Source organism: Coturnix japonica, chromosome 3, assembly GCF_054131305.1.
Source record: "Coturnix japonica strain WE chromosome 3, WE-NBRP24, whole genome shotgun sequence".
NCBI lineage: Eukaryota > Metazoa > Chordata > Aves > Galliformes > Phasianidae > Coturnix > Coturnix japonica.
This window is the reverse complement of record NC_140665.1, coordinates 39,445,298-39,561,029: the sequence shown is the minus strand read 5'-3', so window position 1 is coordinate 39,561,029 and position 115,732 is coordinate 39,445,298. Positions and strand designations below refer to the sequence as shown.

General features: G+C 43.6%; 6 protein-coding genes and 1 long non-coding RNA gene across 15 annotated transcripts; 3 read left to right on the top strand and 4 right to left on the bottom strand.

Moving 5' to 3' along the window:
• Nucleotides 1-37,539: 37,539 nt before the first annotated feature.
• Nucleotides 37,540-42,844, bottom strand: PSMB1 (proteasome 20S subunit beta 1). Of its 2 annotated transcripts, XM_015857920.3 has the most exons (6): nucleotides 42,703-42,844; nucleotides 42,238-42,345; nucleotides 40,377-40,458; nucleotides 39,824-39,953; nucleotides 38,839-38,945; nucleotides 37,540-37,811 (listed from the first exon to the last, which is right to left on the bottom strand). In XM_015857920.3, exons 1-6 carry the CDS (start codon nucleotides 42,801-42,803, stop codon nucleotides 37,626-37,628), a joined length of 714 nt encoding a protein of 237 aa, XP_015713406.2. In that variant the 5' UTR covers nucleotides 42,804-42,844; the 3' UTR covers nucleotides 37,540-37,625. The 2 variants fall into 2 exon arrangements, with proteins under 2 accessions (XP_015713406.2, XP_085397472.1); XM_085541346.1 differs by lacking the exon at nucleotides 42,238-42,345.
• A 482-nt stretch (nucleotides 42,845-43,326) lies between these two features.
• TBP (TATA-box binding protein) lies at nucleotides 43,327-52,326 on the top strand. Its single transcript, XM_015857924.2, has 8 exons — nucleotides 43,327-43,405; nucleotides 45,181-45,423; nucleotides 46,493-46,827; nucleotides 47,441-47,528; nucleotides 48,668-48,759; nucleotides 49,729-49,896; nucleotides 50,189-50,283; nucleotides 51,123-52,326. Exons 2-8 carry the CDS (start codon nucleotides 45,370-45,372, stop codon nucleotides 51,200-51,202), a joined length of 912 nt encoding a protein of 303 aa, XP_015713410.1. The 5' UTR covers nucleotides 43,327-43,405; nucleotides 45,181-45,369; the 3' UTR covers nucleotides 51,203-52,326.
• Nucleotides 52,327-53,324: 998 nt separating this feature from the next.
• PDCD2 (programmed cell death 2) lies at nucleotides 53,325-56,581 on the bottom strand. The gene is made up of 6 exons (XM_015857923.3): nucleotides 56,262-56,581; nucleotides 55,937-56,185; nucleotides 55,331-55,513; nucleotides 54,946-55,052; nucleotides 54,560-54,676; nucleotides 53,325-53,752 (listed from the first exon to the last, which is right to left on the bottom strand). The coding sequence occupies exons 1-6, from the start codon at nucleotides 56,557-56,559 to the stop codon at nucleotides 53,573-53,575; spliced, it is 1,134 nt and encodes a 377-aa protein (XP_015713409.2). The 5' UTR covers nucleotides 56,560-56,581; the 3' UTR covers nucleotides 53,325-53,572.
• A 73-nt stretch (nucleotides 56,582-56,654) lies between these two features.
• Nucleotides 56,655-72,605, bottom strand: GNPAT (glyceronephosphate O-acyltransferase). Of its 4 annotated transcripts, none has more exons than XM_015857921.3 (16): nucleotides 72,372-72,605; nucleotides 70,077-70,268; nucleotides 68,063-68,239; nucleotides 67,760-67,889; nucleotides 64,218-64,345; nucleotides 63,669-63,744; nucleotides 62,931-63,082; nucleotides 62,710-62,840; nucleotides 61,833-62,056; nucleotides 60,762-61,007; nucleotides 60,165-60,244; nucleotides 58,520-58,660; nucleotides 57,971-58,070; nucleotides 57,781-57,874; nucleotides 57,463-57,524; nucleotides 56,655-56,992 (listed from the first exon to the last, which is right to left on the bottom strand). In XM_015857921.3, the coding sequence occupies exons 1-16, from the start codon at nucleotides 72,588-72,590 to the stop codon at nucleotides 56,949-56,951; spliced, it is 2,196 nt and encodes a 731-aa protein (XP_015713407.2). In that variant the 5' UTR covers nucleotides 72,591-72,605; the 3' UTR covers nucleotides 56,655-56,948. The 4 variants fall into 4 exon arrangements, with proteins under 4 accessions (XP_015713407.2, XP_015713408.2, XP_085397470.1 ...); XM_015857922.3 differs by having other exon boundaries at nucleotides 70,077-70,265; nucleotides 72,372-72,590; XM_085541344.1 differs by having other exon boundaries at nucleotides 67,756-67,889; nucleotides 70,077-70,265; nucleotides 72,372-72,543.
• FSAF1 (40S small subunit processome assembly factor 1) lies at nucleotides 72,586-77,074 on the top strand. Of its 2 annotated transcripts, none has more exons than XR_014943933.1 (7): nucleotides 72,586-72,704; nucleotides 72,814-73,088; nucleotides 73,862-73,918; nucleotides 74,665-74,760; nucleotides 74,969-75,117; nucleotides 76,051-76,097; nucleotides 76,731-77,074. XR_014943933.1 is itself a non-coding variant. In XM_015857925.2 (7 exons), exons 1-7 carry the CDS (start codon nucleotides 72,644-72,646, stop codon nucleotides 76,858-76,860), a joined length of 753 nt encoding a protein of 250 aa, XP_015713411.2. In that variant the 5' UTR covers nucleotides 72,586-72,643; the 3' UTR covers nucleotides 76,861-77,074. The 2 variants fall into 2 exon arrangements, 1 of the variants encoding a protein (XP_015713411.2); XM_015857925.2 differs by having other exon boundaries at nucleotides 74,969-75,055.
• A 3,090-nt stretch (nucleotides 77,075-80,164) lies between these two features.
• On the bottom strand, nucleotides 80,165-113,366 carry TRIM67 (tripartite motif containing 67). Of its 4 annotated transcripts, none has more exons than XM_015857937.3 (10): nucleotides 112,167-113,366; nucleotides 107,070-107,165; nucleotides 103,621-103,743; nucleotides 102,293-102,403; nucleotides 100,098-100,257; nucleotides 93,253-93,410; nucleotides 91,202-91,340; nucleotides 89,747-90,050; nucleotides 85,348-85,510; nucleotides 80,165-85,140 (listed from the first exon to the last, which is right to left on the bottom strand). In XM_015857937.3, exons 1-10 carry the CDS (start codon nucleotides 113,079-113,081, stop codon nucleotides 85,075-85,077), a joined length of 2,235 nt encoding a protein of 744 aa, XP_015713423.1. In that variant the 5' UTR covers nucleotides 113,082-113,366; the 3' UTR covers nucleotides 80,165-85,074. The 4 variants fall into 4 exon arrangements, with proteins under 4 accessions (XP_015713423.1, XP_015713425.1, XP_015713424.1 ...); XM_015857939.3 differs by having other exon boundaries at nucleotides 93,253-93,398; XM_015857938.3 differs by having other exon boundaries at nucleotides 100,104-100,257.
• A 34-nt stretch (nucleotides 113,367-113,400) lies between these two features.
• LOC116653210 (uncharacterized) lies at nucleotides 113,401-114,501 on the top strand. Its single transcript, XR_004306717.2, has 2 exons — nucleotides 113,401-113,741; nucleotides 114,349-114,501. It is a non-coding gene; the product is annotated as an uncharacterized LOC116653210 (long non-coding RNA).
• The last annotated feature ends 1,231 nt before the right edge of the window (nucleotides 114,502-115,732 follow it).

The window sequence follows — 115,732 nt, the reverse complement described above, 5'->3', positions numbered from 1 at the left end:
CTGGGGGCAGCCTGCTGCTAACATCAGTTGCATGAGGATTTGCTGTGTGCTGCCCAAGCCCTGCAGATCTCCACACAAATTAATTAAAAGATGCTGTAGGTAGGTGTCCAGCAGGCACAGAAGGAACCCAGCTCTGTTACTAGTCCGCAGTCCCCAATTTTCCAGCTGTCGCTATGTAATACGGTCTCCCCCTCACGTAACTCCTTCCTATAGTCCAATAGAAGTCCTTTAAAGACGAAAAAAAAAAAAAAAAAAAAAGAAAGAAAGAGGAACAACAAGCAAGTAATCCTGTCATACGATCTGCCCCAGTAGTTTGGGGCCTGTTTCTCTTTCAGGGGCTGTGAGCATGCTTTGAGGTGCACAATAGAGATGCCTTCTCCATTGACTGAGGGGCTCAATGAGCCAAGCTCGGCAGCAGCCCCGGTAACAGCAGCAGCAGCAGCAGTGGTGCAGCACAGTAATGGGCCCAACTGTTAACTGATTTAACACTCTGCCAGCTGCAGTCCCTGAGCTCAGAGAGGAGCAGCGGGCCTTTGAATATTACCTTTCAGCCAATTAGACATATGTCACTTTCAGAGAATGTTTCTTGCCTGCTCCTGTAGAGGGGAGGCTGTGCAGGGGAGGAGAGGGGAACAGCATTACCTGCTTTTATCCCAAATGTGAGGTCCCTCCTTTGGGTAGGAATTGGTTGTTGTTTTTGGTATTATCATCACCATGTTTACTAGTGCCTGCAGAGGGCTGTAAGGGAAAAGAATGATTCTCGGAACTTCAGAAGTTTTTTGGAGCCTTGTAGGCTGCCTATGGAAGGAGTGGGAGCTTTTACGTATGGGTTGAAGTGAGACCTCTCTGCACCTGAACGCTGTGGAGGTTAAAATCAGCATCTGAATTGGCTTGAGCCTGTTTTGCATGTAAAACCTCTTGATCTCAAAGAGATTTTGGCTTCGGCCAAAGCAGATGTCAGAGGACTGACAGCAGCTCAGAATGTTCAATTTTGCCCCAACAATCAATGTTACAAAAAAATACAAGTCAGATTGTAACCAGTGAGTGAGGGGCAGTTCTGGGACAGTGCTGCAGGATGCTTCGTTTGTCCAAAAGTTATCACCAGCTGTAACACTACAGCAGCAAACAGGGCTCTGGTGTACCACTACAGCTGCTCCAACATTATCCTTTAGGAGGGCAAGTAGGCATCCACAGAAAATGAATATTGGGGGTATTTATTTTCAGAATCAATGAAAAAAAGCAGTAACATTTATTTGTTGTACAATAGATGTGCCACTTGTATTCACGGGTCATTTGTATTTCTATCAGGTTGAAATTCTCACTTTCAGTTATGTTAGTTTCCTTATGCTTTTTGTGTTAAAGTACACAAGGATGCAATATTAGCATGTGTATTAAATTGTGCTGAAATAAAGCAAATTATGAAGAAAAAATAATACTTCATGGCATGCATTTAAAATATTTTATTAGCAAAAGACAACACAAGTGAATTGAAGCTAAGATGTTCATCTGAAATGAACCATATGCAAAGGATAACATAAATGTTTGAGGTTTTTTCTCATAGCCCTGTGTGTATTGTGCAAGTAAAGAAGCAAATGCGGAGCAGCTCTTCTGTAACTTGTGAGAGGAGTGCTGAAGTTAGATTAATAATCACTCTCTGAATAAGTGTGATCTTATTTTACTCAGTTTGGGCTTTCCTAAGTTGAGTCTGAGTTTCTTTCCTCAGTCCCTTCAAACACTCTCCCAGTAGGATGTTCTCTGGTTTAGACTTTTGATGTTTGGTAATCATGAAATACCGCTTGTCAAAGGCAACAAGGCAAGGCGTATGTTGGGGTGAGGGATCGCGTTGTGTCTAAATATGTAGAATGCTTTAGGTATTGAGTCCTTTTCACATCTGGGCACGCCTGAAGAAAGTCTTCAGTTTGGTTTTTGAAAGATAATTCTCTCTTCTCAAAAAACCCACCCTGTTCTCCTGTAGAGTTTAGACCAGCTTCAGACAGTGATGACAGGGTTACGGAATGGTAATACATAAACTGAAATGAGATGCTATTTGGAAGATCTCGGAGTTGTAGTCAGACAAATGTTTTAAGCTGGCATAAGCTGTCAGTGTTGATAAAAGAAGTTGTTCCACACTTCCTCAGCTTCTGGCTGCTTGTTCACACTCTTGTCCTATTTTACCGTACTTTCCTTTCTACAGCCTAATGGCAAACTGGAAGAAATTCAGCTGGAAATAAGCTTTGCAGATTATTTCAGAGGTTGTGAGGGGGAGGGCTGTGCTGGCAGAGTGTATCTGCACCCGCTTTCTCCAGACTAGTTCATTACATGACTACGCAAACCCCTGTGTCAGTAGATAGCATATGGTACCACAAGGATGGAATTGAGCAATGACAGCAGGGAGAGAACAGAACCTTTTCTTTCAGTGCTAGCACTAGCTTGCCATCACCAATGAAACCTGTTTTCCCATTTAGGAAAAGCTGGGGATAAAGGACAATTAACCCATTTCTAACAGCGGGTTCATCTACCAAAAGAAACTCAGTGAGGAAATCTTACAGAGTACAGGAGAGTGTCCAGCCAGCAGCCACTGAGCCACAGGTCTTGAGTAGCACTACGCTGCTTTGCAGATAGCATTTCAGATAATGATTATTCTCTTTTTCATATTTCTCTGCTATGTCTTCACTCTGTTGCCAGTCACTTAGTTGGTATGGCTTGGAACTTGCATATCTTTGTGCATTTGAGTCCATTACTAATGCATAAGCATTTGTCAGTTTGGCAGGAATGGACATTACACATCTGTAATTCATAAGCTTCAAGACCTTTTTGGGCGATGATGACTCCAATAAATGTCCAAATTCCCTTTGGCATCCATCGTCTAGCCATAACTTGTTGGATCCAGCAGAGTGAGTTCACATTGCAGGAATCATCTCCAAATTCTGGCTTAATAGTTTGCATGCAGTTCATGCTGGAATAAGCAATCTTTGCATGGGGGAAGCTGGCTGGAGTCAATTTCATCCCCTTTAGCTGAGAAAAGTTGATAATGGCATCAGTTGTTGCACTTTTAGGGACAAACAGATGGCATATGAATTCTTGTAATTTCTGAAAGAAGCCTGATGAAATCTCCCAGGGTTGTCCAAACATTGAAAAGTTATACTGATAATGCCATTTTCTTTGCGTGGGTTCTAGGGCTCCCAATTTTCCTTTGTCTGAAAAAAACACTAACAGCATTGCATCCCAAAAAGACGTGTGGGCCAATCAGTGCCCTGCATGCACCAGTCCCAGGGGGGCACGTTATTGTATTACTGTCAGTGAATAATGTTTTGTGTCTGGCTTCCAGCTTTCTGGTGCGTTAGCCAAGATCCGCATTACTGCTGGATTTCACCCATCATTTCAGCATACAATATAACACGTCTTCCTTCTCTTATGGCACTTTGAGTTCCGTTTTCTTGTGGTGATGTGTGGTTTAATAATAAAAAAAGATCATAGTTAAACAGAGAACTCCATAATATGCTTGTAATTTACACACACGTGCACTGGTTTTTTTTTTCATATGTGATAAGGTTTAACTTGTTGATGGGACAAGAGAAATAAAGCTCTGTTTCTTGGATTTTGTGGCCTGCATTTGTGGCCTTCATTTGTGCCCTTGAAATGAATGCTGGTAGTGGACCTCTTGGATTTCTCACCACCTTTTGTTGTTTTTGTCTGGTGAATGCTTTAACTTTATGGCTTTCTACACCTTCGTATAGTTCAAATGAGCAGAGATGCCTTGTTAACACCACTCAGCCTTTGGACGAGTCTTTGTTAATAACACAGACAGATGGGATAGTGGTAGTTTCAGGGGGGCTTTGGTGTACCATTTTTCCCCCCATCTGACTAAATAAACTAAGTCTTAGTCAAAGAGGTTTATCCTTTGCTCTGTTCTTGCTGATGAGCTTAAGTCTTCCTTCTATCCTGTTAGCATTGTATGAAGAAACCATGTGCGTTTGACTTAATTCAGTTCTGAAAGCTGAAAAGGCCACAGCTCACTCTCCCTGCATACTTTGATGTCTGCAGTCCTCTGTAAAACTGCTCTGCACAGCACCACTTGGATGCCTATTGATTTTTACTTGGTTGCTTTCAGCTCAGTGTTCAGCACTAAATTATGTTTGGCAAGCATATCCATCAACAGGTTGTCTGGACATGTGAGCCCTTCTCCTTTGTCTCTCTGGCTGATAAATACCTACTATCTCCTTCAAACATGGTCTTTCAGGTTCCAAAGAATCTTTTTCTTCATTGAAACATTATTTATTGTTTTGCATTTTCCCCCTTCATATAGAAAAAATTCAAAGACACAGATTGCCATCGGACCCAGATTGACAAAGATGTACTTTATGATAAAAAACTTTGACCCAGTGATGTCTCCAAAGACTTTTTTTTTTTTTTTTTGGCACGGTTATTCAAATTGGCAGTAAAAGATGCACATATTGGAAGTTTCAGCAAAGTTCACTATCATGTAAGCAGATTGAGCACAGGTAAAGAAAACCAATACTTCAGTTTTCATTTGGTGACCACTCTGGAAAAGGTGATCAGCTTGACACTGGTAATTTGCCTTCAGACTGGTAAACCATACAGACATGTTCTCTTAGAACAGCCAAGCATGGAGATAACACAGACTCTGCTAATTTGTATGAATAAATACAACTAACTCAACATTTTCCCTTTCAAATGATATGACTCGCTACTCCGAGTCTTTGATTAAGAGGGAAAGTGTTGTACCTCCACTTTATGAGCAACCAGTCAGCATCAGGAGGGTGACAGATGTGCTATCTCAGCTTATTTTCAACCAAGTAGAGGGTGTGAAATTTTAGTGAAAGGGCGGAATTCAACAAATCTTAAGATACAACAGCAAAAATAATGCAAAAATGGGTTCCTTTCAGAACAGATTGCTTTCATGCGATTCTTGGTGTTATTTGACTCCCATAAATTCCTGATATTACCAATATTTCTCTGGATTCCCTTCTGTACCAGATGAATAAATCCCTTTTTACTGGATTTTCATATATATAGCCTTGCAAACTCAACCCTTTCAGTTCATTCTCCAGCCTCTCTGTAATAAGAAGTGACTAGAGGGGTCTGGAGCAGAAAATTGTTGAAATGGATATGTAGCTGAGAAGTATTTCATCCTCAGCAAAACAACATACTTGGCTAAATTTCATGTTGTTGCAAATACCCATACCAGGCCCCGCCAGCAGTGTTTGGCAGTGCAATAAATTAAATAAAAGATTACCTTCAGAAAGTAATTTCCCAGGCAGAACAGTGTTAGCACAGACTGCCCGGTAATGTTTCTTTGATTACTTGCAGATAGACAATCAGTGGAAAGGAGCAGACAACCTTACAAGTAGTAACAGACTACCTCGTCTGATAAATAAGGCAAACGGACTATGTAATACTTTGTACTGCTGTGATTTAGATGTTTTAAAATTGCCCATAAAAACTAAGACAGGTGAACCTGAGAATCAGCCACATAAGAAAATTTGTTAAAAAGTTAAAAGATATTCCATGGCAGGAGTGAAGGAACTGAAGGAGCATGATCACTACAGGACTTCTGCTTTGTGCTTGATGTTGAGGGCTCTCCCATGACTGAGACATTCATTATGTTTCCCATATGGATTCCTTGTACCTAGTAAGGTTTAGCTTCTGCCGATATCTTTTCTTCAATAACAGCACAAATGGAACCATCTTCCTCAACCCAGCTGCTTGTTTACATGAGACTTACAGGAATGTAACCCTAGAGCGTAATTTTGACATCCTAGTGACCACTGCTCTGATTCCTTGATACCTCAGGCACTTCCTTAAATCCTTCTGTGCGCATTTAGGAATCTAATATTAATGTCACTTTTTCTCCTTGTCTCCTTTGAAAACATAGTGAGATACATCAAGTTCCTGCATCCATTCCCGGTAAGTAAAACCTACTGCATTGGATGACAAGCTGTTAGAAAAATAGACATAGCTGTTCAATGCTCTGGTCCTATTTAAAACACACACTGTGTGCCTGAAACCACTGATTGTTCTTGCTTCTTTTTTCTTTTCTCCTACCTTGGAAGGCTCAGGGGTCAAACACAGACACCATGTCTGTCTTTGAGAAGAACAGTAATTAGCCAAGGAAACTACTCAGTCCATGCAAAGTTTAGCTGGGGAAAACAGGAGTAATTTCTTCCTGTAATAGAGATGCTTGAAGTTACCTCCAGGTTCTTAGAAACTGCTGTCAACTTGAGAATGTAGCTGGCATGCAAACCAAAAGGGACAAAGCCTGAGCAGGAGGAATAGAGAAAACAAGACACTTAGGGATATCCCAGAGGAGATTAGGTGAAGATCCCTCTACAGGAACTCTTGACACAGCAGACACCAACTAAAGAGCATCCTGAATTAGACTTGTCAGAAAGCAGAGCTAACAATAGCTGCTGGGCCAAGCAGCCTGAGCCAGGCTCCCAGCACTGTCTATCAGAAGTTAGTCATCAGGGATAACAAAAGTGATGGAAAGGGACAGTCAGAAACAGCCACTGTCCTGCAAACTGAGCGAGTGATGTGAGCAGCAGGTATTGCTTCTGGAGAGCTGTGATAGCCCATATCCAGAACATGCAGTAAACACTATTTAAGATCTTATCTGACACGGGAATATGCTGAGTATTTTATCTTCAGTGCTTACAAATGAGGAAATAAATGTACAAATTATTTAGCTGTGGAGAAGTCCTGTGGCAGCAGGGAAATGCTTATAAAAGGGTTTCAACCTGAGGTTGTAAGAAGATGCAAAGAAGTTGTTTGGAGATATATCACTTTTAATCTCAGTTCATGAGCCAACTGTGTGTTGGTGCCTGAGCTGTGTGCTCAGCTGAGAGGATCTATACAGGAAGGCTAGGGCTCCTGCAGGAAATTAATGCCATTGCATTCAACTTAATCTATTCCATAGAGTGCTGTGTGTCACTTCTCCTGGATACACCCATGATTTACCATTCAGGAGCACCCACATCTTGTCATGAACTCAATCAGCTACTGGTTTTCTACCCTTCCCTTCATCTGAGTGTGAGAATTTGCACTTGCAAACATCTCCAGAATAAGCCTTCTCATCCAGGGGAAGCAGAAGGAAATTGCCTCCCTTAATGAGCATGAACTTAAAGAGGAAGAAAACTTCCCACCTTCCTGCCCTCCAAGAGCACAGTTTGGGTTTATCGTGGGTGCTGTTTGATGTGTCTGAGCTCCTCCTTCACATAAACTGCAAAGCCAGAATGTTTCTTGTCCTGAAACATCTCCTGGAACTTTTCACAGTTATCAAGTACCAACTCTTGCACCGCAGCTGAATTGCACCTGAAAGTAACTGGTCATTGCTTCTCTGTCTTCCTCATTCTGGCTTCATTTCTCCACTTCATGCACTGTCCTAAACTGCTTGGGAGTGTTGTTGGGTTCAGTGGTTTCCTTTTACTACTCCATCCAAGTAGCCTGTTTGTTCTGAACAGCATTACCTAAGTGTTGAAGGGCTGAGTCCTGCCGTCCTTACTCCTGCCGGAGCTTCCCTTAATTTCAGTGCAGGTTGCTGTTGGAGAAGGTTTAAGTAAAGACTGTAGAGTGGCTCCTATCCCATGTCTAAATTTAAGTAGAACTTGGTGCCAGTGTGGAATTTCATTCCCTCTCTGCAGCCCCGTGAGGCAGGAAAGGCTTCTCTGTAAAGAGCCAGGTGCAGGAGGGGGACTGCATCTGTATGGCCCGTCATCAAGCAGTGCTGTGGGATTCACAGAATGAATGTAGCCTGTATATTGGTGTCACCATTGCTTAAAGTCCTGTTTATTTTAATGACCATTAAGTTGGATTGGAATAAAAAAAAAAAACAACCCCAAAAAAACCAACAACAAACTTTCAAAAGTTTCAAAAGGAAAGCAAAAAAAGGTCCTGGAAATGGGAACTCCTGAGAGAACTCCACATGTCAAGCTGTAAAGTCTTCATATGCTATAAAAAGAGCCTTTAACACTCGAGCGTTCATCCTTTATTCAGCTATCTGCTAAGTGCTGCTGCACACTCAGCACGTGCTGGAAGCAGGAGCCTCTTAACGGGGGCTTTTTGGGGGCTGTTTAATAAACATACACTGGATACAAATTTAGCCAATAAAAGGTTCATGTAGTATGTATGTATGTATAACACACGCACAAAAGGGCTATTCAAAATGCATAGCAACCACTCGGCAGGGTTTAATTTTCCTTAACAGTTTTCCATTTTCCTTTAAATTTGGGATGGGAGTGGGGGGTAGCAATCAGAACCCTTGGCATAAATGGGATAATAATAAGGAAGTTCCCGGTATTGTTGATGTTACAGTACTTGACAAAGCATGCAGCTGAATGCAGATAAAAAGAAAGTTTCTGATTAAAACAGACCGTATGAATGAGCATTTTATTTATTTATTTTTAAAGTTATTGGAAATTTCTTTTTTGTTGCTAATCGCTGTCGTATGTTAATAGCAGGAGAAAGGGGAAAAAAAAGAGCCAAGGTTTCTGTTTTAGTAATTTGGCTAACAAGCTTTTAAAAATGTATTTTATAAACAATTAGTGTTCTGTAGGATTGCACACATAAATTATGTCAGCCAAGAAGTGCAGCAGGTTACATCACTGCCTTCTGTGACATTTATGAAGCCAGCATCTGCTGTGCATGATGGGCTGGCTTGTTCCAAAGCCTATCTAAGGGTCTTACAGCTGGCTTTCCAAATATATGCCCTTCCATTCCCTTAAAGCGACACACACACACACTGAGATCGCAGGCAAGTTTAGACGTTCACCCCTGGCTTTTTCACTTCGCAGTGTCTGTCTGAATGGCAGCTTTGGTGTGTGCTGGCAGCACAGCACTGAGTGTTAAGCAGGTGTTTGCACTATGGCAGCACCTAGATGGTGGGGCTGAGCCTGCCATCCCATTTCCACACGGGTAAAGAGGCAGGTTTATAGTGCAATAGCTAGGAGTGCTGAGTGTTGTAAGAGCTAGTCATGCTTACTGCCTTGAAAAGCACAGACGCAATTGTGCTGTGCTCCCCCCCCCCCTCCCCCTTCTTTCTTTAACATTTGACAGTAATGGTACAGATAACACTTCTGATTGTTTGTTTCAAAGGAACCAGCCCTTCTAGCTCTGACTGAAATCTGGTGGTTTCGTGTATTTTATGGTCTGGGCCCCCTCTGCCTTTTTAGGCACTTTGTTCATCTCACCTTTAAAATGAGCAGTGGGAAGGGCCAGAGATGTGCCTGTGGGGTTCTGTGGCACAGGGAAAACTTAGGATTTAGCTGCATGGTGAAGTAGCATTGGTCCTGCCAGATGCAGCTGGTCTGCCAGGTTTACTTCAACCTGTTAAGGTTCTTTTTTGTTTTGATTTGCTCTCTGCATTGAACAATGCAATCACCTGTATTTTAGTGAAATAGGAGGGAGAATCTCACTGTCTTCCATCCATTCCTTTATCTGCCTCTGCTACAGAAATCTTCATCTGCCTCTCCCTCTTTCCTATCAAGACTGACAGAACAATCCTATGATACAGGGGTGGAGATGTATATATATACATGCACGTGTGTACATACATGCATATGAAATGTTCCATCCCTACATCCTTAAATCAAAGCCCCAAAGCCCAGCAGTACACTAAATACACTTGCATTTCTGGTAAGAACATAATGCAGGCAACTGGCACAGAGCTTTCTGTGCCTCTCCCTTTATCCGTTTTTGAGAAGCAAGCAGAGGTGATATCCATTTTACAAAGTGCCATCCCAGTTCTCCCAGCTGACTGAAGGGTCGGGCTTCGGATTCCCCTGCAAAACCCACCAGCAAAACACAAAGCTGTTACTGAGCCTTTTTTTCCCCTCAGATACCTTTCCATGGGGCCGCAGATCTGCTTGCAGAAAGCCGATCATTTCATCAAAGCCCCAGACTCTGTAGAACACGGGCTGTGCCATCACAGGGCTGCTTTTCAAGGAGGCATCTGTGCTTAGCATATGGCAACTATTTATTATAGCTGTTGCATTGAGAAACAACAATTCCCATGATAATTGTTTCTCGTATATCAAGATGCTTCAATCTCTGTTTCCCACAACATTCTGCTTGTCTGGTATGTGTGTGCCAATGTCACCACAGTCCTCGCAGACAGTTGTCTACGTTTTGTCATTGCTGAGGGTAAACAGACATGACTTGAGTGGGAAGGAGAGCGGGGGAAGTGGACTGACAATTTAGTCTGGCTTCAGTACTGCTCTGTGAAAGAAGCACTGAATGATTTGTGGGCAATATTTACAAACCTCCCCTCCCTCGGTCCATCCATCCCTTTTCTTCGAGCCCACATTGTTTAAGAGCGTTAATGCTTATGTTTTTTGCCAGAATGCAGTACAGACGAGGCTTGAATTTGCAAAGGGACTGGGGGAGCTTTTCAGTCCCACCATCAAGCAGTGCTCTGCTCATTATTCCAAAAGAAACAATCACACATTGCCTTGAAAATACGTGGCACATATTGTGCATTTAATCACGCTTGCAGGAATACACTAAAAGTGTGCAATATATACACTTTCTCCCACTGTGTATGGAATTCAATGCATATCTTTCACTTGCCAGATGACAAAATCCCTAGACACATAGGTTAATAAAAAAATAAACCCAAAAAACAAACAGCAACAACAACAAATCCTCTGTCTCCTTATCAACAAGAGCTCATGTAAGTGATAAGGGGTTTTATTCAACTGAAATGTGCAAAGAAAAAAGTCAAAGTGAGTGAAGTACAAATCATCAGTTCATTTTCCGTACAAGTGAATGTCTTCCTCTTCTTCTGTGACAAAGCTCAGCCACTCTGCTGCTCAGGAGGCCCAGGGGAGACCTTAATGCTCTCCCTAAATCCCTAACAGGGGGTTTTGGTGAGGTGGAGATTGGCCTCTTCTCCTGTGTAATTAGCGATAGGACTAGAGGGAATGGCCTCGAAGTTGCACCAGGGCAGGTTCAGGTTGGATGTTAGGAAACATTTCTTCTCTGAAAGAGTGACCAGGTTCTGGAACAGGCTGCCCAGGCAGGTGGTGGAGCCACTATCACTGGAGGTGTGCAAGAAATGTTTAGATATTGAACATCTGATTTTAACCATCCCATCTGATTCATGTTAAAACCTGAGCTGAAACAAACATGGTCATAAGGAGGTGGCACAGCTCTTAGTGCAGTTCTGTGACTGTTGCTCTATACCACCACTGACTGGCTCCTGTATTTGCATGTAAAAGTCCGACTTCATAATGCCGCTTTATTTTTGGCTTTGTTCAAGCTGTTTCCAGTTGAATCAATAGTATAACTGCTCCTTAAGGCAGTTAAATATGTAATTAGTAGAAATAATGGAGCAATAGTCAGCTGCAAAACTGATGCTTCATGTAAATGCGTGTAAGGCATTTTGTTTAGTTGGCATGTTGCTAACATCTATTAAGTTAAATTATGAGAAGTGTTTTTGGGCCTTTCATGCAGAACGTGAAGCTTTTCATTCCTTATTTACATGTGTGAATGTATATGCATGGAGATTTCAACCCGTGAATTAACTCCAGAGGAAAACAAATCACGAGATAAACACAAGCCCGGGTTTGTGTTTGGGTTTATTTTTTTTCCCCCTTCAGAAAGCAGAGAAGCATCCTTACAGAATTTTCTGATTAATTTATTCAAAGAACTTAATTGATGTATCACAACACAGCAGTATAATTTACATGGCATTAAAAAATGGAATTGCTTCGTTCTTCACGTTGACAGCAGCCAGCTGAATGAGGAAGCAGAAGTCAATCTCTGATAGTCATTTCTGTGACTTTGGAACACGTGCTTTTATTTAAATCTCACCTCATGCTGATGGATTTTCTAAATAGCAGTAAATGAGCGTGAAGCTGTGCTTGAAATATTACAGAGTGTTTTATTAACATCAGTAGACACTGAAAGCTCTCGGTGGATAGCTTCAGATCCCTCTGGAAGCTACCATACATCCCTAACCTTTCATGCAAATATAAAACCTGTGCAAAGCATCTTCTGCATTGGACAATTGAATGTTAGCAATCAGAAACCTATTAGGTAAGGAGCTTCGAGGAGGCAGCTACAGAAAGAAACAATTGATCAGTGCCAGAGAAATGCAGCAAGACATATACAAGTATAAACTGAGTGTCTCCAGTGGAAGAGATGCTTTTAATTCAGTAAACCTGCTCCTCTGGGGGTTTGGACCCAGGGCAATGGCTTTTAGCTCCTGGGGATGCTTGCCTAGTTGCGTTTATACAAAAAGCACATAGTCACAATCAACCTGAGGTGACTTTTTCTTAAACTAAGGAAATCTGAGGAATAAAAAGGAGATGAAATCATTGGGGCATGGAATAATTCACACTGGTAGGGACCTATGGAGCTCATTTAGTCACACAGTCTGCTCAAACTCGTTCAATTAAATCAGGTTTCTCAGGGTATTTTCTTGTCAGGTGATCACCATCAGAAAAAGCGGGGTGTGAGAGCCTCTTCGTTTCCCTCCTGTCAAAGACCACAGTGCTGTAGCATTGGACACAACTCCTTTGCCCTCAGTATAATTGTGTCTCAAGCTCCGTAATACCTCTGTGTTTGCCGCTAGAGAACCTCACTGAAATAGAGAATATTGCCAGCAGTCAGGAATTTATCATGGAGTGAAGACAGAGATTTTTACCCAACCCCAGCTGTGAGCCAGATGGCACAGTGCATGCCCCGTGTCCTGCAAAGCTGTGCAGCCTCCTGGTAGCATCAGGCTGTGGCCACCTCTGCCTGTGCCTGCCCAGCTCATCATCATAGGCTGGTGGCTGTTTGCTCCTGATAACAAGGAACACAGGGCACGCAGCCTGGCTACGTCTCTACAAGAAGGCCAAATGGTGCAGTGTGGATCACAGCTGAGATGCCCACAGCTTGAGAAGTTCCATCTCTCACACAGCAGATGTCTCTGCTTTGCAACCCGAGGTTGTGCTCTGCTAGCTTAGTTTTGCTAGTAGCATAAGATAGAAGGAATCATAAACCTTTGGTTTTCCATCTCCACACAGGCACAAAGTACCTTGTCACACTGCCTCATAAAGATTTTAAATATGATCTTAATCCTTGAAACTTCCTTCATCTTCAAAGAACAACAAGACTTACAGACAGATGTGTGGGAATTCACTTAGCCAAGTCCTGCAATTGTAGTTCTTCTGCAGTGATCTGCAAACCACAGACTCTGAAATGAGCAAGGGGTTATGTGAATGTTCCGTGTAAGTATTTATTTGTATTTTCTTTAGCAGAAGCTGTCAAATAAAGCATCTCCTGCCCCTTCAGAGTTTTTGCAGTCTGTGCAGAGCTTCTGCGAGCCAGAGCTTTGCTTAATACATTTAATTAGAGTTTACTATTATAACAGCACAAAATACAAGCTCATTTTAGTCTGGGAATTGAATTTCGCTGTGTTTTATTCTTGGTTAGCATCAGTCGCTTCATAGTATTGGCAAGGATGAGAGTGATATCTCGGCATGCCTGGTGCAGGAGAGGTTAGCAGGTTTAACAAGGGAACATTACAAATATATTTAATGGAACAGCAGCCTGAACTTCAGTATGTAGCTTAATTTTAGCATTGCCCCGGGGTAAGTATTCAATTTTGACTTTTAATTTTTTTTCATTCTAAACTAAATGAAGCAGATGCCTCTTGGTAGGCAAACACACAGAGAATCCTCCATCCAATTGTAAGTGATTATATGGCTAAAAAAGCAGCCTGTAATAGAGAAAACAGATGTGATAATTATCCCAGCAACTTGCATATCAAACATAACTATTGATGCTGGGGAAAAAAAATAGAGGCCAAAATCACAACCAAGAGAGATTTGCTGCACCAGATCAGATTATCAGTTTGGGTTATCTGGTTCAGATACAGGCTTAGCTTGATGATTTACTAAGAAATCAGGAACACTTCTTTATAATATTGCTGAGAAAGACGAACTTCTGTGGTTCAGTTTTCCTATAAGTTCTTTGCATGTGACTCTTGCCACTCAGGCATAGAATTCACTGGGACTTCTAATCATATTTACTGGAGTTCTTTAAACCTAGAACCTGGTTTTTCATTGCAATTTTACTGCCACCAAAAGCAGTAGTCAGATGTGCTCTGTCTTCAGTAACGTGAGAATTAAAATACTCTGCTAGGAAGTTTGAAGTTCATTCAGGGAATTAAGTTTTTTTCCTGTGGCTGCTGTGGAAAATTCCATGTGGGTGTACAAGCTTATCATCTAATCTTCCAAGACATTGGTGAGTACAGCACTAGCCACAGTGGCCAGCATGTCTGTGAGATCTTAGCTCAGGCTGGAAGTTTCAGTTCTTCCAGCAAAATCACTGCAGCTGTTTCTGGTTGCTCTTGTTTTGCCCTCACACAGTTGAAGACTTAGAATTCTAAGTGTCCAAGTAAACAGCCCGTAATATGTGCACATCTGTTCTGCAGTTCTGCTCTGATCAGTTTTGGAAGAGGTGCAATACTTTAAATATGAAACTTCCTTCATGAAGCTGTCAAAGACGTTTGGCCCACGTGCTCTCGACTCATTGGAGGCCCCTGACCTGCCAAGCCTAAAGGAGCTTTCTCACCCAGCCATAGCTGTCTGAAACTTGCTCTGATGCAAATCTAAATCAACACTGTCTTCTTTCCTTCGCCAGTAGAGAGATAACAGGAACTTCCAGAGGGCAGTTCATCCTATCCTAAAACACGTGGGAAAACAGCGTGTGCTGGTTATGTCTCTGAATGCAAAGTGCTACATCCAACTAGAAACCTGATTTTTGTTGGCTTGTTGGCCTGAGATGAATGCTACCCCCTATAAGCCACATCACTCCCAGAGAAGGAAAGACAACTTGTTTCCCCCTTGAAATCCCATAAAAGTGCTCCATAGAAGAGGTCTTGCCCACATTGGTTCAAGGCATGTTGGCATGATTATGCCACCATCTTCTGATGTATAGATGGATGTATCAGTTTCATTCAGGTGTCTTGAAAGACTGGGCAGTGAGAACTACTGTGTTAGGACACCTGTTTACTTTAGCTCCACCACAGCAGGTCTGGCTTCAGTCAGAAGGTTGATCATGGAATGGACTCAATGGTCTGGAGTAGAGAAGTGTTTCCCCATAACGCTTTTCTAGGGTAGCCAGAGGCTGGTGGTTAAAACAGAAAGCTCAATGTAAACTGCTTATCATTGACAGGTAGGTAAACTTTAGAAACTGGGTGAACTCACCTGTGTGAAATGTATGAGCAATAGGTCAAGGCCACGCTGTTTGTTTACCTGCTTTTAATCTCCACTAGGACACAGCAATTCATCATCTTTCCAAAGTGAAAGCCTTGTTTGGTGCACAGGAATGGGCTGCAGTCCTGTGGCCTAGGGGACACAGGTGTTCAGGTCAGAAAAATGGAGTGGGTTTTCTGGGTTTCAGATAAGCCTCTCTAGACTGAGGTAGTTCCAATTACATTTTGCTGCCATTCCATGAAGGTCAAATATACTAATGGGATGATCTTCCGAGAGGTGTTATGGAAGCATGAGATGCTTGCCCTTTTCAAAACAAAATGTTCAGAAATATCCAATCTGTGTGACACGTTCTTCTGCACCACGCACTGAGCAGCAGCAGCAGCCACTGGTTTGGCTCAGCAGTAATCACTGGGCCAGATTTTCATTAGTGTCTAACGCTAATTAATATGCCATGTGCTCTTTCAAGAACACCAGATAAGTACTCACAGCTTTTGCTAGGCAGATGGTAACTTTCATTACTTGACCAGATTTGCTGATTGCTGTTAGGTATCTCACCCCCTTCACAGACCTGTGGCCATACCATATCGTGCCTTAAGCGTTCCCAGACAGAGAAAAGAATGATAATATTTGGTTTTGAAAGCATGGGTAAAATCCCATTTCTCTTTTCTGATACTCTTCTTGTTAACATCATTTTTTTCCTGAATCTTACCTGAATACAGTCAGAAGAACAAGCTGCAGGTTCAAACTAACTGTAAGCAACAAAGCCCATTTGTTTTTCCACAACTTTGTAGCATCTCTGGGGTCTCAGAAGGGGAACTGAAAGTCATAAATTTCTTTGTGTGTCCTCCTTTCGCACTTCTAGGAGTGAAAAATAAAATGTTCCTCAGCTAGACCATCCCTCAGCTCTGAATAAACATTTTGTCAAGGGCTCCCATGCTTGCCAAGGTGTCAGGATAACATTCTCATGCTGATTCCTCTGCCTTCTTTCAGCATCCCGGTGCTGGGAGTCCATTTCCGAGGCTTTGAAGTGGCCAAACTCTCACCTCATCTCATACACATGGAAATCAGATCACCAGGAGAAGGAGAGAGCTTGTAAATCCCATGAAGAAGCCAACAGGGCAAGTTAGGAAATGGTGACCTTCAGTGTATTAACAATTGAGTGAAGAGCTCTGTATTGCCAAAGAGGCAGCAGTAAAAATGGAGAAGAGGTTGGTAGGTGAGTGAAAGCACTGCTAAAGGGCTTGGGTTTGTTTCTTCCCAACTCCACTGACCACTTTGCCACTGTGTGGGGGTAAGCCGGAGCTGAACATTTAAAGCTTTTAACTGCTTGCTTATTTTTATACACTGAGAACAAAGGACATCCTATCATTAGCAACTGTTTGTGTAAGAGTTCAGAAACCACAGCTGATAGGGGAGTTGTGTTGTGCTGGGCACCACACGCTCCCAGAAAGTCCTTGCCACAAGCCTACAGCATATAAGTAGCATGGGTATTGCAGCAATGCATTTCCTGCAAAGCAGACCAGTCTCAGCAACCACAAGGGCCTTCTCGTCTCCTGAGTGGTTGTGTAAGACACTGAAGAGGCTTGGCTGGGTGTGCAAACTTCTCCTGCTCATGCTGCTTCTAATTAAGAAGAGGAACTGATGCCACATGGTGTCTGGGAGGCAAATAACTCCTGCAGCTGCACAGTGAGAGGGGCCAAGGCTTCGTCTGCCCTTCAGGGAATGCTGGTGTTGTCATTCCACGAACCAACAACTAGCCTTCATATCCTCTCTTCAGTGTCAGTTTGCTGAGCAGAATTAGCAATGAACCCTTTTGCTAGCTTAATGCTACCTAAGAAAGGGCTTTTTCTGACAAAGTTATGGTAAAGGAAGGAGTATTTTCCAACTCTGGGCTGCTGTAGCTGTTCTGAGAGGAGTGCAGATCTGATGGGAGGCTGCCAAAAAGGTGCAGTTATGTCAGACCTCAAGTGAGGTACAGAAACATTTTTTTCTCGTTATGTAATCACTTCAAGTTGCTGAATTTGTGGAGGTGTTCTTCCATGTCTGTATCTTTTGAATTTCCCTCACTTGCATACTCCAGCCATTAAATCATAGAACGGTTTGAGTTGGATGGAACCCTTAAAGGTCATCTAGTCCAACTCCCCTGCAATAAGCAGGGACATCCACAGCTAGACCAGCTTGCTCAGAGCCCTGTCCAGCCTGACTTTAAGTGTCTCCAAGGACAGAGCATTCATCACCTCTCTGGGCAGCATGTTCCAGTGCCTCACAGTCTTTCTCGTAAAAAACTTCTTCCTTATATCTAATTTAAATCTCCCTTCTTTTAGTTCAAAATAATTTCCCTTTGTTCTGTCACAAGAGACCCTGGTAAAAAGTCTCCTTGGCTTTGCTTTGGTTGCACTGTCAGTGCCACTGTTGTGTTCTACATAGATGCAAAGTACTTACTTCAGAAGGACCATATGTGTGAACAGATAAGTATATCACTAAATCCACACCTCTGAAAGCTTAATTGAACACTTTCTACTCACTCCTGACCTGTAAGACAGAGTGAGTAACTCTTAGGTTTGAAGTGTCTCTGCAGTGACAGTAGATAAGGTCAATGCTGCTTGTTTAGGGTAAGGCAAATTAAGTGTAGTGAAAAGCCTGAAGGGAAGGAGGGAAGAGTATTGTGAAAGTCCACATAGAGGGCTGTTCTCTCCCTGTAAAAGAGAAAGGGGCAGAGATCAAAGATCTGTTCTAGATTAGATCTAGAGGTCTTGTTGGGACTACAGTAAGATCATCCTCAAAGCTTAAGAGCTGACTTAAATATTTGGCTTCTGACCTTGAGTAGAAGCTGGTTTGAGGATATTGCTTCAGGCATATCTCGAATACAAACTACCATGAAATTCATATTTACCAGTGATCAAAGAGGCAGATTGAAACAAACTGTTTGAGAGATGACAAGTTTATGCAACACTGAGTAAAATGATACAGGAATCCCAAGATTAATCAAGTAGTGAATCTTAGCACACTTTAACACAGTAAAATGCCTAATAATTTGGGCTTTCAGAGCAAGTGTCTTTTGATACATTAGAAAGAATCAGACAGCCAAAAACACCCCCTTCCATGGCTCTTTGAAACCAAAGTAAGAACTGGCATTCTACCTGAAATCCTGTCTTACAAACTGTTTCCAGGTAAATTCCTATGTTCGCAGATAAGCAGATGTACCTTTGCTATATCCACGTCCTTTGTTTTTATGGCTTATTTGATTCAGAGGCCCCTGAGGACTTGTAAGTAATTTTCTTACAGTCAGGGAGACACACTGAAGAGTGTACAACAGCTCTTTAAATGGGAGTGTTCCTCATTCTGTGTTAGCTAGCACACTCCTCCTCTGGGGTACCTGGTTTGAGTTGTAGGGTTTTTCACGTTCGTGTTTGTAGATCTGTCTTACATCAAAAAGAGAACCAAGAGAAAAGGGAACATAATCTTGAAATGATTCCTTTTCCTCTGCCTCTACAACGAAAGGTGCTCCCAAGAATAAGAGTGGGTCAGACTATTCAGTGTTGGCGTGTAAGTGCTTTGAGAAGGGTTACTAGGGCATTTCTATTATTTGCTGTGGTTGTTTGGTGGTTGCGACATTTAGAGGGTACTTTGAAGAAAACAGCCCGGCTGGTAAATGACAGCAGAGAAAAGGGAAGGAAAGCAAATGGAGAGGACGGAAGTTCACAGGGATTTCCTGACAAGATGAAAGAGTGTAGAAAATCCTGTGAGTTCTAATTCAGAATTTCGGTAGCCTCTGTTTGAATGAGAGAATCATTTCTTAGCACGCTTCACAACTACTCGGTCCTGTCCAGGAGTGCACTTCACTAAATGCCCACCGTGTTTAACACCACAGTCAACTTTGAAATGTGTGATGAGAATTATTTTTACAGCTGAGCTTCTTAGGAGAGGCCCACATGTGGTGTGTAAATCCTGGTGGGTTTTAAAGTACCTCAGTTGCACTAAAGAGGAAAACGCTGATCTTCACTGGGATTAATAATATACACAGAGGTATTAGCATCCGATGTTTAAAGCAAATTAAAAGGAGCCTGGAAACCTTGAGTCCTCCACAGGGGGCCCAATTTGTGCATGTGGTGGGATGAGGACTTTCACTGCTGATTCTCAGCACAGTTTTGGACACGTTGCCTTTCCACTGTGTCCTTCAGTGTCACAACTTACAAAGGAGACAAAATAGTGGCCTCTACTCCAGATGAATGCTGTAACACTTCAGTGCTTGTATGCAGCTTTAATGAGAAGTTCGCTAAGTCTCGGTGCTGTGGTATCAGGTAATGGAATAAATGTTGCCACTTTCTTAACTAAAAATGATGGGTTTTGGGATAAAGCTTCATCTGGCATGAGAGAGAATCTTGTTAGGGAGCATGCTGATATTTTGAGTACTGCCTTAGCAAAATTGCTTAACCTGTCCTCTGTATCTTTATTTCCTGACTCTGAACCCAGCTTGATCTATTACTGCTTCATTTGAAGGATTAATCAATGCAAATTAATCAACCTCCAAGAGGCAGTCAGATGCTACAGAGATATAAATAGAGCTGGGCAGGAAACTCTTTGCAGATCCTTCAACTTTATTGCACATCAAGATAAAACAATCTTTCAGTGGTTGCTTGATAGATTTGAAATTGAAACAAACATGTACATAGAACAAACATCATTTTGCTGGTGCGTTCATATGGGATGTGGATTCACAACTCAAATGTGAGTTTCATAGAGGGACTTCAACTTGGCGCTTTCCTTTCCTGGTAAATTCTTCAGATTTGGGATGTTTGGTTAAAAATAATAATAATTGTGTTAAAAAAAATAGTAAAATAAAGTTGGCTCTAAAGTTAGGTATTAAGAACAAGAGGAATGTGGTACGTAAGAGCAAAATGTAAATACAAAGCAGTCCTTACAAGAGGGGGAATAAAAGAAGAAGAAAAGAAAGAGGACATAAAAAGGCACGCATATCTATTGCCAAATGTGTCTTTTCTAAAGTATATGGAAAAAAGCATCATGAAGAGCACTGCACAGCAGGCTAGGTGTCAAGTGGACATGTAAACCTTTCTACAGAACACTGAGGAGTGCAATGGTATGGAACAGTGAAGTGTGAAACGGGGCAAATTTAGAGAAAGGAGAGCTGTGTCAGCAGCAGCAACAAAATGGAGAGGCTAACATAGCCTTGTTGAAGAGAAATTAGAGGCTGGGAGGGAGAAAGTGTCAGTGTGCTATAAGATTATCACACATTTCTAAAGAGGTCTGAAAGAGCCGGCTTCCTGCTGTGGGGTCCCTCTCACACTGATGTGAACAAGCACAGCACTATCACCTTAAGTCCTTAAGTGCAAGTGGTGACACTTTAGTATGCACGGCCTGCCTTAGAAAATCCAGGGGATGCAAAAGAAACATGAAAACCATGCAAGTCAAAAGGTGCTGCTCCCATTGTTCTTCCTTCTGCTTGGATGACTGAGGGTCTCTCTTAGAAGAGAAGATCACATCTCCCCACATGCACTCTGCCAGCATCCTCTGGCAGTGCTGCCTGCGTGGAAGCAGCTCCCACAAACACCCTTCATGCCTTTGGCATTAGCAATACAATGAAATCACCCTGGCAGGTGGAAAACAAGCTCTCATCAGAGTATGTATAGTGCAGTGGATTTTTGGTAGCTCAGTGGTGATTCAGCAGCATAGTCTTTTTTTACAGAATAGACAGGAGTGAAACTGCTTGGGACTGTCTTGAACTGAAAAAGGGCTTTTGAGACACTTGAAACTGGATCTGAGTTACCAAAGAGAAGAATGGGTGCAAGCATCTGCTATCTGCAGCATGAAGTAGTGGAGTGTGAGTACAGTCTTGGTGCTGTATGGTGTTACAAGTGTATAATGACATCCAGGAAAAAGCAGGGCTGATCAAGATCTTCTAGACAGTGCAATAAGAACAAAAAGGCCTGACGTATTTGTCAGGATGAAGTATGTGGGTGGATTTCTGCTGGGGTTATGAGGACTACATACACAGTTAAGACTATAGGGAGTAACAAGCTTTAAGAATCCCTTTGTATACAGAAGAAATTCTGAGTGACTCTGTTTTTTAGGAGTTACTTCATGCCCCAAATCATGCTCTGTTTAGGCTTGTCTAGTCTTAATACTTATTCCTGCTTTGGATAACAGCAGTCATTTGGTATCAAATCCTACAAAAAAAAAGACACAGGATGAAAACTAACTTTGTGACCTGAAGCTCTGTAAGCATCAAACATCCCTCATCATCCATGGAGAAACTGTGTTCTTGATTCCTTGAGCAAGACAAGACTTTGGTGTTTCCTCTATAACTACCACCAAAAAAATTAAAGCCAACTGCTAATACTTTATGTTTCACTGTTATTAACTCCTTCCAAGCAGGTCGATCCATTTCTCTCTTTTAGGAGTGAGATAGTGGGGCTGGTTGACACATACTAGAGAGCCCTTTGAGTTTGCCTTCCTCGTGTTTCAAGAAAAGGTGAGAAAAAGATCTTTTTCATTTCAATGAAAATTCACCATTATATTATATTATTTTATATTATATTATACTATATTACATTACATTACATTATATTATATTTTTGTATGCTCCTTTATTCATTGATTTTGAGGGCTTCCACCTCTGTTAACTGTGGGAAAAGGGTTCCCTTTGCTAGGGTACAGCGTGCATTGTAAAAGTAATTCAATTTTACACCATGGCGATGACACGATCAAGGGAAGGTTGAGCAAGCTCTGTGACCAAGAGCATTTAACAAGTACGTGAAAAGCTCCCAGAGAGCCCTCATGAAAGAAAGAAAGGTCGTAACAATAGGAGAGGTCGTTTGATAGTGGTAAATTAAGAGTCATAGGAGTGACTCTAATCAGGTTAGACTTTAAAGAAAGAGAAGAACCTTTATATCTCTCAAGCATAGTCCTGACTGCATTAAAAACTCTTCAGTGTGCTTTGGGAAGTGCACAACCCCCTCTGATGCTCAGTACTTCCTCCTCCTTGGGTTGAAGCATTCAGCCCTGCAAGAACAAAGACTCCGTAGGCAAAAAAAAAGTCAAACAGCAAATTTGGACCAGAAGTACCTTGGAAAACTGGTATTGACTCTTTTTCACCACACTGCAATGTTTTAGTTAATAGCTAGACCTACTTAGATGTGGTTTCCTTTCATTTTGGTCCCCCTGCAAATTCTCATGCAAGCATGGAAACAGTCCTGTGTATAAAAGCAACGACAAACAATTCACTTGTGATGGGAGTTTATCAGGTCTGTGATGTCTGAGATAGATCCTGTCCTGAGCTGAAGTGCACCATCTACCATAAGCAAGAAAGGCCATGCCAATGACGTACAACTACATGTACTGTGTGTATTGAAATGTACATTAGGGAAACTGGTCCTGGGCATGTAATTCAAACTAGGGTCAGCAGTAACATGTATTGTGATGTGGGTTTAAAGGAGAAAGCCAGCAGTCTAAATAAAGAATCTACTTACCAACGGCCTATCGAGCATGTGGCTTAGTCACTGCTTCTTAGGTATGTGCTATTGTGAAAAACAGAGTTTGTTTTGCACAAGAACAAGGTTGCAACTTGCCTTTCTCTTTGTTAGCAAAACAAAATAAGAAATGGAAAAGTCGGGCCTGACTCGTTTTTGCAACCAACAGGGACACCTACAGGAAGACAAAATTAACACATTGGCATATTGGGTGTTTTCTGCTTTATTTGTTCACAGCTTGAGCCTATTACCTAATAGAGACGCAAGAAAATGGCCCATCTGTTTGCAGTGGGCAAATGTGTGAGTACTGCTCTCTGGGACCGCATGAGAGAAGGGTTGCTTTTCAAGCACGTATTTACTTTACTCTCTGTTTTCTCAACGGTGTGTATAACTCAATACTAAAAGGCTAATTTGTTTAAGAAAACCGAACCTGACTTCTTCAGTTAATTGCTTACAGAAAAGCTGTAGGTATTGCAGCAGTTGTGTGCGCTTTGCCGAGCGGCCTCAGCTGGGCTGCTGGCGTGGAAGCTGCATGGCAGTGAGCTGCCCCCTGCCCCCCCCTCCCCAGGCCTGCTGGCACTGCCTGGGCTGCAGCTCTCAGAGGAGATCGGGGGTGCGTAAGGAGTGGGAGAGAGATGAAAGTACGTCTGTCAAGGAATGGGGATGAGGCATCTGTGAGGGAAGGCCTGCTCAGGGGCACGCGAGGTTTGAGATATGATTAATGTGTTGGCAACATGTTAATGAGAACAGGATCTGGCAACTTGGAGGAAATGCCTCTGTGTTCGCTTGCAAACAGCCTCAAGCGGGACTATGAGCCTATGCTCGTGTGAAAGCAAATCCAAGCTTTTTCATGTACGTGAATGGCAACAGGCTATAATTGAACAAAGTGGAATTTGGAGGTGAGCAGGATGGCACGGATCCTGTGGGGCCCTTTCCTCCAGCTGTGGGGCTGGGGCTGCTCCATAGCTCCCTTTATCAGCAGATAAAGCACTGGTTGTTCCAGTAAGCAGCAGCACGCTGAAACAGCATCACCACATCACTGTTTTTTCCCCAGCTCCTTGGCCACTTGGGCTTTTAAAACAGTTTTTACCAACTCCCAGAGTCAAAGCCAGTGACAACAGAGGTAGCCTTTACTTCTCTGCAGTCTGAAGGGATAGAACTGCTTGAAGGTATTAGCTATGCTAAGCCTCTTAAATAACTATTAAACACATAAAACTCTTAAATGCACGCAAATCCTGTGTAACAAATGGCAAACAATAAGGAAAAGCTGATCAACCATTATACAGCAATTTAATCTATGCAATTTGCATAATTTTGTCTAACAGAAGGCGGCTATGGGAGAACTGCTTTCTGAAGGAAGGCAGAAATGCTGTACAAAACAGGTAAACAATCGGGGCTGAGGATTTTGCAAGTTCTCTGCAAATTCTTGGCTCGCAGACAAAGGGAGTGTAATGTAATTGCAAGGGACGTGATGTAGATGGACTGAAAGAGATAAAAGAAAAGTTGCGAGCATGAAAAAGTCAGTTTTGCAATCAAATTGGGTAATTTGGGACAAAGGTTTAATATTTACCTCTAACTCTGTCCCTCTGTCATTTTGGGAGGCTTGCATGCCTGCATCCTACATGAGGCGCAGTGCTCTGTGCTGTGATAGGCACGCTGCTGCTGCCTTCAGCATGTGTGCATGCATAGCCCCTTTACTATGGAAATCAACGAGTAGCCCCTTCTGAGCAGCTGTTCTACAAATGGCCACAGGGCAAATGGGCCACGGGTAGCAGGGTTTGGGGCCAGCTCCATGGGGTAGCCTGCACTTCCACACCATGTGTAAGGTGGGCCCACACTTCTGGAAGTACACCTCGCTGCTGTGGGATCTGCAGGGTTGCCCTATATACACACAGTGAGGATGCAGAGAATTCATGGGCAAGAGTTGTACAACTTACCCCTGAATAGATAACCTGGGGCTGCTTGTCACTGCAGAGTCACCTGCTTAGGTACAGCCCCTGCACCCAACACATTTACACCAGGAGCTCATTAACAACTTAGTGCTGGGCTGCAAAGCAGCTCTTTTCTTTTTCTTTTCTTTTTCTTTTTTTTTTTACAGGCTTGTCCTCTATTATGTTCCCAGCAATCTGGTGGCCATCAACACCTTGCTGATAAACTGGAAATCCTCACCTTCTTCCATCCTCGCCTTCCAAACGACCCATGAAAGAGCCCTGGAGATCAAAGAAATCCTCTTCCATCCTTATCCTTCTGACAGAGGGACTGGTGGGATTTAGCACCCATGTGGGAATGTGAGCATCCGTAACTGGGGAGTGGCAGAGGTGGAAAATGAGATGGGGAGGGGATGTGGAGAGGCACAGAAGATGAATTACCTGGGAAGGGGGTGCATGCTGAATTGTGCTCCTCATAGCATGCGTGAGAAGACAGAAATTACTTCCTCTGCCCCAAATAAAGATCAAGGAGCATTTGCATTCAAAGGGGTTGGTTTTGCACATATCCCATCCCTTCGGTCACTCTCTTTTAACTCAAAACCTTCAGTAATGAATTGTTCTTCAAACTCTGCTCCTGCGAATCGTATATCTGAAGAACTTACTTCTTTCCCCAGTGCTGAATGCATATTTTAATGCCAAATGCCAAATGCTGACTTTAAAACAAAAGGATTTAGATGAGAGGAGCAGGGATTTAAAGATCCCCAAGCTTCTGAAATATAAGCTCCCTTGTCAGAGATACCTGAACAAACTCAAATAGGAGTTACCCATTATTCATCTTTGTGGGTTTTTTTGTTTATTTTCAGCAATGTTAGGCTTCATCTTTAATTCACATTAGCAAACACAGCAACCTGGGGGCTTTTCACAGCACCTTAGGCAGACTGAAGTGGAGCTGGTGCATAATCAGCGATGGAACAGCTGTTATCCAGAGATAACAGAGGCTGCAGATGTGCATGGGGTCAAGGGAGACAATGCTGTGAGTGGAAAAGTCATACAATGGAGTTCTGTGTATTTTCTTCAGATGTGGAGAACAAAAAAGCAGTGACCTTTTGTCTGTTGCTGTCACTCCCTGCCTCACCATTAAGGTAGTTTTCTCTTTTTTTTCTTCAAGGGGAGGTGTCTTGAAATAGATCCCTGTCAATCATGCCCTAAAAACAATGAGCACAGCCATCAGCAGAACCCTTTTTAGAAGTGAAAATATTCCGCGTATTGAAGTATGTGGCAGTTAGTTTAACATGGAGCTTTGGATAAGTGTAATTTTAATGCATTTATTTCAAAGACAAGTCGATTTCGATCACTTGGTTTGCCAAGTTGCAAACATCCAGAGAAAAATACAGGGAAACAAGACTATATATGTGGGCTCATGGATGATCTTCCCCACCTGGTACTCATCTTTCAGCAGTGGTCAATAGCAGTGTGCAACAATTGGGCAAGCAAAGAATGGAAGTCCTCCAGATACTGGGTAGTCTGTGATTTAAGGACTGTTGAGCTGAAGTTGACACTGTATTGGTGTTGAATTGCGTTTATGGACATACCTAGTTGTGTCCAAACCAGTATGAACACTGTACCTGGTTCCTGAGCAACATACCTGGCCTCTTATAACAGGTCTACAAAAGGTAAATTGGAAAAGTCAGCGACCAGCCGTCTTAAGCCTAGTACCAACAGAAGAATAGTTCAGCTTCAGAACAGTTCAGCTTCAGAACAGTTGAAGCCAACAACCAGCACAGAGAGAAAATACATTCACCAGTGAACTGAAAGCAGCAGCTCAGGATCTCCTGCTGTGCACCAGCACGCAGCGTTTCACCTGCTCTCCAGCTTGGTGTATCAGTAAGCAGCATGTGCTGCACTCACCCTGGCCACAGGCACGTCCTCAGTGAGCTATTCTGGTAGCTGAAGAAGGCAGGGCAAAGTCAGTGTGCCTTGCCTGAGGCTGACATAAGCCTCTGTTCCCACTGTCAGAAGTGCAGCTTTAGGAGCACAAAAAGGAAGGTGAGCGCTCATAGGTCAACTAGTCAGGGCTGCACTCATTCTCTCTGGAGCATCTTTTGTGATCCGTAGAGAGTTGTGTTGGGTTTAGCTGAGAACTGTGAGTGAGAGCACACAGCAGTTATGTTCCCAGCCCAGCGTGTTGTTTTTTATGGCCCCCATCCCCAACAGAGGACAATGGCTTCTGCAGCTCTTAGGATCCACGGGAATCTGGTGTTTGACAATACGCTCCCAACACATCTGTTTTGTTTTTCTGTTTTGGTTTTATTTTACTGTTGAAATTAGGAGTTTCCATTTTAGCCCCCCTCCTCCTCCCCCCTCCTTTTTCCCCCCTTTTTAATTGCTTTCTCCCCTCCTCCACACTTTATTCTTTCGGCACAGGGCTGCCACTTACCAGCTGTTCACAATTCCTTCACCCCTTCTGCTTTTCAGTACTAGATTACCACGACATACACTCAAAGGATATTTTCTTCCTTGCAGGAGGTCCCTGCTTCCCATACCCACCGAATACATTTAACAGAAGTACTTTTCTCTCTCTTTTGTACCTTGGAGAAAAGTCATCGCATCTGCACACATCCCCTGATTCAGATTGGCCAGTCTCTTATTGCTTGAGTTTGATTTCTTGTCTGTTTTTAGATCCCAGGACTGCTGATTTTTCCTTCTCCTTGGTAGACCAAGCTCACCCACAAAGTGAGTACTCAGTAATTATTTTTCAACAGAAAAGCTCATTCATCACTTCATAAATCTGCTCTGGTCTCCCTTGCTCTTCCCATTTTGTTGTGTGTAATTGGATTTATTTTTCTAAGCTGAAATTTGACCAACCAAAATAAGTGCATTGCCACATCCCAACAAATGGTACCCAAAAGAAACAAGCTGGCATGTCACTGTGAAGCACTTGGTCGCACTCCCTGGTAGGTGTCATCTGCTGAAGGGGAAGCAAGGAGCCATGGCTCAGGGTCGAGGGCTGAGAGGTGCAGAGCCTGGGAACTTCCACTGTTGCTACTGGGAGAAGAGGCTGCTGAGCTCCTCTCAGGAATGTACCGCTTTCATTTCTAATTGAGTTATTTGTTCACTTGTTGAAGAATTCTTCTCTTAGGGCAGTGACTCCCACAGACAATAACAGTGGCCACATGCAGCCACCAGGGAATTCATTGCAGCCACAAGACAAAAACTCGCCCTGATTGCTCGGCTCTGTTTTGACTTAGTCTGTCAAAACTGCAGCCACCATGAACTTACTGTGATGGCACGCGTCACAGCTGTTTGTCTGAGAGCCACCAGTTCATCCTTTTCCTCTCCTAGGCACTCAGAGCAGGAGGTCCCAAACTGCAGTCTGAGAGACCAAGGTTAGTAGTCTGTAAAGTCGTAGTAACATTGCACGTTGCTGTTGTCTCTGTAACGTGTCTTCACCGTGTCAATTCAAAGCCCTTTGATAAGGGGTGAGACAGACTGCAGGAGTGAAAACCAGGAACCATTATACCCACAGGTCAGGTCTGGTCTCTGTCTGTCTCGACTATCAGGTCACCCAGAGCCTTCTGCTGAGCAGGTTCCTGGCCCATGTTTTCCAGAGCAGTCTTTTTCTGTGGAGCAACCTCACAGGAACTGGAAAAATCCCCAAAACCATGGATGCTGCAAAGCCAGGCTCTTTTACCCCATTAGGCTCCCTACTGTTGCTGGAGCAGATGTTTCAAGCACCAACACCCATAGCTGGCACACAACTCCACAGATCTGTGCATGGAGAGCGTATCCAACCCCCTGTATGTATCCTACACCGATCACACACATACCTGAACTCTGTTTCTGGATACTGACAGGGCTGACAGGAGGTCGGGAAGACTGAACTCTCCTGCTAAAACAAAGTAATCCATAAACTAGCCTTGGACACCTTCTTATCCAAGCTTCACCAGTCCTGCACTTTCTACTGCTCTCAGGATTTGTCAGCTTCTGCTGAGCTATGAGCTTCCTGACACAGCCTCACCATGGGGAAAAGGCTCTGGACCACAGCCAGTTTCCTTGCTGCACTCCTGCCCTGCCTGGGTTGCTGCTGACTGTCCTTGGTCCTCAGTTACTTACCTGCAGCTTTCCCAGGATGCTGTTACTTTGGAGTCCCCTATTTAACTTCTGCAAGCAGTTCTCATATAGGTCATCAGTAACAAGTCAATACCTTATGATGGTTAGGATATTGCTTACATTTGTCTATATCTGATATTTTTCCTTAAAGCTAAAGCATTCACACTTGCTTTAGTTATTCTCTGCAAGCCCTGAGGTACATGCAGGAAGCACCCTAAGCCATAAAAGCTGACACTTCTATAACTCTGGCTTGAGGAGAGGGTGCAGAAGCAATAGTTTTTGCTGATACATTTATAAATAATTAAAAAAATATAGAGAGTTTATCATTTAAAGGAGAGAAAACTGTTTCATATGGGAAACAGTATCCTCTTAGAAAGCTTTATGGCAAAGGACCAGTATAGCATGTTATGCAGTGAAATACAGAAGCTGGTATCCTTTACCTCCTGCCACAGCAATCTGCTCCTGATTCTTCCTGCACAGTGCTCCTCCAGAAGTTTGATAAGGACCAAAGGAACGGGCAAGAAAGGGAGGCAGTAAAAGTCATGGATACATGGCATGCTGTGGGCTGATATTTACAGGTAAGTGCTCCTAGTGCCGAGCACAAGGGAGAGGCACAGGCACTGCCTCCGTGCCCTCTGCCCCTCAGAGCTGAGCAGTAGCATTCAGTGCCTTGTGGCACGGCTGATGTGCTCTGCAGTGTTTTCAAGGGCCTCCGCCATCTTCTGTCACCTTCTCATGAGTGCATGACCACCCTGTCCTTTTCCCCTCCCTCTCCTTGCTCCCTCACCGGTGCCCCTTCTGCTGCCCTCCTGCACAATATGACCCAACCACACATTCCGCATTTTCCATATCTACTTTTTTTTTTTTTCTTCTTCTTCTTCTTCTTCTTTCCCCCCTCTTTTGTCTTCTGGTAACAGCGTTTGGCATTTCCCGGACAGCCCATACCCCATAAGGCCTTAGAGTCTGAATGCAAGAACGGCTTGAGCGTTGCCTGCTGCGACTGAAGAAGAACTTGAGTGAAAATAATCCTCTCTTTTGTTCCGCTTGGGTTGCTTTTTGTTTGCCTGACAGATGTTCGGCCCCTGTGCGTGCACGCGGAGCAGATCCTGCGCAGCGCAGCCGGGCCCTCTGATCCGCCAGCCCATTGAGTCCTGCACCTCGGCCCGGCTGGGCTCCAGCCCTTACAGATGCGAGGGCTGAGGGCTGCAGCCCTCTTCTACAGCACACGGCTGGGTGGCCCTCTGTGGCGAAGGGGAACAAAGAGGGAAAGCCTCTCACCTGCAGCACCCACAGTGACACATATGGGCAAGCGCAGTCAAACAACACCACAGTGTTGCATTTTGCAGTGCCACAACACGGTGTCGTGCAGGGACCTGCCATACCTGACCTCCCTCAGCTATCCTAATATCCAGTCTGAACCTCCTCTGCTGCAACTTGAGGCCGTTCCCTCTCCTCCTATCACTGGTTAACACTACTAGGCACTGAGCTATCATTTAATACCGCAGTAGCTGAGCATGAGTTTATTAAAAACTTACCTAGCTGTGTGCTACTGACCTGTTGCCTGACAGCATTTCCCTCTGCAGAAGCAAATACAGACATGTTCATGATGCTACAGAGTTCACCTGTGCTCCTCCTGACATCCAAGCAGCTCAAGCAGGATGTGTGCAAGCGTCTTTAATTTAGGGTAAATAACACTGATCTGCCACTATGATGTCAGCAGCCAGCAATTTACATTCCCTTCTTCGTTAATTTTGGGCTCTCCTTGACAGATAGGTGAACAAGAGCAAAAGGGGCTCATTCAGAAAGAAGAGCTTTCTAATATGAATTCTTGGGTGGGGGATGATAAAACTTTGCTCTATTTCTATTTTCTTTTTTTTTGGGGGGGGGGGTGCGGGGCCAGGGTGGGGAGGGTAAGAAATGTTTTATGGGTGTGGGAGAATCAGTGAATGCAGCCCCATGTGTCTGTGACTATCTGTGGGACAACGTAACATCCATCCTGGCATGAGCTATACTTACTCTATCCTTACTCTGCACAGCGCCCTGGGTGATGTTGTTGTTTGCAGGGCTGTGTGCGAGCTATTCTGTGACTTTTCTTTTAAAGTAGTTCTTTGAATTTCTCCTGCTCCTGCAAGGGGGTTTGAGCTCTGTTGCATCACTGTTGTGATGGTCTGTCAAGCCATCTAATTGGGCTGTCTCATTAAAACTTGCAGTCAGCGCTTACAAGGCAGCAATCCCATAGTCCAACACTGTGGCTAGAGCCATGGGCTGCATGTGGGCTGGGAGGTGGATGCAGAGGCTTACAGGAAAGCTTTTGTGAGCTCATCTCCCCACTTCTGGGGTGAAGCTCAATCAACCAGGCCATCTCTATCATCACACTCTCTGCAGTGAGACTAACTGGAGCAGGCTTACACCAACACAGAGTTTAACTTGTCAGAAGCATCAACAAAACATTTGTGGAAGAGTTTGATGGGTTAAATTAGAGGTAATATTGCCTGCATGGTAGGGGCAGCTTTGGTCACTGCGATTTCTCAGCTGCCAAAGGAAGAGCATCTTGGTTTTCTTGTGCTTCACTGAGTCTGGTGAAGACCGCCCAGTGCCAACGTCACACCTTAACTAAGCTGAAGGCTACCACAGCCCATGACTTTAAAGTATGCATAGCCAGATAAAGCACATTGACAGTCTAGGTTTAGAACTCTATCCCCCCACCTTGCATAGTGCTGGAGCTGTGCAAGAAAAATCTAAGTGTCACCATGGAAATCTTGTTTGGTCATGCTTTGTTACGGAGCAGTTTGGTGCAAAAGCCCAGCTAAGTACCAGCTGAAAACACTTTGCATCATACTTCAGGATGTTTTAACTTCAAATGTTGTGGGTTAGCTCAGGAGGAACGCTTCTCTTGGCTCATGAGAGAGCACAAAACACCCTGGCTTTGTGGCTTATTTTAAATCAGAGAATGAAAACACTCGGCACAGCTCTTCCAAAGACAAACTTTCATTTTTAAAAATCCCATCTAATTGCCATTAATCAAACCATCCCCTGTGCTAATAAGATGGAGGCGGGGAATGAAATGCCGTTCCGGCTCCGGCAGCTGTTGAGCATGTCAACTGGTTTCAAAATGCTTGGCAGAAGTTGTAAATGCAGTTCTAATGAGATCGACTTGTCTGCAACTAGCAAACAAATACCAGCCGCACCAAAATGTTTGTTTGCCACGGGACTTAATGGAGATTGTGTTAACCATTCTGCAGTCAGGGGTAGATGTCAAGAAAAGTTCAGATCAAGCATAAGGCAGTGACATTGGAATGTGGCTTTCTCCAGAATGGATTCTTATATAAAACATAAGATAAACCTTTCCCTGCTCTATTATTTTTTTCTTCTTTTTCTTTTCTTTTTAACCTCCCCTCTGCCCCATCTGGCCTTCAAACTTCCTGCAATCTTGGTCACATAAGCAAGCTGCAAACAGATGATGTACGTTATGATTTTCAGGCTCCTGGTATAGGGGACACACTCCCGAGGGCTCAGCAGCATCAACAGCTTCTTCCATCAGTGGCCCCAGAGAAGAGATGGCCAGCTGAGCTGCCCAGGTCTCAAACACGAGAGCACAGCAATGAGAGCCCAGTAAGCAGCTTGATCACTCATCAGACCCAGCCGCCAAGCTGATTACAGACCTTTTGCACAAAGCCACAAAGCTATGGTTAAACATAGCATCAGTGCAGAGAAGCTGTAATCCTGCCAGGCTAAGCCACCTTAGCAGGACTGGCACTACAGATGTCAGGAGCACTCTGGGGGGCACCCAGGTAAATCAGCACATCAGTGACTTCTTGCACTAGAACCAAGGAGGTCACCACACCTCTGCGGCTGCAGAAAGCTGAGCAGCAGAAATACCTAAATTTCAGTGGCATATGGGCTCAGGTAAACCAAATACACCGACAATGAATTATCCGTAACATTGCACTACTACTTCCAGTCTTCTACATCTCATTTTTCTACCAAGAATACGAATCCTGGTTTTTAACCCTTCTTTCATGGTTCTCTGGCTGAAGTACGAATCACGGGCTGCATTTTGGATCTGATTACTATTGCCTTGTTAGTATTCCTTTAATTTGCCTTGGGCCAAAGAATATTAATTATTGCAGGCTACACTGAACTTGAGCTGCTTGACAGAGTCCATCTCTACCCTCACTTGAGCCTCTGAGATGAACAGTGAAGTTGAACTTTGCCAGCAACTGTTAGGAAAAGGTCCAAGAACAGCCGAACAGGAAAGATACTGAGGATTTGTTGTTTGTTTTTTCTGTTAAACCATGTTTTTGTAATTATGAACACTTGGTTGAGATTGCTTAGAAAAGGAAGTGCACATAAAATGGCCCACACAATTAAACTAACTACATACTGGAGTTGAAAGAATATGAAGTTGGTCTCACTGTGCTGCACTCACACAGACAAAACCCCTTCTCAAAAGGAATTTGGCTTGAGAAGGAAGCTCTGGAAAAAAACTCGTAGTTAACTCCGGGCCCATGTGCCATATTGTCTGGTTTATGACTGCCCCAAATGGCCCAAAAGCAAAGGGCATTCATGCTAAACAAAAGCTGGCTGAAAGAAAGAATGGGAAAGCTGTCATCTCCAAATCCCTTTCACTCCAAAGTTGGTTCCTGACTCCAGATCAGGAACCCTGGAGGAAGCAGAAATTACTCTATGCTCCTAAAACTGTCTTCTGCTTGTCTGGGGAAAAACAACACTGTTACTTTGCTCAGATCCACACAAATGCTTTTTTAAATCATTCCCTGCTTGTTCTTGCCACTTCTCCCCAAGCTTGGGTTTGTAAAACCTGGCATCAAAATCCGGTTGATGGCTGGACTAGATAGATGACCTTGATGGTCTTTTTTCAACCTTAATGATTCTATCATCACTGAATAGTGCCCATGCAAAGCCTGCTTTCTCTTGGTTTTCCAGGATGGATAATTCTGGGGTAAATAGGCAGCATAAAGGAGCAAATTGCAGTAGAATCACCTCAAACTACCGTACTCCAAATTGCATTTTATAATTCCTACATTGTTGGTTTTCCCTAAGAAATGGCAGTAAGACTGACACAGCCCACTCCTGCCTCCCACCTCACTGAGGCACGTAGCGTTGCAGGCACTGTACAACAGGAGAAATGCCTTCTTGGGGTGAGAAAGCCCAGCACTTGGTTTATAAAACAGCATTTTATGAGTCAACCTTAAGATCATCTTAGTTTTAGCTAAGGGAAAATTAAACTTATCCCTGACACAGGAATGACACTGTGAACCAGAGTCCTAGAAGCATATATGCAGTATATATGCCCTGTCAAGCACTTCCACTTTCCATAATAACAAGCCCCCTCCCCTGTACACAAAATGGATTTGACGCATAAACAATATTGCTGAAAACATATGTCTAAAATAAAGCAAGGCCTACTTTCTTACAAACCTACTCTTCAGGGCCAATTCTGACCTTGTGCAGTCCCTTATATAAGCAACAGTGTGCTGCCATTTGGCAGAGATCAAAATAAAGCCTCCCGTCTCCTCAGTAAACACTACAGCAAAGCACATTACAGTGGGAAACCAGTAAAGTATGTATGACTATTTTTACCCACACCCGTGTAACTCTGTTGAAATCTGCGACAGCAACTAACCATTGCCATCTTAAGGTATTGCTTGGCACTGCTGCAGATGAAGCTGAGCTCGCTATTGCAGCTCGTTATGCCCCCTCCGCCACGTGCAAGTACTTGATCAAGGTGGCTAGAAGTACTTGCTCACTCCAAGATTAACCAAACGATTCCACAACAGCTCACTTTTGAAATACGTGTTACTTCTTTAGTGTTAAGAAAACATACTGCAAGATAAAGATCCTCCCTCTCCCTTATCTTCCATAGAAACGTGAGAGACTTCTAATCCTTAGCCAAGTAGACCTGCCAGACCCTCTGCTTCTAGGAACTACAAGTGGTATGAAGATGCAGGTTGCAGGTTCCCTTGCTGCTGTGTGCCAGTGCCTGCTCTTGTAACCTCCTGTGTGACTGCAAACAACCTGAACACTCACATCACTTTGTGTTACTCCTACTCATTTGGCACCCATCAAGAGCACTACATTCATTCGGGTGTAAGTTACATAGCTCCTCTTGTTTGTTGTCCTTCCTTGATAACTGCTTACATCTTGTATATTGGGATGGAGCTGCTTGGAAGGCAAGCATGCCAACTTGTTACCATCAGTTGCTTCTCACTGCAACTCAAACACTACTCACTTCCACTGGAGATCAGCGACCCTGTACAAAACTACTGTGAGATACTTGTGCAGTTCAGCATAAAAATGGGACCAAGGGCAGCTGAGCTTGATGTGCTTTGATTGAATTTTATAGGGTGTATTTAATCTGGCATTGCTGATTTGCATTTTAAAGTATATATATTCTTTCCTTTTGTGGAACTACCGCACTGTGTTGTGTGCTCAGTAAGAAACAGCCCGTAGATACAGCTGTGCACATTTAATGTGACTTTTGCATGTGATCCTAAACACCCCCGTAAGATACTTGAGCGTGCCTAGAAGTTCTGACTTGCATAACCAAGTGACTTCAGCCCGTTTTCTTCAGACTCTGAGCTCCCTTTTTGCCCATCTGTCTTAAGACGTTCCCTTCTTACACAGCCCAACAGCGGCACCAAGCGGCCAAAGGGACCTTGGGAAACAGCTGTTCGAGTTCCCCCACTGTATTTCCCGACCACTCCGGATCATGTTAAAAGCAATACCTGTTTTACTGCTGAGGCTGAAGTGGTTACTTCATTGGTTCTGACTAGGAAGCCTGAAACTATCATCTCTCATGAAGGTTTGTCAGAGCTAGGAAAGAATGCATGATGTGTAAACACTGTATTACTGCGGTTTGGCCACCTTTGGGTCACAAACTTGCAACAGGCTCAAATACTTCTGCAAAATTACTTGTCCTAAACACCAAGCAGGTAACCTCAAGCATAAAGATACTTTGCACATCTCTCTCTGTGTGGCTACATATCTGACAAGCTTCCCGTAAGAGTGAAGATTGTTTTGCTCTTGATTACGCACCCCTGCTTTCCTGAAGGTCCAAGCACTAAAAGCCGATTTCCAGGAATCCAACTAGCAGTCCGTGCTTGAAGCAATTTCCCAAGAACCAAAAGCAGTAGTAGGAAACAGCTCACTCCCCCCCCCCCCCCCCAAACATTCAACACTAACAGGCTTCCAAGAATCTCCATACAAACTAATTCTCCATCGGCAGCCAGAGAAAAAGATGATGCTTCCTAGTTTGGACGTCAATTGAATACAGACCTATGGAGGTGAGCCAAGATGTAGCATTCAGAACTAAACTCTGAAAGGTTTCACTTAATGCCCTTCCTCCTTCTCCAGAAAAACGTGGTTCCAGGCAGCAGGAGCACAGCTAATACTTTTTCTCATGAAACAAAGTCTGAACTGAAGCGGTATCACAAAAGTTTGTTGATATAATGTTAATACATTTACACTTCTCCACACTGTAGCATAAGGCGCTGCAGGAACAGCATTAATTTAACACTGTAATTAGATAATAGATTAAGATGAATCAAAATGCCTTCAACAAACCCTTAGCATCACTCTTACAATTGTATCATAGAACCATAGAGTGACTTAGGTTGGAGGGAGTCTTAAAGAGGTCTCCTTGGAGCCTTCTCTTCTCCAGCCTGAATAGACACAACCTTTCTTCACAGGAGAGGTGTTCCAGCCACCTGATCATCTTCACAGCCCTCCTCCAACAGCTCCACATCTTTCCTGTGCTGGGGTCCCCAGGCTTGGACACATACTCCAGATGGAGCTTCATAAGGGTAAAGGGCCAATCACTTCCCTCTCCATCCTGACCACCCCTCTTTTGATGCAGCCCAGGATACTGTTGACCTTCCAGGCTGCAAGAGCTCACCAGTGGCTCATATCCAGCTTTCTGTCCCTTTGAACACCCAATTCCTTCTCAGTAGGGCTGCACTCAAAGAGTTCTTCCCCCAGATAGTAATCATATCTGGGATTACCTCAAACCAAATGCAACACCTTGCACTCGGCCTTGTTAAATCTCATTAGATTCTCATGTGCCCACTTTTTGAGTGCATCCAGGTCCCTCTGGTTGCTGTCTCTCCCTTCTATTGCATTAACTGTACCACTTAGCTCAGTGTCAGCACCAAACCTCATGAGGGTATCCTCAACCCCACTGTCTGCATCACCGATAAAGGGGTCCCAAGATGGATGCCTGGCAGACACCACTTGTGATCAGTCTCCATGTGAATACAGAAGTTGACACTAACCCTCTGGCTGTGAGGATCCGACCAGCTCTTTATCCACCTACATAGCCCAACCTTCAAAGCTGTATCTCTCCAATTTAGACATAACAATGTGGTGAAGAGCCACTCAAGGCCTTGCAGAAATCCAGGCAGATGACATCAGTTGCCCATCAGTTGTCCACCCATGCCCATCGCTCCATTATCAGAAGGCCAGCAGACTACTGAGGCACAATCTGTTCTCAGTGAAGCTGAGCTGGCTGTCTTGGATCACCTCCACATCTCACGTGTGCCTTAACATCTCCTCCAGGAGGATCTGTTCCATGGTCTTCCCAGGCACAGAGATGAGACTCGCCCTAGACAACCTGCTGGGTGGATGTTCCACCACATCCTCACTTACCCATCCCTTATCATGAATCACTGTTTTCTACAAGCAAAGAATAACCACATAACACCTAAAAAATATCCCTACCCTATCACTACTACCAAAGAGGAAAAAAAAGATTCAGAATTACAACAGTCAAACTTCTTGGAAAAAATTTAATAAGACAAACACCTTCACATTACAGTTAAATTGTACACCATAGATTACACGTTTGTATGTAAACTGAATTAGTCTTTTCTTAATTGGATGGTTTCCTCTTTAACTCCGTCTTTGGTGACAACACAGATCTTAAGTGCATCACCAGTGTACACGTCTCTCTCAGCAGCAGAAATAAAGACATCTTTAACCAGCTGCAAAGCCTTCTCCAGGGTCAGAGGTACGTGCTCCACGTTTTGCATGTTCTTGAAACCAATCTAAGGAAACATAAAGCATTTCAAAGGAAGCAACTTCCATCCAACACAAAGGCATTTTCATCCCTGGCGATTTTGTAGCTAGGAGCATTTCTTACAAGCAAGTAACCCTAAGTGCACCTAGAACATAAAAATCATATAGGAACATGACTGGCTTTATTCCAGCTGATTTACTTAAGTGCCCAAAATGAAAATGGAGGGCAAAGAATCACTTACTGTGCTTACAACTCAGAAATGATAAAAACAACTTGCAACAGAAGATGTTTCATTCTCTACAGTTAATGAACCTTAAAAGTGAATCAAAGCTGAAAAATTAGTTTAAAAAAACCTGTAAAGATTTCAGTCATTCAACAATTAAGAGCTTCAATAAAAGTTGCCAGTCAAGTGTTTTCATGGATTCAGTTAAATAAGCTTTCAGCAGTTTTACATAGGAATGTCATGAAAAATAGCCACACCCTTAACAAAACTCTGGAATCTCAGCCAGCCATTTGGTTGTTTAACCCCTTCATTGCTTCGGTCCCTTCCAACTCCTACCATTGTGTGATACATTGATTGAGAAAAATAACTGGAGTGTATAATATGTTCTGCCTTCTTCACTTATTACTACTTAATGCCAGCTATTAGGCAGGTTTACGTTATCTTCCCAATTCCCTTGTCTGCTCATCAGCTTGTGTGGGAAACAATCATAGAATCACCCAGGTTGGAAAAGACCTTGAAGATCATCAAGTCCAACCACAGCCTAACCACAGTACCCTAATTTCTCATTTAAAATGTTGAACTACTCTAACCAGACCATCCACTGTCCAACCTTAATGGAATCTGAAAACAATGTTTTCACACTTGTCCTGAGAAGACAGAATCACACATTTTTTCAGTGTATGGACTGACAACGTTACCTGTAATACACCCAAACTTCCTCTCAAGTACCTCCCAAAACTGAAGTCACATTAATTTGAACGTTACAAATCTTCACTGAGATAGTTAAAGAAAGAAAAAAAACCACAAAAAACCCAAACAAGAACTATTTTACCTGGTTATCAAGCAATGGCTGCAGCATGGCACTTGCTGATCCACCTGCTTTGAAAGAATCTCTCTGGTATGAGCCTACTGGATCAAAGCTATAGACTGCTCCCTTTCCTTAAAGGAAAAAAAATTAAAGAAGGATTTAATGGCGAAGACCTCTACTTTTTTAACAACTAGCAGAATGTTTAGTCAGCAGAAGTGCACAGTTCTTGGAACTATATTCCAGAGCGTGTGCTTGGATGGCTCTGCAGTGCCTTCCGGGAAACAGGGATGGTGCTTTGGGCTCTTATGTGCTTCCCTCTGGAGTCAGGCCAGGTTGCGCAAAGCAAGCTGACCTGTGCCAGCATCAGAGACAGAGATGCACTTTAGCATCTACAGGGTTTCACAAAGGAGTACAAGCGAAAACGCAGTGCCTTCATTCTTTCCCTTCAGACAGGTTGCACCTGATGTGATAAGCTGCCCACACTGCACTGGTAACTGAGCATTCCCAGCACAGATCTAGATAGTAACTTCACATAGAACAAATCAATCTTACTGAACCCAAATCAAACCCATGTGTGCAAATGTGTACTCTCATGCTTAACACACACTACTGCATCCTCACTGTCTGACATTCACCATTATGCAGGGCAGACTGACTCACCTTACCCTCCACATACTGCAGACATCTCAACAAGACAGGGGAAGCACTAAAACTTAACTTAGTTTGAACAGCAAACTGCAAAGAGTGGTTGAAATTCTCTAAACAAGATCTCTGAGCTCCTGCTCTAAGTCAGAGAACACACTATTTTAGCAGCTCAACCACAACACCGGACCCAGAAAGTCCTGGAAGAGAATTAAACTTACAGCATCCACGCAGAAGTCATTATTTTTGGTGGAGATTATTTACCGTTTAAAAGTCCCCATAGAAAACCTGTCTCCAGAGTTGACCCTCACAGTTCATAATCTCTACTGCACAGAAAGGCACAAATAACATTTGTTTCAAGTCTTACCTTCCTCATCAAGTCCACCAATGATGTTGTAAACGTAATAAGGAAAGAAACGTCGAGAATACAGGATTGTAGACAGCATTGCTGCAATAGCTCCAGTAGTCATGGTCTTGTTGTTGGAATGCTTGTACATCTGCAATGGCACAGCACGTCCAGTGGGAATGTCACACACAAATTCGTACTTCATCCAAAGTACATTTTCTGTAACTTCATTACTGAGTGGAAATGATGCTTAGCAAAATATTAACCGGCATGCTTACAAAAACAACACTGGTCCAACAGTAATACCCTAAACCAAAATTCATACTTTCCTGAGACATAGCAAAGAACAGATGTTGCCGCAATATTCTCTTCAGCGCTTCAATTTTTAACCTTGTGATGTTACATCCAACAAGAACAAGGCCTCAATTTCACCCTGCCTATCTTTTACTAGCAATACAGCTACACTTACGATATGAACACTCGATGACAAAGAAGAAATTGTATTTAAAATTATAATAGGCCTCAAATGCAATACCAAAAATACATTTCTAAATACATTCAGATAGTTAGCTACCTTTAATCTTGCTTCAATAATCTTTGTGAGTGTAAGGCAGTCACCATGGAAGCCACTGCATCCAATGACTGTTCGCTCTGTTCTGTAAAACAAAGTTTAGTTGTGATTTTAGATTTAGCACGAACTATATCAGCTTCTTATAAAGTAAGTTATGAAAATATCAAGTGTATTTCCAGCTTCTCAAATGCTATCAGAAATAGTTGTCTAAAATGTAGTAGTAACAGGTATTCCAAGAATAAAAGCTGATTCATTAAGTGCAGGATCACACAGATGTTAGTCTTCAACCCACTGATTTCCACAGCAAAGCTTTGGAAAGAAAAAAATACCTTAATTTCTTCAAGCACCTCTAACTGTAGCTATTACCAAGCCGTGTCATGTTACTCAATATGTTTTTACTCCATCTGGCCAGGGAACTGCTTTTAGCTGGTGAGGTAATGTTTATGATGTAGGTGATTTTTGGTGTTAGCACAACAGTGGTGACTTCATTGCAGCCTTTCAGTACCTGAAGGGAACCTGTATCCAGGAGGGGAGTGAACTCTTTGAAAGGGCTGACAATAGCAGGACACGGGGAAATGGTTTTAAGTTAAAAAGGGAAGATTTAGGTTGGATGTTAGGTTAGGGGGAAGTTCTTCACTAGGAGAGTGGTTAGGCCCTGGAACAGGCTGCCCAGGGAGGTTGTGGATGCCCCGTCCTTGGAGGTGTTCAAGACCAGGTTGGACGGGGCCCTGGGCAACCTGATCTAGTAAAGGTGTATGTTTGGTGGCCCTGCCAGGCAGGGGGTTAGAACTACATGATCCTTGAGGTCCCTTCCAACACGGGTCATTCTGTGATTCTGTATCTGCTGATGTACTATACAGTATTAGCAGTTTGATCAGTTTCATAGCAAACATTTAACATTAATTAACTGGCACTAACATTTAAGCAATAACTACAGGAACCCACATTTGAATTTTAAGTTCTAATAAATCTATGAAAGCCTACAAACACTGACATATTGTCCTGGTTTTGGCTGGGATAGAGCTCACTTTTTTCCTAGTAGCTGCTACGTTGCTGTGCTTTGGATGGAGGATAACTGTTGGTAACATCCATGTTTTGGCTGTTGCTGAGCAGCATTGCACAGAGCCAAGGTTATTCCAGCTTTTCACACTGCCATGACAGCAACTGAGGCTGAGGGTGCAAGGGAAGCTGGGAGGGGACAGGGCAGGACAGCCAATCTGAACCAGCCAAGGGATGTCCCATACTGTGCAGGGTCACGTGGAATGATAAAGTGGGAGAGCTGATCAATGTGGAAGGGAAATCTGCTGCTCAGGAACTGGCTGGGCATTGGTCAGCAGGTGGAGAGCAATTGCCTCATGCCTTCCATTCTTTTATTATTATTTCCTTCATTTTCTGACCTATCAAACTACTTTTGCATCAGCCCATTGGTTTACCTTGTTTTTTCCAGTATCACAGTCTCGTGTGGGTTGGAAGGGCCCTTAGAGATCATTGAGTCCAACCCCTGGGATTCGAGCCCCTGTGTAGCAGAGCGGCACTTCTACCACTTGCGCCACAGGGGGATTCGAACCCAGCTCTCTTCCACATCCCACTGCAGGGTGGGTTTGGGTGGAAGCAAGCAAATACCTGCCCAGTGCTTAGCTGTCAATGAGGTTAAAACACAGCACACATTTATAAGTTTAACACTCAAAACCACTTCAATTGAGATTGCCTCAATTTCTGTCACCAGAATTACCCAAAGCCATCCTGGGCTCTACACTAATTGTACTAAAGCAATTTCCATTGGGACAGTAACAGAGAATCAAAGATACTACACAGAGTTACAGGCTCATTCCTCCATTTCAGTCCTTACAAGGTGCAGACTTACAGTTTGTAGCATTTGGGGCTGTCCCGGCTGTGAATTGCATAACCTTCACTCAGCCGTGTGTCGGAGGCAACAATGCTGAAGTCTTCCCCAGCGATCGCGAGCACAGTCCTTAAAGAAGAGCATTCATATAATCACCACATTTGGCACAACTTAGTTCTTAGGCAAGTGATGAACAGCCAGAAGAATCACAGAATGACCCAGGTTGGAAGGGACCTCAAGGATCATGTAGTTCCAACCCCCCTGCCTGGCAGGGCCACCAAACATACACATTTACTAGATCAGGCTGCCCAGGGCCCCGTCCAACCTGGTCTTGAACACCTCCAAGGACGGGGCATCCACAACCTCCCTGGGCAGCCTGTTCCAGGGCCTAACCATTCTCCTAGTGAAGACAGAAGGCAAAACGACAACGAGCAAGACGCAGCCCAGCTCACCTCCCCCCGGCCCATCCCTGCCCGCGGCTCTCACCCGCCGTTGAAGGTGTATGGCGAGAAGCGGTACTGCACAGGTCCACCCGCCCCATATCCCGGCTCCGGCCTCAGCTCGGCGTATCGCGCTGCAGACAGCATCCCTACGGCACCAGCCCTGCTGTCTCACGGCAAAATGGCGGCACCGGAAGCGAGGAGGCGGCGCTCTACGACGCACAGGCACCTCGTCTCTTCTGCTCTGGAGGTACCACGCCCCATCGGCGGCGACCGCCCGGCCGCATGGAGCCGTGCCAGCCTTCGGGAGGCAGGGCCGGCAAGCACAGCAGGCTCTCGCCATGAGCACACCGTGTGTCCCGGTGGCGCAGTGGTAGCAATGCCGCCTCGCAACACCGGAGGCCCTGGGTTCGAATCCCCCCTGTGGCGCGTGTGGTAGAAGTGCCGCTCTGCTGCACAGAGGCTCGAATCCCGGGGGTTGGACTCGATGATCTCTAAGGTCCCTTCCAACCCGCACCACACTGTGATACTGTGAGCACGGCACCACACGCTGTGCCACGAGGTGCGAGTAAAGCCAACACCCCGCAGACAACAGCCCGCAGGCCCCGCCCTCACTCAAGATGGCGGTAAGAGGGGCGGGGCGGATTCGTGGCGGAAGTGACGCAATCGAGGCGCGCCGGCGGCGCGGTCTCGGGGCGCAGCCTGTGTCCCGCAGTTGCGGTGCTGGTTGTGGCGGCGCCGCGCGGCAGGTACCGGCCGTTCCGTGTCCCGCTCCGCCCCGCAGCCCACACGGCGCGGGCTGTGCCGCTTATGGCGGGGGGGGTGGCCGGGCCGAGCCCGCTTCTTACTCCCCGTGGGCGCCGCCGTAGGGTCGGGGTCCTGCGGGCGGGCCCGAGCGGCGGGGAGGGGGGGAGGGAGAGAAGGGATGTGCGGGGTGAGCGGGCCGCGGGCCGAGCGGAGCGACGGGAGCGATCCCGGTACGGCCGTTGGTGCCGGGGGCGTGATGGCGGCGGGACGCGGTCACCGCCTCCCACACGTGACGGCGGGCGGGGAACGCGGCGGCGGCGGCGGCCTTGGGTTCGGTACGGGAGCCGTGATCGGCCCTTGCCCTGCACGTGGGCCCGGTACCGGGGCTCGGCGGCTGGGTTCGGTGTACGTGGAGTCCGCGCGGCGTGTTGGGCCTGAGGATGGGCTGCCCGTGATGCTGGGTAACGGCTGGGCCCCTTCTTTGCACGGTGTGCAACGTGGAAACGCCTTTGGGTAAAACAGCGGGTGGTTAATGTGATACTGAGTGCCTTAAGGACGAGAGAAAGATGGGCAGGCTTTCTTCAAATGTTTCAGTGCTGTGCCTTAAAATGGCTTAGGAGCTCTCTGTGTAAGTGTGCAGTTAAGCTATAAATGAATAGGAAAAATATCTGATAAAAAGGCTTAGCATTTCATAACATAGCTATGCAGAGAAGGAGCTGGGTGTTTGCAGACAGCAGGTTGGCCATGAGTGTGGCCCGGTGGCCCAGAGGGCCAATGGGATCCTGGGGTGCATCAAAAAGAGCATGGCCAGAAGGTGGAGGGAGGTGATCTCCCCCTCTGCCCTGCCCTGCTGAGGCTCCATCTGGAGCACTGCGTCCAGTTCTGGGCTCCCCAGTTCAAGGCAGAACAAGGAGTAGTGAACACAAACTGCAGCACGGGAAGCTCCATACAAATAGAGGATGACAGAGCTGCCCAGAGAGGCTGTGGAGTCTCCTTCACTGGACGTACTCAGAACTTACCCAGACACTCTCCTGCTGTAGGGATCCTGCTTTAGCAGAGGATTGGGCTCAGTGATCTCTGGAGGTCACTTCCAGCCCTTACAGCGCCATGAAAGCATTTCAGTTCTCTATTTGTATTGTTTCTTTCCATTGCATGCCAATAGAGGTACAGGTCTTTGTTTAAAAGGCAAAAAACAAACAGTAAGTGAAACAACACCCAGAAGAATACTTTCGTTTCATGCATATACCTGGAATTGGCTTTTAGTTTCCCTTTTTCCCCTCGTGAAGTACGTCATTGCAATTCAAAATACATTAGTGCTTTGCTTTATGGAAGTAGATGGAAGGAGGCTTCCTAAACCTGAGTTTACCAGCAGTATTTTCATATAGCAAAATCAAAAAGCAACTTTGGAAGGCCAAGCCTTAACTCTGCCCAGGGGGAGATGTGTGAGCAATGCGTGGCTTTAGGCTCGTCTGTCAGTAGCTGGTGGAATTCAGTTCTGAAAGTCAATGCTTTCCCATCTGAAGCGATACATGCAGGACTGGAGCTGTGTGTGAAGGAGGCCTTCGTTGTGGAGGCGGCTGCTCACGTGCAGTGGATGTTCACCAGGGGCACTAGGGCTGTAGAAAGAGATTGCTTTATATAAGGTGCATGGGTGTGTGCGTGCGTATGAGTGTTCTCGCATATATTTGTATGTGGGCATTTCTTATCTAACAGACCAGCTGATAAGCCTGCTTTTGTTTAAATGTTATTCTCAAGATATTACTTCTTTTCTTTTCAGGCCCTGTTTAGTGTTTTAGACTCGCAACGTGTTTTCTCTGGAGCTGATGTTTTCCTGACACGTTTTCAGCTTGGCTAAAAAGCTGCTTTGCTGGAATGCTTTAGAGGGTCAAAAACCCTTTTTGGTTTTAAATTAATTTCAATTAATTGAAGGAAATATTTCTGGCCTCACCAAAGAATAACCGGAATCATGGATCAGAACAACAGCTTGCCACCCTACGCTCAAGGCTTAGCCTCCCCTCAGGTAAAAAGGGATGATGTAATATGCAAAAGCGGTCTGAATTTCTTTGTGGGAGTGTTTTCTGTGTCTTGTATGTTATTTCTTTGTGTCTTTTTTTGTTTGTGTGTTTGCAGATCTGAAAAATTCTATTGTATATAATTTAATTAGTAAAAAGCTGAGATGAAAAACCATTTATATATATATATATATATATATATATATATATATACACACATATGTATGTATGTGTATATACATATATATCCAGAGGTTTAAGAAATACACTGATATATTTATGGTTTTCTTGAAGCTGAAACATTACTGGCATGTTGGAAATAAAAAGGTTCAGGGGAGACCTCATTGCAGCCTTCCAGCACTTGAAGGGAACTTGCAAGCAGGAGGAGGGGGGCTGACTTTTTAACGTGGTCTAATAGCAGTAGGACAACAGGGAATGGCTTTAAACTAAAAGAGGGAAATTTAGGTTAGATGTTAGGAGGAAATTCTTTATTCAGAGAGTAGTCAGGCACAGAGAAGCCTGTGAAGCTTCTCTTGGCCAGAGAAGCTGTGGATGCCCCATCCCTGGAGGCACACAGGGCCTGGTTGGATGGGGCCCTGGGCTGCTGGGTGGCAGCCCTGCCTATGGTAGTGGGTGGGACTGGATGGACTTTCCCTTCCAACTCAAGTCATTGTATCATTTTAACTTTGTTCATTGCTTTTGGAATCCTTTAAATTGGTTTATATGTAATGGGCTACAGTTGTGCTGTGAATGCATTTGCATTCTAATGATTGCAAGTAGAAATTGTGGGTCAAAGTTGAGACGCACTTTCCAGGTATTGTAGGAAACGTACCAGCATCACTGACTGGTGCTGAGAAGTGTTGGAATTGACAGATCGATTGAGGTTGTGATTCATGTTGTGTAAGAACTGAATCTTCCGAAGGTTTTCTGTTTTTAGCAAGTTAGTAATATACCGTAGGCTTGATGTGACCAGCTAAGATGATTTATTCTTAGACTCCTACTACTTCAAGCTTTTTCTCTTTAAAACAATGTTAAGTCAAAGCGTCTGTGGTTTCTTTTTCATGTTTTCTTCTGCAGGGTGCAATGACTCCTGGAATTCCAATTTTTAGCCCAATGATGCCGTATGGCACGGGACTGACACCGCAGCCTGTCCAGAGCACCAACAGTCTGTCCATCCTTGAGGAACAGCAGCGGCAGCAGCAGCAGCAGCAACAGGCAGCACAGCAGTCTACATCACAGCAAGCGACACAGGGAACATCTGGTCAAACTCCCCAGCTCTTCCACTCACAGACTCTTACCACAGCCCCTTTACCAGGAACCACACCTCTGTACCCCTCCCCAATGACTCCAATGACTCCTATAACTCCTGCGACACCGGCATCCGAGAGCTCTGGGATAGTGCCACAGCTACAGTGAGTGTGTTGTGTGCTTGTACACCGTGACATCTCAGGATGTGCTTTAACTCGAAATGCCCAAGAGCAAAGCCACATAAGGAATTGGGTACTGCATTTTGATAGGAAAGAAGGTCTTGAATATTTATTTGTATGAGTAGTGCAGAACATTGACATTGTAAACTACTTTTTACAAGGGTGGATAGTGATAGGACAAGGGGGAATGGTTTTAAACTGAGACAGGGGAGGTTTAGGTTAGGTATTAGGAAGAAGTTTTTCACCCAGAGGGTGGTGATGCACTGGAACAGGTTGCCCATGGAGGTTGTGGATGCCCCAACCCTGGAGGCATTCAAGGCCAGGCTGGATGTGGCTGTGGGCAGCCTGGTCAGGTGCGACCCTGCACATAGCAGGGGTGTGCAGAGAATTTTGTTGGTGAGATAACATCTGTAATGGAATTGGAAGGGTTGAAAGGAAGTACTGCCCTAAAAGAGGAGTTTCCTGTCAGTAGGAGAGATGTCATTTAAGCTTGCTTGGTTAAACAAATGAAAAGAAATTAGTAAGTATGTTATGATGGATAAGATGCGTGAATTCTTTAATTTACTTTTTAAAATGTATTTCTCTGAACTATTTTCAGGAATATTGTGTCCACGGTGAATCTCGGTTGCAAACTTGATTTAAAAACAATTGCGCTTCGTGCCCGAAATGCTGAATATAATCCCAAGGTAAGAGAAGTGTGTTAGAATGTATCCAATAACAGGTATGTGGGCAGAACATCTCTGAAGTGTGCTTTGCTGTAAGTAGCTGGATTGAACAGGGGGGGTTTTATGGCCTCGCTCCCCCTCTAAGCTCTGTTCTTTCAGATATTCCCCCAGTACTGGCTGTTGCTGTCTGTTATAACAGCGATGCTGTTAACAACTGCATGTGAGTAAGATGCTCATGCAGCTCACATTTGAGTGTGCGATGCTGGCTGTTATGGTAGGGGTAGGTGGCTGTGTAGAGCTTGTAGGCTAGAACGATCAATATGAAATGCTGTTTTTTTACAGCAGAGAGAAAAGAAGGGTTATGTAACGCACTCGTGACTTTTAGTCAGTGCATCCTTTTATGAAACAAATAGCTTGCTTGGCTGTGTTATTTAAGCCACAGTTTGACAAATGTGTTTTTGGGTAACCCATACTACTACCTTCGTTATGTCAGCAGAACGGTAGTACATGAGACTGCATAGTGAACTGGTCCAAGTTTAATACAGCACAGAGATTTTGTGTGTGATACCCACATCAGTTTACAGTATTTGTTTCTTCAAAGAGCTTAAGAATGTTTATAAATGCAGGTAGAGATGTTACAGTATGTAAAATAAAAAGCTAGAGCTTACTGGGCTACTGTATTCTACCATAGTAGTTAAGGTGAATTCAGTTTACATGGAATATGGCTTCTGACTTCCCAGTGGTTCTGTTTGATGACACTGTAATGCTACCCAAATGTTTAAGGTACAAAACCAAAGTAGACCATAAAGTATTTGCATAACCTTCCATCCTGCTTAGAACAGATTGAATTTCAAGACGTGGAGGAAAACTTGGTGTTAAGATCATTGCTGTCATTGTGTTGCAAACATTAGTAGTATTTGTGTCGTGTATGTGGTAGTTAGAAATGAGCTTAGTAAAAGAGGAATGCAGTACTAAAAATCCTTCCTGTTCAACTCTAAGTGCATTTGAAACTAAATAAAGCTTGCTTGAATGAAGAGTGTTCTGCAAATATACTTGAATCTAATTATTTCTTTGCAATGGCTACTTAGATTATGCAAACTCGGTTTTAATGTAATTGTTACATTTGTGTATCACTAATAATTTCCATGCTCACATTTCAGCGTTTTGCTGCTGTTATTATGAGAATAAGAGAACCACGTACTACTGCACTTATATTCAGCTCTGGAAAAATGGTGTGCACAGGAGCAAAAAGGTAAGCTCAGCTGGTAGGAGCAAACTAATTAAGGCCGTCTTTTCTTTTGAAATCACAATGCTTTAGAAATATTGTTTCTTTTATACAGTGTTTATATACATGCTGTATATGCATACGCATATAAAATGGCTATGCACTGTAACTGTTTAAACTATAGGGGCAGTGGCAGGATAAGCACAACTTGGTGTTTGTTTCATTCACTGTGGGTCAGGAGCTCCAAGTCTCTGGTCCCTGTAGTCTGATCTGTTCTTAATGGGATCACTGAGGCATCAGACTTGAAAACTGGCAGGAGAGAAATTCTGCTGTGAAGTCCTTTGGGAATCCAGAAGGAATAACCTAATGAGCAGAGATCGTGGAATCATGAAATAATTTGGGTTGGAAGGGACCTTTAAGATCATCCAGTTCCAATCCCCTTGCTATAGGAAGGGACACCTCTCTCTAGATCAGGTTGCTCAAAGCATCCAGACAGCATCCACAGCCTCTCTGGGCAACCTGTTCCAGTGTTTCACCACCCTCACAGTAAATAATTTCTTTCTAATATCCAGTCTAAATCTACACTCTTCCAGTTTAAAGCCATTTCTCCTCATCCGGTCACTACAGACCCATATAAAAAGTCCCTTTCCAGTTTTCCTGTAGGCTCCCTTCAGGTACTGAAAGGCTGCAATGAGGTCTCCTTGGAGTCTTCTCCAGGCTTAAGAACCCCAGCTCTCTCAGCCTGTCCTTGTAGGGGACAGAGTAGAGTTTTCTGCTTCATAAACAGTGAATGCAGTGTTAAAGTGTTCGGGACCTTGGTACTACAACTGAGTGTGCAAACCAGTAGTAGTTGTTCACTTTGGATGTAAACATTTTGCAACTCTCCTGCAACACACGCAATGTTTCTTTCCCAGTTAAATATTTGTGGCTTGGTGCTGTTTGCTTGAAGTAGTGCTTAATAAGGGAAATAAGCTGGCTCTTTTTTTCTCCCTTCAGCGAAGAACAGTCCAGACTGGCAGCAAGGAAGTACGCAAGAGTTGTTCAGAAACTGGGTTTTCCTGCGAAATTTTTGGATTTTAAGATTCAGAACATGGTGGGCAGCTGTGATGTGAAGTTTCCTATCAGATTAGAAGGATTGGTACTCACACACCAGCAGTTCAGCAGGTAAATGAAGGTTTGCCTACCTTTCATTCTTGCTGTGTTGTGACTAGCTTAGAGAGTGGCATCTGTTTAGATTGTTCCCTTACACCAGAGAGGATGCAGCATCTTTGTTCCTATCCTAGCTCTGCCTCTGGAGTAACTGATGTAATTTTCATGGGTAGATTTTGGGCAGCGATTCTTTGCTACTCATCCCAAATGGTTTACATCTGCACTGTCCATTTCTGCAGCCCTGCAGATGAAGGGCAAGGACATTTGTCTGTTGGCACGTTGAAACACTGTGACTCTTCTCTTACAGCTACGAGCCAGAATTGTTTCCTGGCTTAATCTACAGAATGATCAAGCCAAGAATTGTTCTGCTTATTTTTGTTTCTGGAAAAGTGGTTTTAACTGGTAAGTCAATATTTTCTTCCAGTAGGTTAGATTTAGACTGCATTAGAAACAGTGCTCCCACAAGTATGCAATTTATTAGCTGCTCTTCTTCAGAAACAACAGTACTGGGAAAGGAACAGACAGCACAGTATTTTGTGGATGAGAACCCACAGAGCAAACCACATGTATTTGGTTAAACCATATAAGCAACCATTTTGAATCCTGATGAAGAATGGCGGGTGCCCAAAAAGAGCCTATCTAACGTTCCCAGCAACATCCATAAGTCTGCTTCTGTTCACTGGGTGCGCGTGACTGAGCTCAGTGTGTTGTAACAGCTTGGTTGGAGGCTGCTGCCATTTCCCTTTGATGCAGCAGCCAAAGAAGGGGAGATACCCATGCTCTGGGCCTTCCTTAACCTTGGGCATTCCGCCTATACCCTTCCTTTTCCCCCTTCACTGATAAATGAATCCACAGATGAAAGAAGGAACATATACCTGCACTATGGCCTCTGCTGGCCTCTGCTTCAGTCATCATTTCCTTGTTTCCCCAGATATTTGCACTGTTGAATAAAACTCTGCTGTTGAGGCCTTTCTCCATAAACATCCTATGGGGCTGCGCTTTGCAGTTGAGTGTACTGAGAAAATATGCTTAGAAAATCTCATCTGCATGTATGTCATAAGCACGAAGATGGTAATGAAACAAACTCTCAGGCCTTCATTTATTACCCTTCTGTTTATTCTGATAATGTGTGTTCTATAGGAAATGTCTATTTAAAGGAAGAATTACGTGTAGAAATAGAGAACAAACTGTTTGGTTCTGAAGAGAGAGAGGGAATTAAGTCATTTTCTCTCTTCTTGCAGGTGCTAAAGTTCGAGCAGAAATCTATGAAGCATTTGAAAACATCTATCCTATTTTAAAGGGTTTCCGGAAGACAACGTAACAGTTTCTACATACTGCAGAGAAATTGGGGGGTACATTTAGAAAGGCATCGCGTATGGCACAGCAGTAACAAGAGATGGACTTCAGTGAAACTGCAACACCAGACTTGGACTATTTCCCAGTTAGTGCCTATTTCCCTGACACTCAAGGGGAATTGTTTTATCGATGATGATGTCTACTGAGTTACTGTGAGTTGCTTTGTTGGGCTGCTCCTTGGGCAGTCCCTCCAAGTTTTATTTATATTCTAGCTTTTAAATAGTTTTAATGCCAGTTCTATTAATAGAAAATTCATAAATTGGTTTAAAAGATGAACGCAACCGTGTCACTCAGTGTATAAACCACTTCAGTTGCCATGTATATATGTTTTAATTCCCTTCCATTAAGACCATGGTTTTTATAATTTCCAAAGTTAAGCTTTTAAATTCCTTCAGTTTTCAATTCCTTTCGGTGCCAGACACATTCCCTCTTTCCAGTATTAAGCAAGGCAGAATAAATTTATTAATGAAAACAGCTCACTGTACATATATATAAATATATATATATATATAATATATATATATTCCTCCTCTTTTCTCCTTCAGCTCCACATGTACAATAAACCCTGTTTATACAATTATGGGAACTGTCTTAATGAGTTTTACAATTGCACAGCTGGGAAAGTGAAATATATGAAGAGGTTCTTTTCAGTTTAATCTGGATTTTTGACTAGCACACACACTACTGTCATCTGGAGAAAATCTGAACAACGCTCTGGCTTGCTTAGCAGTAGTCATATCCTTGGCAACATTCAGCCTGATTACTTCCAGTGCACTAACAGGAAAGAGAAGACTGGCTGCAGGAGTTTGTGTTCAAGTATGTGTTGCCTCCCATTCAACAGATGGGATTTATGCAAGTCTTACACAGCCACACTTGAGTGAATTGGAACAAAGGATTCTTGGTTAGCTTCTAAGATTTCTTATAAATCACTTTTGTATTTTACCAACTATGACAGTCTCACTATATTAGTGTTCCTATAAAATGTCAAAGCCCTTCCAACTGGAGTCAGTGTGTACATAATCTCCCCTTTGAAGTGTGCTTGAAGCTTAATGGGCTGAGAACTAAGAATAAACTTTTTTTTCTCCAGTACATTTCCAGTAATAGCCTTTTTATGACTTGCACATTCTTTCAAACAGCTTTTATCTAAAACTAACCCAAATGTAACCATGGTCTCTTAATTAAAATGATGTTTCATTCCAGATAAGTAGTTATGGCTGGCTTTGCTACCACACCATATGCAAATCCTGAGTGAACTTATTAATTCTTAATCTTTGTTTATTGCTGTAGTGGTGCACGCTATGCACCGCTATTAGCAGGTCTTTCAATAACTGGTTTAAATGATCTTAGCAGGAAGTTGATGTACTTACCTGGGCAGGGCTACGTAATTAAACGAGATACAGCACACAGCAGTGATGCAGTATGTGGGTAAGCTGGTCCAGTGTTCATCTGCATCACCATCTGTGCTGCTGTAGCATCTGCAGAACTGTTAACTATGGCAGGAAGACTTTACACGCTATATCATATAGTTTTCATTCAAATCAGCCAAGCTGTGCTGTAGTGACAAGATGGTTTGTGCTATTCCAGGAAACGACCCTTCTAGAAGTGTGGTGATGAGTAAACAGCTTTACACTTACGGTGTTCTCTGCCTGCTCAGTTGAGGATTCACAGCCTCTAAACTAAAATCACTCGTGGAAGAATCACTGGTAAACAGGCATGGAGGGCTCGAGCAGGATAAGAGAATAAGTAACTGAAGTAAATTCTGCACTGTAGTAACTATCTTAAGTCAAATAGAACAATTACTTGTTCATTTTATACCCAATTGCCATTAATCACTACACCTAACAACTGCCAAGATCCAGCGCAGCATTTGGAAGAGAAAAGCATAATTAAGTTGCCTGTTTAAAGGCAATTTAACCGTTATACAGCTTAATCATAGCTATGACTGCTGTAACCTGCTGAGCATCGGCATGCAAGTGAGCTTAGAGCTTTCCTCTGTGTATTACTGCCCATTCTTATAAAGCACAGTTCTCTCAGGCAGTCTTCTATGATTCACAAATTCAGTTGCCAAAAGGATACTTTCACACCAGTCCAAAACCATTTAATCTTTATTTATTTAAGTAAACATTCAGAGTTGAGATCTGAAGTGAAATTCCATGAAGAACTGCATCTGGCTTTATTACCGACGTCAAGTTGCTCCTCTAGAGCATAACAGAGGTTGCTTAGGGATCTCCTATCCCATACCAAGACAAGTGTTAGACTGGGATCAATGATGTTAGTTCAGTTTCCTGCAGATGCACTGAAAAATGAGCTAAGTGTAATATATAGATGATTCAACTTAGGAACTTAATGGAAGTTCAGTAGAGTCTACAGAGAAGTCTTGTTTCCATATGAACTCCTCAGCATACTTGTTTTCTGCACTGCAGTTCTCAGCACACGTGTAGACCACCAGTGTTCCCCAGTCAATGCTCTCCCCAAGGCTGTCAACCTTAAGGTGGTTCAGGAGCTGTGGCATTATCTTCAAGGAAAAGCACAGGTTACAACTAGTGAGTTTACATTTCCTGACAGCGTACTAGATGCCAAGGGAATCAAAGGCATGACTCTACTGAAGCCTACTACAAATTCTGTAGATGGGCATTGTTAAACTTAGCAGCTACTTTCCATTTCCTAGTTTGGAGCACAGGCCTTATGAGGAGCAGCTGAGGGAGCTGGGATTGTTCAGCCTGGAGAAGAGGAGGCTCAGGGGAGACCTTATTGCTCTCTATAACTTCCTGAAGGGAGGTTGTAGTGAGCTGGGGGTCGGCCTCTTCTCTCATATAACTGGTGATAGGACTGGAGGGAATGGCTTCAGGCTGGACATTAGGAAGTATTACTTCTCTGAAAGAGTGGTCAGGTACTGGAATGGGCTGCCCAGGGAGATGGTGGAGTCACTGACCCTGGGGGGTGTACAAGGAATGACTGGATGTTGTGTTGAGGGACATAGTTTAGTGGAAGCTATTGGTAATAGGTGAACGGTTGGACTGGATGATCTTTTAGGTCTTTTCCAACCTTGGTGGCTCTATGAATGCTTGCAGCTCAGTGTACTTCCAGTTCACATCCCAAATGCTTCTATAGGGTGCAAATTAATAGGATGGGAATCTACCTTCTGTATGTGAAAGAAATCCTATAGGGAAAAGCAGCTGGAAGAGTAAACGTGTTCTGTACAAGTCAACACTGTTATTCTGCAGCAACTTCAACTACTTTGCTAGAAGTGTATGCCCCTACAATTCAATTCCATTAAATCTGTACTGTATTAAAGGTATTATCTTTAAATTAATTTACATACCTGGAATTCAAATACCCTCTTGGCACCACACGAGCAATTTGGGATATCTTTTTCTTCAGGAATATTTTCACCCGATACCCAGATTGGGCCTTCTCCTCCTCTGCAGTATCTGATTATCTAAAATGAAGCAGAAATTAAGCAATTTCAGTGAACATCGTGTTATAAAACACAGATGCAGCTTTAAGATGGCTGCGGAAGAAGGTCTGTTCCTTTAAGTCACATTCATGGAGAAGCTTATCAGCAGATAATTAATCTTAATTGAGATGCATGGAGAATGACAAGGCATTCCCATCATTCACTGTATGAAAGAAATGAAAGGATTGAAAGTGAGACATTTTACAGGAGCACAACGCTGTGCAAGTTCTAAGGCTGCTTCATCTTCTGACCTGCTCTGGCTCAGCAGTTATTCGATCTTTAAAGGCTTGGAAGATCTTGTCTTCTTTAGTCTCATGTTTTGCCATTGCTTCTAATGTCTGTTCATCTAACGCTTCACCTAAGTAAGAAAACAAACAAACACACAGTGATTACAAGTTAACACAAGAAAGCAAAAGTTAAAAGCAATATTACATCCTTAAGAGCACTTGGCTCTCAGTCCTAGCTACATCACTCTAATTTTGGTGGCATATTAATGCATGCATGCATTTATTAGTCACCATGAACAACCGTAGATGTAACTTTTGGTCAGGGGTAGTTTACAAGGAGCACTTAACAACTACAGCATTGGACGTTTTAAAGATGTAATGCAGGCTTTGCTACTTATCTATTTCTTACTTGTAGTGCTCGTGACTCTGCTTTCCTCTTGTTCCAGTTCCTTGGATGCACCCACAGCTCCTTTCCCATCGTCGGGATCCACAGCGCTGTCAGCAGGAAGCTCTGCTTCCTCGGGTTCTATCAGAATCTCATATTCTGGAAACAGGAATTCGTTGTGGTCCTGCTCTGCGTCCTCAGTGGCACCTGTAAAACAAAAACCAGATACAACTTCACAAGGTCATCTCATGTTTCTTCTACCCAGAAGTAGCTGCTACAGTGTTCTACGTAGCAAAATACACAGCCCAAATGTTACAAAGGCAGATACAAACTACATCACAGAATTGTAGGGGTTGGAAGGGACCTCCAGAAATCATCGAGTCCAACCCCCCTGCCAAAGCAGGCTCCCTACACCATGTCACACAGGTAGGCGTCCAGGTGGGTCTTGAATATCTCCAGAGAAGGAGACTCCACCACCTCCCTGGGCAGCCTGTTCCAGTGCTCCGTCACTCTCAGCGTGAAGAAGTTCTTGCGCACATTCGTGCGGAACTTCCTATGCATCACTGCTAAACCAACCATAAACACTGGCACATATCCGCTCTTTACCCTCACTTCAGGGCCCAGACCCACCTGCATCCCGGTCCGTCCCGCAGTAGCGGCGATGCCCCCGCCTCCAGTCCATCGCCTGGTGCTCGGGTCCGCAATAGGCGGCGCGGCGGCAGCGGCCGCAGGCGCGTGGTCCCAGGCAGCCGCACACGCGGCACAGAGCGGCGCCGCTGCGGAGCCGCCGCGGGATGGGCTCGGGTCTCGGCGGGGGCCGTTCGGACGGCGGCTCCTCGGGGTAGGTGGCGTTGCGGCGCGGCAGCTGGTTCCGGAACGCTGAAGGGAACAAGCGGCGGGTGAGCGCGGCGCCGAGCGGAGCTTCCCTCCTCCCCGCCCGCGGCCCCCGGCTCACCGCACAGCGGCCCCCCCGGGCCCGGCAGGCGGTAACAGGCGGCGCCGCGGCAGGCGAAGACGAAGAGAGAGCGGTGGAAGGCGTCGGGGCGGCCGGGCAGCGGGGCGTACAGCTGCAGCAGGAAGGCGCGGGGCTGCAGGCAGCGGCCGCAGCGCAGCGCGTCCGAACCCGGCAGCCCGGCCTCGCCCAGCCACGCCGGCCGCCCCCCGACCTTGCTGGGGAACTGGGCGCTGCGCAGCCGCCAGGCGCCGTCCGGGCCCACCGGCTCTGCGAAGCCCAGCTCCACGCCGCCCGCCATGCTGCACACTGCGCAGGAAGTCAGGCCAGCCCCGCGCCGCCACACGGCCACGAACGGCGGTGCAGCGATCAAACGCGACCACACGGCGACGGGACTCTGAACAGCGTTAGTTTTAATGTTAAGCCTTCGGTTGGTTCCCCGGTACAATCGCACGGCAACGAAATAATTGAAAGCAATCAATATCAATCACTTCCTTCGTTACAAACGTATCGGAGCCTCCATTACCACGCACTTCTCTTTAAATACATATATATATTTAAAAAAAAAAAGAAAATCAATTAAGAAAAACAAATCAACAAAATACAGTGAGAATAGAAATCAACGGCAGCCCTCAGCGGCACAGTCTGTCAGTGGCAGCAGGATTCTGGCTGTGCTGAGGGGATGCAGCCTCAGAGCCGTGCAGCCATGGGCTTCTGTACAGGTGTCCTGGCATCTGGCAAGGAAAGCAAAAAGCACAACATGCTGTTATAAACCATCCGACGGTTGTTTTCTTTGGCCAACGGGGTTGTGTGATATTTCAGATGGAGAAGATTGGATATTGGGAGTAAGCTCTTGGGAAGGGCTGCCCAGGGAGGTGGTGGAGTCACTGTCCATGGTGCTCAGTGTGGATGTGGCACTGAGCAACACGGTTAGTGGGCATGGCGGGGTTGTGTCAGTGGTTACACTTGATGGTCTCAGTGGTCTTTTCCAACCTTATTGGTCTTTCACTACAGTAATATTGCAAAACAACACCAAACAAACCCCTAAAATACTATGAGTATTTCTCTACAGATAAACCTGACAAAATATCAGGGAAAACCGGTTAAGGAACAGCAAGAAATGACACTAGGTCTATTATTGTCCAAATCCCTGTACAACTCAAGGAGCCTTTCCAACAAATCAGATATAACTCAAGTCACTTACCAAACACATCCAGGATTTTATGGATAGCCTCTTGGTTTACACTGTAGGAGAATCCATTGGACCTATGGTTCAAAAACAAAAGCACACGACTGTTTCTTCAGTGATTATTCCTTATTTGTATATTTTAATCAGAAATGAAGACCTAGGAGTACCTAGATCTTCACCACAACTCATGTACACCCAAATCAACCTTCAGCTGGATGGTGTTCAAGAAACTGGATGGCTCCTATCCTGCTTAATACTAATAGCTCAGTCATTAAGAATTGCCAGTAAGGCCACGCTTTGTCTTGTACATACCAAAGAGCCAATTTTACTTACATTTTCTTCTTCTTCACGGCACCTAATTGCACAAGAGCTGCTAAGGCATTTTTTTGCATGTCAGAAGACAGCGCTTCATAACACTGCGTAGTCCCTACATACAAAAAAGCAGAAACACAATTAAAAGCTTCATCGCTGCCCATTAACAGATTACACTTGTAAAACAACACTGCCTAACAGCCATACGTACCCTTCTCAAGGAGCTGAAAAACAAAGTTGCGGACTCCGGGTATAAACTGCTTCTCAGTAAAGGCTTCTTTTGTTTCTTTTGACAGGTATCTGAAAATTAACTAACATTTACAAACAAAATGATTGTCAATTTGTTTTTAAGTACAAACAAACGTGTCCTTATAAAGTAGAACTATTGTTATACTTTGAAAAGTTAGCAGAGGAACGTACAAGGTATTGTTAAACACCTGAAATTCTTACTACTGTTTAACAAGAGTGAGATATTAAAAGAAGATTCAATATTACTGTCATAGTTACCTCAGACGTTAATTTAATGCTTCTGTTCTTGCAATCTAAACCAATATAAACTCATTTCTGAACCAAGCGGGACAGCCCACAGAAGGAATGTAATAAGAACTCCCAGTAAGAAAGAGCAATGGAGCCTGCCAGCAGCACGCTCCATGTGAAGCCATGAAATCAGTTGCTATTTACAGTGCACAAGTATCTCTGCATTTCTAGTTTTCCTACAAAACACAGGATAAAAAGCCCAGTTTTCTGAAGAACATCATACCTGATAGCCTTCCACAAATGGTCTGAACATGGCTGACAAGAAAGATACTACAGCACTTCCTTTGTCGGTAGGGTAGATTTCCTGTTGAGTTGTTTGAATCACATCACATTTTGTGAGAAGAAAACATCCTTCCTCAAAATCCTGGGAAAGAGAAGTACAGCTGAGTTGTTAGCATCTAAATAAGTGCAGAGCTTTATCCAAAAACAAACCAACCAACCATGAGTGAGTTGCATCATTAAATGGGGTTATGCCAGTTACTGGTAGGGTTCCACTGGGCTCCATTTTAGGAACAGTTCAGTGTTTTCATTGATGCAGGAAGGTACACTAAGGAAGCTTAAAAACAATACTGAATTGGGTTCTACAGCTGAGATGGGCAACCACACAGATGGTTACAGAACCATGCAGATACATACACAGTGGGGGAATGAGCAGCGGGAAAGCAGCTCTGCAGGAAGGGATCTGGAGGCTATAGTTGGCAGTAAATAAAACACAAACATCATGCCCCAGCAGCCCAAAGGGCCAACTATAGCCTGGGGTGCACCAGGCCCAGCACTGCCAAAGGGCGAGGGGAGGGATTATCCTGCTCTGCAGTGTGCAGTCTCACCTCAAGTGCAGGTTTAGGCACCATGATATAAAGGAAGACGTAAAACTATTAGGGATTCTCCATAAGATGGCTAAGAAGATGGGGAAAAGTCTAGAGGGCAATACTGGCTTTGTCTCAGTAATGCTGATACAGGAGTGGGGCTGATGTGAAGAAAGCAGTTTTCAAGCAAATACAGTGCAACTAAACCCTACTAGGGATACCCTTGTGCAATTAGGTTCTCACTTCAAGAGCCTTCACAGAGCTGAAAAGGTACAGCCTGTGAGATTCCAACTGGTGACGTTTAAAAACCAGGCTTTACTTTAAGAACTTCTATCCTAGAGTTCACAGTATACTATCCAAATACATGGATTATAAAATAATGTAAATGCCAGGAATAAAAATGAATAAAATATAACTAGAGCAGCATTGCCTCTCAGCTAGACTCTGCAAGAGCTATGAGGAACCCGTGCTACAACCTCAATAAGAATTCCTGTTTTGCTTCCGATATAATATATAGTTCTATATAGATAAGTTATAAGATATAGATTTCAGTTCTATATAGATAGAACTTAGCACTGTGTGAAAGAATCCAATTAGACCTACATTAAGACTCTTCCTTTCCCTTCACTGTCTGATGCATCTTTCATAACTGCAAAAGAACAGAGCAGCCCAGACTGCTCTGCTCATTTTTAAACCCGTGTTGGAAGACTAGTGGTTTCACGATAAAAAGCCCAACTTCTGCTTCGATTTATTGTAATAGTTCAGAACTGGGCAATTTCAGGTTCTTGGCTTTTCACTGTTGGAGGGAGGAAGGAAGAAAAAAACGAAACAACGAACAAATGCAAATGCAGCCTGCTGGATTTAGACAATAATTTGCAACTAATCAAATGAACACCTCTGCTCTGACCTTCTTTTAAGTTCTCCCTCTCAGTTACACATCAAGCTGTTATCTCTGCAGATATTTCTCATAAAGCACACATTAAGGTGAGATCCAAAATCAGATGCTGCTCTAGTTGGCTGTGCTATGAACTATCGTTACTTCTGAATAAGGGATGTTTTTACCTTCAATGAAATACCAGGAAAGAAGATGAACTCATTAGAGAAAACATCTCTCAAGAAGCTGAAGCTGCTGTAGACTTCCTCTGAAAAAGAATATTGCAAACAAGCAAATAAACCACTGTATTACCATGAAATGAAGCCTTGCTGTAAAAGCAGGAGAGACTTCCAAACATAGCTCTCTTCAGTAGATGAAATATAAAGGGTGATGTTTGCTATTTTGGGGGCTGTTTCACCCTATGGGAGTTTCAGAATGCATACTGCAAGGGAAGGAACCCAAGCACTCCCAGACACTTCTAAATTCAATGGCTTCTGGATTGCAGAACAGTATAAACAAGAATAGGCAGTATCTCATCTTAACTCTGCTCTCTCAGCAGAATATGCCTATTTTCAAAAGTATAAGGGGGTAAACAAACAAGAAAGGCAAGCAAAATACTGCTGTTCCCCCCAATACATTCACTTTATGCCATGAGACCTTATTCAGAGTCCTGGAATAACTTTCTCAAGTACCTCCCACTATCAGCCACAGGAACCTCCTGCTCCTCTTGCTGATGGCAGAGCAGGGAGCAAAGGCACTGGACTCTCCAAGCTACCCAGACATACCTTTCCTGAAGCTGCGTGTCATTTGCAAGGCAAGTGCCACCAGAGATGGACGCACAAACACATTCAGTAACTGGTTTCTGTAGGTGCTACACATGAGGATGACCAAAGCTCGCTTAAAGACTACTTCCCCTACGGCTCCATCTTCTTCTCCTTTGTCATTAAGGACCACGTGGCCATTGACGAGGCGCGCAATGTTGGAGTGCAGGGTGAGGCCGGACATAACTGCTTTTTTGGCACACAGATTATCTATCAGGAAAACACAACAGGGAACATATCTCTGTTGAAACTGCCTAAAATGAACCAGTGTTTCATTAAGCTTTATCACAGAGGCCAACTATTACATCATTCAGTTAGAAAAATGCTCTCATCTAGGCGTTGTATGCAACGGAGAGAATAAATTTCAGATAGTTCTGTAATTAGAACTCTTTAAATTCTTCCACTTTCTAACAATAAAATGAAATTCCCTTGTCTCTGGAACAAAGATTCTGAGCCTCCAATTGAAAGGCTAGAACTGCCTGATGGATACATTTATCCATAGAGAAGTAATTCTGCTTCGGCATTTCTAACACTGTAAGTTTTCAATCTGACGAGCAAGTCTTTATCAAGTTCTTCCATTGAATACAAAGTGTTTGGAAAGCAAAGAAACAATACAAATTGCTAAACGAACACAAAAACACAGTTTACACGATCACAGCAATACAGGCATATCGAAGCCAACGCAGTCTTTCGCAGAAATATGTATTTATATATCTCAAACCCTTTCCCGCTGGCTTTCATGTAGGACCTCCTTGCACCTTATTTGTTCCTTTGGTTAGTGTACTCCAGCCTTGCCATCATTTTCATAAGCCTCTCAGTATAAGATCCAGAGGTGATTCTACAGCCAGACCCCCTTATTCTACAGACAAACCTCCTTATACATTAGGGTTATTTTTGGGTTATGCTAAAATCCATTTATGACTCAGCACCTATGAAAACAATCTGTAACATTGTCACCATACACCATTTTCAGGAAAATATTATCTATCCTTCATCAACAACAAAAGGAATAGAAATAACATTTCCAACACATACCAGGCCATTCAATGAATCCTCCAAAAGCCTGAGTTAAGCCTTTGAGCCACACAGTCTTTTCTATTAGAAGCTCAAAATCCATGGCTGGCAAATTCTGGAGCAGAACAGCAGCAACTAGCACCCACGGGCTCAAAACCATATTTTCTATTTGCAGGAGTTCCATTTTATAAGCTACGTCACTGACAAATTCTTGAATATCTTCAGTTGGCTTTTGTGGAAGATGCCTGAAAAAAACACCCAGCAGTGCAGTTTGAGGTTAAAAAGCTCCAACATTTGGAATACAAATCACACTCTTCCTTATTTCTTTTATGTATCATTCCCAGATCCTAACATCTGCAGGGCAGTTCTTTGCACTAGTAGTACAGAGCAAAACGTCAGTACATCTACAACAGCATTTGAATCAGAACTCTGTATTGATGTTGTACACTTGCTATCCTCAAATTAATCAAACAAATAAAGTACATTTTATACATCAGATTACACAATCACCACATTCAGTCGTAGCTCCATCTTCCTTACTATGTGATCACATAACTGCTTGCAGTAATAAGCAAGATGGGAAAGAAAAAGAAACTTCTATGTAACAAAACTACTGAATTCTCAGAAAACAGAGCTTTGCCCAGGTCATATATCACTATTGACTTCTGAAATAGGATATCCTCCCCCTAGAACAAAGCAATGGAAGTACCAACTTGTTTCAGAGACAGCCAGTCAGAAGCACAATAACCCTGTGTTCAGACAAGACACCTTCACTGAAGATGACATTGAGGTGAGAAAATGTGAAACAGAAGTAAAACAGAAAAGTAATTAATTATTTCATTATTTTGAGGATTAAATAAATGGTTTCCCATGCATAAACCATAACAATATTTGGTACCTGGGAACTAAATTATATGGGCATAGATTGATTCTCCCAGAAGCCAACGTTCTAAGTGATACCGGCTGGCCAACATAGATATGTATGGTACCAAAGTTGTCACTGAGGATTCTTCTGGCCTTTAACAACCCCTAAGAAAATGGAAAGAGTAAAAAGCAAATTTTAGGGCTCCAGGATGCATATACAACCACTTATGTTCTGTTCTTTAGGAATTTACATACAGATGTAGATTCTTTGGGCTTTGGGACTCCTAGGAGTTCATATGCATAAAGAGATTCTTCTAATATCCTCTCATAGCTGATGCTGATGGGAACAAGGTACGTGTCAAAGACTTCACGTTTAAAAAATGGTTCCATCACAATGCTGAGAAGACCTGCAAGTTACATTAAAAAAAATAAATAAATGAAGGTGAGTCCCTTGTCCTTTTCAAGGAAAAAAGAGCAGCTGCAATTTCACTTTGAAAAAGATATATTTACATTTTAGAAACTGCTAATAATTGTGCATCATTCTCGTCCTCTTTGAGCAAGCAGATGCAGAAGACACTGTCCAAGCTTTAAAACAGAAGGTGGATGTAAGCAATACGTGCACATATACACAGCTATTTGTGCTTTTTTCAGAAGTACAGCTCTGTTCTTGACCATCTCTTTCCTATGACTTCTATAAAGAGTTAACCTACAATATTTCTGAGAAGGTAAGGGAAAGTCTTTTTCCCAGAAAGAAAAGAGGGAAGAATTATGCAATAAAGTACACAACTGAAGAGAAAACAGAGTGTAAGAGACATGCAGTGATCTTCTTTATGTAGCTTTGGAACTTTAACTCCAGTATTTTCTGCTACTCACAGACCTCACCAGTTTCCCACTACTTCAACACCTCCTCTTGTCTGAAGAACTTAGGAAGAACATAGTGGCTAATGAAAACACAGATCATCATAAGAGGTTCCAAGTTTTCAACAAACTTACCAAACTTTGGAGTCAGAGTCTTAGCAGTGCGGCTCCTAGTTCCTTCAAGAAAAAACTCAATTGGGGCGTAGCCATTCTTCAAAAGTAAAACAAACAAAATCTGGTCAGAAAAACTAGAACATTTCTTCCTTACTGCCCACTAATAATTTAAGGTATTTAAAACAGACGCAGATATCTTTTTTAATGGAAGACTTGCCACCTCCAACCTCAGTCATTTCAAATCTGTACTCATCTGTTGTATTTGCCAAGCTATGTAGTTTAATTAGCAGAAGTATTTTGTCTGTCATGTGATATGTGTACTGATAAGCAACCAATCTGATACTGATAAGCAACTGATAAACACCAATCTGTTAAATGCCCACTGCTGAACTGCAGTAGCAGCACATGCATGCTCCTCACCAGCATTAACTCTAATGTTAAAGGTAAAATGCATTTCCTCCATCAGTGAAGACTTCCAATTTTATGCACAACGTCACCCTTATTTTACTTGAATCACTGCAATGCAGTATTTCTTAAGCATGCATTTTGAGAGCTCAATAACGTATTTACCCTTAACATAGTTTTTACATATTCAGCAAAAACTGCCCAATAGAGTCTGTTGCCACCGAAGGAACGTCGCATAAAAAAGGCACCTGCCCTTCGTAGCAGCTCACCAACTATCTTCATTCCTAGGAAATCTGAAATACAATCAAACAGAAATCAAAACCACACACAGAGAATTTAATAATATCTGCCAGCAGAACCAACTACTTTCTATGATAAACCGAATTACCAGAATAAAAGAGATCTCTCTCAAGGAATCTGTTGTTGCAAATGCTTACAAGACATGACCGCCATGTTATGATACACTTTCAATTGTATGTGTGTATATATATATATATATATATATATATATATATATATATATATATACACACACGCATATATATATATACACACACACACACATATATACGCATATATATATACACACACACAATTGAAATATATATCTATATAATATATATATACATATACGTGTATATATAATGTATGTATATAAGTAAATAGCATTCATATCAATTTATTTTGATAACTCAGACATCCAGATTTCAGCCATAATGAGGACTATTTTTTAAAAGTACATTATCTCACTCATCTCCAGAAAGATCAGTTACCACTGAATGCATCTCAGAAGACACAAATTAACCCCGGAAATAAACTAACCAATTAAATCACATTATATCATGTAAGAGTCCAACTCATCAATTTGAGAATGGTAGCAAAAGCCAGACACAATTTTTGATAATTTTCTAGTTTCACGTAATCCCTCAGTGCTTAGCTTGCCAAAACCAGGAAGTGCTTAGCACTAATGAATATTTTGGGGAGGTATTTAAAATGAGCCTACATAGCAGCTGGCCATTTGCTGCTTCAGCCTTCTTGGTACCTCAATCAGTAAAACATCTGTGAATGGATATTCAGTCACTAGACATAAAGAAAAAAGATAAAAGGAAATTAGCTACAGGACCCTGGGCAACAACAGCAGCTCTTTCCTTTACTCTCCTACTACCCTCCCCCTATCACCACAGTACAGACTCTACCCTCTCTTCCATCCTCTTACTGCCCAATCAACCCCCCAGCCAGGATGTAGTCACCATACACAACACCTTTCCCCACTACTCACGGCCACACCAGGAACTGGGACTCAAAGCATCTTTCCATGGGCCTCACACTCACACTGCCTCACCAGCTCTGCACTCTGCTAAAGAGTCTGTCTCCTTTCCTAGAGACCCCTTTTAGATAACAAAAGGGCTGCTCTTAGGTCTCCCTGGAGCCCTCTTTTCTCCAGGCTGAACATCCCCAGTTCTCTCAACTTGTCCTTGTAGGATTATGTAGCTTGTCCTTGGATTATTTTTGCAGCCCTCCTCTGAAGGTACCCTAACAGGTCTATGTCTCTCCCTCCTGAAGACTCCACATCTGGACACAGTACTCCAGGCGAAGTGTCACCAGCACAGAGTAAAGGGGGCTGAATAATCTAATTTGACCTGCTGGCCACGTTTCTTTTGTTGCAGCCCAGGATGCAGTTGGCCTGGCTCATATTCAGATTGCCATCCACCAGTGCCAAGTCATTTTTGGCAGGGATGTGCTCTACCCTTATGTCCTCCAGCTTGTATTGATAGCAGAGGTCACCACGACCTGGGTGACAGAACTTGGATCTGTTGAACCTCAAAGGTTCACCTGGGCCTGTTGACTGCACCACACAGGTTGGTGTCATCTGCTAAGTTGCTGAGGGTGCACTCACTCCCACTGCTGATATCACTGATGTAGATGTTAAAGAGCTCTGGTCTCAGTACTGACCTCTGATGGACACCACTTGCCACTAATCTCCATCTGGACATGGAGACATTGACCATGACTCTCTGGGTATGATCTCATAACCAGCTCCCCAACCACCAAACAGCCAACTCATCAAATCCATATATTCCTAATTTGGAGAGAAGGATGTTATGGGGGATCATGTCTAAGGCCTTACTGAAGTCCTGACAGATGACATCAGCGGCTCTTCCCTTGTGCACTGATGCAGTTACACTATCATAAAAAACAACAAGGTTGGCCAGGCAGGACCTGCCCTTGGTGAAGCCATGCTGGTTATCCCATGTCACCTCCCTCTCTTCCCTCTGTCTCTGCATAGCTTCTAGGAGGATCTGTTCCATGATCTTCCCAAGCAGAGATGAGGCTGACAGATTGGTAGTTCCCTCTGTCATTCTTTCTACCCATCTTATAAATGAATGTGACATGGTCACAGTCACCAGGACATGTGACATCCAGTCACCAGGATCTTGGATGGTAGGCAGGACCTGACTGCCATGACTTCTCAAACACCATTGTGAGTGGCTTGGCAACTATGTCAGTGAGTTCCCTCAGGACTCTGGGATGCATCTCATCAGGATCCATAGACTTATGGATGCTCAGATTCCTCACATGGTCATAAACATGCCCTTCTCTTACGGCTGGAGAGGGGTATGACTCTCCCAGTTCCCACCTTCTGAATCATTCACTCAACAGCTGTGTGCAGAACAGTTGCAAGTAAAGACTGAAGCAAAAAAAAAGTTTTGAGTACCTCAGTCTTCTTGCCTGTTGTTACAAGCCTGTCTGTATTGCTCACAAGGTGTACGCCCTCCTGAACCTTCCTTTTTTGGTTCATGTACTCACAGAAGCCTTTCTTATCCTTCTTTGTGCCCCTTGACAAATCCTGTTTCAGTTGGACCTTGGCTGTCCTAACCCCATCCCTGCACAACCTAGTAGCACCACTGAACTCCTCTATGGTTACCTATCTCTTATTCCATTGTGCATTTCCTTCTTGCTCTCCAGTATGACCGGCAGGTCCTGGTTCAGCCATGCCAGTCTCTTGCCTTCCTTTCCAGACTTCCTCCACACTGAGGAAAGTCTTGTGCCCTAAGGAAAGCTTCCTGAAAGATCTGCCAGCTCTGCTCTTCTCCCTTGTCCCTGAGGACAGATTTCCAGGGATTTTTGTTGACTAACCCATTGAAGTTTGCTTTCCTAAAATTAAGCTTCCTGATTTAATTCTTTGCCTGTCCAACATCCTTCAAGAGTGAACTCCATCACTGCAAGGTCACTACAGCTCAGGCAGCCTCCAATCCTGGTGTCACCAATCAGTTTCAAGGAATCAGTCACACCACCAACCAGCAAGAGGTAATTGGCACTTCATATCAGGCTACTGTGACGGCACTTAAAGCTGTATCCAGTGTCACAAAAGGCTCTGTGTACACAGTAACTCTTGGCCAAGCTTTTGTCTGTTTCCAGGCAAAGAAAGCAATAGAGAAGCCTGCTTCACAACGCCTGTCTTTTCCCAGCCTCGGGTCTACAAGTGAGTTACTTCTGGTTAATCTTGCCATGAAAAAAAATCACTTTTGATTGGACTCACTCAGCACAGAGGAGGGGGCACAACCATGCAAACATCTAATCCTAAGTTATTTTAACACAGTGTATTTGGAACAGAAATTAAACACAACTATTTATAGCAGCAGCTACCTGATCCCTTGCTACCGGTTCTGTGAATCCTGAAAACACCACTAAAAGAACATACTTGCCTATTCCTGCTGCAATGACAGGCAAAGCCAAGTCATACGTATATAGCAAATAAGACAGCATCAAAAAGTCTACATAGCTTCGGTGACTGGGCAGCAGTACAACTGGGTGCTCTTGAATGGCATGTTGCAACTGAAAAAAGAAATAAGAACAAACAGTGTTGTTCCAGTATTTGCAGAACTGCTGTTGAAACTTGCAGATACAGATCTTCACATAGCTTAAGAAGAACAGCTCATTTGTTGAGTATAGTTTCTTTGTTCAATTCATATCCTTTTCCCTTTTTATTTTTCTTGAACAATACTCACTCTCTGCATTCCTTCTTCGTTCACACAAACTCTCTGGAATAGCTGCTTAAATATTTTGCTCAGAGTAAAGGCAAAAAATCTGACAGCTCCTAATTGCATACTGTGACCCATCTCATCCAGGATTTCCATGGCTTCTTCTTGAATAATATCAGGCGATTCTCCCATTTCTTTTGCTAACTAAATAGAAATAAAAGAAACAAAAGAACAATCAGATGTTGCCCCCTTCTCCTTGCCCACACACACTATTCAGTTTGCCACAACAGTTACAGCAGCAGTAATTCTAGAGTTTTATCTGGTAGGCATAGATCTAACCTTACAGAATCTGTTCAGTGTCAAACAGCAGGAGAAAGCCACGTTAAAGCTGAGCTGTCAACAGGGGTTGAAAAGTAACTTTTTTTCCTCAAAAACATACTACATGAATGTTTTAGCCTGTAGTATCTTGAGAGGAAGTTTAAACTCTAAGAATATTTCCTAGATTATTGGTCTGAAGAAGGTTGTGTGCAGTTTTCTTTCATTAGTAGAATGAAACTTAAGCTTGCAGAAATACTCAAGTGGATCTCAGAAGTGCATTTGGGTTGGATTTTAAGACTTAACCAAAGAACCTCATTTCTTACTCTGGCAATGGCTAGCTGAAATGCAAACAAAGCGCTGTCTCTACCAGCTTTGCATATCAATGTATTTTCTTCCTGTTCTTATGCACATTCCATTTTGAAGGTTGTTTTTTTTTTTTTGAAACAGACTTAACAATCACCTCTTCTATTTAGATAAGTTTATATTCTCTTTTAAATAGAGAAATATTTAACTGAGAAGTTCATCTTTTGCTGTTACAAAATGAGGAACATGCCTTTTACTGAACATCGAACAGGAAGAAAGAGGAAGAAGGACAGAATAAAAAGCTTCCTAAACAGCACGGATCAGTTCAGAGGCCAGCAAGACTTGCAGTAATCTCTTCTCAGCTTGGAGCTGAGAAGCAGGCTGCAATGGCAAGACTGCAAGCCTCCTTTAATCACTCCACACTGAATTTCTATCAAAATCATTTTCCATTAGAAAAGCAGCACTTAAGAAGAAAACATCACACAGGCATCTTTCTGACAAATCCCATATAGAATATTTTCTTTCAGATAACACTCTGATGTTTCCAAATTGAAAGGTTTCAATTTTTTTTATATTAAACATTACTTAGCAATTCCTGATGGCAGTAAGACTGAAAGACATAGGTCATACTTCAGTTCGTAACCTCATAGCAAGCTCTGATGTATCATACCTCACAATGACCATTGAAAAATAAAAGTATCATGGTAGCTACTCACTCCGAACTAACCAAAATATCTTATACACACATCTGCTAGCCTGGAATTTATTATTATTATATTTTTTAATACTGAAAATAGGTACTCCTTTTAAGTAGTTCCCTTACTCCAGCCATTTAAATGCAATACAAAATATGAGTCAGTTGAATATAAAATATTTTATTCAATACAAAGTAGCAGCTGCACTTCATCTTAAAACAAAAACGTAGACACATCTTGGCATTTCTACTCCAAATAACTGTGTGAAATAGAACTTTCATTTTAGGGAATGTAGCATTTATGATTCCATGCTAAACACATCAGTATCCCATAACACTGCTACAAGACATCTTCAAAGTTCAGAAGCATCTACTAAGCAGAGTGTGTCTTTCATAATGCTGCTCTGCATCAAGGACAGTGGAGAAGGGGGAAAAAATAAGTCAAGCACGTTGGTTAAGTTGGAAAGTGAAGTGTCGCAGAAGCAAAATTAAAACAACACAATATAAATCAGATGTCTAACAGCTTTGCTGGCAACGCTGTAGTAAAACAGTACTCGTCTTTCCTGCCAGAGGAGAATGGCTCTCAAGTTACTGATTTATTGGACTGCTTTCCAAACAACACCTATCGTGTTTGACAAGGCCAGCAATATTTCTTTTATCCTGTTGCCACACAAAGTTTGGCTGTGTTCAATTTAGTTTGTTTTACAGCTCAGCGTTCAGACTCACCTGCTTGATAACATATTGAACCTGCTCCGATTGGAGAACAACACTTTTAATAGCATTTGGCTTGCAAGGTGAAAGTCCTTTATAGATCACAGGTGTAAAACATTTCATTGCATATCTCAAGTCACTGGACAACCGTCTTTCCTCCAAGATATCTTCAAACTCATCTCTTTTCTTTGACGTGAGCTCTTTCTGCTGGGAACATACAAATAAAGAATGAGACACCACCTTGAATGATTCGGTGATCCGCTTGGATACAGATTTCTGTGATGTCTGCATTCTATATTCCGGGTGCACAAACAATGCACTGCTTGGAACAATGCTGCAATTAGAGATTTTAAATAAATAAATAAATGGAACCGAAACAAAAGCAACAAACGTTTCCAATTGCAAAGGTCCCCACATCACCCTATGTCCCATTGCTTAATTCCGTCCAACAGGAAGAGGTTCAGGGAACACCTCGGCTTTAAAGCTAAAATGCCTTGCCTCCAGCCTCTTCATGATTAGTAGGTATTAGCAGCTTTGATCTCTACTCTTACAGCTGCATAAAGACAATAACAGGAACAACATTACCAGAACACAATCATCAACAAAAGAAAGTAGTATCCCTGCTGCCACTGAGCTTGGATACAAAGGCACGGAAAGCACAGCCAGTGAAGGAAAAAGTGAGGGATGTAAGGCAATGCTTCCTGGGCTGTTACAGTGACCTTCCCTGACCACACAATGAAGTCCTGGCTGGCAAACATCCACCAGAAATGGATAAGCAAAACATGCAGCAGAAGCAGCCACGTTTTCAGATCTGGGAGAGGGAGTCAGCTTTCGCTGTGTGCTCAGTGTAGCTACATCAGCAACACTATCTAAAGCAGCTGACATTTGGAGTGAGCACTGAGCACCATTTGGAACAATGAAACAAAATACCACAAATCAGGAATATGTCCACTTAAGAACCACCAAAGAATAAAGTAAAATAATAGAAAAAGAAAAAAAAAACCTTCAAAACTTCAAATGAATCAAGAGACAATTTCATTTTATCAGAGAACATGACCCTCTCCTATAATGCCTGATGTTGTTATATTCTTTCCCCTATGCTACAGCCAGGTTTGGGTACCATCCTTTATTACACCAGTGCTCGGTAGTTCATCTCACTTTTCTCTCCAGTACTGTAGTTCAGAGAGCTGTCCCACAGTAACTCCACACAGAGCTTCTATAAAGTCATAGGGTTAAGCTCAGACATGCTATGTTAAATGTAGGCCCGCATCCATTTAAAAGCTTTCTCATCCTTTTTTTCCTATTTAGTTTAGTATTAAAGCTTTCAATCTTTCTTCTTCCGCAGCTTTCATTTAGCTGATGTCACACAAGCACCATTGAAGTCATAAGCTGACAAGGAGTCTGGAGATAGTTTGTGTCAGTCATCCGTGGCCTTAATACCTCGTAGCAACTTTTCCAAATACAAATAAAACAGAAAAATTAAACCACTTTTGGAAGAAAAGAGAAAGGCCAAGGGAAAGGACCTAGAACTCAGCTCTGGTGGCATCAGCCATTAACACCAGAGCACGACATGGATAACAGGGGCTGTACAAAGCCACAGCTGATGGAGAAGTCATCTATCTGCCACTTCCATTGATATCACACTTCCAGATTTGATCTACATCTGCTGTCCTTCCATGCATTCACATCCCAGCCTGACATGGCACGGAGGGAACCGAAACAAACCCTCCTCTCGTGCTGTACAGCCAAACTGCTGCTTGAATACACCTGCGGGCTGGCAGAGACACGCTCAGAGGACATACAGCTGAGAACCCTGGAATCAGAGAGCTCATTTCTGTAGGTGGTTACCAGCACATTGCTGCAGCTCTCCACGATCCCTAGAACACAACAGGAGCGCGTTCGGGTGCACCTGGGACAGCGGCACAACGCCAGGGATATACAGTAGTGCCGTTCAGGAACACGAGCTGGAACTACGAGCCATATCCCTCTTTCCCAACCGTAGCGAGAGGACAGACTGAACACCCACATCCAAATCTCCTCAGGGAAAAACAGCGAGCTCGTTTCAGCGGCACAACACGAGACAGCCCGCTCTGCCTATCCACCTTCGTGACAGCTCTCACAGCCAGTACAGCCGAGAACTCGCCGACAGCGGCACGCCGCAGCACCGACAGCCGAGGATGGAGAGACGGGGCAGCCCCCGAGCCCGGGCACAGCCTCAGCCCTTCGCTCCCGCCCTGCCCGGCACCTGCCGCCCGCCCGCAGGCCCCACCCGAGCCCCGCTTCAGCGGCCCCCGTCCCCGCGCCGCCTACCGAGAACATGGGCGTCCCTCGCCGCGCCCGCCCGGCCGCCGTCGCCACCGCCGCCGCCGCCATGGCTCTGCGAGCGCCGCCGCGCCGCCCCGCTCCCCGCTGGGCCGCCCTACCCCCGAGCTGCTGCTCCCATGGCCCCGCGCCGCCCCGGCCCGGCTGCCCGGCGCGCTGAGGCGGGCGCGGGGGAGGGCGGGGGCACCGCGCCGTGGGCGGCGCCATCTTAGGGGCGACGGGAGCCGCCGGGGCCCAAGCGGCCTTCCGCTGTGTGCGCCATGGGGTCGTCGGAGCCTTGTCGGCGGCTGGAGGCGGTGCTCGGCGCTCTATACGACCTGGGTGGGTGAGCGGGGCCCAAAGGAGGGCTGCGGGACGGAGGGAGGGCTGCGGGAGGGAGGGCCGCTCGCTGAGAAGCGAAGTTGATCCGCGCACGTGTTCTGCCGTGCAGGTGACGAGCCCCGCGTCCGGGGTACGACGGAAGACAGCGAGGCTAATGAGGAGGAGGAGGAGAGCCGGGAAGCGCAGCTCGCAGCCTCGAGCGATGCCGGCGGGGCGGACGGAGAGCGGCGCAGCGCCCGAGGGTTCTTCGGGGGGCTGCGGGAGGAGATGCTCCGCACCGCCACAACGCCGCCCCCCGCCCAGGTGGAGGTGGTGGTGTTCAGAGCCAGGAAGAGGAAGGCGAGGCCCGGCCCCGCTCCGTCTGCACCCGGAGACGGCACCCAGGTAGGCCCGGGGGAACCTCTGGGCTGGGAGCTGCTAATACAGCGTGAAGCATAAGCTCCCAGCTTGCCAGTGGCCATGCTTTTATATAAACGTGTTTATTGCTTCAAGTTAAAGGCAAGGCTTTGCCTCTAGCAGTGTCCCACAAATAAAGCAGGTAGAAAAGCCTCTCAGCTGTTCCTCTGCCTCGGTGTTTCGTGTGTTGCCCTCACCTTGAGGACAGGTGGGTGTGAGGGGCCTGCAGGCCACTAAGAAGCAAGGAGCACCTCGGGCTGGCCTATGGAGAGAGTGTCTTGTAGGCATTAGATCTCAGGCCCTGGTTGATCTGTGGGCACCCAGTGTCCTCATGCTACCAAAAACCAAGGCATGAAGAAAAAAGTGATCATCATATCATCATCATAGTATCATAGTCTTGTGCAGGTTGGAAGAGACCTTAGAGATCATCAAGTCCAACCCCTGGGATTCGAGCCTCTGTGTAGCAGTGCAGCACTTCTACCACTTGCACCACAGGGCGGGGGGGGGGGGGGGATCCTGAAAGTCTTTTCCAACCTGAGCTGTTCCAATACAACCTTCTAATATCTTGATATTTAAAATGCCGCTGAGACCTTACCTTGATTTATTAAAAGAGAAAGCTGGAAAAAGTTGCACCTGGAAGGTTTCATGCTTTTCCTTACCACCCATTTTAGCGTTTCACTGCTTTTTAAAGAGCTGTTACGTTCAGCTTTCAATTTGGTTTTTTTTACTATATTCAATGAAATGGTTTGTTTTGTTCACAGAACACAACAGTGGCTGAAAAGAAAAATGTGAACAAGCAAGAATTTAACTTCGAAAAAGTAAGTCACTAGCAGCTACCTAATCTCAGTGCTTTACTGTGCACGTGTGTGTGTATCGGTATGCTTGGGAAAGCTGCAGTGGAACCACTGAGAAGCAGAAAAAGTTACGTTTTGCAGGTGAGGATTTCCTAATATATAATCTTGGCCACGTGCTGTACTGAAGGAGTGTGTTAGCGAGGCACGTTATGGCTCTGCGGCCTTTCTGTCTTATCTTTCACTGATAAACAGAGGAAGTTCCCTGTATGTTAGTTGTGTAAAGCTATGTGAGTACCTGTAATGTGTTGCATATGGTGTTTTAGGCCTGTGGTGTTAGTTATGAATTTCTGACCTCATATGGGGAAAGAAAAGAAAGAAACATCTGGCATCCAGTTCTGACACATTAAATTACCTTTTACCATTTGTCTTTTTGTTCTAACATTTGGTTATGTCTCATTGCTCTGGTCTGTACAGCACAACACAACTCACTTCTCTGCAGAATGCATCCTTCCCACGTATCCAGTTTTAATGTGACATGAGGAGAAACAATTAATGACCCTGTTAGTCCTTACTGTCCAGAGATCAGATGAACAGTGCTCAACTGTTCTGCAGTATAGTACAGAACTCAAATTGTATTATTTTATAGCATTCTGAATTCAGATATTAGCTAAGGAATCTCTGGGTGTATGACTTCAGTGTGGTCTGTCAAGTGTCATTTTACAACAGACTGGACAATTACCAAATACTTGCAATTTTCTGTGACATTTTAGGCTCGTTTGGAAGTGCACAGGTTTGGAATTACTGGCTATGAGAAGCAGGAACAGCGTATATGGGAACGGGAACGTGCAATCATGCTGGGAGCCAAGGTAATTCTTGCTTGCTTTGTGTTGGGAGGTGACCCAACTGTTATAATGTAGGGAAAGTGTAAGAAACACTGTGGGGTTTTGGCACCACTTGTTTAAAACACAAGATCCCGTTCTATATATTCCAAATAATTTCCATGCAAGCATGTGAATATTTTTTTAATCTATTTGGAAACATCAGCAGAGGTATCACTCCCAATCTTTATTGCAGCCTCCCAAAAAGGAACACATCAACTACAAGAAATACCAGGAGAAAATGAAGGCAAAGAAAACAACAGAGGGTGAAGATAAGGGACAGGTCTGTGTGACATTCTGTCTATAAAAAGCCAGCATGTAAGATCTAGCCCAAGAGCCTGACAGGTAATGCCTCGGGCACAGGAGGAGTGCCTCAGTTTGACACCTGCTGCTCCCATGAAGTGAGCTCCTGACTCCAGCACTACTCATCTCACCAGTCAGAGCTTGTCGTGTGTGGTGTGAAGGGTGCAGAATTCAACCTGTGCTGTGGTGGGTTTCAGTGCTGTATCCTTGGAGGATGGTAGATGGATGATGCAAAATAAGCAGTTCTGGTGTTTTGTTTTTTTTTCACACCTCCCAAAGGGGAACAAAAAAAAAGGTCTCTAATTAATGATTGTTGTGTGTTGTCTAACCATAAGCAGCCAGATGTTCAGCTGGTTTTATATCAGCACAATTACATCTAGGATCTTGCTCATTATTTAAAGCAAGGGTGAGGTTTGTGTTGCATCCATCCTCTAGCATGGTCCATCTGGCCCCAAGCCAGTTCCCTGCCTGTGTTGTAGGTGGGAGCAGGCTGCCAGGCAGGTTTCTGCTCCACCAACTTGTCTTTTGACACCTTCTTTTCCAGGGGACCTATTTCTCCTCTGTCACATGGCTTAAAGCATACCCAGCGTATGACCAAACGCAGGCAAACCCTGTCATTTGACAGTGTGCTCAGTCAGGCAGCTAGGTGTACTTGCCTGCTGCTGAGTAGATCTTTTGACCCAAGGATCTATCACATACCCCTCATGTGGCTGGATTTGTGTGCCCTTACGTGGCAGGGGCAGCATTTTGGTTGTGGGTGGACTGTGCTTTCCACAAGGTGACAGGAAGAGCTTGGCATGGTGCTCTGTAAGATATTGCATCATTTATCCCATCAAAAGGTATCCCTACTTGTTTTCATGCATCTTGTTCAGTGAAGCAAAAACAACTGGATGTTGAGAGTGCAGGGGAGGGGTGGTTAGCCAAAAAAAAAAAAGCCTGTTCCTTTGCCATTAAAATAGGTATCTTTAAACACAGGTACATAAAAGTGATTCTCTGAAGAAGAAGAAAGTCTTGAAGGAGAGGTGAGAAATTTTTAATGCAGTTAAATTTCTTTGGTATAGCCTTGCTGGTGTATTATCCCTATGTAACTATGCACAATCTAAAACCACAAGTTATACGTGAATTTCAAAAACTGTAGAACTCTCATTACAAAGTGGTGACTTTGTTCTATGTTTAGCGGTCTCAGAGGCTTTGGTTGTGCAGCTTAAGTGAAAACACGTCAGTTCTGCACTGGCACGTTTAAGATGACAGCTAAGATGGATAGAAATCCCTGTGTGGGGACACAGGATGTGACATTTACTCAGAGCATTTGCCCTGGGAAGCAACTTTTGCAAAACAAGGTACAGCAGATAGAGGCTTGAGAAGTACAGTGACATTCTTAATTATAGTGTAATTCCCTTGTTGGAATGTGAGACTCCTTTATCTGAAAATCTTTGTTTTCAAATGTTTGTTTTAATGTAGTTCATTCTGTAATGTGCTTCAAGTTTTGACCAGTAACACAGGTAATGAATGTTCTGGGATCAATATATGCTGTAATTTGGCATTGCATAACATGAATGCTGACTGCATAAATAGGTGGTAGTTTTCAATGTATTGAATGTCTTAATGAGTTTCTGGTGTTTTTCTTGATTCATTTTCCTCTGCTGCTATTTCAGGAAGACCAAAAGGAAGAGATCGGTGCCTAGCATTTGGCCTGCAGGACAAGTTGGAAAATTCAGAGATGGGACTTTGATTCTACAAAGCGGTGACATAAAGAAAATTAAATCAACTAAAGTTATCAAATGAACTTACGATACCAAATGAAATGGACAAAAAGCGTTAAGACAGAACTCTTGTTGCCACCTGAAGAGACTTAGGTAACCCCTTGCCCTGCCACCATGTCCTTATGGACATTCATTTACCTTATTTTTTGTTGCAGGGTTTTCTATCTTCTATTTGTTCTTGGGGGATGTGACAATTTGCCATTTTATAAATAAAAAGTAGACTTTATAGTAATAAAGAAGGTTACATGGGATGCTTTTATATGTGCTAAGGAAAGTGTTTTACTTTCTAGAATTAGCTTATCGGTCCTAGCTGAAAAATTAATCCACCCGCTAGTGAATTATGTATTAAAACTAATATGTATAGTTCTTTGTTTTCATCTGAAGAAATATGGCAAAAGCCGTACCTTATTTGCTCTGAACCTGAAGTAGGTGTTCTTAAAGACGTACCAGGCATACATCTGTTTCTGTGTTTAGCTGAGTTGTAAGTGGAAAGTAGAACTACAAAACAGTTTTCAAGCCCAGCAAAGCCTTTTAAGGTTTCAGAATTATCCTCTCAAGAGTGAAAATTGAGATTCTTCTGAAGTTTAGTCCCAGGTAGTTATTAGAGACTGAATCTGTATTTCTACAGAGAATGCCACATAAGCAGTTTCAGATGATTGTTTTGGGGGTGGTAGTGATGTAGGATAGTATACAAAAATAGGCAATGTTCAAGACCTGAGCTGAATGCCAGATGAGGCACAGACATCCAGTCATCCGTTGTTCATGGCTAATTTGTTTGCCATTTAACTGATAAAAACAGAGGAAAGAAGTTTGCAGAATCTTATGGGTTGGAAGGGATCTCCAGGGATTGAGCCTGACCCCCCTGCCAAAGCAGGTTCCCTACACCAGGTTGCACAGGTAGGCGTCCAGGTGGGTCTTGAATATCTCCAGAGAAGGAGACTCTACAACCCCCTGGGCAGCCTGTTCCAGTGCTCCGTCACCATCACCATAAAGAAGTTCTTGCACACATTTGTGCAGAACTTCCTGTGCTCCAGTTTCTGGCCATCTCCCTTTGTCCTGTCTCCACACACTGCTGAAAAGAGTCTGGCCTCCCCACTTTGCCCCCACACCATAGGTGTTTATAGACCTGGATCAGGTCTTCTCTCAGTCTTCATGCTTTGTTTTTTATATTTAAGGTTATTGAGCAGCTGTGGCAGTGAAGCAAATATACATGAGAAGGAAGATAGCCCTTATGAAAATGCTTCTTTTAGGTGTACAGGTGAAATTCAGCTTACCCATGAGGATTTGGGGAACATGCTTCCTAGGTGCCTCATGGAAACTTGAATAAGCTGTTATTTAACCTCAATGAGCAGTGAGGTCTGAGCCAGCTTGCAACTGGCAATGAGAACAGCAACACCAGAAGCTGCTCCCTTCCCAGGATAAGAAATTATCCTGAGGTGGGGGAACTACAGCACAGGATGGGATACTTTCCCACGTGGTTTTTCCCCCATGCCTTTCACCTTACTTTCAAGTCTTGGAGAAGCACTGTGCCAATATGGAGAACTCAAAGAGAGGGAGCCCAGAAGGAAAACAGTCAGGTAAAAAGAGGAAGGGAGTGTTTCTGCGTGCTCTTCCCACATGGCTCTAGAGCTGGATTGCTAAACACTGTTATCACACTTTGTGATTGCTTAATCGGTATTGGTTGCAAATTCACACTGGAATTAACAATCCTATCTAGTTACTGAATATGCAGACTTAAGAAATGTCAAATCATGATTGCATGTGAGGGTGTAATCACCAAGCCTGATTGAGGAGAGAGCATCAAGACTTGCTGAGGCAAGAGATAGGCTTTGGATGTTATGGAATAACCTGTATCTTTTAATTCCTAGTTGATCCTTAAGCTTGGTGTTTGTTTATTTTTAATACCCACTTCTACATGAAGTTCTGTTCATCTGGCTTTGGGTATTACGTGCTGTGGGAGTTTGTGTCATCACTCAGCCTTAGGTAATTCAAAGGGTTAAGTTCTCTTCCCACCTCCACGACTGCCCAGATGGTTTCAGGAGTTAAACTTGTCCAAATGGAGCATCTGAAGTTTGCAGTCCTGGTGTCAAGTTTTACAAGAACAGAAGAAGAGTTAAAGAAGAGTTGAACGACATTCAGTTCTTAAAATAAGAAGATAAAAATTGAAATGCTAAGCTGACAGTGAAACAATAAGCTTGGAGAAATTAAGAGCTGATTCAAGAAGTTAGTTTCTCAAACCCGTTATTTTGGTATGTATGTTCTTCTGTTACATGGGGCTGTTTCTTTTTAACATCAAATTATTGAGGTGATTTCAGTTGGCCATACTACATACCTGCAGGATCACGTTCTCAGTAAAATATGGTAGCTTTAGTCTGCTTTCGTAACCGGACACATTAATAAAAACTATAATGACTGCAATTTAGCTAACAACTGTTGAGAAACATTTATGCACTTAATGTTTCTCTGGACTATGAATGTGTTATTAATTAACAAAGTATGGAAGTGTGTGTTCAACCAGCAAACAGTTGTTCTGGAGACATATGCTGATGCGTGAAACCAGTATTGACTGAATAACTGATTCATTAGAGGTAAGGGAGAGCAGGGACCGTTTATTATTTGCCTCCTATCTGCAGTCAAGTAGCAGAATGAGGGAGAAAAGGAGATATCTTTGTGTGTTTCCTATCTGTGCTTTCTCATGCCTCTTACTGTGATAAGCTGTTTCTCCATAAGCTGAAGCCATTGTGTTTTGTTTTTTTCCTCCCAGTAAAAGCTTGTGCACTGAAGGAGTTGATGCCAAGTCATCTCTTGCTTAAAAGCACCCTATCACCGTGATGGATGATGTTTTCATGTTCTTATCTTTGCTTACTGCCAATTGTTTGGATGGGCCTCTGTTCTTTCCCTAGCACTGCTCCCAGTGTTTGACTGTACTTTCTTCTTCATTAACAGGCATTCATTGGGTTGCTTAGCTTAAGTGTGCTTTTTTGGAGCAGTGCTCCAAAACTCTGGGTTATTCCCTCTGTTCAGGCAGGGGAGAGTCAGGCTGGACATTAGGAAGTATTACTTCTCCGAAAGGGTAGTCAGGGAGTGGAATGGGCTGCCCAGGGAGGTGTTCAAGGAACGATTGGATGTTGTGTTGAGGGACATGGTTTAGTGGGAGCTATCGGTAATAGGTGAATGGTTGGGCTAGATGATCTTTTAGGTCTTTTCCAACCTTGGTGATTCTATGATTCTTGACTGTGGTAGCAAAGCAGGTACCAGCATTTTGACACGCATCCCATCCACACAAGACAGCATATTCAGTAATAACAAACAGTACCGATGTTGGATTTGTTGGCAAGGTTTTAAGAATTTATTTAGAAATTGTAAAATGGCATAAACTCATACGTCAGGTTTTTGTTTGTTTCCAAAAGAGTAACAATAATACACAAAGTTGTAGTCAGACCAAAAGACAAAAAAGCAGTTTGTTCCCAATTCAAAAAATACAAACTTTGCCGAGGCTACAAAATTATAAAAAGTTTATCTTTTCCTCTCGACCTGGTGACAGACACATACAGTGTCACATACAGCAGAGATGTATATTTCACCAGCTCCAAATTCATATCAGCTGTGGGAAATGATGCTGAAGAAAAGAACGTCGTGATTAAGAAGAAAACAGAAACAACTTCTCGTCTTTCGCTTAACCAGAAGTGAACACCGTTATCTTAATCCTTTGCACGTTTAATTTTTGGTTGCCAACATTTAAATTAGTGTTACTCATGCTTCATATCACAATCAGAAATAACAGCAGTTCTACCTCATGCATTTATTGTAATATTCATCACATAATATCTTCTCACCATGCTACCTAGAAAGGTCGGTGTTTTTATTGACAACATTTAAGGGAGGTGGTATCAGCAATCATGATGGAAGGATGCAATCTGGATCCATAAATACTTGTGTCTACTGATTTAAGGAAAAATAATAGAAATCTTCAAATTAGGGGGGGAAAGAAGTGATATTCTGCTTGTATTTGCTTCCAATAACAAATACAACAGAAGGAAGGTCGCTTGACAGAAGGGTAAAGTGGTGCTTAGTACCTATTGCAGTCAGTTCACATCTGTCCCCTGTATTGTGCAAAGCTGCAGAAGCCCCACACATTTAGTTTGTGTGGCTTGCATGTGGGCTTCTGCACATCAGAAGACTGAGTGCGTCTTATCCACGATGGGTTTGTGCTTCAAGCCGCCACTCCAGCCATCTGCATGAGTGCCACGTTCAGTAGTACCAGATAATCACCAGAAATGTTGTCAGTAAAAACCACAAGCAGCTCGCTTCAAAGAAAAAGGGAAAATAAAAGAAACCAACCCAAAATGAAAAGTTACTATGATGATTTTCCATCTTTGTTTGGTAATTGTTGGTGACTGGTGCCATTTGCATTTGTGATGCGTTTGATTTGTTGCAATGACCTGTTGGTGGACTTGTAACTGTAATCTCCCTTGCAAAGCTGAGCTAGCCAAGATACTTGGGTTTTCGTATTATTTTGCCTGGCTTGAAGGTTAATTGTTTCCTGTGCTATTTAAGCAGAATGCTACAAAGCTGGTAAAGCCTGAGATTAGGTTTAACAACTCTATTTCCTTGTCATTCCCTTTGTGAACAAAAGGTGCATTTGATGGCTGCAGAAAGCTGCTGTTAGCAGGTTGCTGTGCTCTTCATCCCTTCTAACAGGGACAGGTTGGCTTATATATGGTCCAGAATGCACCACCTCATTGGCAATCACAGGCAGTGTTTTCCATGTGGTGGTAGTGGCAGATTAGCCTTGACCTTCTCATCCTTACTATAAGTATTATCATGTAAGAAAGGATTAAAAAAAAACAACTGCATATCACATTTCTTTTTGCTCTAGAACGACTAGGAAAGTAGAGGACTGGGTGCTCTCTGCCATCTTTACTAATTACACTTTGAAGAAAAGAAAAAGTAGAGAACAGACTTTTACAGCACTACGACAGAACTCTACCACCAGCCAAGAACAAACTACGGCAACACACTGTAATGGCTTTATTTACAACACGATGGAACGTTATGCATATCATAAATCACAGTTGATACTTTTCCTCTTAAGTTCTCATATATGTAACCTTGTGCTTTTGGTTTTGTTTTTCAATTTAGTCCAATGTATTTTACTCTGTGTCTCAACTGCATGGCAAGTATGGGACATGACTGACCTTGTTTGCCTGTCTTCCTTGTTTTAGAAACTCAAGTGTAGGAATTAGTGTAGCACTGTGCACCTTGGGAGTCTGACAATACCCCTGATAGCACAATTCTTCTCTTTGGTCCCACTGAACTTAGTAGGGAAATCTGCAGAGGAAAGAGCTGGGATAAAGTTTCACAAAGGGTGATGTTTGGGTTCGCATGGATAGATGAAAACTAAGCATCCCTTGTTGCTCTGCATGGCGGAAGGTTTGTCTACTGTGTTTATTTAGACAGATGCAGGTGCTCCAAATTGACATATGCAGAAGAGACCATAATGGCAGTTAGTCAGTCTGTACCTCACTTGTACAGGTGTTAGAACAGCAAATGAGCTTCTCTGTGCATCTCTACAGCTCTGAAGTATGTCCCCACCTACTGTCCATATTTGCATTAAAACACAGTAACCTGTATCACTTGCTGCATTCTCCCCAAGGTACAACACTAGGAACAGATACCAAAGCATCTGCGCTAACCAAAACCAAGTACTGCAAACACTTCTAAAACCCATTTAAATGTCTGGCAGTGGTTGAAGAGTAGAAAGGCCTAAATTCATTTGAATTTCCTTCACAGAATTTGGGAGTAAAGACAAAGGTTCAGTCCCAAAACAAACAACACCTGGTTGCCTTTAATAAGAAAAGTGAGAGTGGAGCATCCTCTGTATTAAAATTATCACAGGATGTTTCCCAGTATAAAAACCTATGTGCAGCCTATGTACAGTATTCCCACACGCTGCTCTGACTGGCAATACTTGAAGCCATTGCTGTGATTACAGCTCTTGTGTTCACTGGAGACAGGTTTACAATGAGCACGATTGGGAAGAAGTCTGGGGTCCAGGAGTATTTGAGCTGAGGTAGGTTAAAGCAGACCCACTAACATAGAAAATCCTGCACGAGTTCACATGGCATTGAATGAAACTGTAAATTAAAACACAGTTGGTCTCTGCTATTCTTTAAGAAATGAAGATGAGTGTAGCAGTTATGTCTAAAAGTTTCCTAATACAACCCGTTTCAGACTGAAGAAAGTCTAGTTGTTGTATAGTTGCTTTCCCACTTTACAGCTAAGGTTATATTTCCCTGTTGTTGGTTTTGTTTCCTATTTCAGTCTTGACATCACTGAAGGCGCACTGCTGTTCTGCAGGGGAGATATGAGCCAGGTACCAGCACTGGTGGCAGCACTTTGAAATCACCTGCAACTACAGCAGGTTGGGTTGCCTATTCCTCCTCACAGTGGCTGCAAGGGGGATGCTGCCAGTGAGGTGCAGGCTGCTGTATTGCAGTGCAACCCCCCAGCACTCTGTGCCACGTGAACCATGTGCCAGGGGCTGAATCTTCACCTGCAGCTGGCTGATCTGATCTGAGAGAGGCCTGAGCTGGTGATTCTGTGGCCATAGCGTAATGCGAGGCAGTAAGCTGCGTTGGTATTAGAATACGCTTTTCCAGGCTTCATACCTACTTGGCTGAGAAAAATATGCATGTGCGTATTTGTATGCTTGGAGAGGAAAATCTGTATAAGCAGCATTAAACAGAGGATGCAGTACATCATTCGGATGTAAGAGTTGATGCTTTTCATGTTTGATATCACCACAGTTAATGTAGGATTGAAATAACAAAGCCCAGAATGTCATGGGCTTGTACAGGCTGCATCTTGTTCTTATGTATCACGGTATGTACACACAGTTGCATACGGTAACTTGTTTCAGAGGAAAAGAAACACACACGCAAATCAATGTGTTTTCAGACAGCAGCATGCAGGTGGGAGCTCTGTTCTGTGCTGGGAACTTCCACGGTGGTCAGATTCATGTTGTCATGGACAGCGTCTGACGCAGCCTGTTGCTTTCATGGGAGATGCAAGACACAGCCAAGTCTTGCAAAGGATTTATGTCCCATTCCAGAAAACTTCTTAAAAATTGATTTAGCATTAAGCTCACCAATCTCTCCTGTTCAAATGCTTCATGAAGATCAAGACATTAATTACACGATCCTAATCTAGTAGAAAATTAAGGCTTTTGATCTCAAAGCTACATTGGAACTACAGCTGCCTAGGACTTAATGGGATCAAGGCTGGAAAGCAGCATTTCTCTATGCGGGACACTTTGCACGTACCATAGCTAAATAAAACTCTTATCAATTAAGTTCAGAAAGATCCCTCTTGCATCATTTTTCAAGAGTAGTGCTGATAATCATTGGATCTTCTCTATGAGTAGTCCCCACAGTCACGGTTAAGTAAGAGACATGAAAATGCATCAGATATCTTTTTCTCTCCACTTTTCATGCCTGAACTCTGCACATACCATGCTGTAAGCTCAAATATGCACAACTATTACACAACAGTGTTTGGAAACCGTTCTTATACTTGAAGATAAGTGCAAATTCTGTCACTGAATTTGAGGGGAATGTAATTCAGAGCTTACTGTAACCTGGAGCCAGAAGGAATAGTTGAGCATCATTTGAGCCCTTGGATGTAACAGCGAACAGAATCTTGCCTGTGAATTCTTTAACTGAGCACGCAGCTTCCGCTTCAGTTGCCAGAACACATGCTGTCTTCATTAAGGGCTGTCTTCATTAAGGGCTGCAGGCAGCAAAGGAATCCCATTCACCAACTGGTGAACTGTCCCAACAACCATTGTTCCTCAGTCCTAGTCTTGCCTGTGTTTTCTAGCATCCACATCTTCTGAGCACAAATCCAGCCACGAGAGAGAAAATAAACTCATTTAACTTTTCACCTTATAAATATATACATGTGTATGCGTGTGTGAGCACATGTATGCAGTGCAGTGCAGATATGTTCAGGTACCCACCTGCAATCCAATGCCAGTCCTGTGGGTATGCTTGCTATGGCTTGTTAAACTAAAGATGGAGTGGGCTAGCTGTAACCAGCGGAGTGCTCAGTGAGCAACACGGTGTCGAACATTCCACATTAGGGAAGAGAGTGCTTTTATACTGACTTACTGAAATGTGCCAGATCACACTGAGACAGCTTACAGAATCCAGCACAGGGTCAAACAGGAGCGTCATTAGTTGCTGGGCAACTTTGGCTGCTTTACACATTGAGGAACCTCCAGTCCTGTGTGCAGTGTCACCTGTGCAAAGAAGAAATAACACCAGCTATCAAAACTTCTGCAGCAGAAAATCATCTGTGAAGGCCCAGAATAAGTAAATGACAAGCTGTGGAGCTTCTGATCCAGACTTAAGTCATCAACTATATTTATAGGATGATACTATGGCCAGGGTCACACAACCCCCTTTACCTGAACGGAGTAGGTTGCACTGAACTATGGAAGACTTACCTGAACATTTCGGTTGAGGCTTAGTGCAGGCATGAAAACACCCTCTATGTTTTCAAAAGCCGGAGGCCCTTGCTGCTGCCCATTTATGTAGAAAGTCAGGTTATGCTTATTTAGATCCAGGAGGACACCGACGGTGGCACCTTTGGAAACTCCTCCTTCAGTCCTAAGGTACAAATGCACACAAAGGGGTTTAGTGTAGACAGAGTGCTGCACCGCTGCTGTTCTCTCTAGGACATGCAGTCTCAAAAAACAAGGGGAGAATGAAGCAGCATGGCACAATATTTATCCCTGCAGCACTCTGACTGTGACCATGCCACACCTGATATACCACATTCATCAAAGCTTAAAAGGGCTGTCATAAAGAGAAATGAGGTCCATCTCTCCTCCAGTTGTAAGTTAAGAGGTGAAAATGGTGTCCAGATCCCTTGGGCTGACAAGAACTGGGCAGGTGAGCAGATCAGTCTGCTGCTGAGTGTGCAAGGCAGGACTTCTGGAGGTACAGCTCCTGAGAATGCCCCTGCTCTAGAGCACTGATAATGCACAGCAGGGAATGCAAAAGCAGAACGCTTGTGTCCTTGGCACTCGTTGGAATCACTCTGCCTGCTGGCACCTAGAGGCTCATCTTGGCAGTCTCTAAGGGGATCCAGTTTTCCAGGGTCCGGGGAGCCCACATAGGTCCATAGGCACAGGTTTTAGGGAGGAAGGGAAGCTGGGGCTGGTTAGGGACAAGCACAAGTCTGTGACCAAGCTGCTTCAAGAGCTGGGGCACAGCTATTAACGTTGGTGCTAATTGGCTGTGTCAGGAGCAGCTGCTGAGAGCTACCGCGGTGTCAGAGCTTGCCAGGGCAGACCCAGCCATTACATGCATGAACGATTTGACATTAACATGCTTTGATTTGGGGGTTAGTCAAATCCAATACTGCTTAAAAGAGCGTTGAGCAAGAAATCTACTACATATGCAGATTGGCCACAGGCACCACTGCTTTGTTAATGTCACAGGGGCTCTGCGATGGATTTACAGCCTGACACAATTTGTTCAGGCTAAATCAGATTTCAAGTCATTTGCATCAGGGAAGGAAGTGATTGTCTTTTGTACCACAGGCTACCCTTGGGCACATGAAATTCACAAGGTAAATGCAGTTTCAACACAAGATTTATCATAAGGGTTGGCATATATCATGAAGGAAAAAAAAAATACAACTAGAAACATCGTGAAGGGGAAGAAATGTTCATCGTGTCCACTAGGTGTCACAAACAGGTTTCCTTTGGACTAAATGTGGCACTTGCTCTCCGTGATAGCGATGGCAATATTGTGCTGTCGTCTCTATTTAAAGCTCTTCAAACAATAACAAAACAGCTGAGAATCGCCAGCTACATTCTCAGATATGTAAGGTTTATAACGATGTGGTTCTCAGCTGCCTTAAATTTATTTCTGGTAGTATAAGCATTAACCCATTTGTCTTTAAGCTCCTCTCCACAGCTGTAAACATATTATTTTCCAACACAAGTTAGGACACTTACCCATCCTCAGGATCTTAGTATTAGGCTGTTTGTATTAAAAGCATTCAATCATAACATTCATAATGGTTCTGTGGGAAGTGGCAGCACCACAACTCAGAACTATCTACAAATGGGTTATGGTATTTCTTTTTCCTTTGGTGGGGAATAGCTGTGATCGTAGTGCACCATGTTTTATATCATGCATTGTTTTAAAATAGATTTTATGACATCTTTCTAAATGGCATCGATTCTCTTGGGGAAACAGCTTTGCCTTTTTGAGAGGACGATGCCCTTTCCAATATAATAAACTAATTTGCTTCTAGCGAGCTAATTAGCCGTGTGCTACACAGTGACATTGACTGACTTCTCTGCAGCTCACAGAGAACACCATGCTGGACAGGAGCTGCTGCTGGCGAGGTACACAGCCCAGCCTGTGTCAGCACATCCAAGAGCTAAGTCCTTACTGCAGTGCCTTTTTAATGGTCGTCATGCTATGGGCTCCTGACAGCCTGCAGGCTGTGTAAGGGGAAAACACAGCCACTTGCTACAATGCTTCTTCAATGATGATCCATTTGTGAAGACATGTACCATTCTTTCATTACTCCAAGTAAATCCCAATTCTCACACATCTTTTCACACAGCCCAACAAACATTCATCTCTGTGCACAAGGATCAGTGATGAGAACTTGATGTTGAGATCTCCACAGTTAGTAATGAGACTCTCTTCAAGCAGGGAGCTTAAAGATTAGCTCTAGATTTTGACTTTCCTCATCTTCCAGCATAAAACATAAAACAATCCAGTGTGATTTCAATCACTTTCTTCATGTAACAATGCAGTGGCTAGCTCATTCCTTACAGCATGAGATGCTCCTGCCTTTGGGAACATTATGAGGAGCAAATACTGCCATGAGAGCCTCTGAGCAATGGGCACACGGCTCTGACATGAGCTGATTACTTCCAGGAAAAACAAGGTGCCTCACAGAGAGCTATGTCCCTGAGCTGTCTTCTGAACTGGTGTTTGCTCAACCTATTTTCAAAGGTCTCTCTGGGTTTGATAGCATTCATCTGTTCATGTCTTTCTTTCTAGCGCTGCTGAAGACAAGCCCAGACTGTCAGTTTTTAAGGATGTAGGCAGGTCCCACGGTGCATGAGGTGAGTGAAAAGAACAGAAAAGTGCCCTAAACCTGGCAGGTCCCATGACTGGGTCTTTGAAGCTCCCCAGCTGAGGCTAGTAATTTATTTATCACTCTAATTTAATTTTGAGTAGATTTGAATGGATGAAATGATTATTAAGATACAGCCTCCAATACAGGAGCGTCTGAGAGGCTAAAAGCTGGCAGGAAATTTTCTTCGGGTGGCAACAGTGTGCTCTCATGGCCTTGTCTCCAGTGGGAAAATGACGAGGCAGCAACAACTGTTTTCACAAGACTACCACAGTTAACGAGTTAAAAACTGACCTACTTGACTGTCACAGTTAAAAATATAATGCTTAGACCTAATTTCATTGAAGCGCGTGTGATTCCATGAGACTGCATGCCCTTTGTCAGTGTGTTTCACTTGAAAGGATATTCCATTGGTCTGCCCATTCCTTGGATGTGCCTGCAGAATCTTTGCGCTTTCCCTGGTAAAAACAGGGAAGCTGTTGTCAACATAAAGCGTTCCGTTTTCCTGTTGAAGCAGGATGATTGGAAATTCAAAGTATTTCCACAGTTAGTGCTTCTCAGAAGGAAAGATTTTGCTTGTTGGCTCTTGTGTTGCTTGTGGGAAGGCGAACGTCTGTGACCAAATCCATAAAATAGGTTTCTGGGACAGCAGCACACAGAGTGTTTGCCAGCTTTTTTCCAGAAAGCATAAGCTGTTTCGCAGAGCATTAAAATTAACACAGCTTAACATTACTTCCACCCTAAATCAAATCAAATCAAATCAAATCAAGATATTAAAGGAACAGAGAACCTTTGGATGTATTCATTACCGTGATGTTATTTTACTCTACATTTACTCAGGACATGGTTTCTGTATCTACTTAGGATGGGATCTAAGGCCACTGGGGCCAATGAAAATATTCACCTTTACTTCAGATAACTTTGGGTCCAACTACAAAGTTCTTCCACCTGTCTGTAACAAAACAAAACTGCCTCAAACAAAAATTACACTCACTTAAAATACAAGCATGTTTTAGAGTACGAGTGACTATTCAACAGGAGACATTACAAGCAGCTTTAGGATACCATGAATACTGGTACAAACTTCTCTCTCTAAGAAGATAATAGAAAAATAATAGATAATAAAAAACACTGCAAACCTCCCTTTTAATTATGTGATATAACAGAAACAACATCTGAGCTCATGAGTATGGAAAACCTGCAGGGACAGTCAGTGGAAAACTAAACCAAAACAGATTCCCAGCCTGCCAAAGACCTGCTGTATATCCTCAGTCACTTGCTTTGTACATCCATCTCCCATCACAGCAAAGTAGGTATACAATACAGTGCTACCCGAAATACACATGGAATTTAGGATCCTGAATCTCAGTTTTTAGCTGAGATCTTCTCAAGGGCCTCATTCCCTGTAACACACAGCTGACTTTCAACTAGGGCCTGAGCCTCCTTCTGAGCACAGAGAGTGAGCAGTACATTCCTACAGGAAAAAAACCTGCTAGGAGAGGATAACATACACAGATACAGATTGCTAGGGGAGAAGATGCCATTGCTGTCACCAATGATTTTTAAGAACAGGTGATGCAGACTTCTGTTAGGAATAAAATAACTCTATTTGGCAAGGAGATGGACTATGGCTTGCTGAGATCCCTTCCTCAGATGACAAGCGACAAAAGCAATCAGCAAGGAGAGAAACGTGCTTACCGGTTACAGTTTTTAAGTTTTTTCAAGTCAGTGCTTACCGGTTGGTGTGAGAATTGCAGTGCATGAACCAGCTGCGGTTGTTGTCAACGTACATGGCCCACGCCTTGTCATCCTTGCCTAGCATGATGTCCTTCACAACATTAATCCTGGCAATGCCAAAGGCTGGATCGGGATGGTTGTCGTACCGGTCCACGTGCAGCTCCCAGTAATGAACGCCCTTGGAGAAGGCGGCTGTGCCAAGGACAACGCGGTCATCGTAACTGCTGCAGGTGGCAGTCTGGTTGTCGTTCGACAGCACGATGTCCCTGTGAGCCGAGGAGGGGTCGAAAGTGAACCATGCCACTGTGTGAGGGAAAAGGAGAGGCAGGATTACAGCAGAACGGGCTGCAACCACCCATCAGCGACTTTACTTTCACTAGGAAGATGAGACTGGGATTTCCTAAGACCCCATTGCACTCTCGAATAGCAAGGATGTTCTTCCTTGTTAAAAAAGGCAGTTATACAAGATTGCTTTGCACTGTGAGCTGCTCAGATTGCCTTTTGGTGAGTGAGAAAGAATGCTTCATGCAATCTGCACAGCCCAGTAATACCTGAAAGTTGCTTTTCAGTCCATTTGCCTTGAAGGTGCTATGAAGTGTAAATTACTCACATGTCTTATGCCATCTGTGCCTGCATATCGGAGTGTAGGTTTCTAAGGGCAGTGACTTTCTGTTCTCACACGGTAACAAAGAAAGTCATTGAGGAAACAAAGGCTTCTTTATAATGTAGAAGGCATTCGCAGCTGTGAATTGGTTCGGGATTGCCTCTAGTGGAAATGGAGGACCAATGTGTCCATGGTGGTTAGGACAGATTTCATCACTTTATCAAAGGGGGGGGGGGGTGGGGAAATCCAACTAGAAAAAGCTCTTAAAGTATAAAAATTTTATACTGGCCTATTTTGGCAACACAGCATAAAAGTGCATGTGAGGACAGCCCGTACTTCCCAATTCATTACGGTATCATTACTGAAGATGAACTTGTGTAATGCCCGCATGGATGTCAACTATAATTACAGAGGAACAAGCATGAATTCCCATCTCTGTCTTATCAAACCTTGCTGTGAAATTGAAGCAGTAAGTGAGGAAAAAAATAAATTCCAAATTTTATGGAGACGTGGAGACAGAGTAGCATACAAATACTCAGTGCCTAATGGCCTCCGTATGCTAAAACAAATTAAAAACTTAATTAGACCCCCAAAAGTAAAATTGCACTTATTTGAAACCTGAAGTATTACCAACAATGGAAAATCCCCAAAGGCGTGAAGAAATGGGCTACCTGACTATTATCATTAGTGGATTTAGGTCTAGGTTGTTCCCCGAGAAATGGCAGGCTCAGTGCAGCCCAAATGCACCACAGCAGCAATCAGAATACACCCACAGCTGTGTGTGATCTTGGCACTGACCCTTGACAACATCAGTCATTTGCGTGCAGGTTGGATTCACCATCAAACTCACCATCTGATGTCTGTAAAATAACTGTCTTGCTGTACGGACCAACTCCTGATGAGTTAAAAGCTTTGACTCTTGCATTATAGGTGCTGTTGAAATGAAGGCCATCGATAGTGCAGAGAGTCTCCTTGCCAACGTATACTTCCTAAAAACACACACACACACAAAAACAACTGTTCCTCTGTGCTTCATGATCACATTTGATCACATTAGGACTTGTAAACATAAATCACAGGTAAATAGCTTATAATGGCTTCAGAGAATGCAGAGTGCGTGCTGTTATAACATGAACAGCTACAGAAGTGGATACAAGAGGTAAGGTCAGCACTGGAGACATTAAAGTGAAGGTAAAGCTAAGAAGGTACAGCAGTAAAGGAAACATACGGAGAAAGATGAACTGAAAGTAGCCAGTCTTGTTGCACTTGGATATACAAACCTTCAAGAAAATGGTCAGAAAACTTACACTGAAATGGTATTTCTGAGAAGCCTGTAGTTTATTTTTCTGTGGTAAAGTGTTCTGCTTGGAAAACACAACCCTTGAGCTATAAGGATTGAGACTGTATTGTATCCTTTCAACACAAAATATTAAACAGGCAGCACTGGCAGTTCGAAAACATTATAAAACCCCACACACAAATGGACCAAGATTCATTCACACCTTGGATATGAACCCCCTGAAATCTTGTTTATTCACAAGTATTTATTTAGATGTGAATAATACTTGAAATGTTTTATCCAGTCCACTGGAATGTGCCACACATCACCTCTAACACCTCATTCATTATGCCACTTTTACCTACTGACTGTGTCAGCAGCTCCTGAACAAAGGAACCTTTTCACATCTCCAGTGGAAGAGCCCAGCCTCTTCAAACACATGCCAAATGGTTCTTGGACCAAGAAATTGAGACATTCCAGAAACACTGTGTACTTTTCAAAACTCTGTACCAACACTGCTGTTTTTTTTTCTAATGAGGAGCATCCAAATGAAGTGTCTCTGCTGGCTGTGGTTGTAGCAGTCTGGCACAGGGAGGCAACTGAGGGAGGTCAGGCAGGCCAGCAGCAGGCCACTTTCTGCTTTAGTAACCCTCAGGGTTCCAGTGGGAAGTCAGTTTACAGCTCCTGGACAAATATCATCCCATGTTTTGGCACGATTTCCCATTTGTGAAGAGAGCAGATGTGCTCTGCTCTTCAGTAATGATTTCAAGGCACTCGCTTTTAGGGATGGCATTGGCTTAGCATGGTCTTGAAGTAACAGAAGCATGAACAGCAGCAGGAAGCCACAGCACTGCAGACCACTGCTTCCAAGAGGATGTGGCTGGCAGAAAGCTGCTTGAATTATTTCTGTGGTTTGTTTTTTTGGAACACAGAGGGAGAGGATGGGAGACAGGAAGTATTCAGCACCCTCAGGCATAAGCAAGCAGTTGTGGAATCACACTGGAGTTCAGGGAGAATGGCACTTGGGATATCCTCCCATAGTTACTAATGCCTCTGCAGCATATCTGAGGAACACCTCCCCCAGCCTTGTATCCCTTCCAGAGAAAATATTTAGCAAACCTGTTTTGTTGTTTTTTTACACAGAATACCAATTTAACTCAGAAAAATGGGAAAAACTGAGTTGCATTTCCAGACCAAGAGTCTCATATATCGGATGGGGCCGCTATGGACAGGCAAAAAGAAGGACTTCAAAGAAAATCTTTGATGTGTGGCATGAACCACTTTCAGCTCTTACAAGCTGGTATGTGATTTTCTGTAGGGGTGTTTTCCAGGAGGGACATGAAGTAGATATGGCAGTGACTTGAAATTCCATCTTTCACGTCCATAAGGGCTCTTTGCCAGTACCCCAGGAAAAGTTTCAACCAAGCTTCCTACCCAAGCTGGGACTCCTAATGAGCAGAAACCACAACCAAGGCTTTCTGCATCTATTTAATGGAAGCAGGGACGCTTTGATAAATTGCACCTTCTCTGGCCCCTCCCCTGCCCCCAGACACAAATATATCTATTTCCTGAGGAAAGTTATATACAAATAAATACAAATAAATGCTGAATGAAATTCTCACTCGGAATTGGCCACCATCTCCGTCATCCAGTTCCAGGATATAACCCTCCACTGGGTTGTGGCTCAAAGGTGGCATCCTCCAGGCCAGCGTCACACTGTTGTTTCTGGTGCAACACTTCTCCAGCTGCAGTAGTGGGACGGGTGGCACTGAAACAGGAACTGAGTACAGATTAGTGTAGCTCTGTCCTAGCTCCTGGGGCTGTGCTGGGAGGAGGACCACAACCACTCACTTCTTTCACTTCAAGGGGAGTCAATGTTAGCGGGCTATCATAGGATGGTTTGAGTTGGAAGGGACCTTTGATCTAGTCCAACCCTCTAAGAGAGCCCTTGAAACAAAACCCAGTAAAAAATAAACAACAAAATGTCATGACTTGGCTAGACAAACCATTTGGTTGAAATTATATGTAAATTAAAACATATTTGGAAATAGTTCCAGTTGCAGTGTTTATTTAATTCTCTAAGTTCAGCTGACAAAAGGAACGTCTATCACAGGAGACTGCTTGTAGCTCTGTCCTTTCAGAAATTACAGCTGCAACATCACCTACAGATGTGTTCTTTTACAGTCTGGCATAGGAAAAGCACCAAGAGACTGTTGAGAAGCATTTAAAAATAAAAGCAAACAGAACGTAACATTCAGCCGTGTCTCTGTGAGGAATGAGGCCCCCACCACACCTCCACTACCACGCACATCTAAACCCTCACTGTTTACCCCTTGCTGTAAATTACAATGAGAAATTTCCATCTCTTGGTGAGATTTGGCACGTGTCTTGTGCAAAACTGAAATCATACACGATAAGTGGGATACACGTGACGTACAAGCCCTGCCTGTTCTTCTGCCCAAGGCTGAATTTCAGTGCTAGGATCATTTCTTCGGAGCTGCATGGCGTCTCCAAGGAAGCTGAGTGCTCTGAGCATTCATTGACTGAGCTCTTATCTATGTCAATTTACTCTTCTTTTATATACTCCACTTGGAGCCTCTAGTTTGTTTTCCTCCTCTGCCTGCACGAGAGCTAAGCCCTTGAGCTGTTCTTTTTGTCCCATTTAACCTCTGAGTATATAAGAAAAAAAAGGACTGTTCATGCTTCATGCAACAAACACTGTAGAAATATAGGGGAAATGCCCCTTATTGTGTCAGGAGTCTAACGCTTTACCCCCACATTGGAAGTGGGGCAAAAAGCCAACTTCCCACTAGTGATAAATAATACAGAAGCTACCCTCTGGCATTAGCCATCACTGCAGAGAACCCGAGTGGTTAGTAACCCAGCAGATCAAGCACAGTCTGTTACAAAGGAGCTCTATAAACCAGCTCTTGAAGGACTTTCTGCAAAATGAGAAGGAAAAAAATAGCCACAAAAAAAGACCCCCATCTTGTTGCTTTTTCTTAGTGTTCAAGAATGCTTCAGAGGGTACAATAAATAAACATCTGCTTGTTTTTTACACATGAAAAGTTCAGATTTTTCTCTGGAAGGCGCTATGAAGTAACACAAATGTGGCACTGTGGGATCCAAAACATGGAGGGCAATGAAATCAGAGGTAAAGGCAATTTTAAATGAGTTAGGTAGCTGGCTAACACTCTCAGGAGGCACTGACTGGGTACCTCCAATTTCCAAGTCTCCTTCTGGCAGATCTAGATGAAAAACTCATTCTTGAAGCTTATGAAGTCCAAAACCACCAAAATTCCTGAGCTGTTCAGCCACTCAGAGGTCCAAGGGTAAGAAAATCCCACAGAGAAGGTGTCCAGCTTTTCTGGATTAGGCTTGTCATGCTTGCCCTCCTGTCTGCCTCCTGGTGCAGCTGGGCACAGATGGGCAGAGATTTACCCTGACCTCAGACTTCTGCTGAGAGGAAAGAGGGTAAACTCTTGTGAAAGTCATAGCAGGTATGGAAGGAGTTGAATAATTGGGACGCTGGTATACACTTCAGAGTGAAAAGCCATAGGGTGGCACTAAGACAAGACAAATGTAGGTTAACTACCAGAAAAGAAGAAGTTTCAGATGTTAAATAACAGCACCGTCCCATTTATTGCTCAACTTAAAACTCCCCTGGAGAGTTTTTGAAGGAAAAGATTAAAAACATAAAAAGAGAAATGACACTGCTTTGGCACAGCAAGACCTATTAATGAGCTTGAATAACATCCTGCTATTTTAAAAGGGCTCCATACAGGTCATGCTTAGCTAAAAAGTGTGCCTTGTGTCAACCCAAGAGTTTCAAAAACACATTCCTCAACGCATTGTGAAGTTGATCTCACTTCAGAATGAAATAGGGCTGTTCTAAGATTTTGTTATTTGCCATCTTGACAAAGCAAGATGCCCACTACCTTCCCAGATTGATTTTTAAAGACGTGAATGCAGTGGGAGAATGGGACTCTTAGAAGCATGAAGCATCTTTACCGGGGAACAACCTGAGTCACTGTTGTAGCAAGAGCACTATGAACAGTGTCATCAAGGGAGAAGGAAAGACCAGAGGCAAAGACCTGTTTGTGATGCAGAACAGGCAGAGCCAGAGATAAAACCTAGTATGAAGCAGTACTGTTTTATCAACAAGGCTGTGCAACTAGTGTCTGGAGAAGCAGAGAGGCTTTGCTGAAGATATCTCTGGGGAATCCTCAGGGACTGTAATGTGGAAGAGGGAAGGAGCCATTCCTGACAAGGAGTATACAAGCGACTGCTCAGAGGGGGTGCAGAAAAGCAAAGGGTAGTGACATTCTTTCCTATGTTGTACCTAGTCTCCATTTTAGAACAAATAAAGACTGCATGGCAATTCCAGCTGTTTGAACAAAGCAAATGAGGAACACATATTATTTGCCTTTCTTTATCACTTGAACTGAGAAAATGCGTCATACACAGTGATCCACTCATTGAAGAAAGAGGATTTATGTGCCAAGATACTCAGAAAAAAAGCAAGAGGGAGAAAAAACACTCAGATGGAGGAAGAAGATTTCAGAAAGATCAGCATACCAGCAAATAGTAGAGCCATACACATGTCTCAGCAGGTCAGCCAGCCGGGGACTGTGGGACTCTTACCAAAGCAGTCAGTGAGATGCTTTTGCCAATCTGATTGCTTGAGCATCACTTCTGCATCTATCACATTTCTGGCCCCTGCACATCTAATTTGGTACTGAATTGCTTTTGGTTTTTGTAAAAAGAAAAAACAAAATACTCCCTGATCTTTATTTGCTGAGATTGGCTTTAGATGTGGGCTTACAGAGTCCACCAGTAAGGTACATGAACAAGTCATCAGAGCAAATCTAATGTGATTTGTTCTCATTTTCATTCTTCTTTGTTCAACATAGTGAATCAATGTTTACTTACAAGCAAGCTTTCATTCTAAATGACCCATGCAAGCGCACTGAGGTTGAATGAGGCCAGAGCTTGAAAAAAAATCTAGAAATTCAGTCATGCACTAAGCGTCAATAACAGTATTACGGACCTTGGGTCACAAAGCATTTGTCATGAAACATCCTGCAGCTGGGAAAGATGCACTGACCCTGTTCTAGTTGGCTCTCCCCAGAATCCCTTTACAGATGTTCTCTGATGTCTGCAGTGCATCTACTGTTGCCAGATCAATCTGTACAGTGAGTTAGTAACACTCTCCAATCCCCACCAAGCATTTGGCAAGGAGTGATGACTTGCAGGTGTGCTAAGATTGGAGTAGGTAAGAATAGAGAAGGAAGAACAGAGGTGAGGAGACACAGATTTTTTGTGTGTGAAGCTGAAGGCTCAGAAGCCCCACTGATTTTGCTGCGGCACCCTGCAAACACCAGCTCTTCTCACAGCAAAGTGATTCTCCTTATGCATCCAAGCACTCATTTTGTGTTGCCTGTATTTTGAGATGCAAGACCACTAATGCATAAGAAGATAACACAACATCAGTCGATGTCCATAGAAGTAAATATGTCCAGAAGGATGCCCATGGATGTAAATTTCAGAAACAAAAATGCCAACAGGTCAGACTGAGTAATATAAATAGATTTCTAGCCATAAGCTGGAAAATATAAATGCATCTGTATATACTAAATTATCCTTGGTACCTATGGATGTTTGCTCTGCACTAGTCAGTCACTTGTGCTGCTCAGGCACATGGGGGTGCAAAAGGAAATAACACAATCCCTAATGTCTCTGCAGTAATGGTGCTCAGGATAAACAACACCAAGATGTGCAAGATGACACCAAGATGTGAGAGATGACACCAAGCTTTGTGGTGTTCCTGAGGGACATGATGCCATTGAAAGGGACCTACACAGGCCTAGTGGTTCAACAAATCCAAGCATAAGGTCTATCACCTGGGTCATGGCAATAACCACTACCAATACAAGCTGGGGAATGGAAGAATAGAACACAGCGCTGCCAGAAAGGATGTGAAGGTACTGGTGGATGGCAAACTGGACATGAGCCAGCAATGTGCCCTCACAGCCCAGAAAGCCAACCACATCCTGGGCTGCATCAAAAGGAGTGTGGGTGAGGGAGATCCTGCCACTCTACTCTGCACTGGTGAGACCTCATCTGGAGTACTGCATCTAGATGTGGAGTCCTCAGTACAGGAGAGATGTGAACCTGCTGGAGTGCCTTCAGAGGAGGGACACAAAAATGAACCAAGGGATGGAAAACCTCTCCTACCAGAGCAGGCTGAGAAAGGTGGAGCTGTTCAGCCTCGAGAAGAGAAGGTTCTGGGAAGATACCATAGCAGATTTTCAGTATCTAAAGGGAAGGTTTAAAGAAGAAGGGGACAGACACTTTAGCAGTGCCTGATGTGATAGGACCAGGTTAAATGGTTTTGAACTAAAAGAGAAGAGGTTTAGATTGTACATCAGGAAGAAGTTTTTTATGATAAGGGTGATGAGGCACTGGAACAGGTTGCCCAGAGAGGTAGTGGGAGCCCTGTCCTTGGAGACATTCAAGGTCAGGCTGAAAGGGGCTCTGAGCAACTTGACCTTGCTGCATACATCCCTGTTCATTGCAGGGGATTTAGACTAGATGACTTTTAAATGTCTTTTCCAACTCAAAGAATTCTGTTTCTACAATTCTATAAATGGCATTTCCACTGCTGTTTGCAGTATCTGAAGCCAGGCCTGGCCTTCATGTGCACCAGCTGGTGACAATGCTGGTAGGACATGAAGCATACTCCCCAGTCAATGCTAAGATAGCCCCAGGAAAAGCCCCTCCTGAGGGCCAAGTCTTTAAGTGCCACTGGGAGCAATACTCAACCTGGTCTGTAACCTCTCTGCAGGTTTAAGCAGAAGCAGTCCAGTCCTGCCCTCTGCATCTCAGGCTATGTCTAGCTCAGTGGCAGAGCTTAACTGTGATTGTACATCAGATGGGGATGTCAACAGACTGCAGTATCTCTCATAGAGCTTCAGTGAATCTGGCTCAATTAAAGTCTCTAAGTCCTCCAGCTTACTGACAGATGAACATCCAAAAGCCAAATGCCTAAGCTGCTCTCACCTCAAGTGACCTTTGGTTAATTACCAACTTAAGTGGATAGTTTAGCTAAATTCTTTATTTATTTGGGAGGGAGAGTGGTGGAAGATTAGTATTAAATATATTTAATAATAAATATGGCCAGCATTAGATATAAACTGATTTTAACAGATAAATGCAAAGAGTATTTGGAGAAGTTTTATCAGTAATACTCCTCTCTTGTCTGCTTTGCTGGCTGCTGTCATTTCAGAGAAGCAGCTCCCAGACAGTTTTTGACAAACTTCTTTAGCACAGGCTGTTTCTGTGAAGGCACAAGCCACTCCTAGTGAGCTGACGGTGGCCTTTAACTGTTTACCCATTGTTTCTCTGCACATTCACTTGCTAAGTGATCCACCTCAATTACTCCATCTTGAGTATCATGGGTCCAGAATTAGGCCCAGAGGGACCAGATAAACTGAACATATATCCTTACACTTATTTAGAAGAAAAAAACAACGAAAGCTGATGTACAAAACACAACATCCAACATCACAACAAACATGAATGCTCTTAACTCATTCATTAACTTCTGAAAGCCTTTACTCTGTCATCTGCTGTGTAACTAAGGCTTGAATCACCAGAGAGTGAAGATCATGGCACGATTCCCAGGGATCACAATGGGCTTAACACCTAGATAGCCTATGTATCTCTCTAATCTGCTCTTTATAAACCAAGTACATTACAAGCATATGATTGTTAATGTTTTGGGTTTGTTTTGTTTTTTTTTTTGCCGTTGGCATCTGCTGTTTATCAGCTTCTGCTTTTAAATAATTTCCTTAACCTCCTTTTCCTTTTTCTGCATCCCTCAGGATGATTCTGACACCTGGAATCAAGGAACAGTACAGCTATTGGATTACATTCCTTCTGAAACTCTCTGTCTCCCAGTTTTATTTTAATCATGACACAGTTTTCATACATGGGTTTATAGGGCTTATTTCCCTGTAGGGATTATTTTCCTATTCCAGCGCATGTGTGCTGAGGGGAATATTTATTTACAACATTAACTGTTCCTGACAAGATGGGGATGACCAGTATTTCAATTAGCTGTGTTCAGCCTATGAACGCTATAAAATGGCACAAAGTTTCATGCATTTAACTTCTTAATCATTAAAGCTAACAGACAGTCCTACTATGAAGAATTTATCTTCTCAAACATTCAACTGCCCCTGGCATCACTGTTTGACTTTGCTGAGGTCACTGCACGCGAGGTGAGTGCACCATTCTAGGGAGCACCCAATAACCTGAATTTGCTTGGAAACTTCTTAGAGATACCCAGTAATCTCAGGTCGTTTCTCTTTCCTTCCCCTGCACTTTCCTTCTTCCCAGGGCAATGTCAACACTGGCATGAAAAACAGGAAAAAAAAAATTTAAAAAAATCACAAAAGCTCACCCCTACATTTCATCTGAATAAAATCCAGCTGATGAATGGCTTGCAGTAAGGGTTCACTATCCAGCGTCAGGTCAAACTCAGCAGACACTTTTGGTTCCAAGGCTCCTTTGACCCACTGTTCCTGAGATACCTGGACACGTTTGATTAAAGCATCTGAAATCTGAAAGAGACCATCAGGCTTATGATGAAACTGCAGATGGAGCAACACGTCAGAAGACATGAGAAGTGATGGAAGAGCTGTGAGATGCAGCATGAGAAAAACAGTAATACAACAGCATGAGAGTTGAGACAGGATCCTGTAATTCTGAAGGGAATTCCATTTGTGTTATATCCTTTGGTCTCCTTCTTTCCAAAAACATTCTCATCTTAGAGGACAAAAATAAAACTGCATTTGTAAAGGCCATTAGTATTGTTGCATATCAGATCTCTGAATGCCTCGTGCACTTCAGAACTCTGCTCTCTGATCTGCACTGTATGGTTTTGCTCTCCTAACAGCAGTCGCTTAAAGAGAGGCTGACAAGTCAGAGGGTCCCTCTGTATAGCAGAGATGATTCAGTTGAAAGGAATAAAAAATAAATAAAAAAATCAAAGGGAAAGAAGGTGTTTATTTCGCACAGCAAGGGAGGTAAGTTGTCAGATAGATTTCCTAAGAACACAGTTGACTCACTATTATTACATCAAAACACAGTTTTGTGTTTAAATCTTTGTTCTTGGTCAGCTTATAGACATTTAGGACACAAGACAGACTAAGATGATCACAGTGTCCTCTGTAAGCAAGATCTTGTCTCCACAGAAATCAATGAACTCAACTGTCCTTGAGCTCAGTTGTGCCATTTGGGTACCTGGAATCCTTCCAAGTGGCATTCATGTCAATCAAAGAGAGCAACATTTTTCTGGATAGGTCAGAGTGAGTTTTCCTTTATTGGTTCCTATAGTGAGTTCAGACATCCTTCCTCACCACTGCCACTGGAAGACCCCTCTGTCTGGGCTCCTGTACCAACAGGTCCCAGCCATCCTGTGACCCTGGAGTCACTTACAGGGCTGCTGACTCTCTTGGCTGTGTTTCTATACCCTGGCTGCAGGAGCAGTTGCTCTGAGTAATGCGGTGCTTCAGTGCTTGCTGGTTACTTTGACATCATTGTCAGATAAACCAGAAAAAAGGAAAAAAATAAAAATAAAAATACATTTTTATATGAAAGGTGAGTGTCAAGAATGAAGACACAAATGTTATAGGAAGAGTAAGCTGAGTGGTAAACAAAGCATCTGAAGTACCTAAGCACGTTTGTTAGACCTAAAGGTTACACTTGTCCAGTAGCATCCAACTGACAGCTTGCTAAATTGCTGTGCAGTCTCTGGGATTAATATACACCACACATTCCTAACTCTTGTTTGAGACCAGACGTGACAGTAACAATCAATCTGGAGTGCTAATGGGCTTACGTTGGCTAATTCTCATCCTGTTTTCTAGGGATACTGTGAGAGGCCTTGCATTCATGCATTCATATGTGTGGCGTGCACTGTTTGGCTGACAGCCACATACAGGTCATTTTGTTTAAAGCCATTTCTTCTTAGGCAATTAATAAGGCAATAAAAGTAATATGGCAAAAAAATAATAATTAAGGAAAATAGTTAATAAAATGCGATTAGTTAGGCCAAGTAATTGGATAATAAAATGTATATTTTTTTCTCATCTATTGACCCTTTCATGACTTGCCCCATCTTCTCCCTCATCTCAGTGATGATAACTATGAAAGACTCATCCTGCTTCCTCCATGGGACCAGGGCTGCACAACTCTTGTAAATGAGCCAGAAGGAGTCAGACAAGAAAGAGATACCTGCCAATTTTCCTTGATGTAGGCTTACATGAGATCTAACCATAAAATCTCTCTCAATATATTTATAGAGGCAGACTCCAAGGGGCCATCTACACATTGAAAAACTCTTTGGACCTCAGCACAAGATTCCAGTAAGTTGTTCATTGCAGATAGGGTGGAATAAACCATAAAGTTTAGCAATATTCAAATTGTTACTGGCACAGTTTTTGGTTAGGCATTATAGACGTTGCCAGAAGGAATCTGTCTTGGAAGGGGAAGACACTAATTAGCAAAGCAATATACTTTTATATTTAAACGTAATTTTATTTTTTTTTTCAATCTTTGATCTTTTCTACCCCAGTTTACCAGGAAGGAAAATACCTGTAAAAACCCAGAGGGATCATTTTCTTTGATAACTTCTAGGCAGTACTCCATAAGCCCTGTTGACTGACGTAGCTTCAGCGTACAGTGGTTTATCTGGTCCCAAACAACCTGGAAAACAGGCATCAGCTCAGTTCTGATAATTGCCTCAGCTTACAGTGAAATGTATAAAATTATTTCAGAAGAGCCAACAAATGGAAGAGCGTGTAAAAGCAGTGCTTAATTTAGCTGCCATATGGCCATTGCCACAACTCCATCAGCTACGCTCACTTGCTCTGTATTGTAAATACCGATAATTAGTTTGGCAAAATGTTGTGCACGGGGAATCTCAATTTTCAGAGCAGATTAATTGCTCAAAGCTCAGGTTTGCTTGGGGCAGAAGGAGCACAGAACATATCTCTGCATTTGCAATACTCACATTCACAATCGCGCTTTCACTAAAATCTGAGCTTTCAAAAAATCTTTGTCTTAAAAGGCAAATATTACGGAGGATAACTGTGGGTTATACTCTACCATTCTCTTCCCAACTCATCATCAATCCTGTTCAGCTTAAGGATGCACTGCTAGAAATAAGAAGTTAAAAAGGCATCTCTTTTTTTTTTTTTTTTTTTTTTTTTTTTTGGGGGGGGGGGGTGATTTTGGACTTTATTGTGCTATAAATTATTCCCAGTAGTAGCATTGTGTTCAGTAGCACAAGTCCTCAGTTCCCAGGCTAATGGGAACAAACAGTAGGATAAGCGATAGTGTTAGAATCATGTCCTAAGGGTTGTCTCTTGTTAAGCATGGAGACTTCCAAACGCCAATCTCAGGTTGATTTTATTCATTGCTTTTAATGTTCAGTTTTTCACTTTATCTTCTCCTGTCTTAGATAATATTACCCACGCTGTAATACTTCAGAATCACTTATACAGTTCCACAATTCAAGAAACTTGCCCATCTTTTTTTACTTCTACTTTATTCATCTGGTTATAGCCTTCTTTTCCTCCCTTTAAAGACTGTAGTGTTTCTTTAATATCTTCTGTGTAGCACATGAACATCTGGAGGCTTGCTTTGATTTTAAAGATTTGAAGAGACACCAAAATCCCAAAGGTTATACCTGAGAAGGATTGGTTTCCTGCCATTGGAAGGATCCACACATGCCTAATGTTAAGTGTAGAAGCACATTTTTACTAAACTACTGAACTGGAACCCGCTGAAGAACTTCAGGATTGGGTCGTTAGGAACTTGCACTGTGTGAAGGGCTGGGAACTTGAGAAAATGCACAGTAATGCCGGGTATCAACAGCCACACTGAACTGAATACTTACATCTGGTGAGAGCTGCACTCACCTTTAGTTTGTGCTCACGTTCCTTGGTCACTTTTGTGAGCAATTTGGCCTTTTGTCGCGTTAATGCATCAACCAAGGCATCGCACTGAGCAACAAGACAGGCTTCGTAATCCAGTCCATTCTCCTAGAAGAAGAGTCATATTCATCAAAGAAAACATGTTTTATAGCTACACAATTGTTTATCCTTACCTGCTTTTTCCATTCAGAGATATCCTTTCAAGACTTTACCATTCTTATTGCCTTTCTGATTTCATTACGGCTGTGCCATTAATAGCTGCATGCTATAAAACGAAACATGAAGATGCCATGCTGCAAAGTGGGCTTCCATGAAAACCTTGTTTTGCTGTCACTTTCCAGACAGCAGATGTAGTACAACATAACATAAAATCAAAACCTACTGCACGCTCATACGTAAGAAGAGCCTGTCCCACTCTGTGTAATTAACCCATCACAGCTCCTTTGAAATCACTAGCTAGTACTCACAGTCTCTTATTGACATGGTGGTAAAACTCTGCTGGGAAGGGGTCAGCAAGTGAGGTGCACACCTTGTGCCCCCTACAAAGCCTGGCTGTCACTCTGCCAGTTCCCAAACCATGAATATATATATATGACTTTAAACATCTGCTTAAGGAGAAGCATGTCAATGGAAAGCCATCACACATCTCTAACTCATTACTGTTTCTCAGCTCTTTTGTTTATGTCGTTCTTTTCTACTCATTTGCCAGCAAGAAGGGATTGAGGAGAGACAGCAGACAGCTCAGTTACTGTTCATAGGTTTATCCTAGACACCTCCTGTTGTATCATTCCCTCCTCGGCTTATATCACACCTGACTCCCTCTTAAGCTTTTTTCTATCAAGCTTCTCTTGATGTGCTGTTTTGTGTACGTAGCCTGAGTCTGTAAATGGTGGTAGTGCACCATTTTTCTCTTCATTTACTGTTCACACTTTAAACGGGGTGTTTGGCAGGATGCCTCTTCCAAGTGAGAAAGGATGAAATTGTTACAGCAGATGGGAAAATGTGAAAAATCAGATAATGAGAGCATTAGGGAGGAGCAAGGAAACAAGAGGGGCAATGAGGAACAGGAAGTTTATAAGACTGTCAGATGTAGAAGTGATCTCAGAAAGGTGAAGGGAAGGAAGATAAGGAGAAAGCAACAGGTCTGCAAAACAGGAAAAAGAGATTAAGAATTTGCCATCTGCCTCAGGCAAGACAAAAGCTCTGCTCCTTGTAGCTCTGACATTCACAGTGAGGAGACAAAGCATGTGGATGGCTAAGTGGTCTGGAATGCACTGAAATGGGATAATGAAATGTCCATGTGGCACATTCCTTTGTGTAAAAATTCATTGTTAAGGCATTTTTGCTGAGGAGTAAGTGTCTGTATGTGTGCATGAGGCGACCACCACAAAACAGATATTAGAAATAACATGCACTAAGATATATCTCAGTTCTGGGTATTCTGGGAATGAATCTACATGTATAAATCTTTATTTATCCCCCTGCCAAAACAAAACAAACCCCAAACAACAACAACAAAAAACAATCTAAGAACTGCTCTTTGGTCCACCAGCCAAAAGGTACAGATCAGCTCATGATATTTCTAAACCTCTCCCCCTAAACAACGTGACTGCACCTAACCTGCCTAACCTACCTGTACCAATTCTTTCACCTGGGAAGAGCGTGATTTGTCATGAGATAAAAGGATGCCAAGGAGCTCCACAGGAGCCAGACTGTGTGAGTGAGTGTCACCTAGCACCCAGAGTAAAGCCCTAGTCTCTTCTTACTTGGTCATACATATGCAACTGACTAGTCCTTGTGTGCTGCTTTGCTGGAATTTTATGTCCTTGTTCACCCTCATACTGGAGATTGGCTCAACACATGAAATTCATGTTCAGCTTTATGTCCAGGCATGCCTAAATTTAAGAGGGTAGATGGTTGATATAATTCCCTCTTATAAGTCCACCTTTAGTATTTAAACAAGGAGCAGCACCAAAGAAATTTCTTGCTCTTTTGATTTAATTGTAGCAGCTCCCTTATGCAGAGCAATTTGCCAGTGATTTTATTGAGATACATTAGCAGATTTTACAGCATAGTCATAAGCAGTCATTATAGACCACCTCTGGGTTTTAAGAGGGAAAAAAATAAGTTTTTAATGGATCTAGGTGACTCAAGAAAAGAGTAGCAACAAACTATTGCTTGGGATGAGCTACCACAGCCCAAAAATAGCTGCCAGCATACACAGGAAGAACTGCTCTCTAGAGATTCCCATTCTCCTTGGGCAATGAAAGAAGGCCAGGTCACTAGGCTATAGGGGCTGTTTAACTTTTAGATAGAGAAGGTTAGCTGAGAAAAACCTCAGAGTGCTCAAAACACAGCACATTACAGGCACCATCTGGTGTCTCCACACTGGTATATTTCAACTGGATGTGCTCTTTTTTTACTAGTTTCCTCATCTTTCTTTGTTCTCTTCCCCACCCAACACGCTGCAGAAGGCAGTGAGGGTGTGTGATCATACTGCTCTGTGGCAATCTGAGAGCTTTGGCAGCACTTGTGGTACAATCCATAATTTGCAGAGTTAAGTGACATTTTTTAAGTGATTAAATCCTGAACCAAACACAGATTGTTGAAATTCTGCTTCAGCTTTCTGTTAGGGACAGAAATAAGACTTGCTTGTTGATGAAAGAAGAGCACACATATCATTGATGAGGCTGCAGATAGAAAGTATCTCCTTCCAGACACCACAAAGCTCAAAGCACAGCAGCACATCTGCAGCCCTACTCTGCATGGCAAGAAGGGAGTTGAGGACCAGGTGATCTCCAGCACTGATCAGAGTGTAAATCTGGTTGGAAACAGAACTTGCTTCCTTTGGGGCTTGTGCCCTCAATTACTGCACTCACCATGAGTTCTGTTCTGACTGTTAAAGCTGGGCAACTGAATGCATGGAAATACCTTCTCCTTTAATAAACAATCAAATTGACTTAGCAGCATGTGTTTCTTCCTTCTTTTTTGACTTCCTACAAATCGTCTAATAAACAGATTGACTGGATTTTATCCAGCAACAGGGACGCTTTTAGAAAATGCCAGATGAAAAACAAGTAGCAAATTCTGAGAGGGTAAAAAGGAGAATTTGCCCTAAATGTCCAATTCAAGGAAGGGCCAGCAGGAAGGAGGTTGGAAGCATGACTGAGGGGTTCAGTCAAATCCAAATAACTCAGCTCTGGTGTCCAGTACTGAGTATCAGCTTCTTGCAATAAACAGCAAACAATCCAGAAGCTAAAACAGGCTCATAGGCATTATTTGATGAGTAATTTTGCTTAGCAAACTTCTATCTGAGAGAGGTTAAACGATTCCAGGAAATACAAGAACAGTGAAGGAGACGAAGCCATCAGATAAATTATTCACTCGGTTCTATTGATTACATATCATCAAAACAACTAACACTCTACGGTTACCTGTATCTGCTGCAATAAATTTTTCAGCTGAACCAAAAATTCTTTAGCTTCCTTTGCTTTATCTGAAACACCATTTAAAGCCTGAGACAGTTGCGCCTGCAAGAAAAAAGAAGAAAACAATAAGAGGAAAAATTGGAGATAAGATGTAAATATATTTCTTACTAATCCTTGCTTTTAATGAGTAATGATGAGCTAATAGGCTTACTTGCTGTCACACACATTCTTATACATGCAGGCTGTGTGCTACAAGAGAAGAGTTAAGATTTTAATTGTAGTAAGATTTAATAAAGGAGAAATATGCATGTGGGGGCAGTTAAGTGTTGTGGCTGCACATTCCACATTATTGCAGTGATTCTGTAAGTCAAGATACTTTTTATAAGACGGCTACCCACATGTATAAGGAAATAATAATCCTACACAGTAACATCTGTCGTGCTTTAAAATTCTCAAGTGCTTTCCAAAATAGTATTTCATCAGAGCCTGAAATCTTTACAAGCATAGTACCTTCTACCAAACCTACGACTTTAGAGACAAATCTGTGTTCTTAAAATTCACTGTTACGTCCTTTTAGGGCTTCAATTTTCCATGCTCCAACCCAACAAATAGGTGAGTATTTCTGGAACAGCTAAAACAACCTCTTCCTCTTGCTCTTGACAGGTGAGAGATGAGGATTTAATCTACTGTAAGCTGATACTGAAGACCCAGCTTCCTGTTACTCAGCTTCCAGCTGAGATCTCTACAGTGAACAAGCCATTTCATGAAGGACTTTCAGGGTCTGAAGGAAGGAGGAGGAACCATGGCCTGAAGGTGCAGTCCTTGTGGTTTCTTTGCAGCCTGACCAGGACTACAGAAATCATGCTTTTTCATCCATTAGCCCCTGGCCAGTCCAAATCCAGCCTTAGATATATGCCAGCATAACATGGAGGGATGGGATAGGTCCCATTCTGAGTGACACTGCTGATGTGTTTTGCTGTCACACTCAGCCTTCCTCACAGGGTATGCACCTAATGCTGGTCATTAGTGTCACACACTCCTGTGCCAAGCCTGACTGGTTAGACTCTCTTTTCATAGGCCAGCTCCTTAGTCACAATTGCAATCTATCAGACTGCCAGTGCCCAAGTATTATCCTCATCAAACAGATATTCAACTGATGTAAAGAAACAGAAAATGAAGCCTCCTTGCTTAAAGTCAGGTTTCCAAAAGATTGCAGTCTCTTGACTCTGTAGGACTAGAGGATGCCTGGAGACAGAGCCTTATGCATAGGAAGGCACAAATGCTATGAGAACTTCTTACAGGAGACCCAACTGCTTACACTTCTCCCACATCAGCTCTTACTCTCAAATCAAATTACATTTCATCAGAAAAGAACAGCCAAAAGTTACAATTAGTCATCGGGTAGAAATCCCAAACCACACCAATGAATTTTGACCAACATGCACTGCTATCAACCGGCGCGGTCACGGCTGGCTCCTGACATTCTACCGTTCCAAAGGACTGGAATAGAAACTTGACAATGTCATTGATCAGATGGCTCCTAAGTGAATTTTTGTGCTCATTAAAAACTGTGGTTGCATTAATACGACGGCAGTGCGGAACCAGGGAGATCAGGTCTCCACTTACAAAACCCACTTAGAGGTAATAGCCCTGCTTTTCAAAGCATTTGTAAAAGATACCTTCCAAAGCAGAGGAATCTAGTCATGCACTTCCCATTAAAACCAAACAGAACTACATGACTAAGCACCCTGTAAGTAAACCAACCAAACCATAAAAAAATTCCTTGCACACTCAGAGCAATCCTGCATGCTGCAGAATATTTACTTGAAGCCAAACTGAAATGTTACGAGCTCCACTGACTATGGCAATTAATGACTCCTGACAAGCAGTATTCTACGTATAGTTATCTTTACTTCAATACTAGTCTTGCAACAACAACAACAACAAAAAAGCAAGGATTCTGGAGGTGGACACAAGGTTTCTTCTTCTATCAAAGACAGAAACAGAGAGATAATGAGGGTGAGTAATTAAATCCAGATAGGCACGGAAGACTGATGCTTCCTTTGATTTTAGAAAATGAACCAGATAATGCCAATGCCCTCTTTCAACCGAGCAGTTCATGCTCGTTTAACTTGTTTTCCCTCCATCTCTCTTCAGCAGCAGATTGGCTATTGATTAGACAAGCTTATCCTGGTGCTGCAAGCTGAAAGAGCCCTCATGATTTTGCAAACACAACTCCTTCCAACCAGCAGATCAAAGCAGGCATGCAGACAACCACACTTATTTTCAGCCGTCTGCCTTTCACACACCTGTCCAGCTGAAGCTTGTTTTGGCATTTCTGCACATATAAAACCAGTGTTCAGACTGTGAAATGTATGCACCACCTGTTTTAGATCTTTCTGTGAAGATCTAAACCAACTTCTCTGGGAGTAGATTTGTGGAGTTTACTTAATAACCTAAAGCTGTTGGTCCAGATAGGTAAGTAGTGTAAGAGAGCGTAACAAAGACTAGTTATGTCAGTGGATTTACAGCTGATTTATGCAGTTACAGCCACGTTTTTATTTTCCACCATTTCTTATTCTATTGAAGAATTTACATACAGCAGTGCAATGGGCAAACCTGTGCCATTAGTGAAGGCCAAGCAGTCTTGTACAGCCATCAAGCCATTGGCACAGCTAGGAGTAAATGCCCTTCTCGCTGCATGGTCTGAGACATCACACCAAGAAATCTGTAGTTTTCTACTGAACCTCAGTGCAAGACTCAGGCAAAGGGGAAGTCAAACAATTTGAAGAGAAGAACAGTGCAGAAATCGAATGAAAATGGATTCTGAAGGAAAAGACGGGCAGTGATACTTGAAAAACTCTAGGACTTTAAACTCTAGTTTTTAATTTTACTATTGTGGGATGAAACTGTGAGCTGTGAGGGGGGACATGGCAGTGGAACTCTCTACAGGGGAAGAATGCCGCCCCTTGCCGTAGGGGGAGATAAGCAGGCTCTCATCCCCTGGTGGGGAACAGGTGCCGACCTGCCACCTGAGCAGGCTCAACTCATGGAGAATCCCTTCCACCTGCTGCTCTACCATCTACATCAGATTATCTGGGGAGAACACACAGAGCTTGAATTTCATTGGCAAACCACATGCAATAACACTTCAGTATGAGTAACTTACGGCTTGGCCAAAGTCACTTCAGGCAATAAACAAGTAGAAATTGCTGTATGCGAGAACTGTTACTGAGCATAAGCATCTAATTCTAGAGCAATTTATCTGAATGAATGTGAGCTGATGGTTTAGGCTGTCTATGGTTCCAGTACGTTTATTTTCTGCCAAGTATATTGTTCTAGTAAAGTAATATCTATGACAGCCCAATGTCAGAGTCCCCAGATCAGTTAATTTTGAAATTTATATAAACTTCCACTAGAACTTCCACCATGAGTCCATAGATCAAGAGGAATCACATTTTTGTGATAACATACTCCCAGAAAAAGAACATGGACAAGCCAACAATCTCTTGTTCATTCTTTTAGCAACGGGAAAACAGGAAAATGACTGTCAGCATGCGCTGACTACACTGGAGTTTACCACGCTGCTCAGAAAGTCTCCAACCAGTCTTAACTCAAAGTAAATTGTAACACAACACAATCTGGTCTCTCACAGCCCACATAACATTAACCACATTTCAACAGTGAGCTCAGACACTGCTCGTTTGAATAATTCTGTACAGACCTAGATCCTGCTGTTAGCAGAAGTAGTGATGATCTGTTCCTTCTGCACCAAGAGAACAAATCCTCTACCATCACATTAGAGAGGAGCTGGCAGAGCCGTTGGCAGACAGCATGCAAACTTTGACATGCATACTGAAGGACTCTGTCTCTTAGGTGCATGAACTGTGCTGCTCATCCCAAGTCTCTTTTGGGTCTTTACGTGGTCTGTGGGAAAAGCCCTTTCCCTGGAGCTCCAAAGGACCACTCTCAGCACTGAAGTTTTATGTTCCCCCCAGTAGGTACACCTGTAGTAACAAATCACTTTAGAGGGTCCATCATTCTTAATAAAAATAAGCTAGCATCATATACTTCTTAAACTTTTATGGTCATGTTTTCTCTTTATTCAAATGATTGTAAAGACTTTTGCATGGTGAGCATGGCCACATGACCCAGCAGATCTACAAGAACCTGGGAAGCTTCCTGTGCTGCACAGTGGCTGCCTCTGACACGTCCTTAAGGGCCTCCAGAGCTACAGAGCACCAGGGAACAGGAAGGGTAAACCAGAGTGCAACACAATATGAATCTGGTAAAGTTTCACTTGCCCACAGAGCCCATTCTACTGCTGTCTACTCATATTATTAAGGTCCCTCCAAACATCCCTTCTGGCCTCTTCGGTGAAGGTTCTTCACCAGAGGGCAGTGGGCATGGAATGCGATGCCCAAGGCAGCAGACTCAAGTGCTGGAGTTCAAGGAGTGTTTGGACAACACTCTCAGACACATGGTTTGGATTTTGGGTGGTGCTGTGTTGAGCTAGAAGCTGGGCTCAGTGATCCTGGTGGTTCCCTTCCAGCTCAGGATGTTCTGCAATTCTATGATGTTTTGAGAACTGAGGAGAGGTGAAGATCTTTCTGAGATACAGAAGACAACATGACGTCCCTTGACGGCTCCTGTCATGCCTTCCACCTAAAACTTTTGGGTGGCTGAGGGCCACTCACCCTCACTGATAGGAATTCATGGTAGAAAACGTCTGTGACAGCTCCCATTGAGATGAAAGGAGTGAGAGAAATGAAAGAATGACCACACCATCTCCTCCTGCTTCCTGTAGGTCTGCATGGGATGGTGCAGACCATAGCAAAGCTGGCTAAAGCCAGGTGCTCATTCAGGCCTGGTTGAGCTTGGTCAAGGTAAGGGAAGGCAGCAGCAGGAGGAGTTTGGGGGACACCAGAAGACCCTGAGCAGAGACTGTGGATTGAAGAGAGCACTGGAGACCAAAGAGTGCTGTGCAAGGGAGAAAACACCTGGAATGACAGCGGGGAGAGAAGTTCTCAGCTGGCAGCGGGGAGACAAAGTCCCGCTGGCACCCCGGCTCCTCCTGGCCATTGGCACGTGCTTCGTGCTTACCTTGTGCTGCTTCCACACGGCGCCCAGGGCCTTGACGTCGTGCTTGCCGTGCCTGCCGTCCTCCAGGCACTGGTAGCAGACGGGGCTGCGGCAGCTCACGCAGTACATGCTGTAGTTCTCCAGGTCGTGCTCGGCGCACGTTGGCAGCTTACGCCCGCCGCCCGCCCCCTTCCCGCCGCTATCGCCCCCTCCGGGTGTGCCCGGTGCCCCGGGCGGCGGGACCAGGCGGTGCTTGGCGAAGGGCCCGCGGGCCGGGTGGCATCGGAGCTGGCATGCGGAGCAGTACAGCACGTCGCACTGCTCGCACAGCGCGGCCGCCGGCTCGGGAGGGCTGCGGTCGCACAGCTGGCACTTGGCGGCGGCGGCGGCGGCGCGGCCCTGCTGGTAGCGCTGCACGATGGCCTCCAGCAGCCGGTTGCGCTGGAAGCCGCGGAGGCCACGCTGGTCCAGGGAGGCGCTCCGGTGGCACTGCGGGCAGGTGAGGGACGAGCCGGCCGGGCCGGCGCCACGCTGAGACGCCGCCGCCCCTGCGGGTGCGGGCACCAACGGCAGCACCCGCACGCCGTTGGGGGACTTCAGGCTGGGGGTGTAGGAGCCGTAGCCGCTGTCGGTCTCGCTGTGCAAGCTCAGCTTGTCCGCGTGCTCTACGCCGCCGCCCGCCACGCACTCCGAGTCCAGCGAGGCGGCCGGCCCCGGCCCCAGGCTCGGCCCCAAGCTCGGCCCCGGCGCGGCCGCGGAGGCTGCGGGCGTCGCGGAGCCCCGCGGCTGGAGCAGGGCCGGCAGGTGCTGCTCGTTGTCCGGGGTCTGCACGGCGATGGTGCGGGCACAGGGCAGGCAGACATTGTGCGAGCAGGGCAGGATGATGGGCTCGCGGAAGAGCGAGCCGCACACCGGGCACTTCAGCTCCTCTTCCATGGCCGCTGTTTTGCTTGCGCGGGCTCGGGCTCAGGCGGGCGGCAAGGGGTCGTGGCCGCCGGGAACCTCCATCCCCCGCGGCGCCTGCGGAGGTTCAGCACCCTCCGTGCCCGGACAGCTCCAGGCCGTATTGCAGCCGGCGGGGCGCGGGCGCTGTCCGGGAGCTGGCGGCGACCGGCGCGGGGGAAGCTCCGTCCCCGCTCCCCAGGTCGGGCGGGCGGCGTGCGGGGCTGGTGCGTGTCCGTGCCGGGTGTAGTGATATATGGGCACGGGAGGCGGGAGCAGAGGGAGGAAGGGGCGGGAGGAGCCCTCTCCAGCAAATGAGGGATCGCTCACCCTACGGCTGAGTACAGCAAAAACAGTTTTTAAAGGATCTCTCTACGGCGGTGTATTTATACGTTGAAGTAAACCTATTGTTTAGGTAACGGGATGAAGGCAGGAGGGGTTCCTCTATCCGTAGGAGCCTTTTCTCTCCTCCCCAGGGAAAACAGAAAGGAGGAAGCTCCTACTAATGAACCAAGCGCGTCTGTCTTTCACCCGTACCTTACCGTACTTGAGCATGACGAGGACGCACAAAACGTCAGTCATTGAAAGAGGGAAGAATGGGAGAGAGTTAAAGGGAATCCCGGCAGAGAATTCTGTGGCTACACGGAGCGAAGGGTAAGCAGCAGGGAGACGTGCGGCATCACCCCTGTCGTCACTGTATAATTCCAACAGAAACTGCTGGGAGAATAAACAGGGGATGGCAGCTGAGAGTTTGTGCAATGAGGATGATTATCTTCAGGAGAAAGCAACCAGCAGTGGGAACCCCCCCATCTGTTTTGTTTACCCTACATTAGTGCAGCGTGGATGTAGCAGCAGTTCATTTTCATAGTGAAGAGATTATACAAGTGATTTCATTGCTTTCATTTTTTTTTCTGTTCATGTATCTCATTTAAATGCCACGTCTGAGTTAACATCAGCTTCATAAGCAGATTTTATTTTTTACTTCTAAATACAAGCTTGTTGTGTCAGAACAGCTTGTAAAGATGCAGCCCTAACTCGTGTCAAATGGAAAAAGGAACATATTTAAACAAATCACCTCTCTTTATAACTCTTCTTAGCCCACGGTGAGCATTTTGTGGCACTGGGTAGGAAAGGGTCTTGTAGTTTCAGGTTTGTTTTTGCCAGGTTGTAAAACTGTTGATGCATAGAAAAGGAGGGATGGGGACAGAGAGCATGAATATATTAAAGCTTCCATTTTGTTTTCATTGTTTCCTCTCTGCAGTTCTCTTACTTGCAACTTGCCTAGACGTCCTTATGACAAGGTGAGGGAAAAGGAAGTCTCAGGTGGGTTAAAGCTTTGTGTTCCTCAGTGTAAGGTTGAGAGGCAGGTTTGTCCCCTGGCAAATAAAAGACAAAAGCTGTGACCCATGTAAAACTGCCTGTCTGCTGCCCAGGAATCTTTTCCTTTCATGTGACCTCTGTGCCAAGATTCAGAGCTGAGGGCTGTGTTTGGGCTGCCTACACCCAAAAGCTTCAGCAGTGTGAAAAAGGTTCTGATATACTACTGATTTCAGAGATACCTTATGCTACTGCATCACAAGATAAAGCTGTGAGTGAAATGCTGTTACCTTTATAGCCTCTATTCTCTGCTTTATCATCTGTCAGCCGTGGGAGTGATGTATAATAAAGATTTCTTGCATATGTACAGGTGAATCCAAATCACAGTATTCAAGTGTATGTTGGAAGCCATAATCCTAAAGTAATTAGGAAGGCACTGTAAGCTTTATTCCCTTGTTCCTTTACTTCATTTTTACCTATCTTGTGCCAGTGATTAGAATGCACACATTGGTAATAGCAGCTCTGAAACATATAAACAGAACTGGACATATTAGGCAGGAAGGGATGAAAATGAATAGGTATGAACACCAGACCCTAAGAGTACTCATTTACAGAGGCTTTTTAGCTATGGATGACACATTCTGGAGTTGTAACCCAGTGAATTTTGGATTTCTATCTCAACCATTACAGTTTACATAAAAATGTAGCACTGTTTTCCCTTGTCTATAGAGGGAAATGGCGTCTTTGAAGTGCCACTATGATTAGCCAAATTGAACATTCCTCCTCTTCTCTAAAAGCTCAGTATAGTCTAAGAGCATATGTCCATAAGTGATGATGTTTGCAACAGAGACTAAAACTTTGACCTGGTTTTCTCTGTCCTGTGTTGTGACTTTTCATAGAATCACAGAATTACTGAGGTTAGAAAAGACCTTAAAGAACATCGAATCCAACCATGACCTAACCATACTACCCTAACTAACAACCCTCCCTGTTGTTAAAATCATGTCCCTGAGCACCACATCCAAAGGGTTTTTAAACACATCCAGGGATGGTGACTCAACCACCTCCCTGCCTATTCCAGTGCTTAACAGCCCTTGCTGTAAAGAAGCTTTTTCCTGATATCCAACCTAAAATTACCTTGGCGTGACTTAAAGCCATTTCTATGCCATTCTTTTTTCACCTACTTCATAAACTTGCTCTAAACATTTACACCCAGGAGAGACTGGGCTTTGAGAGGAAGAGGAGCTGTGTGGTCCAGTGCACTACTGACCACCTGTTCCTCCAGAGGCAAGAACAGAAACTGATGTAAGCACTGAAGTTTGGCACCA

Excerpts from the sequence above, each read along its gene's own strand:
- PSMB1 (XM_015857920.3), bottom strand. The coding sequence starts at position 42,803 with ATGCTGTCTGCAGCGCGATACGCCGAGCTGAGGCCGGAGCCGGGATAT. Across the intron at positions 42,346-42,702 it reads CCATACACCTTCAACGGCGG|GACTGTGCTCGCGATCGCTG; the intron begins GTGAGAGCCGCG and ends CTCTTCTTTAAG. Across the intron at positions 39,954-40,376 it reads TTATTGAAGCAAGATTAAAG|ATGTACAAGCATTCCAACAA; the intron begins GTAGCTAACTAT and ends GTGCCATTGCAG.
- TBP (XM_015857924.2), top strand. The coding sequence starts at position 45,370 with ATGGATCAGAACAACAGCTTGCCACCCTACGCTCAAGGCTTAGCCTCC. Across the intron at positions 45,424-46,492 it reads AAGGCTTAGCCTCCCCTCAG|GGTGCAATGACTCCTGGAAT; the intron begins GTAAAAAGGGAT and ends TTTCTTCTGCAG. Across the intron at positions 47,529-48,667 it reads ATGCTGAATATAATCCCAAG|CGTTTTGCTGCTGTTATTAT; the intron begins GTAAGAGAAGTG and ends CTCACATTTCAG.
- PDCD2 (XM_015857923.3), bottom strand. The coding sequence starts at position 56,559 with ATGGCGGGCGGCGTGGAGCTGGGCTTCGCAGAGCCGGTGGGCCCGGAC. Across the intron at positions 56,186-56,261 it reads CCCGGGGGGGCCGCTGTGCG|CGTTCCGGAACCAGCTGCCG; the intron begins GTGAGCCGGGGG and ends TGTTCCCTTCAG. Across the intron at positions 55,053-55,330 it reads CAGAGTCACGAGCACTACAA|GTGAAGCGTTAGATGAACAG; the intron begins GTAAGAAATAGA and ends TTTCTTACTTAG.
- GNPAT (XM_015857921.3), bottom strand. The coding sequence starts at position 72,590 with ATGGCGCCGCCCACGGCGCGGTGCCCCCGCCCTCCCCCGCGCCCGCCT. Across the intron at positions 70,269-72,371 it reads GAGGGACGCCCATGTTCTCG|CAGAAAGAGCTCACGTCAAA; the intron begins GTAGGCGGCGCG and ends GTATGTTCCCAG. Across the intron at positions 63,745-64,217 it reads ATGTAAAAACTATGTTAAGG|AATGGCTACGCCCCAATTGA; the intron begins GTAAATACGTTA and ends TTACTTTTGAAG.
- FSAF1 (XM_015857925.2), top strand. The coding sequence starts at position 72,644 with ATGGGGTCGTCGGAGCCTTGTCGGCGGCTGGAGGCGGTGCTCGGCGCT. Across the intron at positions 73,089-73,861 it reads CACCCGGAGACGGCACCCAG|AACACAACAGTGGCTGAAAA; the intron begins GTAGGCCCGGGG and ends TTTTGTTCACAG. Across the intron at positions 75,056-76,050 it reads AGGGTGAAGATAAGGGACAG|GTACATAAAAGTGATTCTCT; the intron begins GTCTGTGTGACA and ends CTTTAAACACAG.
- TRIM67 (XM_015857937.3), bottom strand. The coding sequence starts at position 113,081 with ATGGAAGAGGAGCTGAAGTGCCCGGTGTGCGGCTCGCTCTTCCGCGAG. Across the intron at positions 91,341-93,252 it reads GAGATGGTGGCCAATTCCGA|GAAGTATACGTTGGCAAGGA; the intron begins GTGAGAATTTCA and ends GTGTGTTTTTAG. Across the intron at positions 85,511-89,746 it reads TGCAATTCTCACACCAACCG|GACTGAAGGAGGAGTTTCCA; the intron begins GTAAGCACTGAC and ends TTTGTACCTTAG.